We start from the raw sequence: 144179 nt of genomic DNA on the forward strand, positions 1-144179 counted from the left end.
TTTGCCGTGATTTGCTGGAATGCAACCGCTAATAACAAATCAATGATTTTAATATTTAACGTGACATTCTCCCAGCAGTTTGAGAGACTGCCATTGAAGACATGAGCGTAGAAGAAAGGAAACTTAGTACCAAAAATCAAATTAATTTGGAGCCAGACTCGTTTCCAAAAGCTATGAACAGTAGGACATAAAAATAACATATGGAACAAATCAGCGTTTGGAGAGGAGCATGACCAGCAAGCGTCGGGTACAGTCATAAATTGTTTACTACGCTTGGTGTAAACAAAAGTCTGTTATAAACAAAAAACAATGTTTGCGTTATGTTGGCAGCTCTAGATGATTTATGAATTTTGGACCATAACTTGTCCCATAGAGGCACTGGCCAGGAGGATACAAAATCTCGTTCCCAGGCCTCTTCAATTTTGGATTTCTGCCTGACAGTATCAGTACTGTGTAAAAAACTGTATATGGTGGAAGCTCTGGGTGTTGTTCTTAACAATGTGTGGAGATGCGGAGGGGAGGCTGGAATGATGGAAGTGTTCCGTGCGACAGACAATCGGGCAAGAGTGTCCATCACAGCATTTCTGAGTGAAGTGTATTTGTGAATAAATGAGGCAGGTAAATTAAATGATTGACTGAGTGAGGGGAAAGATAAAAAATCTGATTTTGAAAATAATTGATGGATCCAGACTAATCCTTTCTGACGCCACGTCTTCCAATAAAATGGTTTGTTTCGAATAAGCAGGTGTTTGTTATGCCAAATAGTAGAATTTAAGAAGGAATCTATTGTATCAGGAGGAGAGTTGGATAGAGGGAGCAAAAGTTTAGAGGTTAATTTAATAACGGGAGTCGATAAGGCCTGCGGTTTGCGCGAGAAGGAGAGGTATTCATCAAAGGAAAAGGGAGATAAGAAAAGGCATTCAACTGTGATCCACAAGGGACAATGTTCCGTGGAATCACGTAACCAAAAAGAAGCTTGATGTAGGAGGAATGCTTTTTGGTATGTAGGGAAGTCAGGAAAGTTTACTCCTCCTTCCGTTTTAGGACGGATCAGTCTAGCAAGAGACATTCAGGATTTCTTATTATTCCAAAGGAAGGAAGACAGGATGGAGTTAATCTTGGGGAAATAAAAATTATGAGGCCTATGTGTCCCCTGTGTGTTCCCCGTCATTTATGTACACATGCATGTATCCCATGCATTTCCCCTCCATGGCCTGTCTATCATGATGCTTATACTATAAACGTGGCCTGCCATCATCCAGTCTCCCATGAGAGAAACGACAAATCTGCATTGAGGCCTACACGTTTTGCATCATGTTTTCTATACTCGTGTCATTTTCATGAAAGCCCATTATTGTGGCTCAGCCAGAGCCGAAAAGAGGTTTCAGGCCTCAGACGCTCTGAGAGCTGCAGCTGCGTATCCTTGGCCTTGCACACTTGGGCCTCAGCCAAAGGGGCCCTGTCCGAGGTGCCGAGACAGTATTGAGCACGGTTATCTGCTTACTCCTACTGAACCACATTCCTGCCTGGAGAAGGAGGAATAAACATAACCCATCTGCAAAGGAGAGAGCCTAGCCTTTCTGTCTCTTTTTGTGTGATTGCAAAGCTCACGTCAGTGAAAAGCCCATAGCCCCCATGTAAGGCCTACGCAGTGAATGAAGAAATAGATGCCACATTGGCTCTTGGTGATGGGCAACCTATGTCACAAATCAGTCCCTGCTCCGGACTTTAGATATCAGATAATACAAGATGTACTGGTCATCCTGACACTGAAGGCCTCTCTTCCAAACTCCCCGACTGCACAAGCAGCCTTCCCCCAGTCACACGTCAATTACAAGTCATGCTCGAGTTGAGCACAAGTAAGGCAAAGTTCCAGTAAAGTTCCAGCTGATCACGCAACCCCCCTCCAGGTATCCACCCACCGATGACATTCACCAATGATCATCACGTGGACGCCCACATGGACGCCCACCTTCACGCCTACTTACACGCCCACATGCTCTTATCTCATTCTCTCTTGCTCTGCCTGAAGCACTCCTGCTTACGTATAATATTGAATGTATATATACTGTACTCTGTGAATAAAGTTTGAGAATATTATTTTGAGAATATTCTGAGCAGAAGACCCTTCCTGATCCTTCGTGGTGATGGAACTATTCTCCCTATAACTCGAGTTATTGGAATAAAGCCCTTCTGAACCTGATACCACAGACTCAGCCTCTTGCTTTATGCATGATCATATTGATATTATAGAAATTATGAGTATGTAATACTTTATTTACGACATTTAATGGTGCCCGAACAGGGACAAATCTCCTTCCCCACGCGCCGGAGATGAAGGTCCAGTTTTGCCCCCTTCCACAGCCGTGACGGACTTCAAGTGCGCACGTCGCGGGTTTTCCCGCCAACTCCCTCAGGCCACCGAAGGAGGAGGACTGCGACCAGGCATCCATATGAGGCGATGAGGATTGCGGATCGTCCCAACCCAGAGCCCACCTGCGAGAGAGCTGTGTCCGAGGTTTCTAGAGATCCACCAAAGATACGCCATTCCCTGCGCAGCGTCAAGTGTCCGAGGCCTTCAAGTTCTGCTTCCCGGTGAGTTTTTCATGGGGGTTGCATAAAGACGGGTTCATTTAATGAACACGGTAAAGACGTGTCTCACTTGTGAGACCGGTATGTTTTCAAGTATTAGCATGCATCAAGTATTAAAGATTAAAGTAATCCAAGTTTTCAGGTGCACCGATTTAACTGTATGAATTGTTATTGTCTTAGTCAGGTTCAGTTAGGTTTGAATGTGTCAGGTTTTTATGTAAGTTAGTTTCATTGTGATTTTTGTTTTTGGTTCATTGTGATTTTTGTTTTCGGTTACATTCCAACATGCCGTTGTTTTCAAAACTGCGTAAGATATGTACCAGAAAAGGTGTACTAGAGTAACCAGTTAACATTCCGCCTAGAGACACACCTGGACATTTCATGTACTGTAAGCATGGTTTAGATGCCGTGTTGTTTTTAGAACTATGGGTGGATTACACGAAGGATTTAGAGACGAAGTATAGATGGCCTATCACGGGAACGTGGGATGCGGAATGCATTATGAAGGTAGAGGAAGAGCTATGGAAGAGAAAATGTAGACCTGCTCAGAAGGATGCCATTGAGTTTTGGCGCAAGGAGTCACATAGAAGAACAGAGAAAGAGTTCCACAAAGCAGAGAGAAGTAAACAGGAGTCTGAAAAAGCCAAAGAAAAGAAATTACAGGAGGAAGGGGAACGGGTAAAAAGAGAGCAGACTGAAAGAGAAAGAAATACTGTCGTTGCTGGTATTTACCCCGTCCTTTCAGAGAAACTAGCAAGAGTGGCCCCAGTAGAAAGACCCGTTAGAGTGCCACCGCAAGTACCCCGAAAAATAAAACCAACAGCATCCGAAATGTTTATTAACACCTACCTAGAGGAATCCCCACCAGCATACGTGGACGGATCTTTCCCTGCACCCCCAACACCAGCCCAGCTCCAGGAGCTCGAGGACGGCGGGGAGGGACCCGGGACAGCATCAGGAGGGGGGCCGACAGTAAAAGTAGACATTTCCGAATGTATATATGATCCAGACCCAGGAAAGGGCAGAATGCTCGTGTTTTCACTAAGGCTTAGACGAGCAGTCGCAGATTTGGAAAAATTACCAGATATGGATAAACACCTAAAGAAAATGTACACATTCATAAGAACAGGGGAAGGTCCTGAGTGCATAGCAGAAGCCATACAAAATAGAAAAGTAATTATTAGGAACTATATCCTTCGCTTCCTAATTAACTGTCTGATCAGGGAAAAAGATGAAGGTGACGGGGACGTAGACCATTGTTATATTGGTTGGAGTGATCGCATAGATGCCGGTCAGCATGATAAATCAGGACAGACAGACCACATGTTGACCAAAATCCGAAAGGCAATAATAGCCTCACACAAAGCAGGACCGAACGAAAAGGCTGAGTTATCATCTGATGATGAAGCAGGGGACAAAGATAGATCACTATACGTGGGCCATGCCCGACGGTTCGAGAGGCCCAAGGGCCTCAATCACCGTAAACAGGGAACGGCTATAAAAGAAAGATATTCCCTTGAAAGTTTATTCCAAATCACCGAAAAAGCGGTGAATAAATGGTTAGGTAACGATCAGCCCCTCACCCCGACCGAAAATGAATTAGCACGGTCAGCCACCCTGTGGGTATCCCAATATGATACATACAATAATGATATCGTAGCACAGACGTTCTTGAGCCTCCCACCAAACGAACAGCGCATAGCTGGTGTTTACATGGTCCAACATTTGATTACGTTGTATGAGAGTCAATATTCTGGTCCTGGTCTATTGTGTAAGTTGCTGGACGACATAATACTAGACAGGTGGATGAACATGGGTACTGAATTGATTAATGTCATCCTGGATCAGCGACACAAATATATAGTATACGTGACTAGGTCCCTGCTTCCCGCTCCACCACAGGATAAGGGACAGTTATACGACAAGCTGAACCCCCTACGAGAGGTTCATCCTGTAAAAAATGCAAACAATGTGCTGCAACGGGTGTATGTCTACACCCCCTTGTCGAAATTAGAGATACTGGAAATGAAAAAGATGTTGCCCTCCCATGATAAAGACCCGGGGGGTTTTCACCGAGAACTAAAGGACATTCTCCGCTTAGGAGAATATACATATGCTGACATCCTAAAGTTATTGAAAGTACTATTGCCTGCTGGTATTTACGAGAAGCTGAAAGAAAAGGACTGGGAGGTGGGAGAGAATAAGATCAGCTGGGATCTGTTGGAAACAGAGGAAGAAGACAGAGGCCCGGGGGTTGGTCTGGGTCCCCGAGCTAAAGATTTACCTGAACTGCTTGTACAAGTTTTGCCTAGATTATTAGTTACTAAAAAAGAAGACTGGGATGCTATTTCAGCCTGTAAACAGAAACCAGACGAGGACACAAGCGATTTTTACTCTAGGTTTGAGAAATGCCTTAAGCCCGGTAGCGATTCATATCCCCATCTTTTCGTGAGCAAACTAGTAGAAAATTCCCTGCCAGAGGTAAAGTATAGGGTACTTAAGGTTGAGAGTACTTGGCAAGCAAACAGCCCTTCACAGATGTTACAAATGTTACAATACCACCAGAACAGAATTAGAGAAGAACACGAGCAGGAAAAGAGAAGCATGAAGGATACAAAAATGAAGATGCTGGTGGCCCAATCGACACCGGCAACAACTAACACAAACACGAACAAGAATAGCACGAAACAAACTAGTGGGACCTGTAATTATTGCAAGAAGCCAGGCCATTTCGTAAATGAATGTGCAGTCCTGAAACACAATATAGCTATAGGTAAAACAAAGCCACGTCCTTATCCTCCCAAGGGAAATAACACACATCAGACATCAGATACGTTTCCACCGCCGCCACCGCCTGTCCATGCACCTGCACCAGCCCACACCACAACACAAATGTATGAGCACGCTCAAACTATTTATCCAGAATACCAAACATATTCATGAAGCAGCCCAGAGAGGGAATTCGACTTGTACCTTATTCCAGTTCCTGTGGACCAAGAGGGTCCCTATGTACATGCACGTTTACTAGGACAAAATTAAAAGTTTTTGATTGACACTGAGGCGAGTAGAACTACCATCAGTCATTCCGAGGTTCCAGGGGCACCCCTCTCGGGCTCAAAGAACATATCCCTGGGTTTTTCAGGAAAGCCTATTATTAATGAGGTTTCAGAACCAGTCTCTTTAGGAGTTGGTCCACTAATACATACAACAGACTTACTACTTACTAAATCATGTCCAGAAAACTTACTTGGTATAAAGACATTAAAGGAACTGGGAGCAATTATCTGTTGCTCGCCAGAAGGAGTGCGACTGTATTTACGTGATTTCAAGGGACATTTTGTAATAAAAGATTTTGACATCAGGCTCCAAAATGTACCACAGCACCTATGGGCACAAGGCCCGACTGACGTAGGTTTCATGAACATTACACCACACCAGGTCACCCTCAAAGAAGGAGTAGTGTTGCCACGGATTAGACAATACAAAATCCCACCTGAGGCTGAAATAGGGTTACTGAAAATAATCGATGAACTCATTGCACAAGGGGTGGTGGTGGAGACAGATTCCAACATATGCAACTCGCCTGTTCTTCCTATTCTTAAGCAAACCGATCCCAATGCATCGCCTGTCTATAGATTAGTTGTGGACCTGCGTGAATTAAACAAATGTGTAGTGCCACAGTACCCTGTGGTCCCGGACATTTATTCATTATTGACTGCTATTGATGCAGAGGCTACGTTCTTTACAGTTATCGATCTGAAGAACGCATTTTTCAGTATCCCAATACATCCAGACAGCCAATATCTTTTTGGTTTCAGTTTAAAAGGCCGCAGCTTCAGATTCACAAGAGCACCACAGGGCTTCACAGAAAGTCCTAGCATCTACAGTCAGGCACTGAAACGACAACTAGACAGTATTCATATGCCTACCACTACAGCATTGATACAGTACGTAGATGACATTCTCATCACTGCAAGATCGGAAACTGACTGTGAAGATGCATCACTCACGGTTTTACACTTCCTTGCTGACAAGGGGCACAAAGTGTCCCCTTCGAAGTTACAATTCTGTGAACAGCAAGTGGCATACCTTGGGCACTTGCTATCCAAGGAGGGTAGGCGACTGACACCAGAACGTATTCAATTGATTTCTGGCCTTTCACAGCCCAAGACACAAAAAGAGGTACGTGCATTCATTGGCCTCACTTCATATTGCAGGCAGTGGATCCCCCAGTATGCTTACATAGCCAAGCCCCTAATACAGTTGACAACACAGGAGGCAGCTTCTACTAATGTCCTCCCTTGGAAACAGGAACACACTGTAGCATTTGAAGAATTAAAAAGAGCTTTATGTCAAGCACCAGTTTTAGCGATCCCTGATTACAACAAATCTTTTATGCTTTTTGTGACAGAGCGGGATGGAACAGCACTATCTGTCCTCACACAAGATCATGCAGGAAAACACAAGCCCTGTGCTTATTTTTCTAGTACATTGGACCCAGTAGCCCAGGCTTTGCCTGCGTGCCTAAAATCTGTTGCAGCAACGGCCTTAGCCATAAGACAAAGTGACTCGATAGTGCTGGGCCACCCCCTGACAGTACAAGTACCGCACGCAGTAGAGGTTCTCTTGAACCGGACACAAACACAACACCTGACTGTAGCGAGACTAACAGGTTATGAGCTGACGTTATTTCAACCACACATAGAGATCAGACGATGCAACATATTGAATCCTGCTACTCTTTTGCCCTCTAGTACAGAAAACGTTCCACCACATGACTGTGTTGAAGTGATACATACCGTGACTAAACCAAGACAAGACTTGACAGACGTTGCACTCCCAGACCCTGACCTAACACTCTATGTTGACGGCTCATGCATGAGGACAGGGGCGGGAGAATTAGTGGCAGCGTATGCAGTGACCACTGCTACTGAAATCATAGAGACTAAAAGAATAGACATACTGTCAGCACAAGCAGCAGAGCTCATCGCTCTGACACAAGCATGCATAAGAGCTAAACACTTGAGAGTAAACATTTACACCGATTCACAATATGCATTTGGGGTAGTTCATGATTTCGGAGTACTATGGAGAGAAAGAGGTTTCTTGACCTCTCACGGGGCCAAGATACAGCATGGCCCCCTTATACAAGCCCTTCTGGAAGCAATACATTTACCGACAGCCATAGCTATCCTGAAATGCAAAGCACATACGAAAGCTACAGATACCATTTCTCAAGGCAATGATCTGGCAGACCGAACTGCTAAACAGACAGCTCAGACCCCACTAGACATGACGAACTCACAGACACCATCAATGTCCAAAGCCGTGACAGTCAGGGATCCTTCCAGGGATGTACAAGACATACAGACACATGCTACTCTAGACGAATTAAAGAACTGGTCGGAACAAGGAGGGGTACTGACTGATCAGGGTTGGATGACTAAGGGCAAAGCAACATGGTTTCTTCCTGATTCGATGGTACAAGTGATCATAAATACCGCACATAGTCCTGCACACTTAGGAGAGAAAGCAATGCTAGACAGCTTACAAAATATATGGTTCAACAAGCACCTGCGTGCAGCAGCGAAACAAAAGGTCAGAACATGTATGATCTGTTGCCAATTCAATCCAGGTAAAGGCATTCCGATGGAACAAGGTGGATTCCATCCACCCGACCACCCTTTTGAAGTCCTCCAGATGGATTATATCCAAATGGACAGATGTAGAGGTTACAAATATGTCCTGGTAGTAGTATGTTCGCTGACAAGGTGGACAGAAGCTTATCCAGTCCCTGATTATACTGCTGTAACTACCGCCAGACAATTGGTGCGAGAGTTTTTCCCACGTTATGGATTACCGCGTGTCGTATATTCCGACAACGGTCAGCCTTTCTCCTCTGAACTCATGAAACAGGTGTCCCTCCTGTTAGGGTATACCTGGAAGTTCCACTGCGTACGACATCCTGAGGCAGCAGGCCTTGTAGAAAGACACAATCAGACCTTAAAGATAAAACTAGCAAAGATTTGCGCAGACAAAGGTGTAGATTGGATGGTAGCCCTGCCGGTTGCCCTCTTTTACATGCGAATGGTAGCCCATTCTAGAACAGGCTTATCTCCCTATGAAGTGGTCTTTGGTAGACCACCGAATATGTGGGGCACTCCAATGCCTAAAAAGATTACTGATGTTGATAGTAACATGCTGACAGATTACCTGGCTTCCTTGATGTCTGCACTACTCTCTTGTCGTTCGCAGGTTGCTGCCGCCTTCCCTGACAACACCCAGGTCAAGGACCACTCCATCGCTCCTGGGGATTATGTTTTAATAAGGAACTTTGATAGAACGAGTCCTCTTGAGCCGAGGTGGAAGACGCCAAAGTTGGTATTATTAACCACGAGGACAGCTGTTAAAGTCGAAGGACGGAAAGGATGGGTTCATCTTCATCATTGTAAACGCTACTTCGGGAATAACGATTCTTTTAAAAAGGACACAAACTTTTCAGACTTTGAGCCCCCTTTACTAGAGGAGACTCCCCAGCAGGAGTACAAAGCTAAACTTAGATCTAAAAAGTCAGAACCCGTTTGATCAATTAAGTCCACTAGGTGGTGAAGCGGTTGAACATGTATTCTGACTTGCATAAGATCTCGGACAATAATAATGATAAAAAGAGCAAGATGAAAAGCAAATACTGTAAAATATTACGTGGTAGATGAATAGTGACTTTGATTTTTCTATCTCTTCTGTGCATCACGATAATATGTATCAGCTTAATACTACATGCTATTTTTCCTCCTATTGCCTCACTCTTACACTCCTCCACTAATGATACCATAAAGCACACATTTAGTGATCTGCCATCCCATGAGCTATCATATCGACTTGCCTTACGCAACAATACCTTTATTCAGATGCTGCACCATTCACATCAGACTAGCAATGCTACAGACTGCTGGGTCTGTGGCCGACTTCCCCCGTATCAGAAGGTGAAGGGGGTCTTGCCTCTTTTCCCTTTTCCGTTCTCCCATAATGGTTCTTGCGGAGCATGGTTTGCCTTAATGACATCCATCAACGGTGATGCCAAAGAATGTCAAGACAAGGAGTGTAGGGGCGACTGGGTATGGGGTAACTTGAATAAAGTCATGAATGAAGCATGTTTCCCAGATGAAGAAGGTCTTCCCCAAAGGAAAGGTACAGATCTAGAAAATGAAGAGTATCTGCAAGGAAATGCGACCCTCGACTTTATAGTGTTGAATGTCAAGCCCATACACAATTTAGGTCCATCCTCAATTACAGTCCTGCCAGTAAAAGGGAACTTGTGTGTCAGAAAAGAAGGCTCAGTACATTTGGGGCACAGCGAGTGTAATACTATAATAGTGTTTAAAGACAAAGGAAAGTCCTATTTCAGAGCATCACGACACACCTACTTTATTTGTGGCCAGACAGCCTATGTGCAACTGCCCTTAGACTGGGGTGGGACGTGCTATATATCATTTCTTTTACCACCCGTTTTCTTGGCCCCATCGAACTATCATCAAGACCTCCAACTAGCACTTATCAGACACAGACGAGGGCTCGATGCCTCTGGCATTGACCAGACTGAGACAACTTGGGAGCAATATACAGATTTCAACAAAGGATTCTTTTTCTTCATAGGTCCCGTCCAGAATAGTAAACTTATCCGCAGGTTAACAAGGATTCTAGAAACAGTTGCAAATGTGACTGCATCAGCCCTGGGGAACTTGACCCAGGAACAGTCTGCTATGAGAATGATCGTTCTTCAGAATCGTCTTGTTCTTGAAGTCATCCTGGCGGATAGGGGCGGGGCCTGTAGGATCATCGGCTCCAGCTGCTGCGTTTTCATCCCAAATAACGCACCGTCTGTATACAAAGCAATAACAAGGCTCCACAAGATTGCCCAAAGCATACATCAAGACCCAGGCACGTGGACTTGGTCCAGTTGGCTCTGGGGAATAATATCGGCATGGGGATGGAAAGTGTTGACCGTCTGTGGGTTAATACTACTAATGGTATTCAGTTGTTGTCTATGTCTGCAGTGTGGCCCGGCCATTTGCGGCCTGTGTGCTACTGCATGTGTTCCACATCCCCATTTACAAAGCATTGAAAATGGAAAAATAATGCTGCAAGAACAGATTGACTGTCTCATGAGAATAGATGTGACATGAAGGGTCCACTAGGGGACAAGGAGGGAATGAGGAAATAAAAATTATGAGGCCTATGTGTCCCCTGTGTGTTCCCCGTCATTTATGTACACATGCATGTATCCCATGCATTTCCCCTCCATGGCCTGTCTATCATGATGCTTATACTATAAACGTGGCCTACCATCATCCAGTCTCCCATGAGAGAAACGACAAATCTGCATTGAGGCCTACACGTTTTGCATCATGTTTTCTATACTCGTGTCATTTTCATGAAAGCCCATTATTGTGGCTCAGCCAGAGCCGAAAAGAGGTTTCAGGCCTCAGACGCTCTGAGAGCTGCAGCTGCGTATCCTTGGCCTTGCACACTTGGGCCTCAGCCAAAGGGGCCCTGTCCGAGGTGCCGAGACAGTATTGAGCACGGTTATCTGCTTACTCCTACTGAACCACATTCCTGCCTGGAGAAGGAGGAATAAACATAACCCATCTGCAAAGGAGAGAGCCTAGCCTTTCTGTCTCTTTTTGTGTGATTGCAAAGCTCACGTCAGTGAAACGCCCATAGCCCCCATGTAAGGCCTACGCAGTGAATGAAGAAATAGATGCCACATTGGCTCTTGGTGATGGGCAACCTATGTCACAAATCAGTCCCTGCTCCGGACTTTAGATATCAGATAATACAAGATGTACTGGTCATCCTGACACTGAAGGCCTCTCTTCCAGACTCCCCGACTGCACAAGCAGCCTTCCCCCAGTCACACGTCAATTACACGTCATGCTCGAGTTGAGCACAAGTAAGGCAAAGTTCCAGTAAAGTTCCAGCTGATCACGCAACCCCCCTCCAGGTATCCACCCACCTATGACATTCACCAATGATCATCACGTGGACGCCCACATGGACGCCCACCTTCACGCCTACTTACACGCCACATGCTCTTATCTCATTCTCTCTTGCTCTGCCTGAAGCACTCCTGCTTACGTATAATATTGAATGTATATATACTGTACTCTGTGAATAAAGTTTGAGAATATTATTTTGAGAATATTCTGAGCAGAAGACCCTTCCTGATCCTTTGTGGTGATGGAACTATTCTCCCTATAACTCGAGTTATTGGAATAAAGCCCTTCTGAACCTGATACCACAGACTCAGCCTCTTACTTTATGCATGATCATATTGATATTATAGAAATTATGAGTACGTAATACTTTATTTACGACAATCTTCTTAAAAAATATAGGGGCCGATTCCGATCCTGGAAAAACCGGGTACAAACCGACGGTTGGAGCGTTTTCTCCGTCCGACTCGTACCCGGGAAAAAAACCCTACAAACTTGCAAGTACGATTCATACGGAAACACCATTTCCATACGAATCGGAAAAAAGACCGACCGACAGAAAAATACATACAAATGTGATCCGGGACACCGCGGACGTGACGTCCGGACGGAGTTTGGCAGCTTTTTACGTACCAGCAAGTACGATTCGTACCGACAGCACTCCGGACGGCAATATTTTTACGGCACCCAAAAAGTGCCGGAAAAGCGAAGTATGCTGCGAACCGTGAGGAAAAGGGGGCCCAGTACGTGCCGAACACCCCCCAGAACCCCCCGTGTGTACGCGCTGTACCCCCAGCCCCCCGTATGTACGGAGCGTACCCCCAGCCCCCCGTATGTATGGAGCGTACCCCCAGCCCCCCGTATGTATGGAGCGTACCCCCACCCCCGTATGTACGGTGTGGACCCCCAGCGCTGGGGGTCCGCACCGTACATACGGGGGTGGGGGTACACTCCGTACATACGGGGGGGGCTGGGGGTACGCCACGTACATACGGGGGGGCTGGGGGTACGGCGCGTACACACGGGGGGAGCTGGGGGGTTGTTCGGCGCGTACCGGGCACCTGTTTGGACATCTCCATGGTTGCTGTGGGAGTTCGCTCCGGACGGTCTTTTTTCCATACAGTTGTACAATCGGACGGATGGGACGGATCGTACTTGCGCATTCGGACTTCAGTTTTCCCATTTGTACGTAAAAATGTCCGGGGACGTGTCGGAGACTTTTCCCGACCCGAGGACGTGTGGGGGAATTTTCCCAATGCGATTCGTATGGACTTTTTCCCATACGAATCGTACTTGCCAGTTTGTATGGGACTTGTACGATTCGGTCGGAAAAAACTCCAGATACGATTTGTACGGGGAATATTTTTCCAGGATCGGAATCGGCCCCTTAGTGGGAATAGAGACCGGGATATTAGAAATAGTATAAATAATTATTGGTGAAAGCATCATCTTTATAGTGTCTAACCGACCCCACCACGATAAATAAAGGGGGTGCCATTTAGAAGTTAGGTCAGAGATCTCTTGTATACATTTAGTCATACAAAGTGCTACTGTTTCCGAAATAGAAAACGTTACATGTAGCCCTAAATGCTTAATGTGGTGAGGACTCCATGTAAAATTAGAAGCAATAAAATCTGGTTTAAAAGTGTACTTTGTTAAAGGTAAAATCTCACATTTATCATTATTCAATTTGTACCCGGAGAGGCTAGAATTGGCTTGTACCTCTGCCAGAAAGGCAGGGATTGATTCATTTGGTTTAGGCCTAAATAACAAAATATCATCTGCATACGCTGCCAATTTGATGTGAGAGTTCAATGTTTGAAAAACATGTAAGATTGAATTCTGACGTAACTTAGAGAGGAAAGGTTCCAAAGCCAAATTAAAAAGAAAAGGAGAAAGAGGACACCCCTGACGAACACCTCTTCCTAGATCAAAAAATGGGGATATCAAACCGGTTGCACAAACAGCTGCACGAGGATTGGAATAGAGGAGAGAGATTAAGAAAATAAATTTAGGGCCCGAACCAAACCATTTGAGAGTATAAAATAAATAGGTCCACTTGACTCTTTCAAATACTTTTTCAGCGTCTAATGCTATCGCTGTGAGGGGTTGCTTAAAATGTGAGGATTTGGATAGAACGTTGAAAAGAAGTCGTGTATTGTCCGTTATGAAACGACCCTTAACAAATCCAGATTGTTCTTTCCCCAAAATATCTGGCAAGTAGGGATCTCATCTTGTGGCCAGTGCCTTAGAGAAAATGTTATAATCAATATTAACCAAAGATATGGGCCTATAATTCTTACAGTATTTAGGGTCTTTACCATCTTTGGGGATAAGGCTTCTGAGAAAGAACCCGAAGAACCACCTAAAGTACCAAGGGAAGTTATTAGAGAATATAGTTTGGGAAGTAAAAGTTTAGAAAAATGCAAATAAAATTCAACAGTGAAACCATCAGGTCCCTGCGCTTTGTCTTTTTTGAGATGGTGAAGGGTGTCAAATAATTCTTGCTGTGTTAGATCCAATTCCAATGAAGAAAAATCTGGGAGAGTATGTTGAGGTGTTTGAATAGTGGTTAAAAAGTGCAGTAAGGAACAATCAGTAGGTTGCGTTTCAGAAGCGTATAATGATTTGTAAAAAATTTAAAATTCATTTAAAATGTCAACATCCTTAAACTTTAGATCTAAGTTTACATCGTATATAGAATCAATGTTCAGCTTATTTTGTCTAACTTTTAGGTAATTAGCCAAAATTTTCCCAGCCTTGCTTTTTCCCCAATAAAATTTAGCGCTGGATTTTAACAAATATAATGAGGAATCTTCCGTGGACCTCTTATTAAACTGCAGCTTGGCATTGATTAGAGCTGTTAAACAATCTTTTGAGCGTGAGGTGTAATAAGAGTGCTCCAGTCTCTTAATTTCTTGAAAGAGATCCTTAGTTGATTTACGAGCAATGTTTCGTTTCTTCGCAACAAAGCCAATTGTGAAGTCTCTTGCTGAGGCCTTAAAAGGTGGCGAATGGCATGGATGAAGTTTGATTTATCTCGAAAAATTCATCAAAAAAAGTAATAAAGGAAGTAGTAAAATTTGGATCTAAAAGGAGGGCATTATTAAAACGACACCTTCTGGGGCCTGTAGTTTTGGGTATAATGTCAAGGCCTATTGAAACAGGGGCATGATCTAACAGTAAAATGGGGCCGATTTCTGCATGTGTAAGAGTTTGCGAAATGTTATGGGATACAAAAATATAATCAATCCTTGATTGGGAATGATGAGATTGGGAATAAAAAGTAAACTCGCTGGTAGTCGGATTGCATAGACGCCAAGCGTCAAGGAGTTTGTGTTGGTTAATTGCATGAACAAAAGATTTATGGGGTTTATGAGGTACAAAGGGGACTTTAGAATTCCTATCCACAAATGGATCAAAGGGTTGATTACAATCACCAGCTAGAATGAAGTTATCTTCTATACAGTGAGTGATTTGCTTAGCGAATGTTGGCCAAAAGGCGGGTTCACCACATGTAGGAGCATAAACATTTAGAAGAGAGACTGGAACACTCTTTAGGGAAAACTTAACATTCAACCATCTACCAGAGACATCTGATTCATGAGATAAAACAGAGAACGAGAGGGATTTACGGCAAAGTATCATTACTCCGTTACGCTTGCCATCCCCCGAGAGGAGAAAACTTCTCCTACCCAACCTTTTTTTAATTTTAAAGATTCAGCATCCGAAAGGTGAGTCTCTTGCAAAAAAAACAATATCAGCATCTAACTTGGCTAAGTGAGACAAGACCTTTGTCGCTTAATTGGAGAGTTTAAACCCCTAACATTCCAAGTAATTAATTTTAATGACATGGGTTAGTAGTAACGACTTGAGCTAAAAATAAGAAAGAAGAGTCCAATTCGTTATAATAACAATAAATGAAAAAACAATAGGACAGCATCGGAGTAATAAGGAGTGAAATGAAAGATTCAAAGGAAAAATGAAGCCTAGGTAGCAAAAAGCAATAAAGAATTTGGTGGTCAATAAGTGAGCACAGTGTAACAGCAAATTAGAAAATGAGTAAAGTGTAAAAGCCAGTAGAAGGATAAGAGATGATAGGAATTGAACAAGCGGTAAAAAATAAGAAGAGAAAAGAAGTCAGAGAATGGTAAAGAAAGAAGTTGAAGACACATAATGAGACAATGATTTTTGGAGACAGAACAAACAGAAATAACAGAGACATTATGACACAGAGAACAATAAACAAAACAAAAAACATAACCTACAAAAGGGAAATGTAGAGAGGGGGGAGGTGAAACCACATGGAGAGACGCAATGTCTGGGTAAGACCACACGGAGGACCAGGGGAAGCCACGCCATAAGAGAGAGGGATCTGTGAAAGCGAAGATAAATAGTTAATTAGGCGAAAGGATGAAACATGATATACACAAGATAAACAATAAAACATATTGCTCAGCTTAAACGTAAACAAGGTTCAAGGTGAAGCAAAAAACTTATTGATGACCAATAGATAACATCTTAACTTATATATATACCAACAAAAAAAGAGTTAACTGTGAGAAACCTTTGAAGCATAACATAACATTAAGTATTAAGTGAAACTGGAGAAATGGAGGAGTCCATATTGACTGGTTTGCACAAATTTATGAAACTCTGTAACTGTAGTGGGTCTTCGTAGGTAGTTGTTCTGTTGTTGTACGTAACTTTAAAAAGACAGGGATGAAAAAGTCCATATCGAGCTCCCATCAAACCAAGGTCAGATCTCATACTGAGGAAAGCTTTACACCTGTTAGCAGTAGCCTTGGTGTAATCCTGTGCAAAAAATAAGGTGGATCCTGACCATGTGATTTTTTGATCAGATTTGACCGCTGCCAGAACTTTTAGTAGATCCGTGTACTCTAAGAAATATAAAATAACACCTCTTGATCGTTGTGAAGATGAGACATTGGAAGGAACCCGGCCCAATCTGTGCGCTCGTTGGATATTAAGCGTAGTACCATCTGGCAGATGGAGTAGCTTGGGAAGGAAGGCTTTAAATAAGGTGAGAGCATCAGACCCTTCAAGTCCTTCCACCAGGCCATAAATGCAGAGGTTGTTCCGCCTATTCCGATTTTTAAGGTCCTCAACTTGTGAAGATGAGAAACACTAGCACATGTATCCTTTAATGATGAAACACTTTGTTCAACAACAGAAACACGTGTATCTAGTTGGGACCAATTATCTGTGAGGACTTGCAACTTGACATTAGTCTCTTCCATTAACGGTCAGAGGTCTCTGATTTCTTCTAACAGGAGCTCCATAGAGACCGGCGAAACTTGCTTGGGCGGAGAAGGAGGGTCCTTTTTTAAGCGTTTGGTGATAGACTTTCCTGAAGTAGCCGAAGAAGGTTCCATGTTAACCTCCAAAGTTTGAGGAGTGGACAATAAAGAGGCCTCTAATTTGGAAAACTCTGTGTAAATCTTTGAGTTCTTAATAAAAATTCGCTTTTGATTTGAACATGTAGAGGAGTGTGTCTTAGTTCTTCCCATTAAGCATATTATCAGGAAAAAATGAAAATAAAACATGCATGTAGTAGGGAAAGATGGTTTGAGATTCTGGCACGGAAGATATACCCTAAAAAGGATAATTGAAGTTGCAAGTAAAGTTGTGTCCCTTAAAATAATTGAGGAAGGACTGCCAGTGCACAGAAAGGAAGAAGACAACACTCAATAAAAATGAGGTGAACTCAAATCCGTGAAGAAACAGTTATTCCGCTAATGAAGGAGCAAACCTGAAAAAAGAACAGCAGAAGACCAAGGGCCATATGTAGGTAGCCTCACATTTACCGATTCATAAATACCGAATTTTACCGATTCGGTATTTATGAATCGGTAAATGTGATGTAGGTAATGATTTGGTAAAGTTTACCTAATCGGAAAAATTCGGTAATTATGAATCGGTATTTACCGATTCGGTAATGAGGCATACCTTCCCATTGATTCCTATGGGCCTGGAGGCCCATAGGAATCAATGGGAAGGTATGCCTCATTACCGAATCAGTAAATACCGAATCGGTAATGGGGGGAGCATATACAAGGGTGGCAGGGTGTCACATTGACACCCTTTTGCACCCCTGAATCTTGCATCTGTGCACATGTGGCGCTCATACATGCCCTAAGGGCATGTATGTCTGCCACATGGCACTCTTAAATCAGCAAAATATTGCTTTTTGCAAGGTATTCGTTATTTATCACCAACCTGTATTTGGTGGTAAATAACGAATTTCTAATACTAATTTTCATTCTTTAGAGTGCTCCCTACATCTGATTTCAGGATTCGGTATTTACCGAATCGGTATTTTACCGATTTCTTAATTTCCGATTCGGTAAATACCGAATCCAGAAATCAGCCCCCTACATCGCAAATGCCTAAATACCGGTCGGTAACTGGATATTTACCGAATTTCGGCCGTTACTGACCGGTATTTGGCTTCCTACATGAGGCCCCAAGTGTATTAAAAAACCAATGGGCTGTAGGTTTACTGTACAAGACTTGGCTAGCTTAAAAGGGGCACCATAATCCAAAATGTAAAAGAGCCACTGAAATGTGTTAGAAACAGATGACCAAACTATGAAGCCAGCCTAGATTCCACAGGCAATTGCTGTCTCCAACCTCACCTCAGGACAAGACCGTTGCTTCAAAGATGGCGCAGTTACAATCTTGCATGAAAAAAGTCTTCATTTCGTCGTCCTTGCCAATCCCCAAAGGAATACAGGTGTTTTCCTATGAAAATAGGTAAAAAGTTGAGGAAATTACCCATTCGCCGATGAGTTGGTATGAGGAAACGGCAGTACGGAGGACTGTCTCATTATTCAGAGCTCCGTTCGCGGCTGGAAAAAAAAGAAAGAAAATGGCGGCCGCTGAAGCGCAGCATCACAGGGGATACTCTCCCGGTGAAAAGAGCTTCGTTCAGGGTGCAAGCAGGAATAACGAAGCTCGCATCACCTTCAGCATACCTTCCGAGGGATTCTTCTTCGGAAAGCTTCGCGGAAGACAACCGGTGAGCGCAGCTTCACCCAGGTGCACTGAGGACCGCTACTCGAATGCCGCCATTCTCCGTGGGCGCAAGCCATGCCCCCCGAGACTTATACATATTAAAATGGAAGGTTTGGGCCTGGCAAAAGGTTAATTTAGCCAGGTCGAAATAGCAGTTTAAACCTGCCCACAGAGGCTGTGCAGTGGCAGGCCTGAGACATGTTTAAAGGGCTACTTAAGTGGGTGACACAACCAGTGCTGCATTTCCACTAGTAGTATTTAATTTACAGGCCCTGGGCACATGTAGTGCCACTTTACTAGTGTCAATTGGGGGTAAGCCAATGTTACTACGTTTTAGGTAAAGAGCAGAAGCACTTTAGCACTGATGAGGAGTGGTAAAGTGTGCAAAGTCCTAAGGCCAGCAAAAATGAGGTCAGTAAAAACAGGAGGTCTGAAGTCAAAAGGTTTACCACACCAAGGATGCCACGTCTAACAGGAGTAATACAGAAAATGTTTAGAATCGTATATAATATTACAAGAGTTCAATTGAAGTGAGGCCCCCCCGAATAGAATATAGCAAGAAACTGTTTTGAATGTGCAGCAGACCTACTCTGGATTTGGTTATACCGAGATGATGCACCTCAGAGCAGGCACAGAAAGGCCTTTGTCCCTTGAGCAATCAGAATGTTGTATGATACAACCTAGGCAGTTGGACTGGAAAGCAATGGACAGGTAACAGGCAAAAATTCACCAGCCAAAGAGCAGGCGGCAAACAGAGTGCATCACCAGCAATTTAATGCAGAGTTCTGATGCAGGCAGTTCTTATAAAAACACATGGCTTTCATTTTGCATGCTAAAGCCCACCCCCTAAAAAACAGATGTCTCCGCCAGCACTACAGAGGACTGTGCCATACAAAGATTTTGCTTATGTAAGAGGGCTTTATTTTGCCAAAAAGTGCATCCACTTTCAGCAAAGTTGAATGCCAGCCGGGTTGCCATATTGCTTTAGGACTCCATGTACCTTTTTGTCTCACAGAAACATCACTCTAAAGAGGTGTTTGTTTCTAAAAAACATAATATACAATGCCCTATCGCACAAAGAGAAAACTCGCTGTGCATCAGGACCACTGCAAATTTTACCTGCCCTGGAGTGTCCTTCCACACAGCCCTGAATGGAGAATGACTTTCAAAGCACTGAGGATAGCTGCTCTGAGGTAGACAAACCATCTCAAATAATTGTCACAGGCAGAGTTGGCAGAAACTCCATTGGCATGTAAGCGGTTGTTCTCCCAACTCCAGACTTTAAATAATGCACATAAGCTGTCATGCATTTTTGTGGATCAGCAATAGAAATGTAGTTGTCAATGTAAACATTAACATACACTTACTAGGCTCTACATGACAGAAGCAATTGATTAACTCAATTGATCTTGGAGGCAGTCAGGTTTTTGGTCATGAATAATCATGCATTAAGTTCTTCTACACCCAATCATGGGTTAGATTTACTCTAAAGGTCATCTTTCGATAAGAAGGCAAGACCAGTCATGCATAGCTGTAGTGTGTGCAGTATTTGATTGCTGCATTTGCTCTCAAGTACTAATTAATAAATAAAAATGCATTTGGCAAGGATGACTATTTTACTCAGTTAATGATGATGCAAAATCACTATTCACTTTTCAGTTTTTATTTTCAGTTTTCAAAACTCTAAAATGTTGAGGGACAATGCCAAACAAAATGCAACCCAGGTGATCTTCTGTTCACATGCACTGTAATGTGCTTATTGTGTTTGTGAGCATAGGAAATGTAAAGATACTGCATGCATTTGGGGAATGACATTCTTAGGACTAGGTTTAAATTAAATGGTATGACCGTGTGACTGATGGTAGTAGAAAATGCAACCAACCTGATTTGCATCAATTCATATTTAGACTTGTTGTAAGGATGATCCTGTTAGTAACTTGAACCTGGAGCAGCTGCTTGAAGTCTGGGATTTATGGAAAGAACCCCTGCCTGTGGCACTCACTCACCACCTCTCCTAAGAACAGAACAGCTGTTTGTGACTTTATCTGCAGCAAGATCATAAAAAGAAGATGATTGAAGAGAAACTTATTAAAGGATATTTCATTATCATGTCAGTAATATATGGGATTGGAATTTTCTTCAGTTCATTCATCATGGCTTTCATTCTCCGGGTCAGGGCCAAAGGCAAAACACTGAACACCTGCGACGTCATCTTAGTGGCTCTGGGGATCTCCGGCACATGTTATCAAAGTATAGCATTAGGATTCAGGTATGCCACTATGATATTGTCACCTGTTTATCGCAGTGCTCAAGTATCACAAGTCCTAGCTCAACTGACGGCATGGTCTGCTAGCTGTAATTCTTGGTTCATCACCTGGCTCTGTGTCTTCTACTGTGTGAAAATCGTAGACTTCAGCAATCGCCTTTTCTTCTTCTTAAAGCCGAGGATCTCCAAGGTGGTGCCCTGGCTGCTTCTGGGATCTGTGGTTGGATCCTTCTTCCTCAGTGTGCCCTGGTACTTGATTTCAGGAGGAGAACATCCACAGAAATCAACAACTAATCTCACAGCTAACTCTTCTTCCGCAAGTGAAGATACGAAAGCACAAGAATTGTACCCAAAATATATTGGCGTTCTTGGCTTCATCTTGCCTGTTCTGCTTGACATTGGTTCCACCGCACTCATCTTTGTGTCCCTCTGCAGACACACCCGGCGAATGAAAGAGAACGCATCCGGGTTCAGTCAGCCGCGACTGGAGGCTCATTTTGCAGCAGCCAGGATGATGGGGTCACTCCTACTGACATGCAGTTTACTGGTCCTTGCACAGTATGCTGTGCTACATTTAGAATCAAGTTATTACCAGTTTATTTTTGGGGTCATCATTGATTTCTGTACCTCAGCACAACCCATTATCCTGGTTATGGGAAACACTAAACTGAAGCAAGCCTTCTGGGAGGTTGTCAATCCTTGGAAAAAATTGGTCTGCTGTCAATGAATCTAATGCAATCAAGGGAAATTGCCCACTTGCCCCCACCCAGGCAGTCAAATACACTAGTTGGGGTTCCCCGGACCACATGCTGTAATAATAGCAACACTCCTGCCCAATTAGGTATCTGTGAAACCAACATGACCTGAAGTCTTGCAGATCTTTTCTCTCCTAACGGTTGTATGATATTTGAGCTAATTTCACTTTTGTGCTAAAATTGAGTCTTCTTCATACAAGTGTTTGAATGATTATTTTTGACAATTTAAAGTTTTGAAGCTTTTAGAAAGCTGAATTCGAATCAGGGTGTATAATTTTAAATGTGCCATTTTACTACCTGTAAGATGCTGTTTCTATTTTAACATTTTATGCTTTCCTTTTTGAAATTTGAATTTTAGTAACATTGCTCAGTAAATCACTCACTTGCAGCTGAGATTCTCATTTCCTACCTTTGTAATCAATACATTGTATTTGTAATTCTACTCCTTGAACTGCTTTTCACAGTGCCTATTGGCAATAGACATTGCATCTTCAAAACTCAACTTAAACAACTTATTACAGTAGAGGGACTATGTCATGTTATTGCAGAGGACTAGCGATGTCACAACTAGATTGTGAAAAGAAAATTAGAGATTACATTTTATACAAGCATTACAAGATTCCACATATTATAACATTTTGGTAGTAATGAAAGGGGGCGTGCTATTGTGATCTATTTATTTTTGTATTGCTGAATCCTATTTTGTGGCAAGAAATCTAATTGTTTGTATTTTGAAAACAGCTTTGTAAACAGACTGATTGTTGTTTTAAAATTTAAATGCACCAATGGACAGATTACTCAAGAGCCCCTGGAATCGAGGAGATGTTTGCACCGGCTTCATGTGCCCCCGGGGCACTTTATTTTATTTTATGCATTTAAATTGTCATTTTGGTCAAGCACTACAAACTTCAGGATGGTACCTTAAAGTGCTTTAGGTCAGGTACATTGGTGCAGCAATGCAGCAAGAGACATATGAAGTAGAGAGCAGGAACCATTAACCATGCATGCTGATAGGAAGATGATGAAGCCTAAGGGATGACTTAATAGTAGGGAAGCGCTCACTTCCTGTGCTCATGTACGCAGATGATGCGGTGCTTATGGCCCACGCTCCGAATAGTTTCCAGAAGGTATTATCTAGTTTTGTGAACTTTATGTCCAACTTGGGGCTTAAAGTAAATGCCTCCAAAACATTCATTTTACAATGTGGAACGGAGAGTAAAATGTGTTGCCCGTTCTTCTTAGAGAAGAATCGTCTAGACTGTGCCAATACCTTTTCATATTTGGGGGTCTTATTTGATCGTACTGGCACGTGGGCACAGGCCGTTAATCTAAGGAGACTATTATTCTCAAAGTCACTGGCTGCCCAGTTTAATTTTAGCAAGAAATTGGGCAGACGCCCTCCCTCAGAACTACTTCAAATTTATAAGGCTAAATGTGTCGCAATGGCGACCTATGAAGCGAGTATTTGGGGACATGCAGATGTGACATCTTTAAAGAGGGCCGAAAACAGATTTCTTAGATACCTGCTTGCGGTCCCGGTTAGTGTCTCTACTTTTAATTGCCACTCGGAGCCAGGTATATCTTATATAGCGGATGTCATTGCCATTCAAACAATTTTCCTCTGGCATCATATTTGGACTTCAGAGACGACAACTTTGAATCGTCAAATGATTACTGATTGCTGTGGGTTAGATGGGGCGTCACATATAAGTTGGCTCAGGTATGTCAAGGAATTCTTTTGTAAATTAGGACATCAAGAATATTTTGATAACCCCAATACCTTGACTAAAGAATAGGAACGTTTTTTAACTTGGCTGTTTGCAGTATCTAGAAAATATTAGATTAAATACAGAGATATTAAAAATCTCTGTTCTGGCTCATCAAAACATCCTGACCACTTTTAAGATGCAGTTGTATTTAACTTTTGTATCTTCTGACTTTGAAAGATTTTTATTATCACGTTTCAGGATGGGCATTGTCCATAGGTCGCTCAGTTTTCCAGCAATTAACGATTGGTCTAGGCAGCTGTCTAATTGCCCATGCAACGATTTGTCAGCACAATCAACCATGCATGTTTTATCCTTTTGTAAATTTTATACAGTCCAGAGGAAAAGGTGGATTCTTCTGATGCTTAGAACACTAGGACTGCGACAATGCCGACCTGCATTCATAGTCATGCAATCCCTTAGGGATGATTTTGTCATTTTATCTGTTTCGTTGTTCTTAAAGTCTGTTCTTTAAGTGTAGAAAAACTATCTTGATGTAAGATTTTTCACTGTATAACTTATCCCATAATTTTGTGTTTTTTTATCTTTCTGTAACATGCGATTTTATCGTTTTACAAATATGCTTTTATGATTATTTTTTAATCGAATAAAGCTTAACTGACTGACTGACTTAATACAATCTGAGAGTCTGAAAGACCCATGGGACAAGGGAAAAACTGGACTTCATCCAGCAGATAAGATTCAAATTGTTCTGTTAAGAAAAAACTGTTTGCCATTATATAGCTTAATTTGCTTTTAAATAAATTAAAAACAATGCAGAAATTGTTCACAACATACAGAAAATGAATGTGATCACGTGATAAAAAAGTCGGTGAAGTGTCTATGTTTATCTTTATTTAAATGTAATAGGAAGAATAATATCAGTTAATAAGCAAAACCGTAATTATATATAATGGAATAAGGTGAAATTGAAATGATTTGTGCCATTATTAAGCAATAAACGGAAATGGAAAAACAATACAATGCCGATATTCAATTTTCTTACCATTTTGAGGATTTCCAATTTTTTTAAGCAAGGTGGTGATTTATTTTTTGGCATGTCCTTTTGTGGGTGAGCGATATAAAGAGTGCAGACAGCAAACAAATGGGGGTGGATGAAATTGTTATTGTGACTGCAGTAGGTGGTGAAGTTCATTACTTATTAATTCTGCTACCTTGCAATTAGGACTATGTGAAATTTGATCTCATGACATTTTCACAAAATTCCATTAAAATTGAGCAAATTTATGATTTTGTAGGTGAAATGTGGTTTGCCTGTATCCTGCATCACTTTATTTAGCCGAGCACACAGTTTCTGTAAAAATATTTGTGAGATACTGCCAGGAGGCGGGTTCTCCATGTCTTTAATCTGTTGTGTGATCTTTATGTAAGACTAACGCCCAGCATTACTGGTTGGGAGATTATAAATAATAAATTTGCTTCATCCTTTTGAGATAAAAGTGCTGATATTTGTAATCCGTATTCCACTTCTCTACACTCCTTATGGATGTGACATAGCACTGTGTCATGCCAGAGCTATACTTCCTGGACAGCAGTAGCTCTCCCAGAGGCTAACTAGTCCTGTAGCTCAAGTTACAATATTGAATCTGATGCATAACTTCAGCTTTTATATTTTATCCTGCTTGGTGGATTGTTTCCATACCTATGGACAAATTCACAAATTTAAAATTTACAAGCAGAGATCTCTTCACAGGTAGAATCATGCCAACACCTAGATGTAAGTCTCCACCGAGATATTCAATACCTCTGGGTGGAGATATATGCCTAGTAGTAGGCGCTTATGTCCCCCAACCCATACACAATGGGCTGTGGACAACTGCAACTCAAAATATGTCTTCAAAGTTACTACTGGTAATTTTAAGGGAGTATTTTAGGCATAAATCCCCTACATTTAGTTCTATGTTGCTAAAGTGAAGATCTCCAGCTATTCTTTATAGAACTATGAATTGAAAAGAAGAAGGAAACAGGTACCACCAGAGGAAAGCAAGACACAACTGATGATTTTCACAAGTGGAAGCACTTAAATACAGCCCATATTCTGGGCTCTACCCTTTTCCCTTTGTGCTTGGATGTCATAGAGCCAGACATCAGCTACAGTTGTGTTGCTTGTCATTGTGTGAGTGTGTGTGTATGCATTCCCTTACAGTACCTTTGGGTGGCTATGTGTAGTGTGTGACTTACTCGAAGGTATGGCTGGGGTAGATTGTAAGCATGTATTACTACTGGAGTAGATGCGTGTACACCTTTTGTGAACTGCTGTTCCTTTCCTTAATGTTCCCTTTCCATTTCCTTCTTTCCATTGTCTAGCACTTCCACTTGCCACTCTCACATTTACCCCTAAAACCTTGAAGTGCCTGTGTGTTGTTCTACACACTCTCACCACCACCTAGATAAGAGATAGGAGTAATGTAGGTTTAGGCCTATACCAGCACCTGGGAGAATTGCTCGGTGGCGTAGCTGGGGGTGTGGGGGGTCCACCCTGGTTGACACTCTTTTTGGGGGCAGCAGAGGTGAGCAAGTTGTGTCTGTCAACTACCACCATCCCCCCACGAACAAGTTGTCTTTCGCCCCCCAAGGAACAAGTCGGCTGTCGGCCGCCAAACCAACCCCCCACTCTTATCTGCACTGGGCGGCAAACTCAGGGGACGCCCCAGGTGGCAGTAGGTCTAGCTACGCCACTGGAATTGCTCCAATTTAGGAAAGAGTTGAAGACACACTTCTTAAAAGAACGCCACATCACAATGCAGTAAATGTACACAACTCAGCTTCCTCTCTTATTATTCATTGACATTGTTTACCTTTGACCATGTACAGTGTTCTGCTGCCCTTTAGTTAGGTTTATACTATAGAAATAACATATGTATACATACATATACATTTGGAATATTTTTCAACAAAATGTTGTCTTGTAGGGAAAACATCCACTTCTCCAAAGACCCTTCGATAAATTTGGGCTTGTGCCGACTTAGCTGGGAACAAAAATAAGCCAAGGAAGATTTTAAAAGCAGTCCCCAAAGTGCACCCAGTGAGAGAGAATGCAGAAAGAGAGCCCAACTGTGTCGACAAGAGGGCTTGGGGAAGTTCCATCGAAGAAAATTCTGGGAAGAGTATGGCCATACAACGGATTTTACAGTACAATTTTCCAAATACATTGGCTGATATGTAGTAGGTTTTGCAAACAGATGTGAAGGGGAACCAATGAAATATTCTCCAAGCTCTTGCTCAGGACACATAAGAAAAATTATGCATAGATAACAATCTTGTATGTGCCTATTAGAAATTTGTATGCCAATTCAAAAGTGTGGAGAAAGAGCCCTAAATGTGTTGTCCCAGATGAGAAGCAGTACCTATCTTATACAGTGTGCCCCTCTGAAAATGTGGCCATTCGAGCTCCTTCCCATGATAAATAACATCTTTTATAAACTGTACCAGCACATATAATGCAGATATGTTCCTGAACTTGAAAGACTGAATTAAAAGACTTTGGCTACAGATATTATGTATTTATCCTGTAACATAAATAATGTAAAACAGTTGAGGTTTTTGAGCCAATGGTCAGCCAGTATCCAGGGAACCCTACCAATCCTAGAAAATTATTAAAACTAGTGACAAAAGGAAATCAATGACTTGCATGGTCACATGGTATCTTGACGATTTTTTTCAAACATTTGATATTTTTGCTTTTTGCCTTTACATCAGTGTTACTGTTTGTATTGTGCTTACTAACGACATTAAAGAAAAAGTAAATACAGACAAATGAAGCAGATTCAGTTTACTCCATTGCCGTCCATCTGTACTAGAAACGTTGTGGAAAGTTTGGAAGACACCCAGTTTACTTCATTCCCTTTCACTCAAGAGGAGACGAGGATCAAACAAATGGGCTCCACCTATTGTCTCAGTACAAACTATATGTGCTCTGTCCTCAGTAACTAGAACATTTTCAAATAGTTTCTCCAGTAGTGACTCTGGTGTAAGAGTTTGTGTTAATAGAATACTAGTGACATTCCCTCCTCCACCATTCATAACTAAAATATGTCCAGCCTTACTGCATTATGACTCAGACCAAAGAAGGACAACTGTCCTGGTGCAATGGCATATCAACCACTCAAAAGCCACAGCTCTTGTGTTGGCCTTAGGCTGGTGCAAAAATCATGTTTCCTCTTCACCTTGAATTATCAAGTCATGCATTTGATTGTGCTCCAGAGCTATTTTAGAACTATGTTTTCAAAGATACATCTTTAGATGCCATTATACCCCATATATTGATCCATCTGCCAAAGATGGATCGAAGGTTCTCCGACATGGTATGAGGGTTTAGCTCAAAGGCACTACTACATTGAATTGAAGCGTGGAGATAACAGCAGAAAACTGTGCAAAAATGAAGGTAAAGAGTAGGCCTGGGCTAAAATTCTGTTCCGCTCGCGGAAAGTGCGATAATTTGACATTTTCGCGTTCCGCGTAGAGCGCGAAAATGTCAAAATTTCCGCAATCCGCATTTTACCGGACATTTTTTGCTTGCTCGCGCTGTAAAATAATACATTCTCGCGTGCGCGTGATCACCGTAACTGAATCCCCGCGTTCGCCGACAAGTTTTCCCGATCCGGTCGCTTTCTCCACGAGATGTTGGATTGTTGGTAGCCATTTGTGCTGTCTCGTGACAGTTCGCGCCCGCAGTAACGTCAATCGTCGCGCGATCACGTCTTTCTTCTCGCGATCATGCACCCCGAGACAAGTGAAAACAAGATGGCCGCGCCCGCGAGCAACCACATGGGTAAGTTGGCGAGCCGCGACCATGCAGAAAATACTGCGAACGGTCGGGAAAACAACTTCCGCATCTGCGCGATATTTCCGCGTGTTTGCGGAGGTTTGTAACATTTTCACGATAATTTGCGAAAGTGAATTTTGCACATTCCGCCCACCCCTAGTAAAGAGACAGTGTACCCTATGAACTATAATATAGCCCAGCTTTACAAAAAAATCTTGGCATTTCATTAACCAAGCCAGAGGTGTCCTGTTCAGATACCAGAATTCAGAGCTACAAACCAGAGAATACCATATCAATTATTTGTGGAGGTGAGTTATTAGTTAAAAAATTACTTGTCACACAACTGAAATGCATAACCCTATTCAGATTGATGGAGAGGTCTCAGACCAAGCTGAGATACTTTAATGTCTGGTAGATTCTGTGCAAGTGCATACTTGCATAAACATATACATTTCCTAATATGAAAATTAGATCTGAGAAATCTTTGTCCATCTAAACTTAAAAACTACCTTCATCACCAATAAGAAATTATAATTCCAAAACACCTGACAATTTCATATATCTCCTGCCTCAACAAGAGAGGAATTTCCACATCTACATCCATATTTCCATACACTATGGTGCCGATTCCGATCCTGTAAAACCCGGGTACGAATGGTCGTACGGAGCGAATTCTCCGTCCGACTCGTACCCGGGAAAACCAGCTTACAAACCCGCAAGTACGATTCATACAGAAATACCATTTCCGTACGAGTCGTACAAAACACCGACCAGCTAAAAAATACCCACAATTCCGATGCGGGACATTGCATACGTTACGTCCGGACGGAGTCAGGCAGCGTTCTACGGACCAGCAAGTACGATTCGTGCCTACGTCACGTCGCACAGATCATTTTTTACGGCAGCTAAAAACTCCCGGGAAAGTGAGGACGAAGCGAAGAAGGAGCTGCGGGACGCGACGGACAGCCATGGACCCCATCCTACGTGTCATCCCGGCCCTCCTATCCTACGACCTGGTGCACAGAAACCGAAGCTGATGCCTCAGAAGGTCAGCACAACACCCAGGGGCAAAGGGGGAGCGAGGGGCAGGAAACATAAACTCCACCAAATTTTGAAAATACCATATACTGTCCTAACATTACCTCCAGGGTCTGGTCACTTCGGGGGGCGTGTCCACCAATCCCCGTGTACACGTACCCGCACCACTACAATGGTGGTACGGCCCGTAACCACGCCCTCAGAGCGTGGGTACGGCCCGTACCACCATTGGAGTGGTGATGTAGGGGTACGCGTTGTACGGGCCGTACCCACGCCCTCAGAGCGTGGGTACGGCCCGTACCACCATTGGAGTGGTGAAGTAGGTGTACGCGTGGTACGGGCCGTACCCACGCTCTGAGGGCGTGGGTACGGCGCGTACCCCTACATCACCACTCCAATGGTGGTACGTGCCGTACCCACACCCTCAGAGCGTGGGTACAGCCCGTACCACCATTGGAGTGGTGATGTAGGGGTACACGTGGTACGCACCGTACCCACGCCCTCAGAGCGTGGGTACGGCCCGTACCACCATTGGAGTGGTGATGTAGGGGAACGCGCCGTACCCACGCCCTCAGAGCGTGGGTACGGCCCGTACCACCATTGGAGTGGTGATGTAGTGGTACGCGTGGTACGCGCCGTACCCACGCCATCAGAGCGTGGGTACGGCCCGTACCACCATTAGAGTGGTGATGTAGGGGTACGCATGGTACGCGCCGTACCCACACCCTCAGAGCGTGGGTACGGCCCGTACGACCATTGGAGTGGTGATGTAGGGGTACGTGCCGTACCCATGCCCTCAGAGCGTGGGTACGGCCCGTACCACGCGTACACCTACTTCACCACTCCAATGGAGTGGTGAAGTAGGTGTGCACGTGGTATGGGCCGTACCCACTCTCTGAGGGCGTGGGTACGGCGCGTACCCCTACATCACCACTCCAATGGTGGTACCGGCCGTACCCATGCTCTGAGGGCGTGGGTATGGACCGCATCACCCGTACCTCTAGGGCACCAGTGCATTAGTGATACAAGGCGTACACACCCCACGAATGTTGGCTTAGGGCCTGGTGCAGCATATAACCAGTATATTGGGGTGTGTACATGGCCAGGACAGCAGTGTACAGCACCAAGGGTGCGGGTGGGTGGGTGGGTGGGTGTCTGCCAAGGAATCCCAGCAGTGGACATAGACATGTGAGGGGTGGGTGCATATCACTCCCAGCAGTGGACAGAGACATGTGAGGGATGGGTGCAGAGGACTCCCAGCAGTGGACAGACATATGAGGGGTGGGTGCATATCATTCCCAGCAGTGGACAGACATATGAGGGGTGGGGGCATATCACTCCCAGCAGTGGACAGAGACATGTGAGGGGTGGCTGCAGAGGACTCCCAGCAGTGGACAGAGACATGAGGGGTGGGTGCAGAGGACTCCCAGCAGTGGACAGAGACATGTGAGGGGTGGGTGCATATCACTCCCAGCAGTGGACAGAGACATGTGAGGGGTGGGTGTAGAGGACTCCTAGCAGTGGACAGACATATGAGGGGTGGGTGCATATCACTCCCAGCAGTGGACAGACATATGAGGGGTGGGTGCATATCACTCCCAGCAGTGGACAGAGACATGTGAGGGGTGGGTGCAGAGGACTCCCAGCAGTGGACAGAGACATGAGGGGTGGGTGCAGAGGACTCCCAGCAGTGGACAGAGACATGTGAGGGGTGGGTGCAGAGGACTCCCAGCAGCGGACAGAGACATGCGAGGGGTGGGTGCAGAGGACTCCCAGCAGTGGACAGACATATGAGGGGTCGGTGCATATCACTCCCAGCAGTGGACAGACATATGAGGGGTGGGTGCATATCACTCCCAGCAGTGGACAGAGACATGTGAGGGGTGGGTGCAGAGGACTCCCAGCAGTGGACAGAGACATGAGGGGTGGGTGCAGAGGACTCCCAGCAGTGGACAGAGACATGTGAGGGGTGGGTGCAGAGGACTCCCAGCAGTGGACAGCCATATTAGGGGTGGGTGCATATCACTCCCAGCAGTGGACAGAGACATGTGAGGGGTGGGTGCAGAGGACTCCCAGCAGTGTACAGAGACATGAGGGGTGGGTGCAGAGGACTCCCAGCAGTGGACAGAGACATGTGAGGGGTGGGTGCAGACGACTCCCAGCAGTGGACAGACATATGAAGGGTGGGTGCATATCACTCCCAGCAGTGGACAGAGACATGTGAGGGGTGGGTGCAGATTACTCCCACCAGTGGACAGAGACATGTGAGGGGTGGGTGCAGAGGACTCCCAGCAGTGGACAGACATATGAGGGGTGGGTGTATATCACTCCCAGCAGTGGATAGAGACATATGAGGGGTGGGTGCAGAGGACTCCCAGCAGTGGACAGAGACATGAGGGGTGGGTGCCGAGGACTCCCAGCAGTGGACAGACATATGAGGGGTGGGTGCATATCACGCCCAGCAGTGGACAGACATATGAGGGGTGGGTGCATATCACTCCCAGCAGTGGACAGACATATGAGGGGTGGGTGCATATCACTCCCAGCAGTAGACAGAGACATGTGAGGGGTGGGTGCAGAGGACTCCCAGCAGTGGACAGAGACATGAGGGGTGGGTGCAGAGGACTCCCAGCAGTGGACAGAGACATGTGAGGGGTGGGTGCAGAGGACTTCTAGCAGTGGACAGACATATGAGGGGTGGGTGCATATCACTCCCAGCAGTGGACAGACATATGAGGGCTGGGTGCATATCACTCCCAGCAGTGGACAGAGACATGTGAGGGGTGGGTGCAGAGGACTCCCAGCAGTGGACAGACATATGAGGGGTGGGTGCAGAGGACTCCCAGCAGTGGACAGATAAATGAGGGGTGGGTGCATATCACTCCCAGCAGTGGACAGAGACATGTGAGTGGTGGGTGCAGAGGACTCCCAGCAGTGGACAGAGTCATGGGTTTGTGTACATCATGATCAGATGAGCCCAACTCCATGGGTGTATGTACGCATCCCTAATGTTCAACTATGTTGATAGTTTCATAACAACACATCACTGACAGCAGTGTCCCACTACCATGAGGATGGATGTCCTTCCCCCACTGCATGACACCACACATGTGGGTGTGAGGACAAATGATACATGCATACCCACCCCTGGCGGATGCAGCACAATACACACACAGAGATCATGCCACAAGACTGTATACTCATGTCAGAGCCAAAGGGAACACACACTGTCACGCACATCCCAGGACTGATAGGAATGTACAGGTGCCGGGACAGCCACCAAGATGTTGCCTCTCATGGAAGGAATAGGGTGGACTTTCCACAGATACAATGCCCACAATTGTCAGTCAGGTGCTCAAATACCCTGCAGAACAAGTACCAAATGTGTGCTAGGCTGGGATTACACACATGCATAGTGTGGAAAATGCTGATTGTCGCCATTAAGGCGTGACAACATACTCAATACACAAGTACAGTGACTAGCAAGGATGGCACAGAGGATGCAGCCGGAGACATTGCTGAGCAGGCATGGCCATAGTTGAAGGGATCCGTCACCAACAAAGGAAATTTAGACACAGGTCAGCACTACAAAAGTGCTACTCCCTGCAGGGTAGATGTCAGGTACCACAGAGGAAGGAACAGTCCTTGGGACAATGTCTCCAAACACAAATAGCACACACGACCAAATATACCTTGCAGAGACATTGTGATGGCAGGCAGATACCATGGTCCACCCCATTAGCATCAGACGACAACTTTCTCCTGACACATAACACATTACCACCACCCCAACTCCGGGACCATCAGCACCCACATCAATACCTGAAATGCAAATGTGTTCAAACGGAAAACAAAATGCTTTATTCAGCATTAAAATAAAAAGTAGTTAACTACACTATTAACAAAGGCACATGGCCAGTCCAGATATGAAGTCCTTGGGGGGGGACACATGGTGACGCGTCTCCCCTACCTTGCCTGCACATTAGAACTCGCAGGTTCCTCGACTGGGGGGGGCATCATGTGGGGAAGGACCAGGCAACGCAGGGACAGGAGGTGGAAGGGTAGGTGTGGTGGGTGCAGGGACGGACGCCTCCACCACAGGGGGTGGGGCAGCGCCAATGGTGGAGGTCAGCTCGGTGCTGCACACTGCTGTTAGGTCGTCAAGCGTCTCCCCTTCACCCGAAGACAACACAGCCTCAAAGGAGGGGGGGGTCAGAGTGATGGGGTGCAGCGCTACTGGGGGAGGGGTGGGATGGGGGGCTCAACTCCCCTACCCGTGGAGTGCCATTCCCGTTTGCGGGCTGGGGAGACAGAGGGGCTGAGGCCCAGCACAGCCAAGTAGGCCTCTTTCTCTGGAGGTGTGGTAGGGGAGACGAGGGGAGTGCCATTGGAGGGACAGGTTAGTGCGCCATGCGGCCTCAGACTGTGGCTGCGTGTATGCCTGTGTGCCCCAGACCCCTGAGTTTGCGTGCCAGGAGGAGTGCGCTTGCCCTTACGTGGTGGTGTGCTGGCTGTGTCTGGTGGGGTGCGTGCTTGTGAATGTCTGTGTGTGCTTGGGACAGGTATGGGAGTGGGAAGTGTGGATGGTGCAGGAGTAGGGGGGGACGAAGCGCTGTAGGTGACTCACTGCTGCCGTCAGTGAAGAGTCCATGGACCTCAGCAACATCCGTTGGTTAGACATCGCTGATGACATGCCCTCCATGCACGACACCATCTGCGTCATCATTTGGCTCTGGCAATGGAGGACATTCAACAGCGATGTCTGTCCAACCTGCAACTGTCGCAGAATGTCCACAGACTCTGCAGTGAGGGCAGCAGGGGGTCAGGGGAAGGGTGTGCAGTGCCTGGCACGAAGGAGACACGGTGTTGCCTAGCACGGACAGAAGGGACCGGAGCAACTGGAGGGCGGTGATGGGAATGGAGGGGGCGGTGACAGATGTAGTGCTGCTGCCAGGTGTCATAGCAGCCTCCGCCCCCTCGAGGAGTTCAGCATCGGACCCCTCTGTGTCATAGTCAGTGTAGTCACTAGACAGGTCCTCCGCCTGACTCCCCTCGCCCTCCGTGCCACTTGCTCCCGCAGACTCCGCAGCAGTGGTGGCAGCGGTGCTGGATCCCTCCTCCACGTCCGTGCAGGTGTCTCCCTCGGTGTCCTCCGATGATGCTGTGGGCAAGGTGAAGAGACAGAAAATAATCAGTCACTTGTATACAACAGACACATGAGTCAAAATTAAAATGTCACAGTGCATATCAGGAAATGCATCATGAGTAACATCTAGAATAGTCCACACATATGTAACCCTGCACTCCCCAGTTGGTTGACCCACCATGACACTTGGAAACAATGGAGATTATGACACAACAGCAAATAACTTGATATCGAATTATACTGAGAAGCTAGTGTCTGGGGACAGTTGAGCACAGCAAGAATATTAATCCATGCCACCTCTTGTTCACTGTGAACAAAACAGTATTGGTGCACCTAAGGCCAAATAACACACCTCAATACTGAAGGTGTCCCCACACTCTGAGACCTGCGAGTACTTAGGAAACCATAGCCAAAAACATTGCAAACCCTTGGGACTCACAACACTTTACACAATGTACATGTTTAGAATGTGTGAATGGGCCACTTTGTGAACAGAAGACACATCTGCCTGCGTGACAGAAGTCACACAATGATGTGCACACAAAAATACTTTTACACAGTCATTGTATGAGCTGGCTGCCGATTTCTAAAAAGCCACTGTAAATAATAAATGGTGTAGAAGTACATATACATGGCACCACGGTGGTCTGGATGACTTGACACTTGTAAGTTCGTATCAGCAACAACCAAGGACTTACACACATACAAACACACTGTGTGAACATGGATATGTATATTCAGAAGACAAGTGGTAATCAAACTGTGCCTTCCAGTGAAATGTGCCTGCGTGTCCACGGAGAGTGTAAAAGTACTTTATTTTGCACTTCCCTGGGAGACATCTGTCATGCAGGCACAATATTGTCCTTCACAACCAACTAGCAAAAAGAAGCATAGGAAAAATGCAGACATGTTGACAAGTGTAGTCAGTGCCAAGGTACAATACTTATTGACTGAAAACTTGAATCATGCCACCTGTCACATGGCCATCCGTACCATGATGACACAGTTGGCAACACATCTGACCCACTGCCTGTCATGTGGAGTGGCACACATGTCCAAACACAGGACAATGCATTAGCTAATGGGCCTGCAATGTGTCTGGATAAGGAGCACCTGCACTGAGGAGACACCCTCATGGCAAGCAAGAATGTCCACACAGATGTCAGCACACACAGACCAAACTACATAGCATCTCGACCACACACTGGTGGCAAAAATGGATGAGCATGAGCCATGTATATCCATTTTTGACACATGCTGCAAATCACAAACATTAAACCCAGCAAAACCTGACTGGGTCACTGCATGTTGAGTGTCTGTCCAGACAATTATCACACACAGGTCAGACACGGCAAGGAGACATAAGGATTGGACATGTATGCCTTGCCCGCACAAACCCCCCATACCTGAGACAATGTGATTGAGACAGATCAAGAAGTGACACCTCTTAATCTGGGTTTACTCCAATGTGCATCACGAATTCCTAAATGTACTTCACATCACCTCGTGAGGCTGCCAACACATATTTGTGACCAACAACCATCAACAGATAGTTGTACATAGACACACAGGCCCTGCCCAGTGTGAGGATGCACAAGCTAAATGGGGTCAGCATGTACAATGGGCACATGTAGCACACTTCAGAGAAATACAAATGAGGGCAGGGAACTATGCCACAGAGGCCAATCTATGCTGAACACACAGAGAATGGGCACAGTGTTGGATGACACACATGATTCAGAGGCAAGGGTGTCTTAGGGGACTGTAGTGGGAACACAGCTCCATTGTCCTGGAATTATCTGACTGTAACCTGAGCTACCGTCCCTGCACTATGCATATCTCCCACTCATGCACATCATGTCTGAGGCCACAACATTGTTAATGCATGCTGCAAGTCTGTTCATTTGAAAACTGACACTCCTATGTTGAGACTCAGCATTAGTGCCAACTAACATGGACACCCAAATGACTGTACAGGACAGGGCACAGGCAAGGTAACAACACATGTCTCAGACCCCCCCCCCACATGATGCAGAAAACAATGTGCACTTGGATTAACTGGCAGCCTAGATGACCATGTACAATAGTGATTACACACAGACCAGGGAACACATGTCATTTAGGGGAAGGGAGGAGGAACAGCCCCGTTTGACTTTGATATGTACTGCACAAATTAACCCTCGCTGTGTATCCAGGCAACTGAGCGCTTCCAAAAGCTTGTGACACACAAAAAACACACATGTACCTACCCTCTTCCTGCTGCTGCAACTCCTGCAACCGCCTATCCAACTCAGGGAAGTACACCGCCAGGACACGCTTCATCTGTTGGGTCAGTCGTCGGCCCCTGCCGTGCTTGTGTGGAGGTGAGTCCTTGAGCTGCCACCGGGCGATCTTCCGGGTCCAGCACCGGATGTCCTACCAGCGTTTCCTCACCTGGGCGAGGTGCCGACTGCGACCCTCCACAGATCTCACGGCCCTGACGGCCTGCTTCCATATCTCCCCCTTGGCGTAGGCGGTTACCTGTGAGGATGACAAAGCGATACAACATCACTACACCTGCTCCATGTCACAGAGACACACATTTTAACATCTTTGATCTTTAGAACAGGGCATATTATGCTGGCAACCAATTGCACATTTCTCATAGGGACATTAGCCTATGTGGAAGCCCCAAAGCAGGACATGGCATTGAAAGTACACAGGTGGCATGAGGGGTGCTACACACTCCATGATCATGGCACACGCTGTGCATCACATGCAACACCAGGCTGATGGACAGCACCTCCAAGCAGTCACATGCCGCAGGCCACTGAAGCAACCTCAGCAGAGTACACAGACACACACAGGCACAGATCAATCACCTGCCATTGGCAACAGCGGATACAAACCTCACTCTGCACATATGCCACTTGCCTGTGGGGTGTCACAGGTGTGGTGCTAGCTCAGCAAATCAGACACTCTGCACGGCATACTTAAACCCCTCAGATGAGTAGAGCTGTTGCCTCCTCCATGCAGCTGGGGTGCAACACTCCACATAGACACTCACCCACATGACAAGGAACATTCACACACATCAATGTCCAGGGGGCATACACATCATTTGGACACTCAGCACAGCTCCACTCAACTCACACACATCTATGGGTATAGTCACCTGTTACACCGGGGGGACAGGGAATCAGCTCAGGACAATAGGACAACATTTGGCATAAGGATTGGGCAGGCTGAATGTGCCATACACTATGCAGTGAATGTCACGGTAAGTACAATGCAGGTGAGTAGTGCACACAGGAACTACATCATGCTCTGCATGGGAGGCATAAGTCATTCCCCCCCCTGGGACCCACACTAAAAACCATTGCATGTCTGTCACACCTGGACACAATGCCAGGAGTCAGCACTCACCTGCTCCCCTGGTCTCCCATACAGGCTGGTGTACTAAGGGAGGATGACATCAAGCAATGCCTCATTCTCCTCATGGCTGAAAGGCTGGGCCCTCTCCACAGTCCCTGACATGTTTCCAGAGGAATCACAAGCAGCAGCAGTGGTGTCGAGTGTAAGGTAGTGCAGGCAAGTGCCCTCTCATGGGTTCTGGCTGACTTATATCTGTCTTGCTGGGCTGTTTCATTTAGAGGAGTACAGAGTGATTGGTCAGTCTCATTTGCATCCTACGTTTCCTCCAATCCCTTTAAACATACCCCAGTGAGGGCCTTTGCATGGTTCAAAATTTGAGCATGATGTGAAGTCACCAACCACTTTGCAACATTGTATTTAGTTGCCAACTGCCTATTCCAGGCCACATGATCGAAAATTTGAACTTGAAAATCGGTATCCATGACAACCAGCATGCATTTAGGCCCCAATACTTGTCCCTCATTTGTCCCTATGTAATTTAGCTATCCACACACAGGTACGGTGCATTTCACACGTACTCCTACCGCACCAGTTGCACATTGCGTTAGCCACGTACGTATACGACCAGTGTGTACACGTACGTGTACGCCCTGGTAGTCCACGTACGTGTTCACACTGGTAGTCCAAGTGGTGACGCACACTGGTCTTCCTGTGTTTTCTTTCTCTACATTTTCCAAAAGTGCTTTTCTTGAGTTGTTTCTTGCTCTTTTCTTCGCCTTTCTCACCCTTTTTCTGGGGTAGTGGCGTTCGATGAGTTTCTTCTCAAGATGTGCTGCCTGTTCCTCATAGGTGTCTTTGTCAGAGCAATTCCTCCTAACCCGGAGGAACTGACCGACCGGTAGGTTTTGTTTGAGGGCTTTAGGGTGGTAACTCTCATATAGGAGTAAACTGTTCCTGTCCGTGGGCTTATTGTGTACCCTGGTTGCTATCCCCTCGTTGGTAAGTGTAATATCCAAGTCCAGGAAGACTGCATGATTTTTATTGATAGTGTGTGTGAACTTGAGGTGTCTGTCTTTAGAGTTGACCCAATGGACAAACGCTGTTGCGTCCTCTTCTGTTCCATTCCATACTATCAGTACGTCGTCTATATATGGTTTCCAAACTTTGAAATGTTTCAAAAATGGGTTGGTCGGACTGTTGATGAAACCATCCTCAAATTGCTGAACATATAGACATGCCATACTAGGGGCAAAGGTGCTGCCCATCGAAGTTCCTGTTATTTGATGGTAAATAACTTGCTCGTATTGGAAGAAGTTCTCTGTGAGGGCCAGTTCAGCACATTCCATCACGAAGTGTTGTGGAGTGATGAAATCCCACTCTCTTTGTAGGATGATATTTTCCACGACCTCCAGTGTTCGTTGTTGAGGTATGCTCGTGTACAGAGCTTCAATGTCCATCGTTATGAACCAATCATTAGTTATGTCCACCTCCAAGTCTCTCAGGAGGCAGAGGACATCTTTTGTATCCCTAAGATAAGATTGTGTCTCCTTGACAATGGGCCGCAGGAACCAGTCACAAAATTGTGACAAAGGTTCCAAAGCTGACCCAATGCCTGACACGATTGGCCTGCCTGGTGGTGGCATGCGATCTTTGTGAATCTTCGGGAGAATGTAAAATCTTGGCATCCTTGGTTCTTCATTGATGAGGAATCCCGCCTCTTGTCTCGTGATCCAGTCATTGTTGAGTGCTTCCTCTACTATGTTTTTAATTCTGATCATGAGTGGGCCTGTAGGGTCCGTTTGATGTATGGCATAGCTGTTTGAGTCGGCTAGCAGTCGTAGACACTCATCTCGGTACATGTCTTGATCCATGAGGACAATGGCGCCCCATTTGTCCGCAGGTTTTATGATGAGGTCATGATTGTTTTTAAGGGCTTGTAGGGCCGTTCGTTCCTTTCCGGTAAGGTTATTAAACCCTTTTGTGTTTTGGAAGTTGATTTCCTCTATATCCTTGAGTACAGCTTGTTCAAAGGCGAGTGTTTGGCATGAGATATTTTGATTTGGTGGTTGGAAGGTTGACTTCTTTCGTAAACCAGTAGATTTTTTATTTTCTTCTGTAGTGTCTCCAAAGTAATCGCGAAGTTTAAGTTTCCGAAAAAACTTAGCCAGTTCTGTGTTAAGAACAAAGGGGTCATTTCTGGGTGTGGGGACGAAGCCCAAACCTTTTGAGAGGATGGTTTCTTCGTCGCATGTAAGTGTATGTCTGCTGATGTTGACACTGTTTCTTATTCCTTGCTTGTCGAGGGCATATCCGTCCTCCCTCTGCTCCTGGTGGTCATTTCTTGGGGACGTTGGTCCTCCCACTGTACCCTCGTATTTCTTCTTTTTTGTCTGCTTCTCCCTCTGCCCTGGAATAAAACAGACGGTGGGCGTGAATGGTAGTCCACGTACGTGTACGCCCTGGTAGTCCACGTACGTGTACGCCCTGGTAGTCCACGTACGTGTACACACTGGTAGTCCATGTACGTGTACACACTGGTCGTACATGTATGTGTAGGCCCTGGTAGTCCACGTACGTGTACGCCCTGGTAGTCCACGTACGTGCACACACTGGTAGTCCACATATGTGTATGCCCTGGTAGTCCATGTACGTGTACGCCCTGGCAGTCCACATACGTGTACACCCTGGTAGTCCATGTACGTGTACACCCTGGTAGTCCACGTACCTGTACACACTGGTAGTCCACATACGTGTACACACTGGTCGTACACATACGTGTATGCCCTGGTAGTCCACGTACGTGTACACACTGGTAGTCCACGTCCATGTACGCCCTGGTAGTCCACGTACGTGTACACACTGGTCGTACATGTACGTGTACGCCCTGGTAGTCCCTGTACGTGTACGCCCTGGTAGTCCACGTACGTGTACACACTGGTAGTCCACATACGTGTACACCCTGGTAGTCCACCTACGTGTACACACTGGACATACACGTACGTGTACGCCCTGGTAGCCCACATACGTGTACACACTGGTCGTCCGCGTACGAGTACACACTGGTAGTCCACGTACGTGTACACACTGGTAGTCCACGTACGTGTTCATACTGGTCGTACACGTACGTGTACGCCCTGGTAGGCCACGTACGTGTACACACTGGTAGTCCACGTACGTGTACGACCAATGTGTACACGTACGTGGACTACCAGGGCGTACACGTACATGTACGACCAGTGTGTACACGTACGTGGACTACCAGTGTGTACACGTACGTGGACTACCAGTGTGTACTCATACGTGGATGACCAGTGTGTGCACGTACGTGGACTACCAGGACATAAACGTACGTGTGCACACTAGTCGTACACGTACATGTGTACGGTCCGTACACACACCCGTACTCCGGTGGGAACAACATGATACGGACCGTTCACACGCCCTCAGAGCCTGTGTACGGTGCACTTCACAGCTTACACAGGTGATAGGAGGCGCACACAAATGGAATGGAGGTGTCAGACTCGTGCACGGCTGTACATCAAGTCATAGTCATTCCAGTCCTACATGTGCAGGGCCTAGGTGTGTCAGGCAGTGATGTGGCACATGTCTCCTCATGTTTTAGCACAATAGATGTGTGATGACCTGTGTCCACATGTCATGTGTGATGGGGCAGTATGTGGCACACTTCCCCTTCCCACAATGCACATGTGTGCATGTAGTACAAACGTGTCATGCACTGCATCACTGGTATGGCACAGTCACCAACACCCGCAAATGTCCTCTGATGCCAGGGACAGGGACACTAACACCTGACATCTAAGTAACAGCGTGCCCCGATGTGAACATGTCCTGTGTGTGTCATGTGTTCCCATGAGCTTGCTGGTGTTGTTCCGTCAAATGCATCTGCTGTTGCTGCATCCAACATGTGTCTGTGTGTAGATGGGCATGGCACACATATACGCACACCATGCCACATGTGGATTCACACGTTACGTGTGTCTGAATGCTTCAAAGATGATTTTATGACATGAGGACATATCTGCGCCCTATCCATGTCTGTGTTTTCGTGTTTCACGTGTACCCCTTCATTGCTTTTTTTGTGATCTGTACATTTACAATGACATGTGACCTGTGCGTCTAGCTTGCCGCCAGTAGTCTGTATGAGATGACATCCTTCCAATGCAGATTTGTGGATGTATGTCACTCCTGTGATGTCTCTGGCTGTTCACTTACACTGGCCCACAGCTAGTTCCGGGCCATGTCATGTAGAACGTGACTATCAACGGGTGTGGCTGGCTTGTCGTAGGAGTATCACCTGGCTGCCATACGTGTCCTGGATGTGTAGCACAGACCTGACTCTGTATTTCGCTGATGTGTATTAGCAGTTGAGCATGTGCTCAGTTCATTGACATTGATGTTGTTAGGTACTCACTCTTCGTTCTTCCTTCCAATTATCTGCAGGGCACCGCCTCTCCCCCGACCAATGCCAGACTTGGCTGCCATGAGGGAACGTGACTGCCTAAGACGTTACCGCTTTTCGCAACAGTTGATTGAGGACTTGACCGCAAAGCTTGAACAACACCAACCGCAACACAGGTATCCTACTGCGCTGACACCCAAGATGAAGGTGATGGCAGCCCTACATTTTTTTGCCACCGGTACTTTTGAATTCACCATAGCTGATGTGGGTGGCTATGTCCCAGACCATGTTCAGCCGTGTCCTGCATGATGTTTTAGAAGCCATGTTGGAGCACCTGGATGATTTCATCCATTTTCCAACTCCTGAGCAGTTGACAGGTATCAAGGGTGAGTTCTATGCCCTGGGAGGGATGCCCCATGTAATTGGGTCCATTGATGGGACACATGTGGCTTTGGTACCACCACAGGCACAGGAGGTAGCCTATCGAAACCGAAAACATTATCACTTCATCAATGTCCTTGTGGTGTGTCTTGCTAACATGCTGATTTTCCATGTCTGTGCACGTTTTCCAGGGTCAGCACACGATGCCCACATCATGAGGCGTAGCGGGGTGCCAGAAATGATGCTGCGGCTGCACAACGAACGAGCATGTCTTGTTGGTGGGTATACTCTGTTTGTCCTGTATTTAGCGGTATCTTTGTATGTTACGGCATCTCCTGACCCACTTCTTTACATGATGTTTCCATGTAGGGGACTATGGCTATCCCAACATGCCATGGCTGGTGACGCCTCTCCGCAACCCCAGAACAGCTGCAGATCACCGTCACAACAACGCCCATGGGCAGACCAGGCGAGTGATTGAGAGGACGTTTGGCCTCCTGAAGAGCCGATTCCGGTGCCGCCACAAGACAGGCGGGTCCCTCCCATATGCACCGGTGAAGGTCTGCAAAATCTTCCTCGTGTGCTGCATGCTGCACAACATGGCAGTGGAGAAAGCTGTGCCACTCATCCTGGATCCCGATGAGCAGGAACATCCACCCATGGAGGATGAAGGCCTTGGTCACGAGGCAAGTGAGGAGGAGGAGGAGGAGGAGGAGGAGGAGGAGGAGGAGGAGGAGGACATCCGGAGTCAGCTCATATGCAACTTCTTCTCATAATGGTGAGTCCCTGGGTCTGAGTGTGCACGCTTGGAGCCTTGTGTGGCATGTGTTGCAATGTGTGTGTCCAGCTGACTGTATGCTAAGTGACTTAGAGGTGTGTTCTGATGTGTCACTCGAGTGATGATGTCATTCCACACATTTTAGCTGACACACTCAGTTTTCAACTAGCATGGTGTCAACCTTATTCATGTAGAGTACATGACCATGCATGCGGATGACTATCTTTTTCCTGACTTCTTGTGTGTCTGTCATCCCCAGGTAGTTGCGCATGCTGTCTGCTCGTGGCATCATTGTGCTCCTGCTATTCCTCATGAGTATTGCAACGTGTGCTGAATCAGCGTTACATGCACGGACATGGTGAGATGTCTCCTTTGGGTAAGGATTGCAGCAAGCCATTTTAGGTGTGGTATGTGTGGGCACTGCTCCTGTGCAGGTTTTGTCACTATGCGTACATGTCGACTCACCATGGGGCACATGACATGTAGCATGACTCACATGAATTGATAGTCACACTTCGTGACAGTCATCTGTAATGGGATTGGGGATTGTGATGAAGGCATCAATGTGTGTAAAACTTCCCTATGAAACATACGGGATGCTACGGGTGGACATAGTGTGGGACATCCCCATAAGAGGCTCAATGGGGAATTGCAGCCTCTCCGTGTGCAGCAGGGGATGTTTGGCTCACCCCCTTCACTTGTGTGTCAGTCCAATGGATTTACAGAATCTGTGGTGCGAAGGGGGTGTCCAGTGTAGGTCCCACATGTTCATCCAAAAGACATGTGTGTCTGTTCATATTGATGCATTTCCATAGGTGTGAGGCTGAGTAATAAAGGTGTTCCTCACCCTCCAAGGTGCCTCATCTCTGTCAATGCAGGTCTCTTGCCACTGTGCATGTGGCATCTCTGGCATAGTTGTCAAAGATTGTGCATAGGAGTCTATGTGTAGATTAGCAACCTGCATGCTGTTCTATTGTGCATGGAGTCCATGGCTGTGTATGTGTTTTGGCATGTTGGTCCCCACAACGGGCCGTCAACACCTGCTGAGGGTGTGTTTCCTGTGCGCAGCTCGCCCTTCAGTTTCATGATACGGTGTCAGTCATCTTTGGTGATTGTGCATCCTTTGTCTCTGGGTGTGCCATGGAAAACCGGACACTCCTTCCTTTACATGCACCTGTTGCAGTGGTCCTTTCTGACATCCTAGTCTTTGGGTGGAACTTGTGGCATAGTTTCCAGGACATGCCGCCTGCTGTTGCTGACCCTGCAGCAAGGGCACACGTAGTTTCCGGATTTGGCAACACACACACATCAAAGATGCTCCTCCCTTCCTCCCTCAACCCATTCTTTTGGCTGTCATCAGCTTGTCTGTGCCACAGTTGCGGCCACGCGGTGCCAAAGGCTGGACCGTCTGCACATGCAACGTGCACATTGCACGACCCTCAGGTCCTTGCATGACCCACATCACACTACAGTGTGATGTTGCAGACACCCTCCAAGCAATGGTAATCCACAAATCTCCCGCCTGCTCTCAGGCATACACTAAGCGCATACACAACACCTTTGCATAATGAGTGTTCAACTCCGACTGCCTACACAGCGCTGCCATGCCTTCCAGGCCCTGTCACACCAACCAGGTCATGTCCCTCCTACTCCCCACCGGCTCTGTACCCCAGCAAGGCCATGGGAGTGGAACTCAAGGCTTCTGCATGTAGTATGGTGTTGTCGTCAGGCACATGGCACAGGTATCACCTCTCAGCGTGTCAATCTACAATGTGTCCAGGACCCCCCTCTCCACCATCACATGCGCACACAACCTCATCATCAACTCGTATGCCATTGACAGCCAGGTGCCCCTCACCCTCACCAAGGACGCAGACATTGCCAGTTCCAATTTTCAAGATTGCATGAGATCCATTGATGAATGGCAGAACATCAGCCACCTGAGGCAGGACTTGTACAGGACTGAGGTCAACATCTGAGAATTGTCCCCTTACAGCTGGGTCAACTTCTTGTGTCCCACCTGCAAAAGCCCTGCACAAGCACCCAGTGTCCACGCATACAAGATGGTGTGCATCATGGATTGCTTGCTCACATTTGCCATGGTAATCACCAGCATCTGTGCCTCAGACTGCAACACCCTCTAAATTATGCACATGATCCCCAGATACAACCACTCCAAGGAAAGACGGACCATCCCCCAGGTCCACGACAACATCCGTGTCAAATACTGCCCTGCCCTCTACGGAGCAGCCACATCCAAACTCCCGGGAACCTTGTCCACATCCAGGCTGCATCTGCACACCTCAGCTGCAACATCCCGCGCCCCAGCCACATCACCGTCCAGCAGAGATAGCTGCAATGGATCACTGTGTGCTGCAGGATGACCTTCAGACTCCCCACCAACACTCAGGAGGCAGGCCACAACCCCGACCCAAAACCAACCTTGCACCACTGTCGTCTGAGACCCCGTAGTGCCATCTCCGTGCATCCAACCTTGACCTGGCCACCATTCTTCAGATCCACCGTACTACAGCATGCAGGACATAGTTCTCCCACCTGGGAACACATACCTGGGACTCCCTCCCGGGGAACCTCAGAATGAGGCATGACCTCTACGCCTTAATGATACTCTTACAAATAGGTCTGTCCGCACATTATTGCAAGCCCCCCCTCAGCAGCTTGAGGCCATCACAGGTGAGTATTGTGCTCCATGTCTGCATTGAATGATACATTGTGACCCATGTGTGTCCTGTACCAGACTCAGATCCCAGGGCATGGATGGGTGGAGTTAGTTCAACACTCAGGCATAGTTTGACATTTACACACACATATGTTGTGGACTAATGCAAAATGACAGCAACATCTCATGACAAATTTTTTATTTTATTTATGGTGGGGTAAGTCTTTTGGTAGATGAACTAAGGTGCTCTGCCGGGTGCATAGAATAGTTCACAGGGGGAGATGGTATCCTTTGCTTTGGAAGTCATCAGAGTCCAGACCACAGTGTTGATCATCATTGGTCAGACTGTGACCAGCAAGTCCATGTGGCAGAGAATGTCATTGGATGAGGTGCTGCTGTTGCGCCAGAGGGCCAGGTGCCAGGCCAGGTGACCTGGGAGATGTGGATGGTCCGCTGACTCTCATGGTCTTTTCAATGGACGACCCACCTTCCTGGGGGGACCCTCAGATGCAGGCCTTGACGATGTCTGTGATGCTCCGTTGGACGAATCCTCCTCCTCCTCCCTCCCTGTGGCTGGTGGTGGTCTTCGCCTGGTGGCACAGGGAGGCTTGCCCATGTTGTCGGCGATCCGACGGAGTGAACGGCTCATGTCCGTTTGCACCGCCAGGAGCTCAGCCAGTCTTGCCTCCATCCGTCCTTGGTGTTGTTGTTGACTTGCATGTTGCTCGTCCTGCAGGTTCTTCATCTCGTCGAGGGTCCCCTTCATCTCTGTGAGGCTCGACACTACCTGGCTGATGCCCCTGGTGTCACGCCGGTATGTGTCCAGGATGTGGCGTATGTGTGACATACCGGTTCCCTCAGCTGCCTGGTCAGGTTCTCGCCTCCGCCTGCCTCCACTCCCACCACCCCTGCCCACACGAGCCTGGCCTGCCGTTGTGGGCACATCGGGTCTACGGGACCCCTGAGGGATGGCATTTGCGGGGTTGTCTGCCTCCTCCTGGGTGCCCGGAGAACCTTGTCCCTCCTGGTCAGACTGGCTGTGTTGTTCAGTGCGAGCAGGGCTCCTGGGTGTCTCCTGGGATATGGCAGGAATGGGGGTGGGGGTTGGCACAGATGTACCTGACGCAGGTGCTGCAGGGGCTTGGGCATCAGAGGGGCCAGGTTGGTCGGGGTCATCCACGGAGTGGTGAGAGTCGTCGCTGCCGGTGGGAGCATCTTCACGCTGAGCCTGGGTCTGTGATTGTTCCCCCCATTGTTGGGGGGAGGTCGATGACATTGCCCTGTGTGTGAGGGAGAGACAATGTTAATGCGGTTTCATGCCACTTGCATGTTTCATACATATTCAAGTTGTCACAGTTCCTCCAGGTAGTTGGATGTGCCTAGCATTCCTCTCAATGTACACTTGGGGATGGGTATGTTGCGGGGGACAGATTGATATGTTCTCCTGAGTGTTTGACCAGTAGAATTTTGGCTAGGATGCTTATTTGGCTATGGATTGATCTTGTTGTGTCACATGTCCATTGTGAGAGTGGGTAAATCAGTTGCCTGCCCCGGGGGTGTGTGCTTGTGTGAGGGGGGGGGGGGTGTGACCGGGCCTGCTGTTGGGTGTAGTGTGATTTGTCATTGGGTCTCCCAGGTGATGTGTCTGTCCCCTCATGGTGCATGCTGGCATGCCAGTGAGTGTGAGTTCCTGTGCTAGATATCTGAGCTTGTGGAGTTTGTGTTTGAGTGTACAGTGGTCACAGGAGGGCCTTGTGCTGCATACAGCAGGTCCAAGTGTCAGCTACCTTGTCAGTACTTTGCCAGTCCCTGTGCATTGGGCAAGGTGCATGGGTATGTACCTAGGCCATATGGGCTGAGGGCATTGGTGTCTGCTTCTGAGGTGCACAATGTGTTGTGTGAGCCCCACCCTCCCAGCATCCCGGACATCCAGTCTTGGCTTTGTGGTTGGTGTGGCCTGGGACATGACATTGCCTTTATTTGTGAATGGGGCATGGAGACGTTAGTGGCATGAGCGTGGTTTTTTAGTGTGGTTGTGTGCGGTGAGGGCTTGGGTGAAGTTGCGTGCATTTGGTATATTTGTGTTGTGGATGCCATTCCCCCCATGTGACGTGAGTTGTTTGTGTACTCACCAGGCTCTGCGACAACTTCAACTCCGTGTACTCCCACCGGCGGAAGCATGGCCATCACCTTCTCCTCCCAGGGATGGCAATGTACGGGTCTGCAGGGCAGCCCACCTCCAGTGATGTTACTCTGGGCATATTCCTCGTTCATTTTCCTCTTGACTGCCCTGCGCAGATCGTACCACCTGGCTTGGCATTCATGCCTGGTCCTTCGGATGGGCGCAACAGCATTCACCTTATCACCGATCCTCTGCCACAGGCTAGTTTTGTGGGCTATGCTGGTCTGTCTGGCCAATGTTCCAAACAGCTGTGGCTCGACTCTGATGACTTTGTTGACAAGGAGGTCCAGCTCCGCCCTTGTGAACTTTGGATTCTTGTCTGTGGGCATGGTGTGGGGTGTGGGTGTGGATGGTTGTGGGTGTGTGGGTGTGAATGTGACGGTGTGTGTGTGAATGTGAAGAGGGGGTGTTTGTGAAGGAGGTTGTGTGAAGGTGTGTAAGTTAAGGTGTAGTTAAGGTGTAAGTAAGGTGCAGTTGTTTGTCTGTGGGGTCTGTCAGCAGTGGGTCTGTTGCAAAGGCTCATGGGTTGTGTGTGTGGGCCCTTTTTATTGGTCCATTTGTGGGTGTGGCTGTATTTGAAATTTTGGTGGGTGTGTTATCAGAGGTGGTTGTGATTTAGGGGCCCTGTTTGCCTGTTTGGATGTGCCAGGTCAGTCATTGAGATGTATTTTGTCATGTAGACGTGTTTTGTGGTGTTGTGCGAGTCGAATTGACCCTCCTTGTGCTGTTTTACAGTGTCCTGGTTCTGTACGAGTCTTTTTCGCGTAGGTATGGTCCGTACATACGCGATGCTGAGTGAGGGTGCTGGGGTACGGTGTTGGGGTACGGTGCATACAGGTACGGGGCTGGGGTACGGGCCTGGGGTGCGGCGCGTACAGGTGGGGGGCTGGGAGATGGTCCTGGGGTACGGAGCGTACAGGTGCGGGGCTGGGCTACGGTGTTGGGGTATGGTGCGTACAGGTACGGGGCTGGGGTACGGGCCTGGGGTGTGGAGCATACAGGTGGGTGCTGGGAGACGGGCCTGGGGTATGGTGCATACAGGTACAGGGCTGGGGTACGGTGTTGGGGTATGGTGCGTACAGGTGCGGGGCTGGGGTACGGTGTTGGGGTACGGTGGGTACAGGTGCGGGGTTGGGCTACGGTGTTGGGGTACGGTGCGTACAGGTACGGGGCTGGGGTACGGGCCTGGGGTGCGGCACGTACCTGTGGGGGGCTGGGGTACGGTGTTGGGGTACGGTGCGTACAGGTACAGGGCTGGGGTATGGTGTTGGGGTACGGTGCGTACAGGTGCGGGGCTGGGGTACGGTGTTGGTGTATGGTGCGTAGAGGTATGGGGCTGGGGTACGGGCCTGGGGTGCGGCACGTACAGGTGGGGGGCTGGGGTATGGTGTTGGGGTACGGTGCATACAGGTGCGGGGCTGGGCTACGGTGTTGAGGTACGGTGCGTACAGGTACGGGGCTGGGGTATGGGCCTGGGGTGTGGTGCATACAGGTGGGGGGCTGGGGTACGGTCCTGGGGTACGGTGTGTACAGGTACGGGGCTAGGAGACGGGCCTGGGGTGCGGCGCGTACAGGTGCGGGGCTGGGGTACGGTCCTGGGGTACGGTGCATACAGGTACGGGGCTGGGGTATGCGCCTGGGGTGCGGCACGTACAGGTGGGGGGCTGGAGTACGGGCCTGGGGTACGGTGCGTACAGGTGCGGGGCTGGGAGACGGGTCTGGGGTGCAGCGCGTACAGGTGCGGGGCTGGGGTACGGTCCTGGGGTACGGTGCGGAGGGGGGGTACGGTGCTGACATACGGGGGTACGGTGCTGACATATGCGGGGGAGGGGGGCTGTACAACTCGTATCTGGGCACAAGTTTACCCGTGTACATGTGTGCTACAGCGTTCGCTCCGAACGTGGCCTTTTACATGCGGTTGTGTATTTGGACGGGCGGTACGGATCATACTTGCGCGCTCGGACTGCTGTTTTACGATTTGCACTTAAAAATGTCCGGCTCCCTATCGTACACTTTTCCCGATGCTAATCAGACGTAAAAATTTCCGGCTCCCTCTCGTACCCTTTTCCCGACGCAATTCGTATGTATTTTTCACGTACAAATCGTACTTTGCAGTTTGTACGGTACTTGTACGATTCGTACGTGAAAATATACGGATAAGAGTCGTACACAAATTTATTTTGCCGAATCGGAATCGGCACCTAAGTGTCACACCTTTTGGCTCAAATATTTATTTATTTGTCCAAGAAGCATTTAATATATTTTTACATTGAAATAGTGAAGTGGGGAAAAAAATGTTGCATTTTATTTTATTCAAGTTTCAAAGGCATATATTTTCTTTTTTTTGTAATTTCTATTTATTGGAGAACATAATCCATACAAGAGAACAATGTGACTGGACATTTGCAAAACAAAAAACCCCCCAGAAGACAAGGGGTAACCACCGGAAATGATATCATAAAACTCAGCATCATAGTCCATGTGCACATGAGAAGCATTGTTGGAAGAAAGAACATCAAAAGAAGGACCAATCGTTTTGACCACACTGCATCTCACCCAGCCAGAGCCTAACTGCATACCAGATCTTGCTTAACCTTCTTCTACGGACATCATTCTCCAAAAGGAACATTTCCAAAGAGCATGTACCCAGAAATTCATGTCACCAGCTCCAGGGACATAAGGCAGACGTTGCAAGCCAAAAACGTGCACACACCAATCTAGCCAGAGAAATTGCGAAAAAATAAAGCTCCAAAACATTTTGTGGTATACGAGGTGAATGCCTCAGCATGATCAATTTCGAGTCCCATTCTACTGGCAGATGCAAGATGCCATTGATTTTCCAGAAGATGAAAGCCCAGTAGTTACGTAGGACAGGACAGGTTGCAAAAACATGAACCAGGTTTCCCTCTCCACCACACAATGAAAGCAGCGATCATTAGCTCTAAGCTTCATAACCCAGAGCCGGTGGGCAGTATAGTAACAATTGTTACTGCATTTGATATGCTGGACCTTGATTCATGATAGATGTAGGATACGTTGTGGAAGAGAGTTGTTGTACCTCATGTTCTCAACTGTGAAAGTCATGTCCAAAAGCCTACTCCATTTATCTGCACACAACTGAAGAGGAGCTACTCTATGATCTAATTCTGTTGACAGAATTAGCTTATAGGCTAAGCAGATATTCCCCTTTTCGGGAGCTCGCACTAAGAAATATAAAAGAGTTCTCTGGGAGCAGCAGATGTCTATCTCTATGGCTGTTCTATTGTGCATGGAGTCCATGGCTGTGTATGTGTTTTGGCATGTTGGTCCCCACAACGGGCCGTCAACACCTGCTGAGGGTGTGTTTCCTGTGCGCAGCTCGCCCTTCAGTTTCATGATACGGTGTCAGTCATCTTTGGTGATTGTGCAACCTTTGTCTCTGGGTGTGCCATGGAAAACCGGACACTCCTTCCTTTACATGCACCTGTTGCAGTGGTCCTTTCTGACATCCTAGTCTTTGGGTGGAACTTGTGGCATAGTTTCCAGGACATGCCGCCTGCTGTTGCTGACCCTGCAGCAAGGGCACACGTAGTTTCCGGTTTCGGCAACACACACACATCAAAGATGCTCCTCCCTTCCTCCCTCAACCCATTCTTTTGGCTGTCATCAGCTTGTCTGTGCCACAGTTGCGGCCACGCGGTGCCAAAGGCTGGACCGTCTGCACATGCTACGTACACATTGCACGACCCTCAGGTCCTTGCATGACCCACATCACACTACAGTGTGATGTTGCAGACACCCTCCAAGCAATGGTAATCCACAAATCTCCCGCCTGCTCTCAGGCATACACTAAGCGCATACACAACACCTTTGCATAATGAGTGTTCAACTCCGACTGCCTACACAGCGCTGCCATGCCTTCCAGGCCCTGTCACACCAACCAGGTCATGTCCCTCCTACTCCCCACCGGCTCTGTACCCCAGCAAGGCCATGGGAGTGGAACTCAAGACTTCTGCATGTAGTATGGTGTCGTCATCAGGCACATGGCACAGGTATCACCTCTCAGCGTGTCAATCTACAATGTGTCCAGGACCCCCCTCTCCACCATCACATGCGCACACAACCTCATCATCAACTCGTATGCCATTGACAGCCAGGTGCCCCTCACCCTCACCAAGGACGCAGACAATGCCAGTTCCAATTTTCAAGATTGCATGAGATCCATTGATGAATGGCAGAACATCAGCCACCTGAGGCAGGACTTGTACAGGACTGAGGTCAACATCTGAGGATTGTCCCCTTACAGCTGGGTCAACTTCTTGTGTCCCACCTGCAAAAGCCCTGCACAAGCACCCAGTGTCCACGCATACAAGATGGTGTGCATCATGGATTGCTTGCTCACATTTGCCATGGTAATCACCAGCATCTGTGCCTCAGACTGCAACACCCTCTAAATTATGCACATGATCCCCAGATAGATTCACTCCAAGGAAAGACGGACCATCCCGCAGGTCCACGACAACATCCATGTCAAATACTGCCCTGCCCTCTATGGAGCAGCCACATCCAAACTCCCGGGAACCTTGTCCACATCCAGGCTGCATCTGCACACCTCAGCTGCAACATCCCACGCCCCAGCCACATCACCGTCCAGCAGAGATAGCTGCAATGGATCACTGTGTGCTGCAGGATGACCTTCAGACTCCCCACCAACACTCAGGAGGCAGGCCACAACCCCGACCCAAAACCAACCTTGCACCACTGTCATCTGAGACCCCGTAGTGTCATCTCCGTGCATCCAACCTTGACCTGGCCACCATTCTTCAGATCCACCGTACTACAGCATGCAGGACATAGTTCTCCCACCTGGGAACACATACCTGGGACTCCCTCCCGGGGAACCTCCGAATGAGGCATGACCTCTACGCCTTAATGATGCTCTTACAAATAGGTCTGTCCGCACATTATTGCAAGCCCCCCCTCAGCAGCTTGAGGCCATCACAGGTGAGTATTGTGCTCCATGTCTGCATTGAATGATACATTGTGACCCATGTGTGTCCTGTACCAGACTCAGATCCCAGGGTATGGATGGGTGGAGTTAGTCCAACACTCAGGTATAGTTTGACATTTACACACACATATGTTGTGGACTAATGCAAAATGACAGCAACATCTCATGACAAATTTTTTATTTTATTTATGGTGGGGTAAGTCTTTTGGTAGATGAACTAAGGTGCTCTGCCGGGTGCATAGAATAGTTCACAGGGGGAGATGGTATCCTTTGCTTTGGAAGTCATCAGAGTCCAGACCACAGTGTTGGTCATCATTGGTCAGACTGTGACCAGCAAGTCCATGTGGCAGAGAATGTCATTGGATGAGGTGCTGCTGTTGCGCCAGAGGGCCAGGTGCCAGGCCAGGTGACCTGGGAGATGTGGATGGTCCGCTGACTCTCATGGTCTTTTCCATGGACGACCCACCTTCCTGGGGGGACCCTCAGATGCAGGCCTTGACGATGTCTGTGATGCTCCGTTGGACGAATCCTCCTCCTCCTCCCTCCCTGTGGCTGGTGGTGGTCTTCGCCTGGTGGCACAGGGAGGCTTGCCCATGTTGTCGGCGATCCGACGGAGTGAACGGCTCATGTCCGTTTGCACCGCCAGGAGCTCAGCCAGTCTTGCCTCCATCCGTCCTTGGTGTTGTTGTTGACTGGCATGTTGCTCGGCCTGCAGGTTCTTCATCTCGTCGAGGGTCCCCTTCATCTCTGTGAGGCTCGACACTACCTGGCTGATGCCCCTGGTGTCACGCCGGTATGTGTCCAGGATGTGGCGTATGTGTGACATACCGGTTCCCTCAGCTGCCTGGTCAGGTTCTCGCCTCCGCCTGCCTCCACTCCCACCACCCCTGCCCACACGAGCCTGGCCTGCCGTTGTGGGCACATCGGGTCTATGGGACCCCTGAGGGATGGCATTTGCGGGGTTGTCTGCCTCCTCCTGGGTGCCCGGAGAACCTTGTCCCTCCTGGTCAGACTGGCTGTGTTGTTCAGTGCGAGCAGGGCTCCTGGGTGTCTCCTGGGATATGGCAGGAATGGGGGTGGGGGTTGGCACAGATGTACCTGACACAGGTGCTGCAGGGGCTTGGGCATCAGAGGGGCCAGGTTGGTCGGGGTCATCCACGGAGTGGTGAGAGTCGTCGCTGCCGGTGGGAGCATCTTCACGCTGAGCCTGGGTCTGTGATTGTTCCCCCCCATTGTTGGGGGGAGGTCGATGACATTGCCCTGTGTGTGAGAGAGAGACAATGTTAATGCGGTTTCATGCCACATGCATGTTTCATACATATTCAAGTTGTCACAGTTCCTCCAGGTAGTTGGATGTGCCTAGCATTCCTCTCAATGTACACTTGGGGATGGGTATGTTGCGGGGGACAGATTGATATGTTCTCCTGAGTGTTTGACCAGTAGAATTTTGGCTAGGATGCTTATTTGGCTATGGATTGATCTTGTTGTGTCACATGTCAATTGTGAGAGTGGGTAAATCCGTTCCCTGCCCTGGGGGTGTGTGCTTGTGTGAGGGGGGTGTGTGACCGGGCCTGCTGTTGGGTGTAGTGTGATTTGTCATTGGGTCTCCCAGGTGATGTGTCTGTCCCCTCATGGTGCATGCTGGCATGCCAGTGAGTGTGAGTTCCTGTGCTAGATATCTGAGCTTGTGGAGTTTGTGTTTGAGTGTACAGTGGTCACAGGAGGGCCTTGTGCTGCATACAGCAGGGCCAAGTGTCAGCTACCTTGTCAGTACTTTGCCAGTCCCTGTGCATTGGGCATGGTGCATGGGTATGTACCTAGGCCATATGGGCTGAGGGCATTGGTGTCTGCTTCTGAGGTGCACAATGTGTTGTGTGAGCCCCACCCTCCCAGCATCCCGGACATCCAGTCTTGGCTTTGTGGTTGGTGTGGCCTGGGACATGGCATTGCCTTTATTTGTGAATGGGGCATGGAGACGTTAGTGGCATGAGCGTGGTTTTTGAGTGTGGTTGTGTGCTGTGAGGGCTTGGGTGAAGTTGCGTGCATTTGGTATATTTGTGTTGTGGATGCCATTCCCCCCATGTGACGTGAGTTGTTTGTGTACTCACCAGGCTCTGCGACAACTTCAACTCCGTGTACTCCCACCGGCGGAAGCATGGCCATCACCTTCTCCTCCCAGGGATGGCAATGTACGGGTCTGCGGGGCAGCCCACCTCCAGTGATGTTACTCTGGGCGTATTCCTCGTTCATTTTCCTCTTGACTGCCCTGCGCAGATCGTACTACCTGGCTTGGCATTCATGCCTGGTCCTTTGGATGGGCGCAACAGCATTCACCTTATCGACGATCCTCTGCCACAGGCTAGTTTTGTGGGCTATGCTGGTCTGTCTGGCCAATGTTCCAAACAGCTGTGGCTCGACTCTGATGACTTCGTTGACAAGGAGGTCCAGCTCCGCCCTTGTGAACTTTGGATTCTTGTCTGTGGGCATGGTGTGGGGTGTGGGTGTGGATGGTTGTGGGTGTGTGGGTGTGAATGTGACGGTGTGTGTGTGAATGTGAAGAGGGGGTGTTTGTGAAGGAGGTTGTGTGAAGGTGTGTAAGTTAAGGTGTAGTTAAGGTGTAAGTAAGGTGCAGTTGTTTGTCTGTGGGGTCTGTCAGCAGTGGGTCTGTTGCAAAGGCTCATGGGTTGTGTGTGTGGGCCCTTTTTATTGGTCAATTTGTGGGTGTGGCTGTATTTGAAATTTTGGTGGGTGTGTTATAAGAGGTGGTTGTGATTTAGGGGCTCTGTTTGCCTGTTTGGATGTGCCAGGTCAGTCATTGAGATGTATTTTGTCATGTAGACGTGTTTTGTGGTGTTGTGCGAGTCGAATTGACCCTCCTTGTGCTGTTTTACAGTGTCCTGGTTCTGTACGAGTCTTTTTCGCGTAGGTATGGTCCGTACATACGCGATGCTGAGTGAGGGTGCTGGGGTACGGTGTTGGGGTACGGTGCATACAGGTACGGGGCTGGGGTACGGGCCTGGGGTGCGGCGCGTACAGGTGGGGGGCTGGGAGATGGTCCTGGGGTACGGTGCGTACAGGTGCGGGGCTGGGCTACGGTGTTGGGGTACGGTGCGTACAGGTACGGGGCTGGGATACGGGCCTGGGGTGTGGAGCATACAGGTGGGTGCTGGGAGACGGGCCTGGGGTATGGTGCATACAGGTACGGGGCTGGGGTACGGTGTTGGGGTATGGTGCGTACAGGTGCGGGGCTGGGGTACGGTGTTGGGGTACGGTGGGTACAGGTGCGGGGTTGGGCTACGGTGTTGGGGTACGGTGCGTACAGGTACGGGGCTGGGGTACGGGCCTGGGGTGCGGCGCGTACCTGTGGGGGGCTGGGGTACGGTGTCGGGGTACGGTGCGTACAGGTACAGGGCTGGGGTATGGTGTTGGGGTACGGTGCGTACAGGTGCGGGGCTGGGGTACGGTGTTGGGGTACGGTGCATACAGGTACGGGGCTGGGGTACGGGCCTGGGGTGCGGCGCGTACAGGTGGGGGGCTGGGAGATGGTCCTGGGGTACGGTGCGTACAGGTGCGGGGCTGGGCTACGGTGTTGGGGTACGGTGCGTACAGGTACGGGGCTGGGGTATGGGCCTGGGGTGTGGCACGTACAGGTGGGGGCTGGGGTACGGTCCTGGGGTACGGTGCGTACAGGTACGGGGCTAGGAGACGGGCCTGGGGTGCGGCGCGTACAGGTGCGGGGCTGGGGTACGGTCCTGGGGTACGGTGCATACAGGTACCGGGCTGGGGTATGCGCCTGGGGTGCGGCACGTACAGGTGGGGGGCTGGAGTACGGGCCTGGGGTACGGTGCGTACAGGTGCGGGGCTGGGAGACGGGTCTGGGGTGCAGCGCGTACAGGTGCGGGGCTGGGGTACGGTCCTGGGGTACGGTGCGGAGGGGGGGTACGGTGCTGACATACGGGGGTACGGTGCTGACATATGCGGGGAAGGGGGGCTGTAGGACTCGTATCTGTGCACAAGTTTACCCGTGTACATGTGTGCTACAGCGTTCGCTCCGAACGGGGCCTTTTACATGCGGTTGTGTATTTGGACGGGCGGTACGGATCGTACTTGCGCGCTCGGACTGCTGTTTTACGATTTGCAATTAAAAACGTCCGGCTCCCTATCGTACACTTTTCCCGATGCTAATCGGACGTAAAAATTTCCGGCTCCCTCTCATACCCTTTTCCCGACGCAATTCGTATGTATTTTTCACGTACAAATTGTACTTTGCAGTTTGTACGGTACTTGTACAATTCGTACGTGAAAATATACGGATAAGAGTCGTACGCAAATTTATTTTGCCGAATCGGAATCGGCACCTAAGTGTCACACCTTTTGGCTCAAATATTTATTTATTTGTCCAAGAAGCATTTAATATATTTTTACATTGAAATAGTGAAGTGGGGAAAAAAATGTTGCATTTTATTTTATTCAAGTTTCAAAGGCATATATTTTCTTTTTTTTGTAATTTCTATTTATTGGAGAACATAATCCATACAAGAGAACAATATGACTGGACATTTGCAAAACAAAAAAAACCCCAGAAGACAAGGGGTAACCACCGGAAATTATATCATAAAACTCAGCATCATAGTCCATGTGCACATGAGAAGCATTGTGGGAAAAAAGAACATCAAAAGAAGGACCAATCGTTTTGACCACACTGCATCTCACCCAGCCAGAGCCTAACTGCATACCAGATCTTGCTTAACCTTCTTCTACGGACATCATTCTCCAAAAGGAACATTTCCAAAGAGCATGTACCCAGAAATTCATGTCACCAGCTCCAGGGACATAAGGCAGACGTTGCAAGCCAAAAAAGTGCACACACCAATCTAGCCAGAGAAATTGCGAAAAAATAAAGCTCCAAAACATTTTGTGGTATACGAGGTGAATGCCTCAGCATGATCAATTTCGAGTCCCATTCTACTGGCAGATGCAAGATGCCATTGATTTTCCAGAAGACGAAAGCCCAGTAGTTACGTAGGACAGGACAGGTTGCAAAAACATGAACCAGGTTTCCCTCTCCACCACACAATGAAAGCAGCGATCATTAGCTCTAAGCTTCATAACCCAGAGCCGGTGGGCAGTATAGTAACAATTGTTACTGCATTTGATATGCTGGACCTTGATTCATGATAGATGTAGGATACGTTGTGGAAGAGAGTTGTTGTACCTCATGTTCTCAACTGTGAAAGTCATGTCCAAAAGCCTACTCCATTTATCTGCACACAACTGAAGAGGAGCTACTCTATGATCTAATTCTGTTGACAGAATTAGCTTATAGGCTAAGCAGATATTCCCCTTTTCGGGAGCTCGCACTAAGAAATATAAAAGAGTTCTCTGGGAGCAGCAGATGTCATCTCTATGGAGGTTAGATATGAAATATCAGATTGGTAGACAACTGGAAAAATGATATGGGAAAGAGAGAACTGATGCTGCATAGTATCAAAGGAACAAAAAAACATCCCCTTGAGCATTTGCCCAAGAGTGAAGAGTTTCACCATCTCCCAACTCTCCTGAAAGCTTTGATGTACACAGATAGGTTAGTTACAATTACATCATAAGTAAGTATATTGGTTGAAAAGGAAAACATGGAATAATGCTATTCTAAGGGAGCTTCAACCAAGCTGAAAAACCTTTAAAGTCTTGAGCTGGGTCCTTCTAAAGTGGACTGTCAATCAAACTATTCCTGGAACTATCAAATTCTCCAGTGGAAGATAGTCTGCAAACATATGGCCATGTATCCATTACCAGACAAAGTCAAGAAAAAAATGAAGCAAAACAATAAAGCTGTAAAACAGGGAAAGCAATCCCACCCATGTCCTTGGGCAGCTGCAGGACCTCAAGCTTACAGCGAGGCTCCTCATAGACCCAAATAAACTTCTGCCAGCATGCCTCTGTTTTCTGAAAAAAACACTGTACGCAGGAAGAGAGGAAAATATCGATAGAGATACAGATACCTAAGAAGAATAATCATTTTAATAAGATTAGCCCTATCAATCAGGCGGACATGCAAGCAATTCCATTTATTAAAGATATTGACTGTCTGTTTGTAGAGTTCACCATAGTTGGGCCTGATTCACAAAGGCAAACAAACTTTTGTGTAAATTTAAGATTGTTTGCTATTCACAAAGAGAGTTATGAGTGATATCTTTATAAGTGTGGAGTCTCTTCACATAAAAAGCCTATTTTTTGTTTTACAGAGTTTTTGTATTGCGCAAACTTGACCTGAAGGTATCTGGTATCAGAGCGCTTTACACGAGCACCAGTTGCGTTATAGGAGGACACATTCATTTTTATTAGGCTCGGGGCGATTAAGTGATTTGCCCAGGATCACAGGATATTGCGCATCCTTGTCGAGACTCAAACCGGTTCCCCAGATTTGAGGTCCACTGCCCCAGCCTTTAGTCCACATCCTCTCCCCAAGAGAGGATGTGCGGAGACTCCACACTCGTAAAGATACTACTCGTAAATCCCTTTGTGAAAAGCAAACAATCGTAAACTTACACAAAAGTGAGAGTTACCCTTGTGAATTAGGCGCCTTATGTTAAATGATGTCCTCCATACGTACCAACAATTCTACCCCCAAATACGTGGCCGAGTGTACCTGTCGCCTATCCTGATCAGGCAGGATAGCATTGGAAAGGACCTGTGTTTTATCGAGATTGAGCTTGTATCCTGAGACGACACCAAAGGCCTGTGCGGCTACCCCCACCACCCTTATAGCCTTGACTGGGGTAGGGGTTACGACAGCCACAATGTCTGTGTAGGATAGAACCTTCACCACAAAGGGATGAAAACACAAAGGATTGATGTCCTCAGTCATCTTAAGAAAGAAGAGTTAAGAACAATGGTTCAAGGATGGCCCAAAAGGGTCCAATAGAAAAGGTGACCCAGGCAGGGTCACTTGTTTTTTAAGATAAGTGAAATCAATTCCGTAGGGAGCAGGAGACAAAGTACGTAAAGGGTCATGTAGGTCAAAAGATAGCAGGTATTTATTTAAACAAAGTCAATTTTAGAATGCTCACAAAATAAGAAAAGCGTGGTGTGAAATAGTGATAGTAGTTTTAAAAAGACATCGCATTGACAACAATATAGTAGTTGAATTCCATAATTGATCTTAACAAGTTATAAAGAATTCATGTTGTGGGGTGGTCGACGGCGTTTCGAACCCAATTATTGGGGTTCATCTTCAGGACAGTGGTGAGCATGTATTTTGAAGTTAAACTGCCCGTAAAGTTCCTAGAGTCTCCAAAGTGGGAGGCAGGGGCTTCAAAGGTTAATTATTTGAAAACAAGCAGCTTGGCAGTACATAGATCCGCCTGGAGAATGTAATTTTCTTTAGAGGGGCGACAGGGCAGTGAATGGGAGCCTGAGGCCGAGCAGTCAGAGACGTCCTGCAGCTGTTGGGGCTGGCTGATGAATGCGGCATTCATCAGCCAGCCCCAGCCAGCCAGCCATCATGCTCACCACTGTCCTGAAGATGAACCCCAATAATTGGGTTCGAAACGCCGTCGACCACCCCACAACATGAATTCTTTATAACTTGTTAAGATCAATTATGGAATTCAACTACTATATTGTTGTCAATGCGATGTCTTTTTAAAACTACTATCACTATTTCACACCACGCTTTTCTTATTTTGTGAGCATTCTAAAATTGACTTTGTTTAAATAAATACCTGCTATCTTTTGACCTACATGACCCTTTACGTACTTTGTCTCCTGCTCCCTACGGAATTGATTTCACTTATCTTAAAAAACAAGTGACCCTGCCTGGGTCACCTTTTCTATTGGACCCTTTTGGGCCATCCTTGAACCATTGTTCTTAACTCTTCATTATCACCCCAGGTTCACATATCGGGGTACCCTTGTCTCCTAAAACCTCAGTCATCTTAAGGGCCGGGCTATATGGCTAGATATATATTGCAAATTGCTGTGGAGAAAGGGGGCAGCCCTGCCTGGTGCCATGAGAAATGTCCACGAGGTCAGAGAGAGAACCCAAGCAGCAAATCCTAGCTTCCAGGCCAACATATATTTGGCAGACTCTAGATATGAAACATGGGCTAAGACCTTCTGACTCCATGAGCATCCATAAGAATGCTCAGGAGACACGATCAAAGGCCTTCAAGCAGATTCATACCGACTGAGCCCCTGTCCACGGAGGCGGCCTCCAGAGCTGAAATAGCAATATTAACATGAGAAGTTGTATCACGTCTAGTAACGAACCCATGCTGTTTCGCATCTACCAGTCCTGAAATCACAGTCAATAATCAATTGTCTAAGATGCAGGTGTAAATCCTAGAGTTGGAATTAATTAAAGAGATTGGGTGGTATGAGCCACAGGTCCTTCCCTTTCTTAGGAAACAATATTGGTCTCATCCCATGCCCCGGAACCTGGCCAAGCACTTTAAATGAATTAAAGAGATACTGAAGGACTGGGGCCAGAATATGAGAGAATGCCCTATAGAATCCTAGAGGAAGTTGATCAGGTCCGGAGGCCTTGCCCTTGGCTAAGAAGCTGATCTGATAGCAGCTTCTACCTTAGTCAACGTTATGGGCACTTCTAATTTAGATTGCTAAGCCTGATTCAGCTTATGATGGAAATAGCGCCTAACAAAGTGATACAGCGCCTTAGTAGAGTCGAAGCAGTCCCCTTGGTAGAGACCACCGAAAAACCTCTTTAATACCTTCAGGCGTAACCACGAGCTCTCCTATTTTGTTCCTAATCTGCTGGAAGGTATTCATACTTCCATTATCCTTAACTCTGAAAGAAAACAACCAGCCCATCTCATCACTATTTTCGAAGCTTGACAACTGCCTGGCTAGACATTTTTAAACTGTCCGATCCCAAATACTCTTCAGGGTTACCAACTGCCCTGCTAACAATTCCATCCATGCCCCATCCCTGGTGATTATACTTAGTAGCACCTCCATTTAGCAGTTGTTCTTCCAAAAGCAGTCTATGCTCAAGTGTCCATCCTTGCGGCCCCAGAGACTGAAAGGACCCATTTTATTGCATGAACAATGATAGAGAATAGTGATCAGATATATTTCTAAGATTGATCGCAAGAGTGAGATCAACTAATGACTCACTAAAAATATATCAATACTTGAGAGAGGTTTGTGAGGGACAGAGTAGAAAGTGAAACCGGCCTGTTAGCTCTGGCATGCCACCACACATCAGTGAGTCAGCAGGAAGACATAAACAGTTTGAGTAAATCCCTAAGTCATTGCTTCCCCCACAGGATTGGATACTGGTTTCCCTGACCTTGATGCGTGAAATCTCTTTTAGGACATAACGCCACATTGAAATCCCCACAAATAATATGGGGTGATGGCCAAAGATGAAGCTCAGCCAATTAGGAGGTCAATAATTAACAGGTCATCCTCATTCAGGCCTTAGACTATGCTGATGATAATACAGATGTCATCTTTCCAGGTTGTCACAATAAGACACCGTCCGCCAAAATCGTCCTTTTTCCGCACCACTCCCCATTTACTATCCCTGGCCAACAGTGTGACATCCCTCTGAGCTGAAGCGAAACATGAGGTGCATAAAACTCTATATATATATAGCCAAACTCAAGGTGGCGGGTTGCAGTTTGGTCTGGCTGGTCACCGGGCCCCTTATGGATGTGTCTGACAGAGCTGGGGCATTAGACACCCTGTTCTTATACTTACCTGCCCCCTTTTTGATCCAGCAATCTGGCGGACCTCTCCTGACCTTTTTGCACTGCCAAATGTTCCAGTAGCCTGCTAAGCAACAGATAGTGGCATAGAATGGTGTCGGGGTTGTTCAATGGTGCTTGGCACCGCAAGGAGGACTGCGTTTCTGCCCCATGGACGTAGCCTATGCACAGTGCTTTGTTTCATAAGCAGCCTCCAGGACGGGCACCCTCCAGTTTGCTACATTGCTGTTACTTTGTATAGAACACCAGCTCTCAGTGGAAATGTCTGCTGGCAACTTCTGTGTGGCTGCCAATTTTTGGTCATCTTTGACTGCTTTCATTTGATATACATTGGCTGGGATTCCGGCTATATGGCCTGTAAGGGAGGGGGCAGGGCAGTAGATGTTGGCTGGCTCTTTCACCCCCGAAAGACTTTTGCATTAGATGATTATAGTTTATGTACTGTTTATGTGATCTTTTTTGAATTTTTTTTATACTGTTGTAACGTATGTTACTTTTTGTGTCTCTGTGTATTGTAATGTTTTGTGACAAATTAGTGTTTCAAATAGATGAATGATTCACTCTCCCATTTTTTGATAATTTCAGAAAAAAGTATGTCAATCAAGAAAAATTAAATATATGGTCATTTCAATTGAAATGTGTGATCATGGTGTTTGATGGTAAGGATGAATTGATATCAGTATTGGCATGCATGTAGTTGTTTGATTGTAAAGTTGGCCTAGCCTTACTGATTATGGGCCTAACCCTTTCTAGTTAAGAACTTTCTAAAGGTGGCATTTTCAGAATTGTGACTTTAAAAACCGAGTTAACCTGTAAAGATGATTTTAAATTACAATTTGTTTGAGACCAAACATGTTTTTTTGTATCTATTCCCAATCAATAGTTAGTACTTATTAAATGTAATAAGGTGGCCCAATGTTAGCAGATGGGAGAGGTAGGCCTAACAGTAGTGAAAAACAAATTTAGGCGTTTTTCAATACCAGAATATGTAAAACGTAAACAGGCATGTCCCAATTGTTTAATACAATGCACCCTGCTGTTTGTGCTGTTCAGGATCTACATTAGAGGTGACTTATGTGTATTAAAAAGGAAGGTTTAGGCCAGGCAAAATATGTGTTTTGCAAGGTTGAATGGCAGTTTAAACCACACTACAGGCTGCAATGGCAGGCCTGAGACATGTTTTAAATAAGGGGAGGTAGTAAACTCCGCTCCACCGATGGAGTTTGCAGAGTTTTGCCACTCTGTGCTCCACTTGGAGCACAGAGCTTGACAAAAACTCCACCACCTGTCTCATGCCACCCCCTTTTAAGTCCAGGATAGCAACAGTCAGTTTGCGCATACATGCAGCACTCAGCTGTGGTGGCGCGGGACGGAGCTTGTGTCCGAGGCAGACCTGTGTTCCTCTAGAAGGAGGGGGCACAGACTTTGTCATTACATATTTTTAGGCCAGGTGGCTCTCCGTGGCAGGTGGCAGAACAGAAAAAGCTGTGGACTAGAGTCAGAATAAAGGCAAAATCATGATGGAGAAGAGTCTAGCACCAGACAATGCCAGACCACGGACCCCAGCCACTCACGTAAGGGATCCAGAGTACAGTCGATGTTTGCCCGTTCACACACAAAAGGGATTCACAGTAAAGTCAAATTTTGTGGAGAAGTCATGTGCACTCTCCAGGGTACCACAGCCAATCAATAAATCACCTACGCTTTCGAGATCCCAATCCCAGACCTCTAAAATTTGAGAGACCTAAAAGCCAAAGAATGAGAAGTTCTGCAATAGCCAAAACATATAGTTTCCGCAACCCCCCTCCCAATAAATCCCCTCAACCAAATCCAAGACTATAACTCGTTTATAACAATCCGACAAACATTAATGAAAAGTTGTTTTCTCAGGAACTTTCGTCACCTGAGACAGTGTTTCCAAATTGTAGAGGGGGACGTGTGATTCATGAACACCAGACAGAGCTTCTGGTGTTGAAGAACTGGTATTAAAATACGAAAATGTCAATAAGCCCCAACCCCTTTCAGTGAATGTCAATGGGAGGTATGGCTACACCTCAGGTAAAGGAAGTGGAGACACCCGCCGAGCGAGACCCCAGGTGTGCTGCGACAACAATAGGCTCCTTGGGAGGTGTTGGAGATGTGTAGCGACTTCAGCAAAGCTATACTAGAGTGCCAACCACAGCTGTTGCCAGATCACAAGGATAGGGCATTGCAGGAAATCCACTTGGTGAGTAACTATAGTGTGTGTCTTTACCTTCCAATTTGCAGGGGTTTCCTTTGCTACAATCAAGAGGTTTCACGTTTCAATGTCCCTAAGTGAGTAGTTTGTCCAGTCTTGTGTTTGTTGCATTCTGGTGTTTTTATTTTTGTGTGCCCCTTTATAAAGACAGGGTGAAAGTTTCAGAAACCAAACTTGGACTGTATGCATGGATCTGGGAAACTTCAGGGGTCAAGTCAAGTCAAATTAACTTTATTTGGTTACAAGTACCATAAAAGTTTGACAAAAACATCTTGCAAAAATAAAAGTAATCTATCAGAATTACAGAGGCATAGATACGGACAGATAATATTAGCAATCAATAAAAAGTACATACATATTAAAAAAGAAATATAAGCCCTGGTGTCAGTTACCCTAGACATCCAACTCTAACATCACCTATACAGTATAGACCGTGTAACTCTTTATAGGGAACGGTTACTCAAGATTTCTTCAATTATAATAGTTCATAGCATTTTCTTATGGACATTGCGACTAATAAAATTCATAACAGCAGTGCAAATAGTTAACGTAGACAAGGACAGTAAAAAATTAAAGCCACCAATGAAAGTACATGGCCTTATTTCCCTTAATAATGGGATTAAAAATTGCCCTCTTGGCTCCTTACAGAGGGGACAAAATAAAATAAAGTGCACCGTGCTTTGTACTGTCGAATTGTCACATGGACAAGCTGACAAACTATGTACCCAGCCTGATTGTTTGGGAAATGCCACTAAATAGTGCAATGTATTTAGTCAAAACCTAATCAGGTAAAATCGTGCTTGAACGTTAGTTGTAAAAGTTAGATAACATTTCTGTTCACCAGGGAAAAAAACATAGGGGGTCAGGTTCTACCAATTGTGTACGACTCATCTTTTGCATTTATGTTAATACTTGAAGGAGTATCGTAATAATGCCCCAAAGCTAACTCATATAGATTTTCCTTCACAAAGCGAAGCTAAGTTGGTGCAATCTAGGATAACGTCTTGTGGGAACATTAAGTCCTCAGATAACCAAATCTTGGTTCATACAAGCAATGGGGCAATAGCAATTCGATCTTCAAGGTACACCAACCCTAGCTCCTGGTGGCAAAAGTATGTGGGAGCACTATTAGGAGCCAGTAATAATCTCTTTATCAATTTATTTTCCAGGACCTGCAACTGTCGGGTGTTATAGTAGCCCCAGACTCCTGCCCCGTATGATGCCACCGACAAACATTTCGCTTTATAGATGGTAACTAGTTCGGACACTGGTATATGGCCTAGCTGGCGAGCAAATCGAAATAGTCTTTCCACGACCCGAATGCTCTATTGTGCCCTAGCTGCAATAAGATGATCCCAAGTCATAGTTTCATAAAAAAAATTTCCCTAAGTATATAAAATGTCTGAATGTGTTAATAGTCTTGCCCTTAACCTCAAATGTTCTTGTTTTAGTGCCTTTAGGACCACAGACCATGACATAAGATTTAATAAAATTCACTTTTAAATTCAATGACGCCATAAAATCAGTAAAAGCGTTAAGTTACTTTTGGAGGTTATTGGCTGTCAAAACCATTCAAACTAAATCATCCGCAAAAGATAACAATGAGATCGGATTGCCTCCAACTTTAGGGAAATCAAGTTTCACCTCTATTAAAAATGCCTCTAATCCATTTTTGCACAATAAAAATAAAAATGGGGCTAAAATACAGCCCTGACGAACTCCTTCCGTAGAGACAATGGAACCCCCCCATTCCAGGACCATCACGTACGGCAACCGTTGTGGACGTGTGAAGCCTGTGTAAAAGAGATATAAGGGCTTCTTCTAAACCCATTTGCTCCATCAACCCCCACAATTTCTCCCATTTAACCATGTCAAAAACGCTGGAAAAGTCCATGAAGGCCAGATAAATGGAACCCCTTCTGGCCCTCATGAACTTGCCCATAATAAGGGATAGGTTTAGGCACTGTTCAGTAGTACCCATCTCCCTTCTAAATCCATATTGCAATCTCGACACAATGCCAGTTTTATTCGCCCCGGTCTCAAGTCACGCAAGGATAACCCTCCCCGTACTTTAGCAGTAGCATCAATTAATGAAATAGGCCTGTAACAGGCAGGGTCATTCCTACTGCCTTTCTTGCATAGTGGGCCAACAATTGCCTGCTTCCTGGATGATGGAATGGGACCGATCACCACAGCTTTAAAAACATTAGTAAGTATGGGTGCCCATAATTTAGGATAATTTTTAAACAAATCAAAAGGAATTCCATGGGGCCCAGAGCTTTCCTACTAATTCCCCTTGACAATGCGTCCTCTACCTCTATCACTGTAATCTATCGGCTTAATTGTGAGGCCAAGCTCTGATCAAATGTCGGTGCCCCTTTTACTTCATTTAGTGAGGCATTTTTTGGATTAAATATAGCTGAGAAGTGGGTTTCCTAGACAGACCCCAAGATCAATGAGTCTACAAGTTTAGGTTTATCCTTGAATAGAGGGCGGTTAATTATATCCCTAAAACTCTTTGACTCTTTCAGAGCACTTGCTCTCTCTAGGTCCTCCCACGCCAAACTCCTCAATTCATCTTGTCTTTGTTTAATAGGACGCTTATAAATCTGCCTTATAATTTTAATTTGCGTTTTATCACGTGGGGTGGTGTGAAGGGCCATTTTTAGGTTCCTATGTGCTCTGGAACACTCCACATTAAACCTTCGCACCTCCTGGGGTTCTCTTCTTCGAGCCACTTCTGCACAGATCAGCTCGAAGTTGAGAATTACCTCATTTGGGGAGGTGTCATCAAGTAGGCAGTTCATAATAATAATTTTTTCTTCAAATTTAGTGGGATCAACTTTACCCCAATTTATTTTCATTCCCTTGTTTTGGTTAAAACCACTAGGGCATCCTTCTCCTTTCCCTATACTGGCTGTAATTCTAAAACATATGGTCAGTGGATTATGGTCTCTTGCAACATTTGGTGCTACCTCAAAGTCGCCAACAAGAGGGGAATACTTCCTGGTAATAAACATAAAATCAATTGTGCTTCCTCTACATCCTCCAACATATGTGGGACACTGGGGTGGAGAATTACAATCCAAACAATTAGAATTAATGAGACCTAAATCATTATCCATGATGATGGAGTTCAATGCCTCACCCTGCACAGTATGAATAAAATGTGGCTGTGACAGACCGTCTGTGTCAGCCCACAAACTCCAATATTACTCAACGCACAAGTGGTACAGTTAAAATCACCTACCCACCGAATACATAAGGGCAGCCACTTCCCCGCAATGTCATTAATCTGCACCTCAATCAATCAAATCAATCAAAAGACCTTTATTCGAATTACTTAAATTCATAAAAGTACAGACATAAAAACAATTCATTATTACAATATACAAATATAATGACTTTAAAAATTAAAAGGGAACTAGAACAGCAATCTTTCAAGGGTTTTCCATCATATTGCGTACACGAATTATTAATCTTAAAAAGGTACTGGTACGAAAGGTCAGTTCCTCTGAATCCAGGGAAAGTAACATCAGATAGGACTCTTTCAGTGAGAGGGGTCTATGTTTTCTAAAATAAGGTGTTAAAAACCAGTTAATATATTTTAGATAAAATTTACAGAAAAATAAAAAATGCAGATCGTTCTGTTTGCTGGTGCCATCACAGGGGCAAGGGTTACGTTCTATGATGTGATTATAGCCCAGGGGGAAACTCAACAAGAATTTTATGGAGCCTGCCCGTAATCGAAATAGCAAAGACCTCTCCCAACTAGACATAGGAAGAGTAAGATATGGTGGGAGAGGTTGCCTGGGCAGGTCATTCTCCATATACCTAACAACGGTAGATTTGGATATTTCCCTTTCCAGCCTTTCTGCTTCAAAGAGTGCATATAGTGCTAGTTTGACCTCTACCTTGTCTTGGTATCCGATTCTGGAGGGATCTGAAAAAAGAACTCCTTTATTCACGGCATTTAATGATTTTAAAACTCCAGCTAGCCATGGAATTAAAAGGCCATGATCACATTTAAGGCAGTCTCTAATTATGCTTTGTGTTAGGGAGGCTGCGTTATTCCTCCAGATTCTCAACCAGAATAGGGCTGGTCTGCTTCTAATAAAATCACAGATGTAAGGGAGGTTTAACTCTTTGTGACAGATAAATTCTGAGGACGAGATTGGGGCACCCAGTACATTCCTGCAGAAACGTGTCTCTTCTCGTTGGATACCGGGGTTTTTAGCAGGAGCCCAAACTTCAGCCCCGTAAGTGGCAACAGGGATACACTGCAATCTAAAAAATTTTAAAATAGCACTGGTTGCACCTAATTTCTTAGGGCGTGGGAGGCTCAATATTGAATTGATGGCCTTCGAGAACTTACTCGTGGCGTGGGCAAAATGCCCACTCCACGAGTTGTTCGCAGCGAAGGCCACCCCGAGATATATAAAAGAGTTAACAGAATCAAGTTTGTCAGACCCGATATGCATAGTATTAAGTTTCCGCTTGCCGGGTCCGCATGACATGACAAAAGATTTTTTAAAGTTCACCCGCAGATCTAGGCCCTCCATATGGTGTACAAAGTTTTCCACAAGCAGACGGAGGGCATTAGGAGTGCGGCCCATAAGGACCGCATCATCTGCGTATAATAGGACTGGTAAAGGATGTCCCTGAATAATTGGGACATCTCTAGTTGCTTGTTTTAAAACCTTTGCTATGCCATTAATATAGATAATAAACAACAGGGGTGCTAAAACGCACCCCTGTCTGACCCCCCCGGCCTATTTTTATCGCTCCTGAGACTTCACCTCCTGACCCGATCCTAACTTGGGCCCTAAGGTCAGTATGGAGATACGCCAGGAAGTGCACTAAAGGCTCGTCCAATCCATAATTGAGAAGCATAGACCAGAGTTTTGATCTGTTTACCAGGTCAAACGCGGATGAGAGGTCCATGAAGGCGAGATAAATGGGAGACGATCGAGCAACAGTATACTTGTCAATTATTAATTTTAAATTCAAACATTGCTCAACCGTACCCACTCCACTCCTGAATCCCATTTGACATGGGTCTAATAGGTCACAATCTTCCGCCCATTCTACCACCCTGTTGTAAATAACTCGCCCAAGTATTTTTAAAGTATTGTCCAAGAGCGAGATTGGGCGGTAGTTAGCTGGGTCTGACCTATCACCCTTTTTATAGATTGGAACGATAATACTGAGAGACCATGTGTTAGGAATGGGCGCTCCTGACAAACCGTTGAAAACATTATGTAAGATTGGTGCCCATAGATCTGGTCTGTGCTTTGTGATATCTATGGGAAATCCATCAGGTCCAGGGGCCTTGTTACCAAGGCTCTCTCTGATGGCTGTCACCACCTCGGAAAGAGCGATCCGTAGGTCCCGCAGCTGTCCCAGGTCTGGGATAATTACTTCCTCCAAAGGGGCAGCATATATATTTGAAAAGTGGGCTTCCCAGCTGCTACTGGTTATGTTGCAGCCAATTGGGGATAGATGTTTACCCATATCGCGCATTTTCCTGACAGCGGACCAGAATGGCCCACTACTCTTCAGGTCGGCGCTGTCGACCAGGGACTCCCACTGTTCCACTAAAAGTGCCGACTTTCTTTCAGCTATTTTATTTTTGTAGAGTTTCCTAGCTATTTGTACCTGCGCTATGTTCCTTGGCTTAATGGTTAATACCCTACGTAATTCCCTATTTGCCTTAGAACAGGCAGAGTCAAACCATCTCGGGTCTTTAACCTTTGTGAGTAGGGGGATTAGCAGGTAATTTTTAATTGCCACACATAGTTTACCAAAGTCGGTAACCATTCTGTGGCAATCCCCATCAGGTGACAAACAGGAGTTTATTAATATTAAATGATCTTTTTTCAAGGAGTCAAGTAGGGCTTCACAGTCAATTCCCCTCCATTTTAGACGGAGACCGTCACCAGATGGCATAATATCTCTTGCGCCATTGAATGTGGCGTATACTGGGCTGGGGCCCAAATACAAAGTGACTGTGAGCGGGTTGTGGTCTCCATATAATGTCTCTACCACATTTGAATCTGTGACACGGTCTAATAGGTTGGGGGATGTAAAAATAAAATCAATCGTTGAATGTGAATTTCTCCCTCTGTGCGTAGGGGCACAGATCATCCTTGGGGATTGGCTTGCTTCCATTACATTGCTGAGAATGTGCTCGTTTAATATTTTAACAAGCTCAATACCTCTACGGTCTGCTGAATCTGAGCAGTTTTTGTCCTCTGGTCGAGGTTTCCCTGGAATTTTCACATTGAAATCACCCCCAATGAGGATCCCTGACTTCTCGTCTGGACCTGTGTTTGTATTCGACTCAAGATGTACCAATAAATTAGAAAGTGCTATATAGTTCCTATTCGGTATTGAATTAAAATCATTATTATAAAAGTTAATTAAATAGATCTTGGTCTTCCGCTTGTATTCGAGAACCTGAATATTTGGGTTCCCGAATGATAAGTCCTTAAAAGTACCACCTGCCAATATCCTGATCCCAATAAAAAGCCCTCCCATTGCTCGGCCAAAAGCAGACTTAGAAGCGAACACGCTGAAACAATGATAGCCCTCTAGGTGCACGTTCCCTACGGCCCAAGTCTCTTGGAACATAATGATGTCTTTGCCGTCCAAAAGCTGGACCCACTGAGGGTCAGACAGTCTTGATTCTATACCTGCAACGTTCCAACTGAGGATTGACAAATCGCAACCACTTGGGCCGGCTCGGTGCTTGTCCCTGGGAATCAACCTGGGATTAATTTGTATGGTTGTTGTTACGTCAACGCATGCAACTGAGGGTTCAGCCATGGTGGGCTGTGCAACCATAGATTGAGGTGTAGTAATTTTTGTGGGATCTAGGAGTTCCTCAGTTACATCGGTTACCTCTACACGTTCAATATTCCTGGGGCTTTCCCGCAGTCAATCAAGTTCCTCTAAGTTTGAAAGGGCGTGTTCAAATCGATTATATGTTGGGACATTGTACTGGTATCTCCTCTCGTACTCAACCGGGCGAATATTTTGATGGGTCTCTGCATAGGGCCTCTCCCTAGGGACGTGCTGGGGTGTGGCAAAAAATGGAGGATATTGTATTTGGTGTGCAGGTAGTGCAGTTACATTAGTCAATGGAGGGGCGTTTCTAGTGTCAAAGTACTGGCCCTGGTGGTAACGTCGGTTATTGGTTCTAAAATCAATGTTTATGTCCTGGCGATGTCCCAAGAAGTGAGTGCCCATGCTAGGATTAAGATCTATTAGGTGCCTATAAAAATACCCAAGGGGGAGAAGGGTGGTATTATATTCCCAATGGGAGGGCTGTGGGGCTTTTGCTAACGTACATTGAGCCCATAAAGGAGACTTGAAATTTATAATTATGCAGTCTCCTTCAAACTTTTTCCTTAAGGGACCCACCCACCCCACTCTTTGGGTGTGAATAATCTCCCCAGCGCCGTCCATTGGAAATTGACAATATCTGGATAGCCAATGGAGAGTTCTGTTTTTTAGGCTAACAAAATTTTCTTCTTGATCTTTCCTTAGCTTGGGGACGTTAGCTAATACCAGGACATAGGGTCCGCACTCAGGGGGAAGGCTAATACAGGCCGGAATTAGCTTAGCAGTGGTTGGTATGTGCTGGTCCGGCTTGGGTAAGGGTGGGGATAAGTCAGGTCCGGCATCAGTATTGATTTGACCAGGGTATGCCATATTACTTTTAGGGATAGTTTGGGCCATTTCTACAGGGGTGGCAACCTTGTGGGATTTAGGTTTAGATACCCGTTTGGGATGATGCTCCACAGGTGGTAAGTTTTTGCTTGTACTTGGTATTGGGGGCAGCAAGGGGACACTATTATTAATTTTATCAAACATTTTGGGGTGGTTTATTTGCACATCATCATTAATGGTGGTTACCCCTGGAGTTTGAAAAATTTCTTGATGCTGCCTTGAACTTAGTTTAGATACATGATCAGTCAATATTCTCATCCTTTTTTCTATGTTTGATACATGTAAGTTCAAAGGACCCAAAAGAGTAGATATCAGTATGAATAAAATGTGGCTGTGGCTGACCGTCTGTGTCAGCCCACAAACTCCAATATTACTCAACGCACAAGTGGTACAGTTAAAATCACCTACCCACCGAATACATAAGGGCAGCCACTTCCCCGCAATGTCATTAATCTGCACCTGTAAATCCACGATCACAGTTCTGCTATTCTGATCAGAGATATTATAGTACCAGTTAATTAGCAGTAACTTAACCCAGATTAGGTTGGAAATGAGGACTAACTGGTACCAGGGTGTTGTTTTTATAACATGGGTTTGTATATGCCCATATTTGACAGAAATTAAAATGACAAGCCCTCCTTTCACCCTCCCACCACTGAGGGTGTTGCGTTGACAGTAAGGGAACAATAGTCATCCATCATGATATCAGCTTGGTACCATGTCTCTTGGAGACAAATAATATCAAAATCCTTGATATAATTAAACCAATGCTCGTTGGTTAGTTTTAGGCATATTCCTGCAATATTCCATGAGAATATTCTACACAGGGGGTAGCAGGGCCCTGGCTCGCCAGGCCCTCCCCTGGTTGGATACATTGCAAATACAGTGGGCGTGGGTAAGATACCAGACCCCTCTCCCCCCAAGTTTGCATCGGGAACAGGAATTAAGTCCCCAATAAGAGATCCAGGTGTTTTTTATTCATTGTTGGGAGTATTGGTGCTTGACAACATCGGGCAAGATAAATCTGTTAGTTGCCTACTCCCACTTCATATGTTTCTAAATTTCTCCCTGAAACAAGGCAACATGTCCGTGATCTTTTCCATTTTAATCGACTGCCTGATTGAAGAGGCAGTCATTCAATATCTGTCAGACCTGAAAGAACATCAAAGCGGTTGGGATGGGTAAATGAAAGGTAATGGTAATTTGGCCTTTACCCCAGGGGATATTGCCACCTACTTGACTTCTGATGGGGGGGGGGTGGTGAAAAAGGCCCAAAGGGCAGACCTTTATAGAATCATTTAATGAGTCTCTGGTGTACTTCAAAGCAAATGACGCACAACCTGCGTTGTTAAAATTAAGCACAACGCAGTCCCCTTTTAGGCATTTTGTTGTAGGACTTAACCAGCCCACCCTTCTAGCCATAATAATGACGTTAAGCCAATAAAGGGAGATGGGATATTCCTAGAGCAACTTTCTTGGTTCCCTGGGGGAGGTAACGGACACCTGTTAGAATTCCTATATAAGGAGTACAGTCAGGGGGTAGGTTTAGGGTATTTCCGGCCCCACGCCCAACTAGACCTCTATCCCCTGTGTCTGAATGACTTCTTGTTTCTTGTATGTTTCTCCCCTCCCAAACGTGACAGCTCCTAGTTCAACTTGCCCATTTCCCCCCCTTCTTCAACTCTCACTAAATGACCTAGTCATCCCAGTTTCCCTTCCTTCCATGGCAATGAACTTTTTCCTAGTGCTGGCCATCAAAGTCCGGCTTTCTGTGGTAGGTTGTCCATTTGATACTTCCAGTATCACTGGAGGGGTACTAAAATGTTCCTCGATTACCCTGTTATTTTCCTTCCTGGGTAAAGGTTTAGGGGGTAAAGAGTTTGATACATTCTCATCTTGAGGTGCTAAATGTTCCCTTTGACCCTGCCGGATTAGGACAAGTTGCTCTTCAATCCTAGCCAGGCGAGAAAGGATGGGTTCCAAAGCACCTTTAACAACCTTATAGATGTTTTCCATCAATATGTCCTGAACAGCCTGTATATTTTTCCCTCCACCTTTGCGAATTCTGCATGTAGTACTTGGGAGGTGGGATTGTTTTGTGCGCTTAACCCTTGGCGTCTGACCCTTCACTTTGGAATCGGTCCCTATCGCTTCAGTTCTCTTCCTTTTTCCTCATATCTCACTTGGAGGTCCAATTTTTCCCATGTTTATTTGTGGGACAGTCTATTCTAACTCCTAAGTAGCGCATGAATCCTCCTGACTCACAATGTTAATAACGTGAGATAGTGGAGGTGGTGGTCTTGGTTCAGTATTTCTTGCTTTATCTACCATATGCGAGTTATCTGTAATAGTAGATGTAACCGATAAATCAGGGGTGGGCACTCGAGACAATCGCCTCTCTGCCGGTTCAATTTCCTTGTTCAGTGCCCCCAACTTCAGGGGTCATCTGCTTGGCTTCTTCCCAATAAGCCATATACTCCGGTAGCAAGGTGATAGGTAGGCAAATTGACGCTACCTAGGAACCACTGTGAGTGCGTGCACACATATGGAGGTCACGTCATGCCAAACTGATGGCGGTGTTAAATACTGTTAATCGGAAGGTTAGGTCACAAGCGAGTATGGTGGACCAGAAATCAACCTCTCGTAGAACTCTTGCAGAGTTTTTAGGTAATTCTGCAGAATTCCACAGAGTAAAACTCTGTCTACCCCTAGTTTTAAAGGGCTACTGTTGTGGGTGGCATAATTAGTTCTCCAGGCAGACTAGTAGCATATAACTTACAGGCCCTTATACATGTAGTACCCTACACTAAGGATTTATAAGTAAATTAAATATGCCAATTGGGTTTAAGCTAATTTTACCACATTGAAAGGAGAGGGCACAAGCAGTTTAGCAGTGGTAAAGTTCACAGAATACCAATGCCAACAAAAATGAAATTCAGAAAACAGGAGGGGAGAAGGCAAGCATTTTTGGAGGAGACCCTGCAGAGAGGGCCAAGCCCAACAGTAATGCTTGGAGAAAAGGTACAATACAACACATCTCCTTCTAGTAATAATAATGAAATATGCACACATGACAGACATAACCATATATAAATAAAATAAACAACTGACACAACTATATCAATAATGCTAACTATGAGGGCCTACAAATGATCATGGATCAAATTACGTTTAAATAACCACTCCAAGAAAAACTCAGTGGGAAAATAAGCACACATACACATTACACGATTACTGGACTGTTCCACACATTGTTTGAGTCAGACTGGTTTGTTCCTCATCCACATACAAGGCACACCGCACAATTCTGTCCCAGCCTTTGCATCATCACTCCAACGACTTCTAATTAATCATACATTTTGGAACCAGAACTACTTGCTTTTATTCCATGCAATCCCATCACTCAACTCCACAACAAATGTACCTACTCTCCCAACCACAAACAAGTCTGAAGACCTAAACAAACTTTTGCCTTTAGTTCACCCACTTTCATGTTCACCACATCACCCACCTTGACTTCCTTCAATCCTTTATGGTTATGTACTCTACTCAATGTATTTTACCATCGAAGACCTTCTCGACTTGCACCTCAAGTCCAACATTCTTTTCTTTGATTTCTTGCATTCAAGGTTGCCACGAAAAAGTGCACAGTTTTCTTCTCCTCTTTTGTTCAAACAAAGACTTTTCACCATTGTTACAAGGTGTTACTTGGTACACCCACAACAAGACTCTTTCTGCTTTTTCTCTACCCATTGCCAATTGGATTCCTTCTTTTAGCACTCTATTCAATCATTCAGACTTAACAGTACTTTATGAGAAGTAGACAGATGTACATATATGTATGATCCTCAATTTCTTAAAATCTGCACACTGTTATCTGTGACTAATGCTTTGGACAATAATTTCCTTGCAAAAACTTCACTTAACAATCTTTGCTTGTAGTCATTTGACAACAAGTTAAATCTCACTCTCTGCGACAGTGGTCTAGTAAGGCCAGAGTATACATAGCACCAGTTCCTTTCAGTTGAAAAGGACAAAGAATATTAGGGTTATCTTCTTGAAGACTTTGAAGGGTCTTCATAACTCCTCAATAGAATACATAGTTATTTTTGTGACATCATTCCTTGCCCATGCAATGAATGTATGAACCTTTTCCTCTGCACTCCTTCATAACCCTGGAAACCATGAATTAGTACCCAACTTCGTTTCATCCCGTTCATTCCCGGATGTCCGCTGTGAGATAAATCAAGTGCACACCTGCTACGCTATAACCCAGACTTCTCAATCCATCTAAGGTATATGAAGGGTCTCTGACATGGAATGATTGTCTAATATAAACACTACACTACAATGCATTGCCATGTTTGGTAAAAACAGGACACTGACCCCAATTAGGGTTAAAATGAAAGAGGACCATCTGAACTATAACATAACACAGTTTTATAAAAATATCTTATTTTTACATGTCAGTTAACTGATGGATGCAGAGGTCCCTTATTAGATATCAGAATTTAGAGCTATAAATGACACAAAAGGATAATCTATCAATTATTTGGGAAGGTGGGTAACCAGTTACAATCTTAAAGATCATTTAGCTAACTCAGTAAACAAGCACAAACAGTTTAGCTTGATGGAGAAGCTGTATATCAAGTTCATGCATTTGAATGTCTGCTACTGGCACATTCTGTGCAGGTGTGTACTTGCATAAACAGATACATTACCTAATAAGAAAATGAGATCCGAACCAACGTGTCCCTCTAAAAGCACAGACTACTTTCACCACAAATAGAAATGTAAAAAACAGCTGGTAATTTATTTTCTCTCCTGCCTCAACAGCAGAGCGATTTCCATACCTTCACCCATATTTCCACCCAGTATACTTCCCCCTTTCGAGTTTGCTGTTTGCATATTTAACCTAGAAAAATATATTATGTACATTATATAATGTTTTTAGATTGAAACTAGAGAAAAAATATTATTATTTTATCCACGTTTCAAAGGCTTGCAATTTTTGCACATATAGAGCCTGATTACGACTGTGACGGTCCAACTGCCACATCTGAGCTGGAGGAAAGGAAGGGATATAAGGTTGAAACTCACCTGTACTAAGCTTAACATGTCCTGTGGTACCATGGAGTCGATCACACATGTCCTGCCACTGTTGTTCCTGCTTGATGACTTCCAAAACTGATACCGTTGTGGACGCAACCAAGAGTAAGCAATACTCTTACCTGTTTCCATCAACTCGTCAGCAAATAGATGCTCTGCCATGGACCTGGCAAGGGGTTTGGGGTCTCTGACAAGGTAACACCCTCTGTGTGTGGATAAATAAATATCTAACTTGCACACATCAAATCCATATCCAACCTACATTGTATGAATCAGTGCAAGCTAAAGGATGTTGACATTGGCCAAGCCAAGCTGATATACTTACCATAATTAAAATTACCCAATGCAATGTCAGCCCCAATTGGAATTCATCCCACATCTCCATCCATTCAGCATTTACCCTTGTCTTGTGTGACACCAGCACTGCTTCCAAGGTCAAATCATACTAATTAAGTCAAATGGATCAACAATCAGGGTGAAACAAACACAACAGTAGTCACACATCACAAAGTATCCAATAACATCACATAGTTTGAAAAGTAATGGTAGGACAAATGTGTTCCAAACAAAGGAACTATTTAATTTTGCAAAAACATTTATATGTAGCAAACCAAAGGACAATGACCAGTCCATATTCCTAATACGTGGTCCAGCTCATTGCTGTTCCACTAAACTTGACCTCCATGATACTGCCAGGGAACCTCCTCACAAAGGGCCATCTATTGGGCATGGCAGCAACCTCGTAGATATTACTTGTGAGGGCATGGGGTCGGTCTTGGAAGGGCTGGGTTTAGTTTTGGGAAGCGTGGTCCTGAATTTGGAAGGGGTGTCTTGGTTTTGGGATGGCATTTGGTCTTCTTAGGGGGACGGCTGGGTTTAGTAGTGGGGATCAGGTTTCTTAGCGGTGGTGTGGGATATGGAAGGGAAGGGTTGGGTGTGGAAAAGTTCTTTTTGGCTTTGGGAGGGGTGGTTGGGCAATCTACGGCATTGACTTAGACCTTACACCCTCCCAAAGCCAAGGTCCTTTGGCTGTGGGAGGAGTAAAGGCAAAGGCAAATAACACACTTTCACAGGGAAAAGGGGAGGATGTTCTGGAGGGAGTAGGGGTTGGGACGTAGAGGGAGTAGAAGTGTTAGGTGTGGGTGGGTGTGTTGTTGGTGCAGGTGTCAGTGTGTCTGGTGTATCTTATTGGTGTTTTGTAGGTGTCTATTGTGTGGGTGAGTGTGGGCATTTGCTTTTTTGGGGGTATGTGAATTTGATGTGCTGGGTATGTTGGATGTTGTGGATGGGTCTGGTGGTGCGGTTGTGGTGTCTGTTGTAATGTTAGGGTGGTAGATGGGTCTGTGGGTGTGGTGCCTGATGTAATGCTGGGTGTGTTGGATGAGTCTGTGTGGATGCTGGTGTGGTGTCTGTTGCAATGCTGGGGGTAGTGGATGTGTCTGTGGGTGTGGTGTCTTGTAATGTTGGGTGGGGTGGATGGGTCTGTGGGTACGGGTGTGTTGTCTTGGGGTAAGTTGGGGGATGGTGTTGGAAGGGTCAGTGTTATGTGAGTGGATGCGTGCTTCTGTGTTTTCTTGCGGTACTTTTTGCATGTGATGCTGGGAGCTGTTGTAGGGTTTACATGCGTATCTACGAGAGTGCTTGGGACAGGCAAGGGAATATGGAATTTGGATGGGGAAGAGGCAGGAGGTGGGGCAGAAGATTGGAATGGGTGGAAGGCTGCCATGAAGGAGGAGGCCACAGCCTGAAAAGATCTCTGTAGGACACATGTAGCACTGTTTGCCTTCCAGGTCAACCACCATCTTTTGCAGGTGGCTGCCTTGCACCTGGAAGGCACCCAGTAGTGCTGTCAGACCCACAGTAATGTTTCTCAGGAGGTCAATAGCCTCCTCACTCAGGGCAGTGGTGGTAACAGAGGCAGGGTTTGAGGTGTCAGGAGTGAATAAGACAGCTCCCCTCTTAGGGGATCAGGCCTGGCCAACCAGGTTGGGAGCAACAGGGAGGATGGAGATGGAAGGGGTGTGGTGTACAAGGATTTTGTGGATACAGGTCATGTGTGTTCTACCACCACTAGGGTGTGTCCACTGGAAGTTGACTCTGAAGATGATAGCACTGAGTCTGCATCCTCCGTGGAACTCCCCTCACCCTTCGGGCCACTGGCTCCCTCGTGTCTGTTATGTCACGACCGGACCCATGTGGCCAGATGGATCTCTGAAAATATTGGTCCTATCTCGGTGTCTTACCAGGAATGATGCTGGAATTACATCTGAAATAGGTTTATTGCATGTGCCAGAACACACTTGACCAACAGCTTTGATCACAGAACATTTTTAAAGTGTACAGTAGACTTTACATACAAGGTCTGCTATATTGGCTTCAACATTGGCATGAGCATATGCATGCATGCTACATGACCTGTAAACAGTTGCTCACAGTGAACTCATATCCACAGACAGCTCCAATTGCATGAGTGAAGATGTCTTACCTCCATCCTCATGTATCTAGTAGGACACTTGATCACCTTGTATACTTTGGCCCTTGCAGTATACCTTTGTAACCTGATGTCATCATATAGGATGGCAATGATAAATTAATATCTACAGATTCTACACATGGCTCTGCAATCAGCCAATGTTCATATACCTAATACCACATCCTTTCACACTGTTGACACTTCCTAATAGAAACTTCATCATATATGTCCTCTGTCAGAACAGTCTCATGAAAGCTGTATTTAAGTAGCTTTGCTATGTATCACAAGTAGCACAGAAAACTAGACTGGAGACAATGTGGCCCAAATATCCACAGCATAATGAATCAGCTAGGCATAGGGACATCCTCAGTCCAGATTGGTACTGGTGAGAACACCATTCTTACACTGCATACCAAATAGCCAATAGACCGTTGAAGGTTGTTGAGGCTCAGGGAATCTCCATTACATGAAGAGGTGGTTTAACCTGTTTCCTAATGTGAAGGCTCATCACAGTACCTTTTTGTCTCACAAACTCAAATTCGATTGTATTAATGAGTGTAGAAACTCACATATGATCCCTACATGTCTGCATGTTACTGCCTGAAGCATGTCACCAGTCAATGAATGTACCTCGACACATAAACATATGCAGTTCACATAGCTGAATACCCCCACATCATCAGCTTGGAAATTGACATCGTGAGATTAGGTGTGACCTATCTACCAATGCCTACACACTCCTGTTTGTGGTAACATATGAACTGTATACCCATCACAAATAACTATTTTCAAATACAGTTTGGCTTACACACACATTTGTGATGGAATCAGTCTTTAACCTATGAAGACATGTAGATCATGTATGAAACAGTAGTGCAGATAATAGTGCAGATAATAACGGGGAAAGGTACACATGCCAATACGTAGGCACTAATAGTGATGGCACCAGTGATGTTTGCTTTCTCATGTTAATGTAGATTCTCCACTTACCAAGGGGAAGTATTGCTCAGTCACTGCATCTAAAGTGCAATGTAATCTGTGTCATATGTAAGCGGGCCCCCATCACATGAGAAACAGTGGTGAGTGACCATCACTCCTGACACAATGAAGACAAGTAGCCTGTTTGGGACAACAGTTACGCAGAACATCAAATAACACAAGCTGATTAATCACTTTACTCAGCCCTGTGTCTGCTCAAGACAGTAAATTGTTAGTGGCTGTGTTCCTGGTCAGAAAACCAATAGGCAAAGCACATCAGCATGCACGTACTACCAGACCTACACAAACAATAACTTGTCTTATGTGTCGCACATGGGCGATCCCCAATTATGATGGGGAAATGCCTGCCTGTAACACACAAAGTTGACAATGTATCGGGCATGACCTGGCCAGGACTCGCCCCCTTGTAGCTGCTTTTGGGCCCTCAACTGCCTAATAAGCTCTGGGTAGGCCACCTTCAGTATGCAGGTAAATAGTGGGGTCAGGATCCGGCCACGTGTCCTGTCCACTTTGGGAGAACAGCCTCAGCTGGACCTTGGTGATCTTCTGGGTCCAGAGCCTCAGGTCCTTCTACCTTTTCCTGCCATAGACGCTGCACCGGCGATACAATAGACCCCCAAGGTCCACACCTTCCCGGCGATGGCTCTCCAAATGGCTTGCTTCTGATGGATGTTGACCTGTATGGATGCAATAGATGGAGAAATCGAATATAACTGTAAGTTTTAGGATATCAGTTTTGTTGACACACATTTTGTATGCATCTAGCACAAGTATTAATCAACAGTTAACACACTACATGTGTGATTCTCACATGCTAAGCACTATAAAGACAAGAACATACACGTTTGTGGTCATCTGCAGACTATCCTCAACCCTGATCATGTCCTCCACTGACTAAGGCAGCCCATTAACATCATGTAACCCAGGTACATTCTAAATTTACTGTGATGTGAGCTACTATGAAACACAACACACCATTGTAACCTTCTGAAGGGTAAACTACTTGTGCATGACTGTACTGACATGTTTACAGCCAGGCCCACTGACTTGATACCGACGGTCCATACAGGCTGGTACAATAGTATAAACTGCATCCTAAGACTTAGTTCACAATAAAAGGGCTGGCATGTGTGTAACTGAGAGCTTCCTCTCTGGGGATGTGTGGACATGTTGACTACTTAATGGAATATTATGCTACGTCTGATTGAGTTTGTGTGGTATGTACTGCCATCACAGGACACACTTTTTGCCGTATGTGGCACTGTTACAGGGATGACATTCAACATACTATTGTATGTCTTGTTTGATTGCAACAAAGCTGGTGATTCACATTAAAAAATGCTGGTGCTTGGCCTACAAAAGCAGCTTAATACCAAAGGAAGGGAGTTTACGCCAAATGCTGGTACAAAATAAAGAGTGCAAAGTCTGGTTCTTTAAACTCATACTTGTGGGAAGAGATGACTAGGAAAAATGACAGCCCCGCTATGGTTTATCTTCAGTCAGGAATAAGGCTGCTCGCTTTACAGGATTTGTGGGAATCCGGTCTTCCTTACAACAGTTTTAAAGCCTTGGTGAACAAATTGGTGAAGATAATTTCCCTAGGAAAGGACAAAACGGACATAAATAAGAGGGCACACAGCTGGTTCGTGACCCAGAGCTACTCAAGAAGCGCTGTTTAGGTACAAGCTTCTCGAGAAGTATGAAGGAAAGCCTTCTGGCAATGTGGATGGAGATTCTACCGGTAAAACCACACTTACCGCCGTGGAAACGCACATATCCAACCACCAACTGCAGACTATGCGATAACCCCGAAGAGGACGTCTTACATCTATTGTGCGTCTGTAGGAGTTTAGATTTTGAACGAAGACAGCTTCTAAATCCGCGCTTGAACGAAAATCGAATACGATCATGCAGACAGGCGGTGAAGGCTTGCTTCGAGGGGGAGATGTCCGGTTAGCCTGTAGCTTTGTACGTTTTATGAAAATAGTAAAAACAAAATTAAACTTGGCAACCTCCTAACAAATTGGCTAGCACCCTATGCTGCTGCTAACTCATCTGGTATCTGCTCACAAGGAAGGACCAATTTTAAACTTACCCTTAACCTGGCAAGGTTTTTACACTTAATCACACAGAATCTCGAACCGAGGCGAACTTTAAGGAGGACAGTCCCCCAGCAGTCATTGTGTGCCTAAAAACGATACACATACTAATATTTTATCTTCCGTACTATATGCAAGTTTTATACCTCTGTATTTTATGAAACCACTGTGATTTTATCGGATCGAGTGCTGTTTTATGTTATATGTGTTTTTATATGCAGCTGCTTTGCTAAGATTTTTATTAAACAAGTGTTGCGTCCTACGGGAGATGGGGCGGCGATATCTGAAGGAAGCACTCGCACACATTAGGTTCAAGACTGCTGTGCTTTATTGCCAAAGATCGGTCACCAAATGATATGAAAAAGAGTCCGGTTCAAGAATGTCCTTCTTCGCAACACCGGTTCCAGGGAAGTCGGGAGGGGATGGGGTTCTCAGTCGGTGTTCAGGATGTTTCCAGGAAAAAAAAACACAAAACAAAAACAGACCAAGGGTCAGTGGACGGCGTCTAACAACCAAACTGGAGGGGCAGGGAGCGTGAGGGGATCACCGGTTCTAGTGAAGGTGTGGAAACCAAGGAAAGAGAGAAGCGGTGTCCTCCCGCTAAACTACCCGTTCCCTCCCTGTGTTTTAGCGAGACCCAGGATACGCTGACATACCTGTTCCAGCCACCCTCCTCCTAGAGAGTGACGGGACGTAGCATTGTGCAAGTATCTTCCAACGGTCTCTACGGGCTCAAGGGGTTTCGCTACAACCTCCGGCTCACTGTAGGCGGGTCCTCATCAACGGGCTGCTTACACTGCATCTTCTCCTTCCCGAGCGCGTCTCTCAGCTCTCCCATGTGTGCGCCGGCTGTACTGGAGACTTCCTCCTTCAACACGCCGGGTCCACCTGATAGGTTCCACAAGGCCGACGTCACGCCTCCGAACTCCTCCTCCTGCCAGCTCCGAGGGAAGTTAAAGGGACCGACACCGTCCCTTACCTGTGTCAGCAGATATCGGCTACAACAATGGCCCCCGAGTCCTGCTCCCCGGGCTCCTCCCAACAACAAGCAATAAAGATTACTTACTTCCTTACTTACATTTCAAAATCACTTCAGAAATAACCAAATGTGTTCATTATTAATGTGTCACATGTGAAATAGGCTTGTACAATACAAGCATGACTTATGGAAAAGTGAAAACTGGCCTGTGGGAGTATGGGTCCTCTCATAAGTAAATGACACATTGACAATGTGAGTCAATGGAAAGAAGTATCAGGTCAAGGGGTTACCTCAGTCACCATTCTATTTGTAGTCCATGTAAAAGCAATCTGGGCTACTATTGGTTCAGGAAACTAATTTTGGGAACATCCAAGGATCTGCAGATCTACAGGGAGATTACTCTGTGTATCAGTTGTATTGCTCAGTAACTCTGCCCCAGCCACTGCAAATGTGTTGGGAATTGTTTACAGATGCTTTAATCCATTGCTGTTTAATATTCTTTACACAAACATAAGTGTATTGCATTAATGTGCATAAAAGCTAAATTATCACAGTGACAGTATTTTGTGTTTCACAATTTACAATATTAGGGTGGACATGATACATTGTTGCATGTCTAATGTGTATATTTCTGTAACATACATATGTGAAAACCATAATGGGGAATATAGGTGGATGATGGAGAGTAGACAATTATTATGTAACTGATGTGAAATAATTTCCGAAGTAGTAATGTTTTCTCACATTACTGTTGGCTTACTCTACTTATATGTTACTCTTCATACTGTGACCAATGGTCAAAATTGTTTCCACTCCACGCATAGGTACTCTGGGAGAGGAAGGAGATGACAGCCTCCAGTGTACTGCCCATTTCCAGACCTTCAGACCATGAAAGAAAGGGATGTCATCAAGAAGCTTTGTTTCAATAGTCAAACAATACAGTAGTTATGTCATTAGTTGGAGCCTGATCTCCTTCCTCAAAACACTAATCCCATATGTAGCCCACCTATTGTGAGATGTATGACAGTATTGCATTTTCAAGCCACAGGTACTTCCACTACACTGTGGCTATATCTGGTGGTATGTCACAACCAATGTTGAGTGGTGTACTACAAGACATGCTTTAAGCAATGATTAAACACGTTGACAGCTGCATCCAGTTCCCCAGAGTGAGGATTTAGCCAATGTCAAGGTTGACTTGTATGAATTTGGTCACATCCCACATTTGATTGGAGCCATTGATGGCACCCACGTTGCCTTAGTGCCACTGCAAGCCAGGGAACAAGTTTATGGGAACAGGAAGCACTTCCATTCTATCAACGTGCAAGAAGTCTGCTTACCAGATTTGTAAATCTCAAATGTCTGTGCCCGGTTCCCAGGATCAGCCCATGATTCCTTCATACTGTGGAACAGCACTATACCCCAGTTGATGTCACAACTACTACAGGAGAGGGCATGGCTTGTTGGTAAGTTTGATCTGTCCTAACTTTGTGTGGGTGATGTCAGGTAGTATGATCAGAAAGAGTGTAACTTATTGTTGCACCTATATCTTCCTTCCATCTAGGAGACTCAACGTATCCCAACCGTCCATGGTTGTTGGCACCACTGAAGGATCCAACAATACCAGGGGAAGTCCTCTTCAATGAGGTCCATTGCAGAACACAGCGACCAGTGGAGCGGGCTTTTGGGTTTCTGATGGCCAGATTCATATGTCTGATCAACACTGTGGGAGCTCTCCTCTACTCACCCGGGAAAGTGTTTGAAATCACTTTGGCCTGCTGCATGCTCCACAAAATTGCTCTGCGACTGAACATCCCTTATATTGCTGAGGATGGAGACCATGAAGGAACCTGAAATGTCAAATGATAATGATAGTGGTGAAAAGGAAGGACCTGACTTGCGTTAAGCTATCAATGACAACTTTATCTCATGAAAATAAGTATGCTGTGAAAGGTCATAACTTTGACTCTTAAAGCAGCTCTTGTTGTAATAATGTGAGGAGTATGTTTAGGAAAAATATTAGAAAGCTAAAGCTCTGGCAAAATCTGGTCACAGGTGTTTGTGCAGGAAGGATTACGCATGCTCACTTTGTTGGTGTTGCTTTGTTTAGTTAGATTGTTTTCATGGACTGTGTACTCCAGAAGTTGACTCTGTGAATTGTATCAGATATATGGGTTCATAGCAATTCTCTATTATTTTGGTTTGTTTTAGGTACCTTTACCATCGCATCTCCATTTGGAAGTTTCAGAGTTTTAACATCAGCAGGTATATGATGCTGTTTGGGTTTACGAAGTGGACATGGATTGTTCCTGGGAATGTCTGTTACAGACTTTGGGTGAACAAATTCTGTACCAAGGCAGCTTGCTCAGCTATAGAATGGAAGTTTAAAGGAATCCATTGGACTTGTTCCTTGTCATGTGGTGGTTCTAATGCTATATTGTTGTGGGCCCAAATCCTGCTAGTCTACCTTTACATTGGCTAAATCCTCGTTGTGTATAACGTGTATGTAGCTTTTGATGTGTCTCCTCATTGTAGGCCAATGTGCTTGTGGTACATCACTGACATTTGTTTGTAACATTACACCCAATGCAGCAACACTGGATTGGAATGACTGTGTGATCAGAATCTGTTGTACTGCAATGTGTCTGTTTATTTTTTTAAATGATGTGGGATTCCTTTTGTGGGGTAGAAGATATGGCTCCGTCTTGTGACATAGACCAATTGAATGTTGCCTATTCAATAGGAAATTGCCTGAGGTATACCCTCCTTCCATGTTGTTATGGCTTGCACCTGCAAATGTGATCACTGACACAGAATATTTGAGTCTTGTATGATTTGCTATGTTTCTGACATCATGGCAGCCTATGATTGCAACAATGGAATAAAGATGTTATAAGACAATACACTTGTATGTATGTTTTGGTGTGACATGGTTGTGAATCACAGCAAAATATTGTGTACATTAAACCTATCCATTCTTACGCAAGTAGCTTGTTTTGGCATTGTATAGTTCAGATAAGAGTACATATAAACATTGGTAGATGTGATATTTACTACAGCAGACACTGAGTTTGTGACTTGTATATTTATCAAAGTGGTAAATGTGAAGAGATACATTGTGCAAAAACAAACAACAAAAAAGTGAAGTAGTCAGTCATGGTGAATAAAAACATAGTTGTAGATGCCAAATTGTTGGAAGTTCAAAGTCCAAAATACTACTCCCATCAGAAAGGGAAATGTGTCAAGAAATAATCCACAGAGTGAATGTGAGGAAATTAAGGTCAAGGTTTATTGCTGGCGGTCTTGCCATCCATACAGCCTGGATTGTGCATGGATGTACCAGCTTGCGACCGTGGGTGATCCACAGCCTCAGGGACAGGGGTGTCTGCAGGCATGTCTTCCTCTGACAGGGCCTCCCATCCTATGGCGGTCGCTGATGTAGATCGACCTGATGTATTGGGAGCACAGGAAGAGGTAGATGGTGGTGGAAAAGCCCTGCACAGGTTTGTGTTGATTTCCTGCAGCACCCCAATGAGGCAGCCCATGTTGGTGTCCGCCACTTCCTGGTATATGTCCCTCTGAAGCTGTTTCATCTCCTGGATATCTGTCAATACCTGGCCCATCACGTATTGTGACTCATGATAGACTCCCAAAACTTGGTCGATGGGGGCCTGGGTGTGAGTTGCCCCAGTGGTCTCACTCTGCCAGCCCACAGTACCCCTACCATGACCCATACCCCCACAGGCCTGTGCCCTTGGCCTAGGGTGCCCTCTCTCATTGGCTGCTGATCCTCTGTGACTGGGCTGGTGATACTCACCTCAGAATACAGGACTGGGGAGCTCAAGATGGTAGTGACTGTGCTAGGTACACAGCTTGGGCGTATATTGGGGTTGGCTGAGGTGTTGCAGCTCGGGTGGGAAGAGTTGGTGTGGACACAGTGAGACTCACTATTGCCGAATGCCCAGGCTGACCAGATGTGGCAGCAACGTCATCCACGTCCACATGTCCAGGAGTGTAGACATCACTAAGGGCTTCATCCGGGGGTAGAGTGGGAGTCTGTTCGGTGGCCAAGGTCTGGGCAGGTGCTGTCGCAGATCGACTTGTTGTGAAATAGAGAACATTGTTATTGGTGGAAGTTTGGTATCTACATCTAAATGTTTTGTGGCACAGTAAGTAGAGACCTAGGTAAAACAAAATAGGTAGAGATTACTTTTGTGATATATTTCAGTGGCATAGAACTTTTTAACAAGACATTTGGAAACATTTAATACATGCACTAGAATTGAGCAGCTCATTAGATGTGCTGATATGTTGCATTTTGGATTAAGGAATGAACATAACATCTCTCAAACATTTAGGCCAGCACAGTGGAGATGTAAGATGTATTTGAGCATTCCAGTGCCCAGTTTTGTACAATACAGGCGAACACACAAAATGGTTGTACATTTAGCATTAGTCAACATGTGAGCAGTGCAGAGTCAATGAGGTGACAAATGCAAAAAGAACAATTGATGGACAGATAGCCTCAATCAATGCCGCAGCAAGGCTTATCACTGGCTCCAAAAGAAGCTCTCACATATCCCCTGACCTAAAATCCCTTAATTGGCTGCCTTTTGAAGCCAGAATTCATCTGAAAATAGCATGTATGACACATAAAGCCATTCATCACAATGCACCCAGCTATCTGGCGCAGAAACTGGCGCCCTCATGTGGGGTCAGATCTTCAAGAAGTGCTGAAAAACCTTCTACTGAAACTGCAAAGATTCAACAAGAAGAAAACATATAACCGAACCTTTTCAGGGATGGCGTCCAGAATATGGAATGCTCTACCCCCAGAAACTAGACTTAATACCTTTACGCCATCTTTCAAAAAAGAAGTGAAATCGCTTCTCATGGCTAAATTCACTTGAGCATGGACTACTGTTTTTATGATACCCAACGTATCTTTTACATGGCACCTTATAAGGTCTACTGTCCAGCCAGGTTGCCTGGGTTTTGTATCTATATTATGCTTGATATACATGGAACGCTTTGTTATGTACCATATAGCCATGTATCTATAATAGGATGTTTATACTATCATTGACCAGCATTGAACTTTATGTTATTTACCTTGTACGTATGTAACTAACAGGCACATGCATCAAAGCAAAATCCGGTCGCAAACGGGCAGATTCTCAGAATCTGCCCTTTTGCGACCGGTATTTTTGCATTTGGGATGCATCATCCCAAATGCAAAAATCGCAATTTAAGTAATCTCTAAATTGCGATTACTTAAATTGTGATTGCATTTAAGGAATCTCAAATTGAGATTCCTTAAATGCAATGCATTAAAGTAAAAATATTAGCGATTTCGCTAATAGGGGGAGCAAATTACCATGAAGTTGAACTTCATGGCAATTTGTAAAAACGTTGAAAAATGCACTAAAGTGCATTTTTCAAAGTTCCATTTTACACACACACATGCCCTTGGGGCATGTGTGTGTGCAAGATGTATTCATATGCAGATTTCAGGGGTGCAACAGGGTGTCCTTTTGACACCCTGGCACCCTTGAAATTGCATGAGCAATTTGCGATTCTCTAATTGAGAATCGCAAATTGAGAAAGTCTTCCCATTCATTCCTATGGGCCTCTAGGCCCATAGGAATAAATGGGCAGGTATTCCTTAATTGCGCCTCGCAATTTGCAAGTCGCAATTAAGGAATGTTTAGAAATCGCTATTTTGTAAGCGATTTCTACATGCATAGCCTTTTGCTATTCCTTATTAGCGAATCCTTATTTTTGCTAATAAGGAATCGCAAATGGCATTGTTGATGCATGTGCCAGTTAGACACTTACCTTGTAAAGCGCTCTGATACCCGCAAGGGTCTGGTTCGCGCTATATAAAACTTTTAAATAAATAAATACATTCACCCCAGTAGAGAGATCTGGGCCTAAATCCATCGTTTTTTTGCTCACCAATCAATGGGTCACCTGCTAATTCTAATCAGCTGACTTAGCGTAATGCCTTACAAATATATGAGGTACACAATTGGTATGGTGTCACTCATCCCATCAATAGTTTCAGTTGTGGAGACAAGGACAACATCAAGCTAAGTAGGTAGACTAATGTTTGTATATTGCTGTTGAGGAGAGCCGCATTGGAAGACAGCTGAACGATGTACTATAATGAAGAGTGGGGGGAAGGCTATAAGTGATATTGTTTTCAAAACGAACTAATGAGTTGGAAAGTGGGGTGTGATACTGAAAGTCAATAATAGATTGCATGTACAAGATGTTAAAAAAAAGCTAAGTACGCAGACGTGTCTCTGAGTAGAGCATTGTAGGTAGATTGTTCAGTCCATAAGAAATGAACATCAGTTGTAACATGTGAAACGTGAAAATGTGCAAACTCACTATTGCATCTTGTTTTGAGTTACTGTAAGAGGGCTACAGGGTAGTTGTAGTTATTCCAATGTCTACTTACCAACACTTGACAACTGGTTAACTCAATCAGGTGTTTCAAATCAGGTGTTTGTTAAGCGCGACTACTCACCCGTAAGGGTCTCAATGCGCTAGGGGTGTGGGGGGGGTCGCAGGTTCCAGTCCATTTAGGAGGGGGTCTGTCGAAGAGCCAGGTTTAGAGGTTTCTTGCGAAGATGGGGAGCGATGTTATCTGCCTGAGGTGGAGCGGAAGTTCGTTCCAGGCTCTGGCCGCGAGGAAGAAGAATGAGCGGCCTCCCGATCTGGTCTTTCTGGTGCGGGGGACCACTGCATAGGAGATCTGGGCTGATCGTAGGGTCCTTTGGGGTGCGTGGAATTTGAGTCGGCTGTTCAGGTATGCTGGTCCGGTGTCGTGGAGGGCCTTGTGAGCGTGGGTTAGCATCTTGAAGGTGACACTAGCTTTGATGGGGAGCCAGTGGAGAGTTTGCAGGTGCTGGGAGATGTGGCAGTGTCTTGGCAGGTTGAGGACCAGTCTTGTGGCGGCGTTGGATGTTCTGTAGCTTGCGGGTGAGGTTTTTGTTTATTCCGGCATAGAGTGCATTGCTGTAGTCGAGCCTGCTGGTGACCAGGGCGTGAGTGACGGTCTTTCTGTGTTCGAGGGGGATCCATTTGAAGGTCTTACATAGGAGGCGGAGGGTGTGGAAGCAGGAGGACGAGACGGAGTTGATCTGAACTCAATGAGAAGGGAACATCAGTTGTAACATGTGAGACAAGTGAAAATGGGCAAAATCCCAATTGCATTTTTTAGTTACTGAAACAGGACTTAATGGCAGTTGTAGTGATTTCAATCTCCACTAGATAACACTTGCAAAATGGTTACTGTAACAATCCTGTGGCCAAAATGCAGTTAGGCTGGACCCTGAATTTACTTATTGACACATTTCATAGGTCCTGGGATGATGATATAATACTAATACAGACATCATTCCAACATGTGGCATGTAATGGACATTGATACATGTGAGCTTATATGCTACTATACACATTGAAACTGACAATCCAACATCTCTGATACTCTGAGTATTACATGTAAGGAAAGTAGATAAACAACACAATAGCAAAAGCTGAGATGTGAGCAAAAAGGACATTGAAGAGTTTTGACTATTATTGAGGTGTATCTTACCAGACTTCACTCCCCCAAGAATTTGTGTCATGACCTCAGAATGTATTATGGCCAAGAGCTTCTCCTTCCAGGGTAAGAGTTTTAATGTGGGACTGGGAGGACTACTGCCAGTCTTCTGGGCCTCCAGGCCAGGAAATGCACCTTTCCCCTCAGGTCATTTCAACTTTTCCTAATTTCCTCCTGTTTGCGCATGGTGGTACCTACAGCATTGACTATCGAATATCGAATATCCTGTCCCACATTTCCCTTTTCCTACTGAGAGGAGTAATTTAGACTTCGGCTCCAAACAATTGTGGCTCTACTGTTATGATTTCATTCACCATGACTGCCAAATCAGCCCCTGAAAAACATGTTTTGTTTTATGTAAAAAAACTCTAACTTAAAGTAGTGACAATGATAACAAAACACACAAAGGGATATTAGTGAGAAAAAAAAAGTGAGTGGAGTGCTAAATGGGATAGGGAAAAAGGGCTGACTTATCTGACCAAAATTACTGCTCTGTATTGCTGTGCTGTAGTTAGGGGTGGGCGTCAAATTCCGTACCGCTCGCGGAACTTGCGAAATTTCGGCATTTTCACGTTCCGCGCAGAATGCAAAAATGTCAAAACTTCCGCGATCCGCGGTGGAACGGAATTGTGTTGCACAAAACGGTGGCATCTTCGTGGATACATATGCAGGGCAGGATTCGTCTGGCACGGTGCTCCTGTCACAAAAATTACACCTCAACAGGAAGCACTTACAGACATAAATAAAGCAGGTGCCCGAGTTGAAGGTCAAATTCAGTAATGTATAATCAGCCACTCGGCGCGCGCTCAGTGCGCTGCACACCAGAGCACAAATATACAAAGAATGTGTTCCAGCGCTGTTCCCTAAAGTTTTTTTTAAAAACACAGAAACCCGAATCTGTGCTACATACTCCGCCAGGAGTACATTATACAGATGCTGACCGCCCCTAAGTGAAAGAAGAGAAAGAAGAGTTGGTAAGGCCCTGTTCTGAGTGTGCAAGGATAACAAGACATCAAAGCCCTCAGTCTGTGCTATACGCAATTTATAAGACACCACTTCAAAGCGCTAGATGGTGGCGCATGTGGCACTTGTGACCTAATAAAGCTCATGAGTGGACACATGAAACGTCCACGTCCACGTCAGGGGGCCGGACACTGATCATGAGATGCCTTCAAATTTCTCATCACCGCACGGGTACCCTTTAGGGGCAGCAAACCATCTCAGTGGCACGACAGGGGAGATACATAAAAAACACCCGCTGTGGGAACACAGACCACACGAAATACCCTTAATGTCTTTGGGGGAAATGCCATGTGACTCCATGCCACAAAGGCACCTCATCTCCAGTCCTATACTTTCATTAGCTACACCGGTGCATTCTGGGATTTGTAGTCTTGGTTTAGTCCAGCCGAGCCCATTGTACATTGCAAGGTGGATGTCCTGCTTGAACATAGATTCGTAATAAAAAAGCTCGCGAGAGCTGATCAGGTGCCCGCTTCGCATGGAGTCATAGTGTGGTTTGCAGGTGTGCCCACTTGATCAATGGATTTCAGCTGTGTTGTTTTTGTATCCATCCAGTTGGCACTGTTCTGGTGCTTTGCCGAGAACGTAACATGGCGGCCTACAGCCATCCGGGAACTGCCGTTAGGGGACCACCAATCCAAATGTGTTTTCGTAATTGGTTCGCTGGGAACCTGTTGCCCTGACGGCGACAGAGTACCCATCACCAACATTGCAGTGTGCCGTAGTCCAGGCTGGACACACTCTGTCGACAGCGGTGTAGGCTACATGCATCGTAATCGGGCAGACAAAAGACTCTTGTTGCCGGTTATCATGTCGCTCGTTACATCTGGATGTTTTTGATTTTTCATTAGCTGTACTTCGTGAGACCTTTTACAATTGATTCGATTGGCCGTAGCTACATTACATTGAAGATTTTATATATATCACTTCTATAAAGATTCAAGTGTTGGTGTGATATGTTCGAACGTAATTAGCGAGATATATATATTAGCCACTATTTCGGATATTGTGAACAGGGTACTTCTGTGGCTTCATTACTTCATAGCCTTGCCCTGAAGAAGTTCCTGTGGCAAAAAAAGGAATGAAACGCGTTGGCTGTTTGCTGTTTCTCAAATTATCTCATAAATAAAAGAAGAATTTTGGATTATACGTATTTACTTGGACTTATTCTTATTGAGTGCACCTTCCTATATGGGAAACTCTTTTGATTTTTTAGCATCTAACAACGGCAGATGCTGGAAGTAATTGCACTCAATTATTATATGTAAAACCAGGAATTTAAGTGCTTAACCTTGGTCTGTCGTTGTTTTTTGTTTGTTTATGTGCAGATGCTGGGCTGCTCAAGATCATTGTCTCACATGTGCAGCTTGTACACTCTCAAGTATATGTGCTCCTGTGTACACATTCCGATGTCTCTAACCTAGTAGCACAGCAGTGGCCTTAGCTTAAAAAGCAGACACTGGATGTTAGCACTCTAAGTTAAACTGCAGTGAATTTACTCTCAGTGGAACTCAGGCAGTACACTTGTGCAAAAAAATTCCATTTACTTCATTCCCTCTAGGTCAAGAAGTAGAAAGGGATCAAATGAATGAGGTCATCTTTTGTATCAGAGCAAGCTATACGTAATCTGTCCGAAGTAGCTGGAACCTTGTCACAGGGTTTTTCCAGTAGTGTCTTTGTAGCAGAGTTTTCCTTGGTCAAATACTTGCAGAACTGATGAGACATTTAAATTCCCTCCTCTGCCATTCACATTTCAAATATGCTCAGCCTTACATTTTAACTTAGTCCAAACAAAGGCACCCATACTGTTTAGTATAAAATCAGTCACTCTCAAGCCACAACGCTTGTACTGTCCTCGAACCGGTGCAAACATCATTGGACCAGTCTACATTGGAACCATCAAATCAGGCCCTTTAATGTCCTCTAGGGGAAGTTTAGAACTAGTACCTGATAGGCAGCTGAAAGATAGTAAATCGCTTGATACCATTACAACCCAGATTTTGCAAGCCATCTATGTTTTAGGGAAGGGTTATTGACATAGAGTGAGGGTCCAATACAAACACTGCACTGCAGCGTATTGAAGTGTGGTGGGACAAGAAGGAACCTGGGCCCAAATGTTGGTAAAATGAAAGAATAGTAAACTATTATTCAGCACAATTTATTTTACCCCAAAAAATAGTGGACCAATATGTAGGGATACAAATACCACCACGGTTTAACCTATAAATTATACAGGGAGTTGGGCTACTATTTATAAAGGCTAAACCCATTTCAGTCACAAAACAACTGTGCTGAAACCTGTTGAGATTGATGGAGAGACCATAGATCAAGTTGCTGTATTTGAATGTTCTGTACGTCACATTCTGTGCAGGTGTGTACTTGCTGTGCAGGTGTGTACTTGCATAACCAGATACATTTCCTAATAGGAAAGAGGTCTGAGAAAACCTTGTCCATCTAATCTAACACGCCACCTTCAACACCAAAAAGAAAGTATGATTGTAAAAGCAGCAGGCATTTTCTGATATCTCCTGTCTCAACAGTAGAGAGATTGTATTATCTCCATCCATAATCCGATCCTATTGTGGGTATGTTATTTGACCAAGAAATATACAATGTTTTCGTTGGAACCAGCACTTTCTGGTTGGCTAGGGGATGCCCCCAGCCAGGCAGAACCTACTTCTCCCATCAAGGGTGGGTGGTTACATTCGCTGTATGATCTGTGCTCACCCTCGGGTAGCTTGGCACATAAATCGGGGGCAATGTGTAAAGCAAAGGCACAGCAGTCACTTGTGATACACTAAGCACCACAAAAGAGACATCACAAAGGATGTATGGAAATAAAGTTTGTATTCAACACACATATTCACTTATTATAACATGAACATCATGGACTTGGGGCAGAAAACACATTTGAAAATATGACTAGCAGCACAAGGCCGACTCATATTGTTATGATATCAATAGTATGCATGTTAGGGACGATTCCTAATCTAACCCCAACCCCCCCTCAAATGCAGTGAGACACGCTGCCCACCCCAGACCCATCCTAGCAATTCTGATAATACAATCCCACACCTGGGGTCACAACAATATCAAAAATATGTACATACACGAAACAAGAACACGCGGACCAGAGCCATTTGGGTAAACTCAATGTCAAATGTATTGCACTTTTGGCATGAAATCAGCATATAAAGTGTCACCGCTGACCAGTGTCATGCATGAATCACAGGCAGCCCGCAGACTATCGCTCACACACACTCAATCTGCACCGCTACACAGTGCGTCAGGTATCAGCCCAGTCCATACGGAACACTCCTGCACACATGCTCACTAAGCATCCCAATGCTGTGCCACGGGTACCCAGCAGGTCAATGGATAACACCCTGCAGACTCCGTTCCCCCAGCATTCCTCCACCGTCTAGTTCACCCCGATTGTCCTACCCCCCGCATAGAAGATAACCATCCCCTCCTCACGGATACTAGGCCTCACGTGGCCAAATTCACACTTAGTCTGGGTCCCCTGGAAGCTGGTGTGGATATGTAGCAAGTTTTAATTAGGAGGTAGACGAAAACAAGGGATTTTAGTAGCCACTCAGAAAGTTCACCAACAGGTCTCAAAACACAATGGAGTCACGCAGTTTCTTGATCCGCTTCCGAACTGTCTCGGAAGCGTTCCTTCAACACAGTCAATCTCTCTTGCTACTACCTGGTGCCAAGATGTCTTCGGGAGGCGCCAGGTGTTAAGAGGGCCGATGGTCTACCATGATGAGGGTCAAAAAGGGAACAGCTGATGAATGGGGAGTAACACAGGGGCGGCTCTTGGTAGGAGGAGGCACCCCGACAGGTACATCATGATCACGGGCACAATCATATTAGTCCCACCAGACACTTTAGGTCTCAAACACAAAGAGTTGCAGTTTCCGTATTTCCCTGGAAATGAGGCACTATGACCAGTGCACATTGATATGGGTCAGCAGGCAATTACGTTTATACACAGCAAAGAGTTGCAAATTCTGTGCCTTCCCAGAAAGGAGGCAAAACATCCAGTACACGATGATGTAGGTTGCACCAGACTGGACACACAGGCGCAAGTTTAGCAGAGCCACATCAGGTAGAATGAGGCATTTCTGCGGTTACACCCCCACCTTAAAGATTCACAGCCTGTGAATCGGACACCGCACAAAATAGCATGCAGTCAATGTGACGCACGAGAGAGACGCACCAAGATCAACAAAATGGGCCATGCAGGATCGCACAACCAGTGAATATGCTCGCCACCAACAAAACGCTTATGAGAGTCAGGGTCCCTGCGATACTGTAACCACATGCCTTAGATGCGGGCAAGATTTCCGGGGCTCTGTACTAGACAATCTGGGGTCCAGGCACAAGACTTAGTTCCATGATCACACTGACGCTACCCATTGGGATTCAGTAACTGATCTGCGCAATTGAGAGGTCACTCTTCCTAGCTTGTGTAGAGAGGCAGATGCACTTCCACACTGCCTTGACAGTGAGGATGTGGTCGGTGCCCTGAGGCCACCCAAGAGAATCAGCAGCACCCTAGGAGTATCCAGGGTAAGAGTCGAACCCCAAGGCAGGGGAAGCCCCTCATAGTGGGTTCCTCATGCTAATGTGTTTTTTAAAGCGCATAATTTACCATGAGGCGTCTTGGTGCTAATATAATTTTCCCTATCTAAAACAATTCCATGAAAGGTCTGTAGGTAATGAGTTTAACCTGAATGAATATTGGAGTATTTGGCGGAAAAGATATGCTTTCAGGTCCTTCCTAAATCTTAAGAGATTGGACTGGTCCCTGAGATATTGGGGGAGGGCATTCCACCAATTAGAGGAGGAATAAGAGAAACTTCCTGACCCCAATGTTATCTTTTAATTCTAGGAACACAGTCCTGCCTGACGGTACTGGTTTGAAGGGAGCATGAGGACATGTACCAGTTAAAGGTAGCCTGTAAAAAAGCCTTATGTACCCCAAAAAAGTTCCTTAAACCTGACAGGCAGCCAATGCAGGCCTCTGATTGCTTTGGAAGCTGAACAAAACTTTGGGAGATTATTAAGGACTCTGGAGGCGGCAATCACTACCTGGGCAGGGAGCATCCATATGTACCTGCCCTGTCTTCAGCCTACCACCCCTGGGGGGTGCCCTCATGGTATGGGACAACCCACTCAGGGTAAGTGATGCCAACCTAGGCAAGGACGCAATGATGTCCCGCAGGTCTGCGAGGGCAGGGCCAATACTTGTTTGACTGGCTATCCGGCAGGTGGCACACTCAGTGCTATGTCCCACTATTGGTCAGTCCTGTACCTGCCCTGGGTGCGTGGCGCAGCTGGTTATGGGGCACACAGAAGCACAGCACCTAAACCCATCATGCAAGCATCACCCTGCCTCATGCGGGCGAGGTGGGGGCAAACACCTTTCCTCTACAGTACAGATTCCTATGATCATGCGGAGAGAGTCAGCAAAGACTTTTGGGGGTAAATTCCCCTAAGAAGAACCATGTAAACACATTTAGAATGGAAAACATGAAATAGGCCATGACAAAATGTGTGTTTTATTTTGTTTCCAAAGGAGAAAGCTTGCAGTTCTTGCAATGTCAAGCCTGCTGTCAGGGATCACAAGACATCGGCACTGCCAAGCATCGGGTGAGAGCCGGCGCCCTGGAGTACTACACCTCCCAGGGGCAGCCGCGGATGTCTGACGTCAGACGCACCCTCGTGTGTGACGTCTGGAACCAGGGAAAAGAGAGGAACCAACAGGAGACGCTGCCGATTATTCCTGGCATCCTGTCGTTCTTGCTCTTGATCCGTGGCAGACCGTGGCTATCCTGGTCAGGTAAGGGTGAAGTTCGGCACCGCTTATTTCCTTTTTGAAATTCAAGTCCGAGGAGTGCTTTATTCAGACGCTCTCGGAGTGGCTGGATGTTCTGGCGCTCTTTTGCATATTTTTCCTGCGTTGGTGAGTCCTTTATTCCTTTTTTTGGACTCATGCGAGGGAATAGTATTGTTGTTCTTGTGCTTAAACCTTGGCTCAGATCAAATCCGCATTAAACTGTTGGGGGCTATCCTTCCCTGTTGGCGAGTCCGTGGCAGAAACTCATGCAGGGAGGGTTCTGGTAACTTAATTTAGTGATAGGGCTTTCTATCCACACAGAGAGTGATTTTGAACTCTCATAACTTTCTTGTTTGTTCATCCATACAAGATATACTGTATAACAATTATGCTCTGAACAATGCCATGATTGTTTATGACTTCATTGCTTGCCTATTATTTGACTGAACCTCTTTACAACGAACATTGATTCACTACTTGCTACGTCTTGTATTTCCATATCCACAGGAGTGGTCAGATGCAGGTGGTCCATTCTTTTAGTGTTTCTGGCCATCTTACACTGAAATCAATGTGTATGGTGTAAGGAATCGAGGTCACCTGCTCACCACCCATTTCCGCAAGGAAGCATTTTCTTTCTTTACAGGTTAGTGGAAGGTTGGGTACATATAGTCTTTGAGGGAGTGGTGATAGTCATCTCATCTGCAGGAACGTGACTTATAATATTTCCTTTTGTGTTCACAGATCTCCCTCCCCACAGTCCCCATCCTTCCATTCCCCCGCTTAACTTTCCTAAAGTCTGAGTGTACTCATATCCAGACTTGGGGCTGTCGAGAGGTGGATCCCAAAGAGCATTGGTTCGATCCTGAGGATACGTTCAGGCCTGGAACAGAATTTTCGGCCCATGAATAGATTTATCCTCCCGGTCGAGCTGATTCTGGTATGGCCACCTTAGATGATGTGTTGGCAGCGTTGGCAGCAGTACAGGTAGAACTTACGGCTTCCCGCAGTGAAACAGCTGGGTTACAGCAAGGGGGGAAATGATGCAGAGGAATCTGTATGATTTCGGTAGTCCTTCTCAGCCCACGACTAGTTCCATGGTAGTTGAAATTCCTACTCCTATACTACTCGCCCCACCAGAAAGATTTACCGGAGATATACACCAGGTACAGGTTTTCCTGACGCAGGTCCTTCTCCACTTCAATTGTAAGCCCAAAACCTTTTTCACTAATCAGTCACAAGTGGCGTTACTCATTTCATACCTGGCAGGAGATGCAGCTCAGTGGGAAGTCCCTGTAGTAAAGACAGACGATCCCATGCTTTATGACTGGGAATCATTCATGGATGAGTTTGAAAAGACTTTCGACCGTAGGGCTGACACTTTCTCGGCAGACCGTGAACTGCTTGAACTAAAGCAAGGCAATAAAGACTTGATTGTATATCTGAACACCTTCAGGAGGTTAGTGGTGCAATCCGACTGGCCCCAAAGTAAACAGGCTGCCATCTTCTACCAAGGTCTTCGGGAGGAGTTGAAGGATGTGATTGCTCATGTGAATTGACAACCTCGTACTTGCTCCGACCTTATTGAGTTAACGATGCGTTTGGACCATCGATTAAGAGAATGTAAGGGGGATGCTAGAAGGAAACAATGATATAACCCACGCTTTGACTGACCTAAACCACAGGATCCTGGTGCCGTTTCCCCTGACTCCATGGAAATAGGGACGGTTCGTGCTTCCCTCCTCCCGATGACAGAGACTTTCGGTGAAAAAATGGATTGTGTTTGTATTGTGGGAAGTAGGGGCATTAACTTAGAGATTGTACGGTTAAATCCAAATTCAGTCGCCCACGGATGGGAGCAGCAGTCATTAGTGCAACCACATCATCGTCGGAAAACTAAACTAAAGAGCTCAAGACGTGAAGAAGGGGAAACTTCGAACGTTATGTATATCCCTTCCATTAAGAAAAAATCCCTTTGTTTGTAGAGAACATTTCTTTATTCCATTAGTATCGTACTTCAACCACGGACCCTGCTACACTCAGGCCATGGTAGATTCGGGAGCCACAGGATGTTTCATGTATAAAGAAGAAGCTTATGGGTGTCCCACTCATAACTAAGCCATTACCAGAAGTGGTTTTTGCAGTTGATGGGAAACGATTGGAATCCGGACCGATTAGTCACGCCACCAAAGCATATACTGTTGAGTATGATGGAAATCGTCAGGAATTATTTTCCTTCAACATAATTCAAGCAACATCATATAGGATCATTCTGGGCTTACCATGGCTGACAACACATAACCCCACCATAAATTGGGCACAGAAAGTTCTAACCATGGAGTCGGACTATTGCAAGCATCATTGTATAAAGACGTTCGACCTTCCTTCTAATGCGTTGGCTTGTCGCCATCATATCGCTACAGCAGCAGAGAAGGAGATGATACTACCTTCTTGCTATCACCAGTGCGCAGATGTTTTTAGTGATCAAATGGCTGAAGAACTCCCTCCTCACAGACCATACGGTTGTCTGATTGATCTTATGCCTGGTACTGTGGTTCCCTGTGGTAGTATCTATGCCCTGACCGTGCCAGAAAATGTACATCTGCGTCAGTACATTGATAAATACCTCGCTTTAGTGTTTATACGTAATTCCAGCTCTCCTGCGCCTCTCCTTTGTTTTTAATTCCGAGGGCAAATGGTGAGCTTCGGATGTGTATTGACTTTTACGCCTTGAATGCCATCACAGTATGGAATCAATACCCTCTCCCATTGATATCGATACTGCTGGAACAGGTCGAGAGCTGTGATATACACCAAACTAGACCTCAGAGGAGCGTACCATTTGGTGAGGATGCGTCAGGGAGATGAATGGAAAATCGCCTTCAAGACTCGCTATGGATTATATGAGTATCAAGTCATGCCATTTGGATTATGTAATGCGCCAGCCGCATTTCTGTTCTTTCTTAATGATGTCCTACGGGAATATCTGGGTCGGAAAGTAGTCGTATACATAGACGACATCCTGATCTTTTCTTCAAGAGACGAGGAACATGCCACACGTGTGGGATTGATTCCACAAGCCTTGAAAGACAACCATCTCTTTTGCAAAATCAGTAAATGCGAATTCCACATTTCCACTGTCGAATTCCAAGGAGTAATGCTCACATCAACAGGACAAGAAATGGTTGAAAGGAAAGTGGGGGCAATCACCGAATGGCCGTGTCCCAAGAACGTTAGGGACATCCAGTACTTCCTGGGATTTGTGAACTTCTACCAAAGTTTTATAGCACAGTTTTCCAACAAGGCAGCACCTACAACGAAATTGGTGAAGAAAAACACACGTTTCCAGTGGACCGAGGAGACACAAACATCATTTGACATCCATTACAGCTTCTATCCTGACCCATGCTAATCCGGCATTGCTGTTCATAGTAGAGGCGGACGCCTCTGAGGTGGCGATTGGAGCTTTATTGTTCCAAAGAAATGTTACCACTGGTCAGCTGCATCCTGTGGCCTTCATGTCCAATAAATTGAACAGCGCCGAACAGAATTACACTGTTGCAGAAAAAGAGCTGTTGGCCATAAAAGAAGCATTTGTGGAATGGAGGCATTGGTTGATGGGAGTTAGACATACGGTTACGGTATACATGGACCATTGCAACCTTCAGGTCCTAAAGACCGCCTGGCAGCTTACACCTTGGTTATTGCGATGGATGATGTTTTTTGAGGAATACACATTCATAGTGACATATCGACCCGGAAGTATGATCAAAAAGGCGGATGCTCTGTCAAGACAAGAGTCCACGGTGGTACCACTTCATGGCCCCGAAAGAGCGAACATCGAACCAAAGAAAGTTAAAAAAGGTAGTAAAAAGACTCCAGACCTTTCGATGGAAGGATTGGTTCAAAAGACTTCCAGAATGGAAGAAGCAACAAGGCATACCCATCAAGGGAACTCAGGTTCTTGTTCCCACTCCCAAATTAAGACAGATGGTCATTCAATGGTGTCATGTGCATCCTAGTGCATGACATAACGGAAGTGAAATAAACATGTGAAAAAGCCACTGACAGTTTCTGTGGCCTACCCTTAGAAGAGATTTCCCTTTGTGGGTAAAGAACTGTACTGTTTGTGCCCAAATGAAAACTGTCAAGGGCAAACTGCAAGTGCTCTTACTACCTTTACCCACTCCGGATAAACCCTGGGAAAGATTTTCAGTTTACTTCATAGTGGGAATACCTAAGGATAAAAAACACACGGTTATCCTGGTGGTAATCGATTACTTGAGAAAAATGGGACATTTCATCGCCTGTAAACAGATCCCTACAGCAGGACGGTTAGCCAAATTGCTGTTGATACATGTGGTTAGATTGCATGGTCTCCCCCTAGTGATTGTGTCAGACCGTGACACCCAATTCACGGCTCAGTTCTGGCGGGTGTGGTGTTCGGCCTTACAAATCTCCTCCACTATGTCCACCAGTTTCCACCCGAAAATGGATGGTGAAACAGAGAGGCTAAATCAAACACTAAACCAGTATCTGCAATGCTATGTAGACAATAACAGAGAAGCGTGGGTGGTGTGGTTATGGCTTGCAGAAATAGCTTACAACAATGCCCAGCATAGCTCCACCAAACATTCTCCTTTCTATAGCACATATTGTCATCACCCCCGTTTTATTCCCTTTCTGACACCTAGCAACAGTGAGCATCCTCCAGAGGTAAACAATAGGATCTCACGGTAACGTAGAATCTTGAAGGACACACAGACCAGTTATTCCATGCTAAAGACCAATACAAGAGGCAGGCAGACAAACATCGTAGACCAGGACCTACTTATAAAAAAAGAGGTTTGGTGTGGCTATCAGCACGCAATATTCGTGTCAAACGATATAGTGTGTTTAACCCGAAATACAGTGGCTTATTGCAGCACATCAATCCAGTGGTGGTGAAACTTGTTTTGCCTTCGCATTTATGAATCCACCCGGTGTTCCATGTGTTTTTACTCAAACTATCATGTGGCACAGTAAAAAAGAGGCCGGCGCCTTTGTGGTTTGATCAAGATAAGGAATGTGAGGTTGCTGGTATTCTTGACTATAATTTGGCGCAAAAGCGTTTGGTATCTGGTGGCATGGAAGGGGTATGGTGCTGAGGAAAACTCCTGGGAACCTGAGTCATCGGTGCATGCTCCTAAGATGGTTTCTGCTTTCCACAAATGGCACCCAGACAAACCCTGTGCCTGTCAGTGTTCTCCAGGAAGGGGATGTACTCTCAGGGATCACGGGACATCAGCACTGCCAGGCATTGGGTGAGAGCCGGCGCGCTGGAGTACTACACCTCCCAGCAGCAGCAGCAGCTGACATCTGATGTCAGACGCACCATCGTGCAAGACGTCCGGAACCAGGGAAAAGAGAGGAACCGGCAGCAGACACTGCCAATTATTCCTGGTTTCCTTTTGGTCGCGCTCTTAATCCGTGACAAACCGTGGGTGTCCTGGTCGGGTAAGGGTGCCGTTCGGCACCACTTATTTCCTTTTTGAACTTCAAGTCCGAGGAGTGCTTTTTTCAGACGCTCTCGGAGTGGGTGGTTGTTCTGGTGCTCTTTTGCATATTTTTCCTGTTTTGGTGAGTCCTTTATTCCTTTTTATTTAGTCTCATGCAAGGGAATAGTATTGTTGTTCTTGTGCTTAAACCTTGGCTCAGATCAAATCTGCATTAACCTGTTGGGGGCTATCGTCATTCCTTCCCTGTTCGAGAGTCGGTGGCAGAGACTCAGGCAGGGAGGGTTCTGGTAACATCATTTAGTGATCGAGCGTTCTATCCACACAGAGAGTGATTTCGAACTCTCTTAACTTTCTGCTTTGTTTATCCATACAAGATATACTGTATAACAATTATGCTCTGAACTATGCCATGATTGTTTATGACTTCATTGCTTGCCTATTATTCGACCGAACCTCTTTACAAAGAACATTGATTCACTACTTGCTACGTCTTGGGTTTCCATATCCACAGGGGTGGTCAGATTCAGGTGGTCCTTTCTTTTAGTGTTTCCGGCAATTTTACACTGATATCAAGGTATACGGTGTAAGGAATCGAGGTGACCTGCTCACCACCCATTTCCGCAAGGAAGCATTTTCTTTCTTTACAGGTTAGTGGAAGGTTGGGCACATATAGTCTTAGTCCTACATATGGGGAGGAATGTGACCTATAATATTTCCTTTTGTGTTCACAGGTCTCCCTCCCTGCAGTCCGCAGTCTGCATCCTTCCATTCCCCCGCTTGACCATCCTAAAGTCTGTGTGTACTCATGTCCAGATTTGGGGCTGTCGAGAGGTGGACCACTAAGAGCATCAGTTCGATCCTGAGGATACTTTCAGGCCTGGGACAACTGTTGTGTCTGGCGAGGGGATTCTTCACAAAGATAAGCAAGGCCAGGAGCCTCACCGATGGACTACAGTAAAAAAATAAAAATTGGATTAGGCCTCAGTTTACAGTCATGAACCCCTTAGCTCTGCAATAGCTCTATCTTCCGTCCATCTGTCAGTAATTGCCATCCTTCCACCAGCAAACACACTGACATTCTATGACATCATCACAGTGTCTGCACACACCTTTTCAAACACTAGCCCAGGTCTGCAGTGAAAAGCAACATTCAAGGCTGAGCAATATACATATATATTCTATAATATGTAAAATCTGCATAAAATCAATAAGGACTGCCATTTTTGTATTTCACAGAAATACTGGCTTATGGCTCTACAGAGGGCCTGGATGCAGCTTAATGAAAAATGTCACAAACAATGAATTAATAAAATAATTACATCCAGTTTCAATATTCAAAAAGTCCTAGTCCTTGATATGCTGCCTTTCTCTATTGTGTATACTTAGCTTTTTTTAATTGCCAGTGGGAACACCAATCTAGGCAGCCTCCAATATCCTATACCAACCAATGTATCTGTAAAGCCTGCTGATAAGCAATCACCGCGGCAGATATGCATATCCCCACTTCCACAGTATGATACATTTTCGATTGATTATGAGTACATGACTTACTTGTTTTTCATTGGCATGTTCACCTGGTTCCATTTTAAGGGAATTGACAACCAAATCTTTCATTTCATTCTCCTTAAGAAGCTGTTTCGTCTTGTCATTATGCTCTATTAACCAGTTGTCATTTGCTTTCTTAAACATTAGTTCGAAGACCAATAAGGGGTATGGGTGCACTCTCTCAAGAGTAGGGCAGGCAGGTGAGGTCAATATTTTCTGTAGGACAGCAGGGACAGGCTTAGCTTGAGTATGAGCCTCAGTGTGTAGGGAAGAGCCAGTTGTCTCATGAGGAAGAGAATCCAGCAGTCAAGGAGAGGTGTGTGATCATTTAGGAAGTAGGAGAACCTGATACTTTGTGATTGTAGTATTATCACATGAGTGTTCTCAGGACCGGCTTTAGAGCTGTTGATGCTGGATCCGACAATCATTTTTGGCATCCCCCCATGCCCACCTACTCGTATTCCATCACGTCCCCCAAGCAATAGTGCCTCTCATCTCTCCATAGCCCCTCTCTCACATATGTTTCATTTGTTTTAAAGTAAAGGCTGACTTTACTAATAAGAATGTTTATCTATCCAAACAAACACTTTTCAGCAACATTAGGATTTGATAATGAAAGACTGGGGAAAAAACACAGATCGTCCTAACTTATTTTAAGCAGTTTGCATGCAGCTCTTTCATGGCAGTTTGTAACAGTCACTGTTCTATATTACGAAAGCAGGGATCTACTCAGCTATCCACATAAAATACAGATCTGTGATCTGCACAGTAAACGTTCTTTGCAGCAGACATATTAACCCTCTCTGCTACATTTTGGCGAGTCAAAACTGCCCCTAGACAAAACTCCGATCGCTTTCTCTAGCAGGAACATTAACCACAAGAGTTATCTTAACATTGTTATTGCTGCCTGAAAACAGAATGCAAAGGGAACTCTGCTCAATGTGTTTTTAAATTGTACGTTATTGCTAAACACAGCACAACCCCGCTTGAGGTCAGCGCTCCCTTCCCAGATAGCGCCCAGTGCAGCCGCACCAGTCGCACTACCCTAAAGCTGGCCCTGATTGTTTTCCTATGCCTAACGCTAACATTTGTTCTCCTATGCCTAACACTCACATTCTGCTTCCTCTGCCTCCTCCTTTTCGTGACACCTGATATCCTCCATGTTCGTCTCATAAAGTTGCATTTGGATTTTAGTTATAACTCTCAGGCCTGTGAATTACAGTTACAATGCACAAGTGCTTCCCAATCACTGCATTTGATATAATAACATCAGGAAGGGACATTTCTCATCAATGTTACCATAAACTCACCTCCACAACATTGACCCAACTTTTTTTATTCTTTATAATTTTTTGCTTAGATGCAGTTCTAGATTTTTACTTTTCTCTTTAATGTGCAGTGCCTGCCACGTCGTGCATGCAAATGCAGGGCGGTACCATAGGTACCCCCATGTGCCCCCCCACCCCCAACCTCCTGGGGGCCCGCAACAGGCCCCCAAATGAGAAAACTGCATGCCTTTCTGTCGCCATGGAAAGTCTGCTTCCCCCAGACATTGTAATATGGATGGCGGTGTCTAGCAGTCACCGCCAAAATATTCAACCCTTTTCCGCCCGGCTGATGAGTCGACCGGGCGAAAAAGCGGCAGACGGTCTTCCCGTCCGCCGCGGTACCCCCTGCCATCATAATATGGCAGGGGGAAATGGGAGGCGGGCAGGGGATAATGTCAGGCGGATCGCCACCGCCATGCGGGCGATGGCGATTCGCTCGACATTGTAATAGACACCATTGTTTTTTGTTAAGGTAATTAATTCTAATACTGTATTTCATTTATACTACTTTTTATTCCTCAAGTATTTTAAATGAAATGTAAAATACAATATGGTAAATATTTGCCAACCACTCTTTTTATCATATATTTTGTATTATTAATTCAGTATGATTTAATGTAATGTCAAAGAAAAGGTTATTACAACTATTTATCCATAAAACAATGCTTTACATTCTCATAAAAGATTACAATCAAATCACTATAAAATTGCAACAAATTAGTATAGTTTAAACATACATTGACACATTTATCCAGGAATCTAAATATTAAAACACATAAAATCACACTAAGCCCCTCTTACAAGCATCAAGCAATAAATCTACTATTATAGCTACCATTTGTAAACTCAACTCGAAGTTCTTTCTGAATGCTTCTGGGAACATATAGAGATGACCTTCAAATGTTTTAAAATTGGCTGTAGACTCTAAAAAACAATTCCAGATGGCCATATACAGAAATAGGTATTACTTTGGCAAATTAAGCCTTCAATCATGGTCTAACTGCATGGCCCCAATATTTTATATTAAATCTAAATAGGCCAGTCAGTGTCCTGGAAAATTCTCGTTGAGCATGGATGTGTTAATTTATAAAGCAAACACAAGGTGATGATGGATGGAGCACTGAAACTTTTCAGACACTCATCCCCATTCACAGATCTGGAATCAAACCATCAGCGTTCTTAAGCTCTCTACGCCACCCCAGTTTGGACCCAGCCAAATGTAATCAGTCTTGACCCTGTTCCTCATGGGAACAGTCCAGCCCAAACTACCAAGTCGGGTCCTCCCTGGAACGGAAACAAGCATCCTGGGACATTTTTCATGGTATGTCACCCCTTATCAGCCAGGCTAGCTTGAATCCAGTGGCACAGTGAGCAAGGGACCCACGTCTGGGCATACCCGTCCCACTTAGGGCGAAAAGTGCAACTGCAAAAAATGATGGATGGAATGCTGACTAATTCAAACATTCTCCCCCAATCAAGAGATCTGGGTTAAATCCATCATTCTTTTGCCCTCAATGACACTCTAGTTTGGACCAAGCCAAATTCAAATCAGTCTTGATCCTGTTCTTCATGGGAACAGTCCAGCTTGAACTGCCAAACCTGGTCCTCCCTGGACCGGAAACAAGCCTCTTGGGACCATTTTCAAGGGAGGACCTAGCCTGGCAGTTCAGGCTGGACTGTTCCTATAGGGAACAGGGTCAAGTCTGATTTGCATATAGCTAGGTTTTAACTGGAATGGCATGAGGAGCAAAAAAACGATGGATGTAGGCCCAGACTTCTGTACTGGGGTGAATGTTTGACATTGATCAGCATTCTGTCGATAAATTGTTCTTTTTTATTTATTAATATTTATTTATTTGAGATTTTATAGTGTTAATTGTGTGCAGTGATTTATTTTCAATTAATTATTAATTTGTTGTTAATTATATGAATTAGTTATTGAAAATTAAATATGGAAATTGTGTAATTATTTTTAGTTGTGTTGTGGGTTTTAGAGGGGTAAAGAGTGGGAAGTAATTTGTTTTTAATTAATCATTGGTTGTTAATTAATATTATTTTGTTAATTGAAAATTAAATATGGGAATTGTGTAAATAATTTTAGGTGTGGGTTATGGGGTTTATGGGGTAAAGGGTGGGAAGTTAATTTTATGTGTTTGAATTTGTTGTTTAATTATTAATATATATTTAATTGATAATTAATTATGTTAATTATGGAAGTACATTTTATTTGTAATTTAGAAGTCGTTTGTGAATTGTGGGGTGTTATAAAGTAGGATGTAAATAAAATAAATGTATGTAATAATGTTTTTGTTTATAAATAATTTCTATCTAAAAATATTTGTTTGTTTGAAAAATATTTGTATTTGTTAATTAATATAATATGTCTAGATGTATCTGTTATGTATTTGACATTATAATTTTTTTTTTAAATGTATAACATTAAATATATTTGTATTTTAATTTTTACCATATTTATACATTTATTTAATTAATTTTGTTTTTCAAACATTTTTTGTAGTTGATATTTTGTTTGTTTTTAATTTTGAATTGACTGTAGTGGGAATAATAATTTTTATCCATATGCAATCCCTCACTTTCCCTACTGTTGCACTCACTGGAGTGGGAATAGTAATTTTTACCCCTCCGCTATTCTACACTTTCCATACTGTTGCACTCATTGAAGTGGGAATAGTAATTTGTATCCCTCTGCTCTCCAACACTTTCCCACTATTACACTCACTAGAGTGTGAATAGTAATTTTTACCTCTCCGCTATCCAACACTTTCCCTACTGTTGCACTCACTGGAGTGGGGAAAGTAATTTTTATCCCTCCGCTATCCAACACTTTCCCTACTGTTGCACTCACTGGAGTGGGAGTTGTAGTTTTTACACCTCCTCTATCCAGCACTTTTCCTACTGTTGCACTAAATGGAGTGTAAATAGTATTTTTCACCTCTCCGCTATCCAACACCTTCCCTACTGTTGCACTGACTGGAGTGGGAATAGTAATTTTTACCCCTCCGTTATCCAACACTTTCCCTACTGTTGCACTTATTGGAGTGGGAATAGTAATTTTTATCCCTCCGCTATCCAACACTTTCCCTACTGTTGGACTCATTGGAGTGGGAATAGTAAATTTTACCCCTCCATTAGCCAATACTTTCCCCACTGTTGCACTCACTGCCATCCAACACTTTTCCTACTGTTACTTTGATTGGAGTGGGAAATTTAAGTTTAAATATTTTTAAATAGTTCAATGTTTTAATTAATAATAGACTGTTTTTAACATAAATGTATGTTATTGGTGTATATATATATATATATATATATATTCACTGAAAAAACCATAGGTTTCAGGCACGTTATAGTTAGGAATTAGCATTTAAAAAACCTTAGAAATTCACTGAAAAAACCATAGGTTTCAGGGGCGTTATAGTTAGCTGGACTTTTCACTCGTACAAAACCATTGAAATTCCCCCGTTATAGTTAGTTCAGCTAACTATAACTCGCGCGCCCGCAATGCACTGCTGATGACGTCACATATTACATCACTAATGACATGGTCAGTGACATCACTCACTGAAAAGTCCAGCTAACTATAACGCCCCTGAAACCTATGGTTTTTTCAGTGAATTTCTAAGGTTTTTTAAATGCTAAATCCTAACTATAACGTGCCTGAAACCTATGGTTTTTTCAGTGAATATATATATATATATATATATATATTCACTGAAAAAACCATAGGTTTCAGGGGTGTTATAGTTAGCTGGACTTTTCACTTGTACAAAACCATTGAAATTCCCCCGTTATAGTTAGTTCAGCTAACTATAACTCGCGCGCCCGCAATGCACTGCTGATGACGTCACATATTACATCACTCATGACATGGTCAGTGACATCACTCATGACATCACTGATGACATCTCAAATGACATCACTGATGACATCATCCAGTGAATGTGTGTTTTTCTGAAAATTAAATATGTTTTATATATGTATATCTCAAGGTCGATGGAAGAATAAATGGGTATATAAGTGTCTAAATGGATGATTTGTTTTTGAAAAATCGATTGTGTAACTGACTGATTAAGTGTATCATAGTGAATACATGGCTTAGTGAGTAATGTTTAAATATGTAAATATCTTTATCAGTCTCTCACTTTGTGTATAAGTGGCTGCATGGGTTGGTGAGTAGCTACATGGGTGTCTATATAGGTTATTAGTTGGTTTTTTGAGTATCAGTCTGAGTGTCTGCATGGTTCGGTGGGGGTATTACGTAGTGCATAGGTGCATGAATGAGTGACTCACTCTTTGTATGTGTTGAAGACAGCATGTGTGCAGGACTGTATGGGTGGATGAGTGTGTGTATGGGTGTGTTAGTGAGTGAATGACTGTCTCAATAGTGTCTTTATGAGTAACTACATATATTTTAAACTAGTATATGTGACTATTGGTGTATATAAGTGAGTATATGTGAGAGTGAGAGATTGAAAGAGTTCCTGTATGAATAAGTATGTGTTTCTATAAGTGATTGTTTAAAATACTAAGTATGTGTAAGTTTCAGTAGAAGTAAGTGTGGAGGTGTGTGTATAACTGTATATGCAAATAAATGTATGTTTGATTCTTTATTAGCATGAGTGACTATGTGTGTGAGTAACTCTATGGATGAGTGGCATTGTGTAACAGGATGTATAGGTGTATGAGTACATATGATGAGTGAATACATGTATGAGTGACTGTATAGGACTGTTGGTGAATGAGTGGATGTGTATGTGGATCTTAGAATTACTGAAGAGGTTGTTTTAACTGGTATTGGTATGTCCATTGTTTTGAAAAGTTTAGTCTCTATTTTTGAATGTGTGTATCAAAGGTTATATTAGGGTGAGAGGAGGTCTGCCATTCTATCACAAGGATGATGTCATCAGTGATGTCATCAGTGATGTCATTTGAGATGTCATCAGTGATGTCATCAGTGATGTCGCTGACCATGTCATGAGTGATGTAATATGTGACATCATCAGCAGTGCATTGCGGGCGCACGAGTTATAGTTAGCTGAACTAACTATAACGGGGGAATTTCAATGGTTTTGTACAAGTGAAAAGTCCAGCTAACTATAACACCCCTGAAACCTATGGTTTTTTCAGTGAATTTCTGAGGTTTTTTAAATGCTAATTCCTAACTATAACGTGCCTGAAACCTATGGTTTTTTCTGTGAATTTCAAAGGTTTTTTAAATGCTAATTTCTAACTATGCCTACAGAGATAGGACATGTGAAGAAAGAAGAAAAAATGCACAGAAAGAAAAAAAAGAAGTGCAGAAAGAAGCAACAGAAGTCCTCAAAGACGAAGAAAAGTGCAGGAAGAAGGATAAAGTGCAGAAAGAACAAAAAGAAGAGCAGAAAGAAGCCTTGTTGCAAAATCATCCTGTACCCTCAACTTTTTCAGACGGATACTGGTGGTAACTGAGTCTGACTAACCAGTCCTAGAGCCAGTGCTATGTTAAAAGACACTTAGAATACAGTGAAAACACCTACATACACTAGGGAACATTATGCGTTGGGGTCCCACTGTGATTAGCATGACCTCCTCTGTAAGCCCCTAGTATATAATAGGGCAGGGGGATTAAAACTACCTCTTAAAACAGGCCACAGGGCGTTTTTGCCCACGTTAACTCAGGCCCCGTCCCCTCCCTTCACCACTGTGTAAACACGCCCTGTGTCCGTTTTTAGTTGGGAGATTAAGTTCATTTGAATCCTGAGGGTCCCTAGGGTCCAACTAGCCCACTAGGTACCTCCAGTAAGTGCCACAGAGCTGCGTTGCAGAGAGGTGTAAAAAGTGGCACGGCCTGGACCACCTCTCTGCAATGCAGCACAGTGGCGCTTACTGGAAGCACTTGTTGGGCTAGTTAGCCCCCAGGGGCCCTCAGTATTGAAGGAAAATTATATCCCCAATTTAAAACGTGCCATAGTGCGTGTTTGCACACGTCACCTCAGGTCCCGTCCCCTCCCTTCACCACTGTGTAAACGCGCCCTGTGGCTGTTATAAGTTGAGAGATTAAGTCCCCTTGAATCCTAAGGGTCCCTAGAGTCAAACTAGACCACTAGGTACCTCCAGTAAGCGCCACAGGGCTGCGTTGCAGAGAGGTGTAAAAGGGGCTTGGCCTCAGAACACCTGTCTGCAGCGCAGCTCCCTGGTGCATACTGGAGATGCCTGTTGGGCTAGTTGGCCCTCAGGGACCCTCAGTATTGAAGAGGGGGCGCGTTTGCAGAGTGCTGCAAGGAGGGGGCGTGGCCTCCGGCACGATGCCAGTCTTTTATTTATTTTTATTTTTTAGGAAGGGGGGCTGTGTGGTTCCCCTTCTTATTCTAATTTGTTGGCCCTGATGACCTCATCCCCCAGGGCCTGTCTCCTAATTATATTTTTTTGACCCCAATCCCCAGGTCCGGCCACTGTTTTTTATTATTTTTAAAAAATATATATTTATAGACACACCTAAGACATGCTGGACAAACCGTACGTACCTATCACCATGACGATTTGCGTGATATTCATTAAAAGGCGACTATGCATACAATGAATCCACGTGGAATGTATTTACACCACTAGTGAAGCTCTGACATGTCTGATGCCCTACCGTGCCTAATCCCGGTAGACACCCTTGTCGTTTATTTATACAAACATGGGAAGCTATTGACGGGCACATTTAATACACATGCACACCAAGCCATTCAAAGGGGATTCGACAAAAATTCGACCAAAACTATGCAAGAAACCCCCCTCACGGTTAATAAAACACACATCCACTGCCGGATGTGTAATACTTTTTATTTTACTCTCTGGAAAGGGGACGAACATCACTTGAGAGTCACAGCGCGCTCCTGGCAGAGCCCAATGCTGTGTTACACCCACCATTGCCTGCTGAGTGCCACACACCTCTGTGTTGTATTCCACTAGCTAGTGCATATGCTATGACACTCTCTAGCCCATGTGCACTGTAACACCACCCCGTGAATATGTCATGCCACACTTGTCTTCGCACGGGTTATATTGCCCCATCTAACGTGCCTTCCTCGATGCCTATGTTATAACGCACAGTGCTATGCCATACATATTACAATCTGGGATCCATATCTTTGTCACAGTGCATATGCAACGTTACACTCCCCAGCACATATTTTATATTACAACTTTAGAGACTAGTTAGGTTACACAACACTGCCCTGTGCATATTACACTCCAAGGCGCATATCGCATAACACGCGCTAGTGCCTGTGCTATCTCGCGCTCTCCAATGAATCTGTCATTGCGCACAATGTATTGCATATTATATTTCACGCCCGGTTCATCTTATATCACACTTTTTGGTGCATAGTTTATACCATACACTATATCTAGTTTTCATTTTCAATCGTGCTCTCAGGACTATGTTCTATATAACACTGTGTTCACCTACCCTTTTCACAGGCATTACATTTTGCGATAGGGGGTGGAGGGTCAGGGGGTGTTTCTGCCAAGTGAGCCCGGAGTCACAGTCACAAACGTCCTCTTCTTCCTGAATAAAAGTGAGATTATGCTGCATACTTGTTCATATTTTAAGTAGTTCGCACAGACACACGTTTTAAAAACAAAAAAGTTCCTAATACCCGCCTTCTCTGAACAGTTAGCTTGCTGCCCCATTCCCCTCCTCCCTATCCTCTGTTGTGTGAATCCATGGACTAGCCTCCTCCCTCCTGCCATGCATGGTCTGATGTGCTGCCACTGCCCTCAATTTAGTATGATGTACCAGTCCACTCCTCCTGCCCTCCATTGCCCAATTCTATGCCCCATCATTGACCTCCTGCTTAAACTCTGTGCTTAGCTTGCTGCCCCTATTCTCCTTCCCCCTGCCCTCCGATGTCTTTGTGTATGCCCCTGCTCCATCCTTTTTGCCCACCATGTTCCATGGACCTGCCACTCCTATATACTCTGAGTGTTCTGTTGAGCTGCCACTCCCCTCCCACCTGCCTAGCATTGTCAGATGACTGTAACCTGTCCCTGCCACCTCCAGCCTGCCTGTCCACATGCCATGCCCCTACCCTCTTCCTCCGGTCCTACATGGTCCATTGTACTGCCACACCCTTCTGCCCTTCCTGGTCTGTTGTGCTGCAACTGCTCCTCCTGCCTGCCCCGTGCGGTCTGTTGTGAGGCCCCTTCCCCTGAACTTTCTTGTCTGTGCACAGGTCCTGACCCTCCCTTCTATCCTCCATCGTCCTTTGTGCATGCCCCTGCACCCTCCTTCTTGCCCATCATAGCCATTGTGCTACCACTAACCCTCCCACTTGCCATGCATGGTCTTCTCTGCTGCCATGGCCCCTCCCACCTTCCCTGTGTGGTCAGTTAGCTGCCCCTGAACCCCTCCCACCTTCCCTCCATGGTCTGTGTGTATGCCATCACAGTCTCACTGTTGCTCTTCATGGTGTGTCTTGCTTCTAGTGCCCATCCTGCCTGACCTCCATGGCTATCTTGCTGCTCCTGCCCTGCCCCCTTACCCCCAGCCCTCTGTTTACATGTGCAGACCCCTACTCCCTCCCTCTTGGCTTGTCTGTTTCATTGTAATGCCCCTGATCCATCCCTCCTGCCCTTTATGGTCTGTTATGCTGCAGCTTTCTCTCCTGTCTGTCCATTATGGTCCTGCCTCTTGCCCCTCTGTTCTCTGTTGTCCATGTGCATGGTCCTGTCCCCTCCCTCTTGCTTTCTATGGATTGTTGTGCTGCACTCCCGTCCCGCATGCCCTGTGTGGTGTATTATGCTGCTGTAAAACCTGATGCCTGCCCTGCAGGGTCAGTTTGGTGCACCTCTCCATGTCCCTCCTGTCCTCTGTTATCCAAGTCCATGTCCCTACCCCATTTCCTTCCATGATCCAATGTACCATACTTGCGAACATTTTGAACTTGGTAAGAGGGAGATTTTGAAAATAAACTGGGGTATTGATTTTCCCCTTTGAGTTACATTGAAAAAGAGGAGATTGTAGACAGGAGACAGATAAAATAAAGCCCATTTGAGCTTAAAAACATTGGACGTTTCCTGGCTGAATCGGGTCTGTTGGCATGTATGGTTGTACTACCATTGCCTCTTCCTTCTGCCCACAATGGTCTATTACATTGCCACAGCCTCTCTTGCAAGTCCTGTATTGTTGGTTTGTTGCCCCTGCCCCCCTTTCCACTGCCCTCCATAGTCTGTTGTGCTGCCACGGCCCTTCCTGCCTGCTCAGTGTGGTTAAATTGTTGCCTTTGCACCCTCCTACCTGCCTTCAATTTTCAGAGTCCGTGCCCCTGGCCTCTGCCTCTCAACAGTATCCTAATGAACAACTAGATTGCTAAGATTCTATATTTATTACAAAAGTGTGGAACGGACGTCATCTTGATGTAATCAAAACTGTAATACCTAGAGCATTTCCTTTAAAAATTACATATATGAGAGGGTCTTATTCGCATCAAAATTATGGTTAGTGCTCTAAAAGACTAAAATAAGGACATATTTTCTGAGTTTTCAAATAGCGAGAAAGCACTTTTAAATTATTTGTTACCTTTATGCTTTTTTATCCAGTTGACCACTTGATTAAATGTTGCACTTAGGGGAGAGGATGTGGTGTTACTTCCAGAACTGCAGACTTTGCAACTGGAGAACCAGGTTGGAGTTTCTGCTTCAGCTCGACATTCTGTGATTCTGGTCAAATCACTTAGTCTCCCCATGTCTACAACCAAAATGAATTTGTTCTTGTGTGATGTAACCAATGCTCATGTAAAGCACTCCAATACCTGACAAGTCTGCACTATATAACACTGCAAAAACACAAAATAATAAGTGTTTTGCACACTTCTGTCATTGGGCTATATTTGGGCTACATCTGGGTGATTTTGGGCTACATTTGGGCTCTTTTGCCTCCGGTGGCCATCTTGGCAGACTTATTTGTTATGAAGTTTCCTAATTTCCTCATTTACTGCAGTCTCCTCAGTAGGAAATACTTTCAGTTTTTTACTTTGATTCCAAAGGCATTCAGATGTGTCCCACATTTGCCATAAATTCAGAATGTTAGCACTCTTTTTGCTCATTAGATCACTGTAGTAAAGCTACTGCTCACCAGGGAAAACTGCTGCTGGTATTGAAAAAGCATGTTTCAGTCTGCATGTCAGAATTTTTGTAATGAAATAGAAGAGGATTTGAGAAGTCACTCAAAATGTGCCCTAATTTTTCTTTCTGCAGCACTAATCATACTTTTTATGGAAAAATGAACCCCCTCATTTTGTTCCTTTTTAAATTAAATGTTTTAAGAGTTACCACTTTAATCCAAGCAAGATGGCTTCAGGTGTGCCATACGTTTATCATAAGTAGGACTGTTGGTGCTCTAGTTGTTCTTTGGAACACTCTGGGAAGCTGCAGTAGAACACAAAGGAATCAACTGACAGTCTCTGTCCTTGTTGGATGTACATGTTTTACTGAGAATGTCAGATTTCATTCTCACATGACTGAGAAAGATAATGTGAATTTACAGAAAATAAGCTCTCAGTTTAGCTTATAGATCACCTTCCAAACCTCTGTGGGAAAAGCATGAGAAAATATTTTTCTCTCAATCATGATATCCCAGCAGAAGGCTTTTTCACATGGTGAAATCACCTTAGAACATACCACAATTCCTAAAATGAGTATGGTACCATCAACAAATGATTTATAATGTAACTAAAGTCTTAAAACCTTCTATTAACTGCAATGCTTTTTAATGAGGTGCTATCATGTATATTGGTCCCAAGATGGCTGCCAACACTTCTTGGATGAAGTGCTGACAGCCAATCAGATCTCAGGATGAGATGTGTGGTTAGGCTCCGCCCACATATATATATGATTTTACTTTTGATTTTCTCAGGAACTACTGAACAGATTGACACCAGACCTGCAAAAGGCACATCCCTGACCTGAGGACTACCTCTCTGCCAAACTTCAAGTAATTCTGTTCAGCCGTTCGGGCTGTACCTTGGACTAAAGGTCCCTATGGAAAATTGCATGGGGAAAACGCGTTTTGGGACCCCCCTTTTTTCTCAGCCCCCGCTTGACGAATCCCCCCGAGACTTTCAGGGTAGGAGCGGAGCGGAGCGCCCCACCTATTTTGAAAATTTCGCGAGGATTCGTCAACCAGCGCCAAAGTTATTCCAAATAGAATGTTGCGGATTTCCTATGGAAACACGGTTCTAACTATAACTATCTACTGGCGACCGCCAGTAGATAATATATATATATATATATATATATATATATATATATATATATATATATATATATATCCTGTAGTGCCCTTTTTTGAAAGTCGGCGCTCTTGTTGTGGGGCGGCGCGAAGTTCGTCCGGCAGGGCAGCCGGTAATTAGAACAGCAGGAGACCTCTGAGCCCAGAGGTCGAAAAGAACACGCACTCTCTCGGAATCTGTTGCTTTTGTTTGCTTTAATCCATATTCATCAGCAAAACACAGCTATGCCCAACGCATTTTGGTTCGCCACTCGAACCTTGGTCACGGGTAACAACTGGGCATGACCAGCCCTCATTTATTTCTATTGTTACAGTTACTTCCTGTTTTTTGTAATCACGAGGCATCCTGGTCATTGTAGTGCATAAATTAATACAAATGCAAGTTGTTAAGAATTCTAAGTCCAATGGATTTAAAGACAAAGATAAAGGGGAGGGAAGGTGAATGTTTGTAATGTTGTCTAAAACACTCTAACCCAAACAATAAAGTGTTAAATTAATAAATTCAATTAGAAGCATTTAAACGCAAAGTTGCGGAGATTTCGCAACAAATCAAATTGGCTCCCCTCAAGTGGGTGTATGTGTAGGTGTGTTTCAATGTCCTAACATAAAGAATCAACTTCACTACCCTCTAGTGGGTGTGTGTGTGTTGGTATTTTTACGTTTTCTGAGAAATTGATGAGAATGAGGGAAGAGGAAGAGGTATTTCCTGAGAAAATAGCATTTAAAAGCATATATATATCTATAGGCGCGCTCCGTGCGCGTACGGTAAAACTTACCGTACGTGCACGCTGCCGTGCGCGAGCGCGATTCTGATTGGTTGTTAGATCTTAGTAAACATTCGAATCGGTCGAAACCAGGAAGTGTCGGCCGCCATTTTGTCTCTTGCAGTGTGATGGGATAAAAAACAAAGGTGGAGAACGTGAAAAGGGGGCAGGGTGGACAGTTCCTGACCCCCTAGCCTTTGTCAGGGTTCCCAGAAAGACCCCTAAGGGCCAAAATGTTTTAAAAATTTTTTACGAAAAATCGCGGAGTACGTGTAGCGTGCGCGTATGGTGTAAACAAAAAAATCCCGCGAATTGCATAACGTGGGCACTCGGTGCCCGAAGTGCACCGAGCGCCCACAGCGCGCGCACGGTGAAAAACCTTAAAAAAAATAAATAAATACATAACTTAGCATTTAAAAAACCTTACAAATTCACTGAAAAAACCATAGGTTTCACACACGTTATAGTTAGGAATTAGCATTTAAAAAACCTTGCAAATTCACTTAAAAAACCATAGGTTTCACACATGTTATAGTTAGCTGGACATTTCACTCGTGAAAAACCATTGAAATACCCCCGTTATAGTTAGTGCAGGCAACTATAACTCACGCGACCGCAATCCTCTGCTGATGACGTCAGATATCATATTACATCACTGATGACATATGTGTCTTTCTGAAAAAAAAATATTTGTAATATATGTATAGCTAAAAATTAATGGAGGAAGACATGGGTAAATAAGTGTCTAAATACAGTGATGTAATATCTGACGTCATCAGCAGAGGATTGCGGTCGCGTGAGTTATAGTTGCCTGCACTAACTATAACGGTGGAATTTCAATGGTTTTTCACGAGTGAAATGTCCAGCTAACTATAACATGTGTGAAACCTATGGTTTTTTTAAGTGAATATATATATATATAGTTGCAAATGGCTCCTACTGGAACGCTGGGACCCTCGAAGGGTGGCGTACACTCCGGTGGAGCGTACCGGTACTTTAATTCCAAACCAAAAGTCAGTCACGTACGCTCTCAGGAAGAATCCAGGCAAACAACAATCTTGATATCCAATTTTAATCCACACAATGCACCTATAAATGTTTAACTATTTATTGATCATCGATTTGCACATTTGCATTTTTGCACTTTATAACCTATCAATTATTTTAAATTATTTATATAATTTAGATAATAATTGTGGCATTTACTTGATATTATGTGTGCAGTCATTTGATTCAACAATATTTGTTTGATAACTACGTTTTTAGAAAGGTCACCCAACAAAGAGTATTTCTTCTGTTTTCACTGCATCACATGACGCAATGAGTGGCACCTGTGTAAGTGCTATATATAGTGAAGTTTAAGAGCATTTCATTTTGTGATCAAGCCCACTTGTTGGGCGAAACCCGTCATGCCGCCATGCCGAAGCGTCTATTTGCTTGAGTAATAAAAGAAGAAAACCACGCACCTACCTTGGAGTCCGTGTCCCAATTTTTGCCTTTTGAACTGGAGGAAATAATAGTGGGAACTCTGGTGTTTGTTCATATATATATATATATAGTTGCAAATGGCTCCTACTGGAACGCTGGGACCCTCGAAGGGTGGCGTACACTCCGGTGGAGCGTACCGGTACTTTAATTCCAAACCAAAAGTCAGTCACGTACGCTCTCAGAAAGAATCCAGGCAAACAACAATCTTGATATCCAATTTTAATCCACGCAACGTGTTTCGGCAGAAGCCTTGATCACGTGTATATATATATTTATTTGTAACATTTTTATATATTTTTGAAATTATAAAATAAATTTACATTAATAGTTTATTAATTGTTTTACAGTAAATATAAATAATAATTATTACATATGTGTGTTTAACTTTTTTAAGTTAAGTTTATTTGCTATTTTTGTTAAATGTATATTAAATAAAAAAATTAAAATTAGGTTTATTATTTAATATATTTCATATTTAATATTTTATTTTATATGTACATAAAAACGATATTTTTTACATCTATATTTACGTCATCGATATTATTTTTAGGATATTTCTGTACTTACCTTTATGAATATAGGATGTCGATATTTTTGATATCTATATTTATGACTTGAGATTGTGGTATGGGGATGTTTTGGGTGTCGATGTTTTGTCAGTGAACTTAATCTCTGCTAGAAAAACTGCTGTGCTTCATCAAGGATTGAGACTCTGTGGGCTGCTGAACGAGAAGACTTGCTTCTCCACTGCGCTGCCCTGCTGCCTGCTGCTCTCTAATCCTGCAACCAAAGTTATATCCAAGGGCTTGCTGACTTGAGGCGCAGGGCTATTAAAGTCTCTACCCCTGCTCCTGTGCCTGGTTCACTGGAAGTGGATCCAGATACTTACGCCAGTAAAAGTTACACAGTTACTGTCTGCTGGAAGCAGCACCCGGTGCATCAACCTTGCTGTTGGAGTAGAATCAGTGCATCACATTTGGGACCTGAGCAACCAACACAAAATGATGGTCCCCGCATCCCTTCGGCAAGTGTGGAGAAACCTGGTGCATCGCCACAGAACTTAGACCACCGTATCTTAGCAACGTAAACATTTGAGCAATCGTTAACCATATAACATTAGGCCAGATGTGTTATTGTCATAGTGGCATAGTAAATGTTGTTGCCCGCCCACTATGGATTTTCCCACACAATTAAGGGGTCCATTACGATGGCGGTATGCGGGACCGTCCGCCAGGGGTGCGGCGGTCCCGCACCTGCAATGAGGATGCCACCGCTACCATGATGGCGGCATCCCCTATTCCCAGCATTGTGGTGGGTGGTGCTCACAGCAAGAAAAACTCTAGTGTATTATTTAAGACCTCCAGTGGCTCTTCTGTAGATCCAATGGTTGGTAAATCCCTCTATAGCACCATCGCATCCACGACCGAAATCCCATTTATTTTTACTCTTTCCTACTGATCCTGTGTTTAGTGACCAGGAGAGAAAAGGACATGCGAAAGTTCACTTAACGAACATCTTCATGACAGGCATCAACTTCTATCCACACCTCTGCAATTATCCTAGAAAAAGGATGCTGACAATGGTGAAAATAGACTCCTACGAGGAACAGGGGGCATTACACGCCTGTTTTTTCTAAGATAATTGCAGAGGGTATCAGTAGGAGAGAGTAAAAATAAATGGGATATCGGTTGTGTGTGCGAAGGTGCTATAGGTGAATTTATTTATTTATTTGTTTATAGTGCGCAACATTCATCCGAATGGATATCACGGCGCTGAAGGAAAGCCCTTTGGGGTGAAAAGTCCAAGGAGGGGAGTTCTATAATTTATCAAACTTTGGGAAATAGATGTGTTTTCAGCTTTTTCCTGAAAAATAAATGGCAACCAGTGAGTCAGAGTTCGGAAGGAAGTTTGTTCCAGAGTTTTGCCGCCAGATATGAGAAGGAGTGACCCCCTACTCTAGATTTTTTAATGCGTTTGATGATTACCCTGGCCTGGTGGCATGATCGCAAATTCCGGTTGGGAAGATAGAACTTGACACTGCCTTGGAGAATTTTAGGTCCAGCTTGATTTACCAGCCAATGGATCTACAGAAGAGCCACTGGAGTTCTTAAACAGTACACTAGAGTTTTTCTTGGAACTACACAAGTTGATTATAGACAGGACTTTCCACAAGTTGGAGTGTTGCCCTGAAGAAGTCCCATGAGAACAGGGACGAAACACGTAGGCTGTTCCCAACCTGCATTTGTCTTTTTGTCTTATTATAAGATTTGAGAAATTCAAGAGTGAAGAGGATGAAAAACAATCTGGCAACTTGTGTGTTATGGAAATAGTACAAGTTTTCCTGTTGTCATATACCTAAGTTTAAGTGAGGCACTTGCTGTCATTTGCATGAACAAAAGTGGAATATAAGCATTACGAATTATTTTAGATTAATTCTGGACTGTTTGCTTAAGAACTATATTGTGCTCCTCAAAATTGTAGAATTTCATGAAGAGATTTGGGTTTTTTCGGTTGACCCAAATGAGTGAGCATTTTTATTTGAAAAATATTAGGGACAAGCGGTGTGCAGGCGTGGTTTAAGCCAAAACCGTTTTTTTGTTGTACTAGTGCTGCTGTGCTTCCTGTAGCTACCACAACATCGTTGGTAGTGCCCCTACCATTCGGGGACTAAAACAAGGTGAGGAAATATTTTCTATTGAAAAGCCCTCCAGGGCATTATAGGGCACAGCCTTTTGGAGCACTGGGCACACCACATGCCTTCATTTGTTGGGGCAGACCAGAGAGCCTATGCCAGGCTGCCTCAACCAGCTCCCAGTACGGACAGCATCTTCTCCTGCTGCTGCAGGAGCCGGCAGTTCTTCTCTTGCACCCAGTCCTGTGGAAGGAGTGTACTTCCACTATTGTGGCCACCCGCTCCACACATAAATGGGTATGGGGAGTGTGGCAGGTCTACCATTGCTGGGGGATGCATTATTGCTCCCCCTTTCCCATTGTGGTGTGGGACACAGAGTTGGGTCCAGGGCCACTCCTCTTCCTCTCGTGGAAGTGTGACAGTGCAGCCCCACCATCTGCAAAGTTAGGGACATGGCGTTGTTATCCTGGACCACTTTCAAACTTCTTGGAGGGTGCGACATTGCTCCCCCGGTTTCAATTTCGTTGCAGGGGGCCCGAAAGGGGGTTTTTGGCGCCCCTGCTATGAAAACCAGCTCAAGGCTAGAGATCCCCTGGCCTCCAAGAGCACTGGGAAGCCTCCTTGTGCTAACCTAAGACCCTGGCCCACCCTGGGGTAGAATCCAGGCAGGTGGTGGAGCCCCACGATCTCCGTTGCTAGAGAAAAGGTCAAGATTGCTGACCTTAGAAAGACCATAGTTCAAACCATGTTGTTCCGATTTGAGCAATCCTGGTCTCATTTTACTCCTGGTGTTGTGCTCTAACCACCAGGAGCAGTTTCAGCATACCACCAGCGCTAAGACGTGGTGTACCCTGCAGGGAGCTGGTTCCTTCGGCTCCCTGTGACAGCTTTCCTCATGGTCTTTGTGACTGGAAGCAGAAGTCCTGAGTTTTCCCCAAACTGATCCTCAGGGGGAGTAAAGGTACCAGTCTCACTGACCCTTTAAATGACCACTCTTGTCCTGGGTCAGCTGGGCGCAGAGTCCTTAATCTTTTTCAGCATCAGGGGTATGTCCTTCCATTTTTCTATGGCTGTCATAGTCCCACAGTCCAGCAGCAAAAAGCACAAGAGCACCAACCCAACAGCCCTTGATCTACTTGTGCAAAGGGATAGAAGGTTCTAAAAGCCAAGCGATCCTTGCCAATATCAGGGTGCCACATCACCTCTTCATCCCTGTCCCAACCCCCCTGCACAATATGCTGGCACAGTTCAAGGTATCATCATCAAGGAGCCATTGGTCAGACCCGCTCCTGGGGTCCTAGCTCTGCCCATCACTAGCATTATTGCCAGGACCTTTCCCACCAAAACGTCACAGAAGAGCCCTCTCCTGTATTGGCTCCAGTTGCCCGGGCTGCCTTCTTTGTTCATTGGGCTGTCCTCAGCCTTGGTACAAGACAGGAATTAACAGATGCAGATTTCAACCTTCACTCCCTTCCTCATCAGAAGTTGAGGGAACCACTGATGATTACTTCTTTTTTGTGGGGTAGCCTTTGTTCCCTCTGCTGGGGAGAAATTTAAGTAACTTGGCCCAGTAGGGTGACCAAAGGTCTGGGCTCTTCTCCTGAGCGAGAGAAATATGACATTTCTGGATGACCCATTAGATGTACATGTATGTTCTTAGAACTTGTGAATATGAATATGAACTGGATGCACCATTTCCTCACCATTTTCATACCTCATCGGACTTTGTAGACCTAAGGGAAGAAAAACTGCACACTAAGCCAGATTTACCCCTTTATGTATAATAAAATGTCACTGCAGACAAATTAGTAAATCACACTGACTTTACCTAATAGTGCTCACTAATATTATAAGGTTTATCCCAAGTCAATCTCTGACCCTGAAGTGTACCCCTGCACCATGCTGCCACAGGTAAAGGTAGGTTCAGCAACTGGCAAACTGGAGGCAGAGGTGTTAAATTCCTCTCTTCCTGCCTTTTAAAACATTGAGAATAAATAGGACTCACTGCTTACCTTCCTGCCTCCCAGCCGCTCCCTCTCACTCCACCTCACTGGTCTTTGTTTTGTAGGACCCACTGCCACCCTTCTACCCCTTGACTCCTCCACCCCCACCTATGGCCTTCTCTTCCGTGGCCAACCCTCCCACTCCCACACACCACAGTATACATTTAGCACCTGTAATCCCCCCCATACCTCTCCCATGGTTGTTCACCCTAAGTCCCTATCCAAGGCAAGCTACTGCTGTGCAGTCTGCAAGATCATGTACTGTGACTGTCACAGTCTCCAGCAGTGATAGGCCAAGGACAGGGTAGTATTTTATTGACATGGCGTGTTCTGTCTGCTGGAAAATACGGGAAGGTTTGGGGTTTGTGGCCTCACATTTTCCTATTTTTGCTGCAACATTTGCCGTCACAGGTCTCAAAATCCTGGTGGGGCGGTGGTGGGGCGGGATGTCTGGCCAGATGTAGAAAACTGACACAAGCATAAGTGCTATCCGCACAGACTCATGTAAACCTTGCCTCATTAATAATCATAAGGCAGGGCACCTTCTGTGAATGTTTTTAAATGGCAGCTAATGAAAGAGACAGTAGATTCTGCACTCTTAAAGGGCCAGTATCTCAGCCTGTGTCTCTTAATGGAACAGATGATGCAATACTTTAAAAAAATGTGGCACTTGCAGGAGGGAGAATGGGAAATGCATACACTGGTCCATCGAGCCAGGCCAGCTCCACTTTGGAGTATTGCGAATTCTATTGCTTTTAAGCACATAATTCCTTTGAACTTTACTGGTAGGGCAGGTAAATTGGCTTCTTCTCATGTGTCCTGCAAAAATGAAGTGTTAATGTGAGCTCTAGGTCTGATCCTTTGTTCTGGGTTATCCAAAAGTTGACTATAGGGGGTATCAAGTAGTTATCTCCACCTGATAAGACTTAACATGATGTAGGATATTCTCATGAGTGCCAGTTCTTAGCCATTGTTTCTCCAGTCAAAATGTCCTGCATATAAATCTATGAATGTACCCTCAAGGTGCATACATAGAGTTTTGGTGAGCCAGTGGAACATAGTTGATGAGGCAGCTTTGGTGAGCCAGTGGGACATAGTTGATGAGGCAGCAGTGCACTCATTAATGACTCTCCTAAGCATAGTTTTGGTTGTTGCTGTGCAGGAGATGCCTCAGGTTACATTCTGCAACCAAGATATTTCCCAGAGTATGAAAATAGGCGTTAGTACTAATGGCCCAATAGGTATTTATTGAGTAACTTGTAAGTTTTGCCTTATGTTAGGCACGACTATCAATAACTGAATAAACACACATGCTCAAAAATAAGGTCTGGATAGAGAGCACCATAGATTGGTGCAAAGTGCAAAATGGTGGTAAAACTAGGCAGGCAAATTAGAAATTAAAACAGTCAGCACGGAAATTTTGAATCATAATTGAGTAGGCAGCTACACAGCTATACTAGTTTTTTATGAATCCCTTTATATGACATTTCATCTATCTCTAAAAGGTATAAAAAAGTTGTAACTATTGCCCAATTAAATGGTGCTAAATTCACCTATTTTAGATTGATAAAAAACTGAGAGTGCCGCACAGCGCTTGTAACTTGTGACATGTAGATCATTTCAGATGGCAGTTATGAGTATTCATTTATGGATCCATCTTGTCAGCTTGCAGATTGTTTCTCAGTCACACCCAGCAGCTCGGAGAGAGAAGAACATCCTACTGCTGCTATCTTTTATTGCCTATATGGCAGTAAATGCCTACCAACACCCAGCACATCATCTACTGTATCCCATTACATGCTCACTCACATCTTCAAAGAAGATCCTCCAGCTTGTAAGAAGCATCCACAGAACATTTGCCCTCATTCATGTGATAAAAGATCCAAAGATCCTGCCCTCTTTCAGAAACATGGCTATTAGGTCTCGCTGCTGGTAACGTGTTCCCCTTTCCAGTGATATATAGAAGCAAAATGGTTATCCCGGAAATTCAGCCCTGTGCTAATGCTCAAACCCTCGGAGTGGGTAACCTAACAAGCTCACAATACATTATATACCATTAGGGAGACCTCACTTCAAAGGAATTGTTTTAACATTATGTATATTTTCATACAATTTTATTTATTACTCTACATAAAAAATGTACACATAACTTATATGATTTTTATATGTGTGTATTTATCTGATATGGAGTGGTTATAAATTGGGTTCCTGGTTGACTGGAGTGAGAGCCCTGGTCAAGCAGCAACCACAATCATAGTTAGGGTAAGGCACAGGCAAATCCACAATTCACTTGGGCTCGCTCCCTGGTAGCTTGCCTCAGAGCAGTCGGGCTTAATTTAGAGGCAATGTGTAAAGTCTTTGTGCAACACTTCAAACAGTGGAAACAGCACACAAAACGATGCCAGACCAGGTTAGAACAACAGAGCTTAATTTAATAAATAAAACAAAACCAAAACAACAACAATCCAATCATAACAACCGAAGTTATGAATTTTTAAAGAATATGTGAGAAATAGAGCCTAAAAGCATAGAACGTCAACTGGGGATATATTATCATTCTTGACTGGGTCGAAGTCAAAAGTTCAGGCCAACTGTGATGAGGTGCAACTTGGATACAGTCCCTGATTAGTCCTGCTGAAGTTTTACCTTCCTCAGTTTTTGTGCCAAGAGTCCTGTCCGTGTTGAAGAGAGCCGCGGGGAGTAATGAGAGCATCGTTGGGGTTGGTTGGCATGGTGCAAAGACTAGGCTGGGTGTCGCGGACGGGTGGGCTGGAGTTTAACATTGGCTATCCTCTGCGGGCTGTTGATGCTGCTCTGTGGAGAGATGTCTGGATGCGGCTCGCGATGAATATCAGTGTGAGTGGCACAGTTCCAGTGCGAAAGGGCCGCCTTGTGGTTGTGAGGAGCTCAAAACCTTGATTTCAAGAGCTTGTGAGACACATCAAGGGTCCAGGACCTGAGGAGTACCACGTGGAGGTCAGTAACTCATTGAAGATTGGCCCAGGAGCTGTTGGGGAGCCTGTTATTTTTCGGAGGCTCAGATCCGGAAGTCAACAGACTAGCCCTTTGAGTCACTCAACGGTCCTGGGTTCAGTAGAGGTTGTAGGCTCAGTTCTTCTCTTCAAGGCATGAGGGCAGCAGGTCAGCACAACAGGGCAGCATTTTCTTTAGAGCAGCAGTCCAGCAGAGGGGCAGTATTTGTAGTAGCACTGCAGTGCTTCTTCCTGGCAAGGTATCCACAGGTCCAGAAGTGTACCGAAGAGTTGATGTTTGCGTTCCCTCTTTTATACACAGTTGTGCCTTTGAAGTGGGAGAGAAGCTTCTAGAGACATGCCTTTGAGGTGCACAGATCCTGCCTTCCCTACCTTACCCCTAGACTAAATGCAGGGGGTATGCAGCCATCTGTGTGGAAGTGGAAGTGGGGCTGTGCCCAGCTCATCACACCCATCCTCCGAGTGATGCCCCACCTGAGCTCCCATTATATGTGGCTGTCTATGAGGAATCCACAAAGTCCAACTGTCAACCACACCCAGTCATGTTACCAAAGACAGACTGCAGGCATCAAATGGCTAAGGCAAGAAGATATCAACATTGAATATTCAGTGCACTCCTTATTGAATTTTTTGTATATACATTTTGTCTTGTTCGGTGTCCTCCTGGTTGGATGTCCCCCACTGATCATCGGTGCCCTAAAAAATTATTAGCATGCACTATGACAGGCATGGTATAGTGTCTTCCCCAGTGCACTCCATCAAAATCTCCTGTGGTTTGAACACGAGAAAATAAAACTGTAAGTATGCACACTTCTCACGCTTGTTTTATTTGTCAGAATTTTATTTCTGTATGAATTCAATTATTCGGCATCCTTGTCCTCATGTAATACTTTCCTTTTATATCATGATTTCAACTTGATCTCCTGTGCATTCCAGACCCCTATTGGCCGCATGTAATAGGTCATTGCACGCAAAATACTCTATGAGTTCTCTACTTTTTAACTTTAAATGCTTTATTTGAGGAAATAACAAAATCACAGAAGACCAGCAAAACAAAGAAAGTCATCTTAAAAAGGAAATATAACAATAAAATGGCTGGTATTAAAAAACAGAAGAGAAAGCTATTTAAATTTTTGAAGGAATAGGGGAGGGGAGAGGAAGGGAGTGAAGGGAAGAAGAAGGGAGGCGAGAAAGGGAGATCTTATAAATGGATAAAGAATAAAAGCTTGAGGCATAAAGATAACTATATATTACATAGGAATGTGAGAGGTAATCTTAACAAAACAATCTATATGATTAAACCAATAAAAATAGAAATTAAAGAGCAGAGAAGATAAGCATTCAAGGAGGTTTAACATTTTCAGCATTTAAACGAGAATTATGTGTTAACACCAGATTATCTAAATAAGTAGTAAGAGGCAACCAAAATAGATCTCTATTAACCGTTGGTTTGCAGGAGAAGGCAAAACAATATCTAGTCGATGAAAATGGAAAAGACTATTCCATCAGTGTTGGATGGAGAGTTTTGTGAGCGTTTTCCAGTTAAGAGTGATGTGCTGGAAAGCTAAAGCAAGCATGAGATCAAAGAGACCATGTTCATGGGGGGAAAGAACTGAAGAATCTGATAGACTTCCAGAGAAAAGAAGAGAAATGGAGTAGGGAATGGAAATATTAAATAGATGAGAAATATAGGACCAAACTTTCTCCCAAAAAGTAGAAGCGGAAGAATCTAAGGACAATGAGCAAGACAGGGAATTAGGAATAATAAGGAGGGAAGAAAGGAAGGGAAGAAAGAGTAAGATCAAAAAAAGACAGTACATGTCAAACGATGACTAAAATACGTACCGTAGGGGAACAAGGAAGGGATGAGAGGCAGCAAGGGACAATGAAAACAGCACACCCAACAAGGTGCAACACATCACACCCAGACATCACTAAAATAGGTATAAGCAGGAGCGGGTACAAGGAATACGGATAGTGCATGATAAAAAATAATTAACCTGTAGAGGGAAACAAAGAAATATGTGAAGAGAACAGAACGGCGCAATGGAATCATATATCACAAAATGAATCTGACGAGGGGAACAAATATTATAAGTAGGACGATTAATAGAAAACAAGAGGATGAGGTGGGTACACGAAGAAGACTAAAACAAAAACAGTATACCTGCAAAGGAAACAAGTGGTTATGTAAATTAAAACTAGAAAAAACAATGGAGTCTAAAAATAGGACATAAGAACAAGAACTTCAATGGAATAATACAATAAAGAAGCATGAAAGTCAAGTTCCAGAGGAAGAAGGAGCCGTCTACATTGACGTAGTAGAGTGAGACTGGATAAATCTGCGAAGATCCGCTGGATCTTCACAGGTAGAAGTCTTGTTGAGAAAGGTGACTTTGAAGAGACATGGATCGAATAAGCCATATCTTGCACCTAAGGAGCGAAGAGCGGGCGAAGATCCAGAAACTCCTTGCGACGTTTAGCAGTCAGTAAAGAGACATCCTGAGAAATAAATACCTTGGTGCCATGCCAGGAGAGATTCTTTTTGGATTTTGCAGCATTTAGTACCAGTAAAAGGTCAGTGAATTGCAAAAATAAAATAATTATTGCACGAGGATTGGAAGGCGCAGATGATGAGGAAAAACGTGGACCCAGTCTATGAGCACGTTGTATTTTCAATTTGGTGGTAGAAGGGAGATCCAAAAATTGAGGTTAAAAAGATGTAAAATATGTGATGGGATCGTCACCTTCAAGTCCCGCAGGAAGGCCATAAATGCGAAGATTATTGCGATGATTCCTGTTTTCCAAATCCTCAGTCGCTCTTTTCAGTTGTAATATTTCTTTCTCCAACGAGGACAATTTATGTATGTCATTAAGGTGAAGTTCCACCACAGTAATACGGGACTCCATGGAAGACCATTTGTCGTGCAACGTTTGCAGGCGTGAATTAGTTTCCTCAATAAATGGTCAGAGGGCATGTAATTCCTCCCAAACCATGTCCAAGGAAACTGGAGAAGAAGACTTAGGGGGAGAAGGAGGATCCTGTTTAAGCCTCTTGCCTGCAATCAAGGGTAACGGCCCTTTAGATGCCATGGCAATGTGACTTTCTGTAAAATTAAGAAAATCTCTGTGTGGTGATAGCTGAGATAAACAGGAACATTTGTTGAACGTAGAAACGCTGGTTCCAGAAGTGGCAGGAGTATTTGCGACAAGTTTGGAGTGCTCTAAAAGGCGTCTACTCCTACCCATGGGGTGAGGTAAAAAAGAGCGCGAAAAAATACTACACAGAATAAAAGTAAAATATTCCAAAAGTTCAATAGAATTGAAGTAGAACAAGAGTCACATAGAAAAAATTCTTAAAATATGCTGGCGGTATTAAAAAATTTGCATTTAGAGTCATCCTGAAGAGAATTATGAGGAGAAATCCGGCAGTAAAGAGACAAAATGGCGTCCGTCAAACAGCATAGAAAATTCACCTGGAAGATATTCCCTCATGTCAGCGCAGAGTACAAAACGCAGTATCTGGAAGCGCTCTCCTTCCGATTTAATGTGATGGCAGCATGTTGGTAGGGAAGGCAGCAAAACTGCCTTATAAACGTTCCAAGCCCGGCGCGATGCGGAGCTCCTACGCAAGGCGGTCATTTTGGGTCACAGTGCGCTCGACCCTACTCTGTGTTCTCTTCTAATATCACGCAAGGGGAGACACCCGGATCTATTCCTTACCGCTAATGACTGACCTCAAACCGATATACGGAGCAGAACTGATTATAAAATGTAGCTATTAGGAGAGACCTATCCCACTGTATACATCACAGCCAACACATAAGACCATGTGGAGTATTTTTCGTGCTCCGACCTGTGACAAGTGGGCAAAGAACCCTGATGAAATACATGGGGCGTCCGAATTGTGTAGGGGATCAAATTGAAATCATGATGTAAAAGAAAATTATTCATAAGGACAATGATGTTGAATAATTTAATTCACACAGGAATGAAAGTCTGACAAATAAACCAAAGTGAGAACTTGCTATACTTTCAGTTTCATTTTTCTTGTGTTTATAACACAAAAGCTTTTGATAAATTGTGCTCTGAACCCACAATGAAGCATAAGGAGTACAAGGGGAGACACTATACCACGTAAGTCAAGATGATGCCAACTTTCTGAAAGTAAGTAACAAAACAATTGCCAATACTAACTTTTACTCACTAATGGTACCTTAATCCATAGTCACACAACCAAATTGATGTGATCACCATTTATTTGGACTCTTTTTTTTACAAATCTTTTCCACAAGTTACCACAATTTTGAATCTTTTCAGCAAATACTCAAATTATTGATCTGACATGTGACTAAAACACCAATGTATATGGATGCACCCCAACATTACACATGAAATAACATGAAAAATCAAAATCATTCTATTAGCAAACATATATACAAAACAAATGTGCCTACATCCTGAATTTACCAAACATAACATGAGCCTCCATATTACAACATCAATTTAATGCTCCTCATTTTGGGCTTAAGAACAAGTGGCATATTTAAAAGCCCCTATCGCCACCACAACATCACTTTTAGTGACGTTATGATGGCGATAGGAACTTTTCCTTTTTTACAAGGCAGCTCATTAAGCCACTTCACATGGCTTAACGCTTCCTTGTAAATATGATCCCCTTTCATGCTAAGCTTAGCGTGAAAGGGGTGGGCAATGAGTGATGTGGTGGGTGTTCCACTGTGACACCCATTGATTTTGACTCTGCCACCTATTTACAAGAGCAGCGTAAATAGGAGTCAGTGCCAAAATTAAGACCAGGGAAAACCTGGTCTTAAACAGGCGAAACGAGGAGAAATGCTTTATTTCTCCTCGTTTTTGCTGTTTCCATGTGTGCTGCCTTTGGCAATACACATAGAAACAGCAAAAGGCTAATGATTGTTTATGTGCAGGAAGGTCCCCCTTCCTGCATATAAAGAATCATTTGCAAAAAAACTGCAGTTTTGCAACTTGCATATGTGCTGCATTAAGCAGCACACATAGAAGTTACAAAACGGCATATAAAGATTGTTTATGTGCAGGAAGAGGGACCTTCCTACACATAAACAATCTTCCCCAAAAACACAGGCACCCTCGCATTATGGTGCAAAGGTGCCTGCGTTGGCGCTAGGTGGCTTAAACTAGTGCCAGCGCAGGGGGAAACACAGGACTGCACCATATTTAGTAAATATGGTGCAGCCCAGCGTTTCTAAACTGATGAAGCGTGTCATTAGCCATCTTGGCTTAACGACACGCTTTGCCATTTTTTCTTGTAAATATGTTCCAAACAGTGCAAAAATGGGGGCAGATGTCTCTATTACACTCCTTTGATCATCATCATCAGACTTTATTCGGTCTTTCCGACCATCAAAGTATATGCATTACAAATAATGGGGTAACCCAAAAATCATCACCAGTCCTGGGTACAATGCGGGAATGAAAACATTGGTCCATGACTCCTTTAAGGAGAACTAAATTCCAATCTATCTAGTGTGTGTTGCATTTACATTCAACACTAGTATTTAATACCATGTAAACAGACCACTAAGTTCCATGGAATCAAGAATATATTACAAAAGCATACAATAAATGTGAAACCATAAGCGCCAGAGAAAATTCATTTGAAGTCTATTTATTCCATATGATAGACTTAAATCACAATTTATGTATTTGATAACAGGTTGCATAAAGAAGAAGGAAGGGGGGAATGGGCGTGCTCGTGTTAGGTAGGTGAAGGTGAAGCTCACAGGTTGAAGAGTACACAATTCAAATAATTTTGAAGAACAAACTGGTAAGGAAGACCAGTGTAGAGAGACCTGTCCATTATGAAACATTTTTTACAACAATTTATATACATTTTTCATGCATCAATGCAATTTTGGAAGGTGGGCGGGGGAAGCGGTACAGGCCTCGTATTGGTGGAGAGCGTTGACGTTTCGACTCGACTAATGCATGGAGGGTAAATTAGGACCTCTGCTGCGAGTCTTATTCAGGACGGGGTAGGGCAACCTGGGGATAGAGAGTACTGGATTACTGGGGCGTTAAGAGATTCATGGGAGGCTAGAGATGAACATAGTGGTGACACTGACCTATTCCTGGTGCCGTACCGGCATCACAGGTGTGTCAAGTATCCAAGCTGGGCCGGTAACATCTGTGAAGAGACCGTGCCCTGGTTAGTAGGGTAGAGGCTAGAATGACCAGCTGCTCAGTAAAACGGGTTAGTGGCTCACTCACCCCCTAGTTGTGGTGTCATTCACATGGGCGGACCAGTCTTGTGAAGTCCTCAAAGAAAAGTTGAGCCCTGGAGTTGGCCATCCATAATTATGCAAAGGCCGAATTAATCGGGAAAAATCTAAAGGAAAACAAACACACGGACAGGGATTAAGGATCTCATATGTTGGAGTGAGCTCACATATCACTAATCTATATGGAAACAAACCTGCAAAATTGGCTGGAAAACATGAAGCTATGTGTGGGAGTAAGCCTATATAGCCCACAAGAACAGTTAACAGGCCAAGGGGTTTAATTGCTGCAGGTTACCTTATGGAAGAAATGGCGTCGCACACCTCGCGGTAGTCGTCTTGCCGAGTTCAGAACAAGGAATGAACTGGCAGACGGCAGCCGGTTAAAACCAATTCGATCGATGCCTGTGGAGCGTGCACGTCGCGCTCACGTTGCTAGGCGTCTATCAGCTGAGAGCCCTGAGTATATGGAACACCCATAGCAGCGAGCGGAGTTCAACTGCGGATAGCAGACCAAGGGCCGAAAGTAAATACGGACGGCTATGTGAAGTTACGATGGTAATGCCGATGCCGCTGAGAGCATGCAACCGGGATGCATATTACAGCGTACCCCTTTGGATTGTAAACACGCGGATAGACAATGAATGCACAGTGCGAGTATATACAGTGAGTGCAAAGGGGCAGTTGCCTCATGTGCACTCCCAAATGTGGACACTGCCAGGGTCTAAGTTACCTGGTGGGGGCCTATATTCGTAGACAGGATGAATTGTCAACTAATGACAGAGCACATCTGAAGCACTGACATACATGAGAACAGTGTCAATATGTACAGTGAAGGTGATAGTAAACGTTGTTGTGAGGGTAGTCCAGGATGCAAATCGATACCTGTATACACTAATAAACCATATACAAGGGTGGTGAAAATAAAACTGTTGATGCAGTGTCATACAGAATGAAATGAGGGTAGCGCTGGACACAAAAGAATACATGTATACCATCATTAATTAAATCCATAGAGTAGGGAGAAAAAACTGTTAATGCAATGTCACACAAAATGTGCCAATATGTACAGTGCTGGAGCTAAAAACCTGCCTATTTACATTCCCGACTATTGGAATAGGGCTGCCTATTTACAAGCTAAAATCCGAGGTGACAGAGTACTCAGAGAAGGTGTGTGGTCGGGTTTAGCTAATGTGAAGGGGGCTGCCTGTCTGGCAATCACATCATATTCGTTCAAACCCCTGAGTATTGTGTCAAATGTGTGAATCCATTTGCATTCATGATAGTTGAGGATATGTGAGAAACTGCCACCTCTAGGATTTCTGTGGACTCTTTCAATCACCCACCATTTTAAGCTCTCAGCCGAGTGCCCAATGTGGAAAAATATTCCACCAGTGGGGCACCTTGTACTCCACAGCGTATTCTGCTGCAGTATTGTAAGATGCGACATTTTATTTTTTGTGTTGTCTGGCCAATGTATAAAAAGTCACAGGGGCACTGAATGGCGTATATCACCCCTGATAAATTGTAGTTAGTGTGTTCCCTCATGGTGTAGGTGTAATCATTATGTTGGAAATCCTTGATTTCCTTGGTCAAAGGGCAAGCCTTGCAGTTTCCACATTTAAAGTGACCCTTGATTGGGGCAATGTTCCAAAGAGGTAATTGGACATTATACGTTTTAGATGGTAGTAAGGATTTAACCAAAACATTTCTAAGGCTTTTGCCTTTCCTGAATGCATGCATGTGAGGATCTTGTAGACCCAAGTTGTCTGCAACCAAGTGCCAGTGTTTATTTATCGTTTTCCGAATATCATTGCTTTTGGTGCAAAATGTAGTGACACAGGTCAATCTCTCTGGTGTAGAAGAAATTCTGTTCTTGGGTTCAAGGAGGTGCTCCCTATGGTTATACCAGGCTCTTTTGCGAGCTTTTTTAAGGAGCCTAATGAGGAAGCCCCGTTCTCTGAGATGGTTAAGTAGGACTGCGGACTCGATAAAGTAGTCCTCTTTCTTGGTACAGTTGCGTCTGACCCTCAGGAACTGCCCATAGGGCAGACTATCCCTGAGGCTACGCGGGTGGTGGCTTGTGGACCTCAACAGAGTATTGCGTTCACTGGCCTTCCTATATAGGGGTCGATTCCGATCCTGTATTTTTTTTTTCCGTACGACTCGTATCTGTAATTATTTCCGTACGAATCGTACAAGTCCCGTCCGACCCGTGAAGTACGATTCATTCGGGAAAAATACATACGGATCGGCCTGATCCGTATGAATCGGATCGGGAAAAGTTGTACGAGACGGACCCGGACACTTTTCCATACGAATCCTAAAAATAAAGTTCGACCGTACAAGTATGATCCGGACCGGCTTTCCGATTTCCGATTCGTACGGAAAACGTCCCGTACACGGGGAATGACTTTACCCGCTATGAAGCGAACTTTGTACGACTCGTATCCGGAAAAAGTTGTTCCCAGGGTGCGGGTCGTGCAGGGGTACAAGTAGTACAGGGGTACGAGTCGTACAGGGGTACAAGTAGTACAGGGGTACGGGTACGAGTAGTACAGGGGTACGAGTTGTACAGGGGTACAAGTAGTACAGGGGTACGAGTAGTACAGGGGTATGGGTACGAGTAGTATAGGGGTACGAGTAGTACAGGGGTACGAGTACGAGTCGTACAGGGTTTTTGGTAGTGTATATATAGTGGGCATGCAGGGTTGTTTGTTATTCAAATAGGGGAAGCTTTTTCAACCGGACACAATCAGGAGAGGGAAGCGCTGACAATACCGACATCAAGGGAGCACTTATGCCGTGGTCGCCCCCGCCGCTGAGCAGTTGCCATCGCTCGGCCGCGGAGTGGGGCGGACTACGCTTCCCAGCCTCCCTTGGGACTCAGATCACTTCCTGGTTTTGACGCGCCTGGAGGCGCTTAAAAAGAGGCAGCACCCATAACGGAGCGGGAAGCTTTTTCAACCGGACACAATCAGGAGAGGGAAGCGCTGACAATACCGATATCAAGGGAGCACTCACGCCGTGGTCGCCCCTGCCGCTGAGCAGTTGCCATCGCTCGGCCGTGGAGTGGGGCGGACTACGCTTCCCAGCCTCCCTTGGGACTCAGATCACTTCCTGGTTTTGACGCGCCTGGAGGCGCTTAAAAAGAGGCAGCACCCTCCGCCTCGCGGACGCGCGCGGGCGGCGCCGGGCGGAGCCCGGGCAGAGGGCGGGCCGTCTGTGGCCGTCGGGGCCGGAGGAGGCCGGGCCGGGCCACCCCTCGTTGCTGCCTTATAGAGGTACGTCGAAACTCTTTTGGGTACCAAGCCCAAACTACTGCATATGGACTGGCTGATAGTGACTGAAAGTAACAGACTTCTATACCAGTCATTATAAACTGTGTTACATCGTGTAATTTGTTCCCTTCCCATCGTACTGATCTTAAACCCCGAAAATGGACACACGCAAAACTACAGCGGGCACATTAGATGCCTACTTACTAAGAGCGGAATCCATAATAATTCAGGAAATTGAATCCACAGAAAGGAGGCTTTCCTTAGAACCCACTATTAGATCCAACAGGTTACCCGATGCCTCAAATCAAGTCACAGTGACTAATCCACCCCCTCTGACTACCACTTCGGACTCCTTAAACCTTTCTTCCCCGACTCCACCTGGGCCCAAGGAAACTCCGACGAAACCTACACCCTCACAATCAAAAGGACCCCAAACATGAGGGAGAGTCAAAACCAAACCGATCATTGGAAAGGGGGCGAAAAGAAAAGGCCAAACCCTAAACGCGGGGAAACCCGCAGCACACATAGTTACCTCTGAGAGAGGCACACAAACTGAGGAACCCAATCAAGCCCTTCTTGCTCAATTAGACACTTTTGGTGAAACTATCAAGAATTCAGTTCAAAATAGCATAAAGGCAATACAATTAGTAGTCACCCAAGAAATAGAAGATAAACTGGGTGAAATGATTTCGATACTCTCTGCCGTTTTTGAGGACAAATTCTCCCAACTCAAAAAAACGCTTCTTGACGGTATAACACAACTAAATTCCCCTATAACTCAGACTGCAAACGATCAACCCATCCCTCACCAGGAACAGAACCCACCTTTTACAATAGTACATTCCAATAAACCCATTGCAAATACATCTACCACTACCACTACCAAAAGTCTGCTAGACAATCGGGACCTCAAGGGGAAGTCTAGATCAACCGTAGCTGTTGAACCTCCTGCAGGATCTTCCGCAAGCCCAAAAAAAACCAAGACAGCTGGCCCTACAACTCCTTTAAATCCAAATAAAGAACACCTAAACCTTCCACCGGCTGCTCGGCCATATGTCCTAGTTTTAACGGGCGTTCCGCCCCTACAAAAAAATTCCACGGAAACATGGGTTTCACTAAAGAACAAGGTCACTGATTGGCTTACCAAAAACACCTACTTCCATCCAAATCATATCAATCAGATCTTGATGGTTAGAAGAGTGGGTTGGATCGGGGACTCTCAGAAAAAATTGTATAGTCATAAACTTCAAATCCCCAGGCTTAGTCCGCTCCCTTCTTAGGATCAATAGAGGAAGAACCCACGGAATCACAAGCATCAATTTGGTGTCACTTGATTTCTTCTATCTTAGTGAGCAAACAAGTATTAACAGAGGGAACGGGTGTGTTGTCAACCAAAGCAGGTTTGAACACCTTGCAACATTGGAGGAGGTAGACTGACAATCAGCATTTCATGACAGTCTCTCTCCCCTAAGTGTTTCCCCATTTCCTCTCATACAAAACACACATCTCGCTCTTCCGCATGATAAGGGTAACCTTTCGGCCTCCTGTCTCTCAACCCACCTGGTATCTATAGACCATTTAGGGACTCCTACTAATCCTAACTCTTCTAGTGTGTATAAAATTGCATCCCCCCCGACAATTAGATTCCGCATGGAGGGTGATATTGGTCCCAGCGCGGACCCTTCCGCAGCTAACCCAAGTATCCCCAGGACCCCTGCGACACGCGCGAATACTCCTGCAAAAAACTCATCCTTAAAAAAACCCTTTTGGAACGTATCGGGCCTACGATCAAAGTCCCAAAACGAGGAATGGCTAAAATTAATTAAAGAAAGTGAGATTATCGCTCTCCAGGAGACTTGGGCAACCACCCCCACCCACATAAATTGCTTTAAAACTTTTTTCAGCCCAGCATTGCCTTCAACCTCAGGTAGAGCTAAGGGTGGATTGGCCACTTATGTCTCAAACCTGATTCCAACTTTGGAAACCCATTCTCTCAAAAACGAACCATACTATCAGATAATAAGTGCAAACATAGCCAGAATGCCCTTAATCCTGATAATCAACTTCTATAATAATCTTACAGATTCTACAGACTATAAAAGAAATCCGTGTTCTTTTACTAAAACTAACTACTCTCACCAAAGGGAAAGAACCAATAATTATCTGGGGGGGGGATTTTAACCTGACACTGTGTAAGAGTTCTGTAAACGGCAACTGTGGTTACATTGATCACTTTAACAATAACATCTCTCATTTCTTGCATTCCCAAAAGGGGTCCTCTTTAAATGAGACCATGACCCTCCTTCAATTAACCTTTGCAAATGAACTGACCGTTCCTCTCACCCCCTTCGCCCTTACCTTTAACGGCAGAGGATTTTCTTCCTGTATCGATTTTATCCTGGCAGGGAACACTTCCTCAAATTTGATCACCGCTGTTACCACCCACGACTGCGCATTCAGTGACCATTTTCCAGTCTCTGTCACCATACAAACCACCGTCTCACGGAAAAACTCAAACACAATCTACCATGACGAAAATATCTCTATGCCCCGGCCAAACGGTTACGCACTCAAATGGTCAAACATTGATCCGGCCGTCATCTTAGAAACAATAATTAAAGCGGCCCGTCCAGCCTTTGAGGCATGTCTAATGGAGATGTTACCTCCTACAGAGATTGTGGCTAATTATGAGAAAATAACCCTGGAGGTTAAAAACGCCCTGACTGCCTATCCTTCAGGGCATAAAACACTCAAGGAAAAACCAAAGTTTAGGTGGTTCAACTCAACATGCTCTAGGGCATATAAAACCCTTAAAAAAACCCTTAAAAAAAAAACAAGAAATAATCTGGAGGTTTCATCAGCCAGGTACACATATAACAAAGCGATTGCCTCCAGGAAAAAAGATCTAAAAGAGGCACATTGGATTGCCTTACACGCTAGTTGTCAGGATAAAAATACGACCAATTTCTGGGAGATTGTCAACTCTTCCTTCCTGGCAGGTCCAAAAGCTTGCGGCAAGCTGGATACAACAATTTCAGAGCAAGATTGGGTCAATCATTTTTCTAAAATTTTCTCCATTCCAGCGGGGAAAGACAGACAGACTCACACTCCCGCACTGCCCCGAACAAATCCACCAGTGATGGACTTCACCCTAGAGGAGGTGAAGCTGGCCCTGCACGTGAGTAGTTCCGGAAAGGCCCCGGGTCCGGACGCTATCCCTATGGATTTGTATAAATCGAACGTCGACCTCTGGGCCCCCCTTCTACTTAACGTTTTAGAGGCATTGGGTCATGTAGGATTACCAACTTCCTGGTCAGACTCGATCCTAGTTCCCATTTTTAAAAAGGGAAACAGGAACTGCCCAACGTGTTACAGACCTATATCCTTTTCTGGACTCCTTGGGAAAAACGGTGGGTAGAATTCTTCTAGGACGACTACAAAGTTGGGCAGACACAAACAACATTCTATCTGACCTACAGTTCGGTTTCAGGGAAGGAAGAGGAACAATAGAACAGGTCCTGAATCTTACACTCCTGAGAGGGAAGTATGTCCATGCAAAGGGTGGCAGCCTTTACATGGCATACGTCGACCTATCCGCAGCCTTTGACTGCGTTGACCATAACAAACTCTGGCTTGTAATGACACAAATGGGAATTGACACCAACTTGGTTAATTATATCAGGGAAATATACTCAAACACGACCACTAGAGTAAGATACGGTTCAGGGGGGCAGTTAACGTCATCTTTTGGCATCGAGCGGGGAGTCAGGCAAGGCTGTGTCCTGGCTCCCTTTCTTTTCAATCTTTATACCAATGGCCTAGAAGCAGCCTTGGTAAGGGGAAGCCAGGACCAACCGCATGTCAACTCACGCCCGATCCCTGCCCTTCTCTATGCGGACGACGCAGTCATAGTCGCCCGTACCCCCATGGAGCTCCAGCGGGTCCTGGATAGATACGCCAACTTCATGAACCACCTGGATCTAAACATCAACCCTAAAAAAACCTTCATAATGGTCTCAGGAAAACAACCTCTTAAAATGAAAAATATTTATCTAAACGACACCAAAATAGAACACACTGTCACTTATCCTTATTTGGGGGTTGTAACAGATAAAAAAGCCACTTGGAAAAGCGCGACAGAGAATAGAAACTTACAATTTCAAAAAGCAACTACGGCTCTGAGGGCTTTCGCGAGGAGATTGGGCAAAAGAGCTTCTAAGGAAATGATCGATATTTACAACTCAAAATGCCTTATTACGGCAATTTATGGGGCTGGGATCTGGGGTAGTGTACGAGTCGATTCATTACAAAAGACTGAGAACTCCTTCTTGAAATCCCTGTTGGCAGTCCCGTCGTCCATTTCGACTTTCAATATCCACAACGAACTGGGTCTTCCGCACATTACCGACGTGATACGAATGCAGCCAATCCTTTTATGGCACCGCGTCTGGTCTACCCCGGAATTAAAACTTACCCAAGCTCTTATTTCTGATTGTATGAAATTGGATCATGGCCTACACATCACTTGGCTTGCTTATGTCAAACATTTTCTCTCTGATCTGGGACTTGATCATCTATTTCTAAACCCTTTAAATATAAACTTGATTCCCAGAAAGAAATTACGAGATATGTTCACAAACCACCTAGCAGATCTTCGTCTGGCACTTGAATGTAACAAGAAAACAGTACAGTCTTATCTCCCCATTCAGACTACTGATCAAATAGAGCCATACCTAAATTCCAGTCTAAGTAATTACGAGAAATTTTTACTGACTAGACTACGATTGAATGTGTTCCATCGGCTAATTGCTTTTCCCGCGACCAACGACTGGACACCCCAATTGATGCTATGCCCTTGTGATGACCTCTCTGTCCAATCGACCCTGCATGTAATCATTTTTTGCAAATTCTACACCGAACTACGGAAACAATACCTCATTCCTTTCTTAAAACAGATGGGCCTAACCCAATGCCGACCAGCACTCGTGGTTCTTCAAATGCTAGAAACAGAAGCATTGGCGCAAAATATGGCAAAATTCCTTAAATTTTGTGTCCGACACAGATCAAATCTCTAAAATGAGACCTGTTCTCTTACATGTCTTTTTTTTTTAACTGTCCTATACAGACGGCTGTCACAATTCATATAAACTTACCCTACGTTGATTCGGGATTACCCTCCTATGCATCTTAAATTTGCTACAGGGGGGTTTGTTTTTTTCGTACCGTCTGAATAGCTCTTTTAGTACTTTTACCTTTTTAGCTAGGTAAAAACAACTCTTCTCAATCCTTTGATGCTTACTGTATATTTGTCAATGTTTTTCCTTTTTAAATATGTAAATGCTTTCATGGTATGAAATAGTATTACCGAATAAAGCTTTTTGATTGATTGATTGATTGAAATAGTCATGTTCATGTTTACTTAGATACCCCTCATCTAGGCCTTTTCCAGTGTTGCTCTTTATGAATGTGTCAATTTTGTTACTAGGGTCGGAGTTGAGTTTGGTGTAATTATCACTCATGCCAAGTTGGTTAAGGATCTCCTATTTGTAGTCCGAGGTGTTCTGACCAACTATGGCTCCCCCCTTGTCCATAGGTTTAAGGATCATATCAGGATTGTTTTTAAGTGAGTTAAGGGCTGCTCGTTCACTTTTGGAAATGTTGAATTTGGCATACTCCCTCTGATTGAGAGAGTGCATCACGTCCCTCATGACCACCTGCTCAAATGCCAGGATTTTATGAGACATCATCTGTGATGGAGGATTGAAGGTGGAGGGAGGTCGTAAGCCTGTGCTCGTGACGGATGGATTGAAAGGTATTTTGGTGAAATAATATTTTAACCTTACTTTTCTGAAGAATTGATGTAACTCTAATTTGAGGTTGAAATTGTCAGGTAGGTTAGTCGGGACAAAAGATAGGCCCTTCTGGAGTACCATTTCTTTGTCCAGGCTAAGAGTATACCCAGATAGATTGACTACTGGGTTCTCTTTATCAGCTTGGACCGTGTTTACCAACGGTAATGTTGGCAGTGTGTCTGAATGTCGCCGTGTGTCTCCGATGGAAAGTGTACCTGCTTCTTGGCCCTG

Source organism: Triturus cristatus, chromosome 11 (assembly GCF_964204655.1).
Source record: "Triturus cristatus chromosome 11, aTriCri1.1, whole genome shotgun sequence".
NCBI classification, from domain to species: Eukaryota; Metazoa; Chordata; class Amphibia; order Caudata; family Salamandridae; genus Triturus; species Triturus cristatus.